General features: G+C 41.4%; 2 protein-coding genes and 2 long non-coding RNA genes across 4 annotated transcripts; 2 read left to right on the top strand and 2 right to left on the bottom strand.

Moving 5' to 3' along the window:
• Window positions 1-22,192: 22,192 nt before the first annotated feature.
• On the bottom strand, window positions 22,193-25,002 carry LOC133955575 (uncharacterized). The gene is made up of 5 exons (XR_009920890.1): window positions 24,934-25,002; window positions 24,424-24,606; window positions 23,714-23,800; window positions 22,854-23,001; window positions 22,193-22,617 (listed from the first exon to the last, which is right to left on the bottom strand). It is a non-coding gene; the product is annotated as an uncharacterized LOC133955575 (long non-coding RNA).
• Window positions 25,003-35,015: 10,013 nt separating this feature from the next.
• Window positions 35,016-102,485, top strand: smpd3 (sphingomyelin phosphodiesterase 3). The gene is made up of 10 exons (XM_062390209.1): window positions 35,016-35,184; window positions 65,509-66,218; window positions 68,944-69,189; window positions 69,329-70,280; window positions 82,862-82,937; window positions 94,250-94,411; window positions 95,016-95,105; window positions 96,807-96,870; window positions 97,809-97,977; window positions 99,672-102,485. Exons 2-10 carry the CDS (start codon window positions 65,917-65,919, stop codon window positions 99,771-99,773), a joined length of 2,163 nt encoding a protein of 720 aa, XP_062246193.1. The 5' UTR covers window positions 35,016-35,184; window positions 65,509-65,916; the 3' UTR covers window positions 99,774-102,485.
• Window positions 102,486-107,392: 4,907 nt separating this feature from the next.
• On the top strand, window positions 107,393-109,522 carry LOC133954624 (C-C motif chemokine 4-like). The gene is made up of 3 exons (XM_062389038.1): window positions 107,393-107,547; window positions 108,564-108,678; window positions 108,777-109,522. The coding sequence occupies exons 1-3, from the start codon at window positions 107,481-107,483 to the stop codon at window positions 108,889-108,891; spliced, it is 297 nt and encodes a 98-aa protein (XP_062245022.1). The 5' UTR covers window positions 107,393-107,480; the 3' UTR covers window positions 108,892-109,522.
• Window positions 109,523-121,397: 11,875 nt separating this feature from the next.
• LOC133955584 (uncharacterized) lies at window positions 121,398-123,226 on the bottom strand. Its single transcript, XR_009920891.1, has 3 exons — window positions 123,020-123,226; window positions 122,332-122,385; window positions 121,398-122,063 (listed from the first exon to the last, which is right to left on the bottom strand). It is a non-coding gene; the product is annotated as an uncharacterized LOC133955584 (long non-coding RNA).
• Between the last annotated feature and the right edge of the window lie 20,953 nt (window positions 123,227-144,179).

Raw genomic sequence — 144,179 nt, 5'->3', positions numbered from 1 at the left:
AAGCTCTGATGAGAAACTCTGTTTTCACTGTTTCCGTAGTTAAGAAGCAGTCAGTCACTGAACGGCTGCTTCACGTGAACGAGCTCTGATCTCACTGTGTCTGTCTGAGTGGGGCGGAGCGCTATCTGGGAGCACACACACACCGTACACACACTCGCCTGCTCCTGGTACTTCATGACGGCCTGAAACAATGATGTTTTAAAAAATTATTGTGACTTTTATGTAGCTCATATTGTGAGGGTTGTGTGAAGTATATGGACCCAGGAGCAGAGATGTTTAACAAAAAGACTCTTTAACGAAAAAAAAGCACAAGGAAGCTTACACGAGAGGCTCAGGAGATCAGGACAGGGCAGGAACGCAGAAAAGGACAGCTCCATGGAATATCCTTAACCAGACGGCACGAGGAACAAGAACCACAGAGAAACAGTGGGAGAAAAACAGGAAGCAAAACAGACAATCTGACAGAGGACAAGGGGAAGGACAGAGGCTTTAATACACACAGGGAAGGCAGGGTTAATTGGCCACAGGTGCAACACATGAGGAGTTAGAAAGACAATCACCAAGACAGGAAGTGAAGACAGAAACACCCCACAAGGAACAGAGAATACAAAATAAAACAGGAAACAGAAAACACAGAGGCTGAAATAAACAAACTAAACTGAAAGAACATGACACATATTTCCATTCTGGCAGAAGCACACCTGCTCTACAAAAAGAAAAAACATTTCCCTCACCTACTTCTCAGTGGTGTCCTGCCAGTTGTACCCCTCCTGAAATATGTAATATAAGATAGCTTCTCTCTAATCACTCTTGATCAACATCCACAAAAATATAATCTTCTGAACCTACAACTTGTATCTAAGATCCTATTCCTACAAAGTTGCTAAAACAAATTCTGCACCTTGTAAATATTACTTTACTGAAAACAATCAAACTTTCATTATCGTCAGGATATGAACTACAGTCTTTTAAACTAGCTGTAATCAAACCCGATCAAAAAAAAAACAATATGGACCCGGAGGTTTTAGCCATCTACAGACCGATATCTAATCTCCCCTTCCTATCTAAAATCCTTGAGAAGGTGTAGCCAATCAGCTGTTTGAGTTTCTCCAGGAAGGTAATGTATATGAAGACCTTCAGTCAGGATTAAGAGCTAATCACAGCATGGAAACAGCCTTGGCAAGAGTCACTATTGTGCAAATTAATGAGGAGTCATATATGTGCACCAAAGTTAACCAATGTGTTCCACAGGGTTCTTTGGTCAGCCCAAATTTAGTCTCATTGATTGATTGATTATTTATTCAAGCCTCGGAAAACACATTGAGGAATAAGACCCTCATTTACAATTGTGCCGAGGGTACAATGAACAGTTAATACATTGAGAAAATAAATAAATAAGAATGAAATAAATATGCATATATACATACAACAACACAAGGGAAAAGGTCACAAAAAATCAACACTGACGATTCAATAAAATACGATAAAATACTATGGTTTAAGCCATCCCAACTAACAGTTAAAATCACTGCAGGACAAGCCAGCCGTACATGAAAGAAGACTCATTATTTATGCCTCTACTAGATTACAATTTCAGGCTCATTCTGTACATTTCACTGCTATGCTGATGACACCCAGCTATACCAGAACAATGAAATACATTTGCTAAACTTCAAGCTTTTTTAAAGACTCTGCAGCTTGTCCTTTTCAGCTATCAAACTCCTCTCCTATGGAATCATCTCCAAGTTTCAGGTCGACAGACACCTTCTATACGTTTAGGTGTAGGCTTAAAACTTTCCTTCACGATAAATCATATAGTTAGAGCCAGTCTGTCAGTGTGGTTGTAAACACAACAGTGTTGGCATCTGATAGCCGTGGTGGACCATGAACAATGTGGCAGCTGATGGTGGGTCCTAATTGGGGCAGTGGATCATGACGATAGATCATGAACTTAGGTGGCATCAGATTGTTGTGGTGGATTCTGATCTTGTTGGCAGCTGATTGTGGATAGTGGTGAAGGACCATGATTGAGATGCAGCTGATGGTGGATAACGATGGTGGATTCTGATAGCAGCAGGGGATCATGACGAGGGATTTTGGATCATGATGGCATCTAATTATAGAGGTGGTTCCTGATCATGGTGGGAGCTGATCGTCCAGTAACAAGACTGCTTGATATACAAAATGCCTACTAACATACTCTATCATCACTGACAATTCCTCCTCAATTTGTTTACTTTCCACAAAATGTTTCTTCTAATCAGTGTTGTAAATACTGTTATTTTGCTGATGTGCTCAGTTAGACGTACCTCTGTCCGTCCTGAGAGAGGGATCCCTCACATGTAGCTCGCTCTGAGGTTTCTACATTTTTTTCCCAGTTAATTGTTTGGTAGTTTTTACTGCTAGTCCTTACTCTTGTTGAGGGTTTAGGGCAGACAATATCACACTTTGTTAAGCCATTTGAGACAAATTGTGAGTTGTGAATATGGGCTATACAAATTATATTTGATTGATTGATTGAGTTAACAGTGCAGTGGCAATTCTTACGCAAATAAGGTGAGATGAAATTTTGTAGGTTTGGTCTGAACACATTTTAATACTCAATATGCAACCAAACAATCAAACTGATGAAAAGGTTTTGGTCACGGAGGCACACAAGCCTCCCCACAACGAAAGAATAAAGAATGACACTAGCTTTCTCGAACAAGCTAAGGTGTTCAGCCGGTCAAAGGAAAATGTGGGGAAAGGCATCATTAGATTAGATTAGATTAGATTTCTTTATTTATCCACACAATGGGGAAATTCACTTGTTACAGCAATGATAGAAAAACAGAATTAGAGTAACAGTGCCGAAGCACAATAAAAAAAAAAGAAAAAGATCACAATATGTACACTACTAAAACTGCACATAATAAGTGTACAGAAACAAACAACCTGCAAAACAGACACTGTGCAAAAGCAGGTGCTGGGGATAAAGTGGAATGATGTTAAGTGTTATTGTAATGAAAACAAAAATATGCAACAGTAGTGACCATGATACAGAAAATATTTAAAAATAATTAAGAAGTAAGTGACCATAATATAAATAATACTACAAGATAGCATACTGGGAATATAAATATTGCAATGTAACCATTTGAAGTGACCATGATATAAATATAGATAGAAAAATACAAACATAAATAAGAAAAATAAAAATACAAATACAGCTATGGTGAGAAGTTTAGTGGAGATAGAGATAATAGACAGGGACTACAACATTATCAGGTGGTGCTGGTGTTGTAGAGCCTGACTGCAGCCGGGATGAAGGACCTGCGGAACCTCTCCTTCCTACACCGTGGGTGTAACAGTCTGCTGCTGAAGGAGCTGCTCAGGGACCCCACAATGTCATGTAGGGGGTGAGAGGTGTTGCCCATGATGGACGCCAGCTTGGCTAACATCCTTCTGTCCCCCACTTCCTCAATGGAGTCCAGAGGACAGTCCAGGACAGAGCTCGCTCTTCTTATCAGTCTGTTGAGCCTGCCCCTGTCTCTGTCCGTGCTACCCCCCCTCCAGCAGACCACAGCGTAGAAGATGGCTGAGGCCACCACAGAGTCATAAAAAGTCCTGAGGAGAGCCCTGCACACTCCGAAGGACCTCAGCCTCCTCAGCAGATGGAGGCGGCTCTGGCCCTTCTTATAGAGGGCATGTGTGTTGTCAGACCAGTCCAGTTTGTTGTTGAGGTGAACCCCCAGGAATTTGTAGTTCTCCACCACCTCTATGTCCAATCCCTGGATGTTCACTGGTGTTAAGTTGGATGCTTTTTTCCGGAAGTTCACGATCATCTCCTTCGTCTTGCTGGTGTTCAGCTGAAGCTGGTTCCGGTGGGGGTCAGGTGTCGAAGGTGGCAGGCTGAGGAGGGGAAGGGGAGGGGGGGCTGGCCAGGAGAGGTGTGAAGAGGGGGCAGGGGGGGGGAATCAAATCTATTGAAGAACAGATTCAGTTCATCTGCCCAGTCCTTGTCCCCGCTGGGTTGTTGTCTTCCCACACCTTTTCCGTGGCCTGCGATGGTCTGCAGCCCTCTCCAGACGTCCCTGGCGTTGTTATGCTCCAGCCGCTTCTCCAGTTTCTTCCTGTAGCTGTCCTTCCCCTTCCTGATCATCAGCCGGAGTTCCTTCTGGACTCTGCGCAGCTCCTCTTTGTCCCCCGAACTGAAGACCCTCTTCTTCTGGTTCAGCAGGGTCTTTATCTGGGGGGTCACCCAGGGTTTGTTGTTGGGAAAACACCGTACCAGCTTGAAGGGCACAGTGTTCTCCTCGCAGAAGTTAATATAATCTGGACAGAGGGGCATGGTTGAAGTCCCCGGAGATGAGGAGGAGGGCTTGGGGGTGCTGGCTTTGAAGATGCGAGATGACTTTGTGGATCCGATCTGAAGCTACAGCAGCGACCGCCGAGGGGGGGATGTACACAGTCACAACAATAACATGTGAAAACTCCCTCGGGAGATAGTATGGCCGCATGCTGACCGCTAACAGCTCCAAATCTCTGGTGCAGAGTATCTCCTTCACGCTGATGTGTCCTGGGTGGCACCATCTATCGTTAACCAACACAGCGATCCCCCCTCCTTTCTTCTTACCGCACTCCGTTGCTTTACGGTCCGCTCGTACGAGTTGGAAGCCGTCCAGATTTACGTGTGAGTCCGGAGAAAGTTCAGTCAGCCACGTCTCTGTGAAGCACATGAGGCTGCATTCCCTGTATTCCCTCTGCAGTCGGGTCAGCGCCGTCAACTCTTCCATCTTGTTTGGTAGAGATCTTACATTCCCCATGATGACAGACGGTAAACATGGTTTAAACCGTCTTTTCTGCTCCCTGCGCTTCACTCCCGCTCTGCATCCTCTTCTCCTCCTCCGTAACTCCTCGAGGATCTCCGGCCGCTCCGCGCAGAGAAGGGGTGTGTGACGCAGGCCCAACAGCTGATCACGGGTGTAAACAATGGAGCCGTGGTTGAATGGGTTCCCCACAGCCACACCAAAAAGTGCCGAAAACAGCAAGGAGCAAACTACGAATGTTAAAATGTGAACATCCATAGCTGCGCACTTGCTTAAAGTGTCAATGTGGTAAAAAAACAACAAGAAAAATACACTAAAAACACTATTTACACACTAAAAAGAGGTACGAAAAGTGAGAGCTGCTGTAACAGGCTGCCACTCACGCAGCGCCGCCTTGGCCTGATCATCATCATTGCAGCAGGTGAAAAAGCTCTAGTATCACTGTATGGGGGCGAAAAAGATGAATCACTGGATATGCTGAGATACAGGCGATTCTGTGATAAAGTAACTCAGAACTCATCTACAGTGGAACCTCAAACTCTCCCTCCAACGTCAACAGCTGCAAAGTTCCATAATCTTCATTGTGTAGCTCATTTGCATATTCAAATTCATATTCAAAGAAACTTGTAACACAATTTTTTTACTTTTCATGTTTACTTTCATTGTATAAGGTTTCATTTTGATAGGAGTAAAGGCCCATTAGGGTGTATTGTTGCTTGGACTTTTTGGCACACATTGATGAAAATTAAACATATTTCCTCAACTACGATTTCTTAGGACTTTTAGTATGTTGTTCTGGACACCTCATAGAAATTTTCTATGCTGAAAAAAATTATTTTATAATTAATTCGATTTTTGCCTCCAAAATGAGTTACTTTGCCTGGACTATAAGCCTGTGAAGGGACTTTAATCCTCACTGTTCCCTCACCAAGGACAGTGTCCCTACTGATTAGGTAAATAAAGCACATGAAATACATGCTCTCATCCATTTTTTCCTTTGAGTCAAATGCTGGCATTACTGTCCCTCATTTATATAATTTAATTAAAATTATTATCAAACTTGTAATGGTTTGCTTACAGAAGAGATTTCTGCACAAAGAGAGGAGAAAGGAAAGGGTGGATTAAGAATACAGCTGTAGACATCAGGCCCGAGCTGGAGGTTGGCAGCACTGTCCTCCCCTCTAATTTGAGAGAGTAAAAGAGTAATTACACACCAATTTACCTCCACCTCCCTTGACTCCCACTGTGACTCTTCCCAACCTCCTCCCTCCTTCTCTTTCTGTCCCCCACCACCACAACCCATTCCTGCCCTCCTTGATTACCTCCTCATATACGTTTCACCTCCCTCTGTGTTTTAAACCTCCACCATTCTTCTCCCCTCAGGGTGGTTTGATGAGGCAGTGAACCATCCCTCATATAAATGTATACAAAGCATCTTGTTAAAATAATCTTTGAAAAACTAAGCATTTAAACATTTCTTAGTTAAAATTTGGGAAACCAACAATAATTCATATTTTTAAACTATTACAACAAAATAGTGGAAAAGTATGTGATTTTTCTGGTCACATCACACAGTGACACAGATAAGCTAATTTGGTGCTGGAAACTTGACAACATCGAGAACCAAAGCGAACCCAGAACTTCCAAGGTCTGCTCCAGGGGATTTATTCGACCAAATCTCAGATGATGATTCAAATGACAAAAATGTTAAATTTAGAAGTGGATGTGAATTTCTTCTATAATTTCGATATGGAAATCCTTTGGAACAATTTTCTTCAGAAAGACAGATGAAAGATATGTTGAATGACAGATACTACTGAGTTACTGTACACGGAGGAAGAACAGAGGTTAACCTGAAGATGACATCATGATTATTTAGGACTCTCCAGATGCAATGCAGGCAGCAGCATTAATTAGCATTTCAAAATTATAAAAGCTCAGAGCAGAGCAAAGTTCTGCTGATGTAAAGGCCAAAGCGACTCTTTCCTCAAACTATTTTTTTTAGGCAAAGGATATCAAAAAACTAAATGAAACTGCCAAATGCAAGAAATACTCTCTGCCAGCCCCTTATACTGGGATCCTAGTGAACCAGAGTGGTGTCTGGTGGTCTGTCTGAGGTAAGAAGTTCTAAAACCTAAGCTTTAACATAAGCACTGTCCTGTTCTTTTCGTGTAAAACTGCAACTAAAAATGAAAAACTTCGTTGTGCCAACATTTACACGTGTGTCATGTAAAAATTATAAAGAGTATAACTGTGGCAGGTCAGGGGGCGCTGAAGGAAGGCATAATGAATAAGACAATAATCAATAACGTAAATCTAAGAAATAAGAATTTCCAATAGAGCTGAGGTAAAACAAACATACAGGCAGCATATTCATTTGTAAATCTTTTAAAGAAAGAAGTGGTGTTAAACGAATCAATAGAACCATGGTATAATGATCATATTCCCCTTGGCTCATCCTTCAGATGTGCAGTGTAATGCATTGTGGGGGGTTCAGCTGTTTGGCTGTAACAGGTTAACAATATCTTGACAAAGAGTCTCAGTCGGAACAACATAGTGTATGGGACTGGCTGTTTGAACCACTGTGGGTTTATAATGGCACAGATGGATATTTGCTGCTTGTGTCTGCAAAGAAGCTATAAGACAAACTGCAGCAGAGAAAGTGTCTGGATACACTTGTTCAGTTTCACATTCGTCTCAAAAAGCAGCTGGTACTGTTTCAGCAAAACCACAAAGGTATTGGCCCTGATCAGAGCGGGAGAGGTAGGGAGAAGGGGTATGGGAGGCGAGTTGTAATGGGTGGAACCAGCCTGCTGCTATATGAGGCCTTCTAATGACAAGGCATCAAGAGTTTGAAGATATAAATACTTTTAAACAAACTTTCCATGCAAAATGTGGAAAGAGTCCACCATCCCTGCTTCAAATGACAGGGTTGTTGAAGAGGCAGTGTGGGTGGGTCTGCGTGTTTCTGAGTGAGAGTTAATTCAAACACTGGGTGGACAGTTTTTCTTTCTAACTTGTTCCTTGCTCCACAGTGTGCTACTGTGTCACAGATGTTTCTCATGTTGAGTACCCATTAAACACACATAATCCTCAGCAGTATAATTGTGATGGATTTACATTTGAAATATGTTGTCTCACATGTCATTTAATGAGTAACTGTAGCCTCAGACAGTTTTTGAGTTTTGCTCATAATTCAAAGTCCTGTTTCACAGATGTTTGACCTCTGTTGACAAAAGAGTGGGGAAACTGTAGTTTGTTTCTCTTTTGGTGCAATCCAAACCTGTTGCAGCAAAAGAAATGTTTCTCTATTTGTCTGCTAGTCTTTTTTTTATAGATTTGTCAGAACTGGATTCTTTTGGCAGTTACACTGGTCACCTGCTAGTGTTGCCAGTATCACACAGTGTTCAGGCACATGCCATCAAGTGTGATCATGTAGCCACTGGTGTTACCACCAGCCGCATCGTCTATTACAATTTTCAAATTTAACCTTGTTCCAAAAGTGAACCTTAACATTAATGATCCACCAATGCAGTAGGACCATTCCAAGTGTGTGTGTGTGTGTGTGTGTGTGTGTGTGTGTGTGTGTATGTGATCACATTGTATGTGATTGAGTCAATGTGTAAAATGAAGCAGCAAATACATTTGGGGCTGTAGCAGTGTGGCATGCCACTGTTGCAGCACCATGCCTCCTGTGACAGCGAGAAGTGATTTTTCTGTGTCTATTGGTAATGGGCTGGATGTGATGGCAGCGTTTGGGCTGGATGTTTATGCTAGCTCAAATTAACCCACATATAAAATCTGTCCTAAAAAAATATTCTTATTCTATTGAAACTTGTATTCGTAATAGGTCTGCACTGGTAGGTAGGGGAGAGCGGGGTAATGTGGGACATTTGCTCCCCTCTAGGCGAGCTAAAATGATATATCAGTAAAATGTACACATTTCCCATTAATTCAGGATGTTTTCTAGCAATGAAAATGATCAGAATGTCTTCAGTACAAAGGGCAGTGAAAATATGATTGTTTTTAAAAAAGTGGTCTTGTGTCTCACTTTATCCCCTGCTACTGGGTAAAGGGCTTGGTGTGTGTTTCTGCTGGGCAGGGCTCTGAGGCCTGTCCACAATAAAGCAGATATTTAGCAAAATAAACATTCTCCCCTGTGTCTGAGGTTCTTGCCTACATGCAAACTGTGCTTTAGTTCACTCAAATGTAGCTTTTTCAGAAACACCTTCCAAAGTGCAGGTGTCTGGTTTCTGTGGATCCGTGTGTACATGTAAATTGTAGCATTTGAGAGAATATTCGGTCCACGGGTGTTCTTGGCAATCACTCTCTCCCCTTTATCAGCAGTAGCGTGCTGGGGCCGCTGTGCCTCAGACCGTTGGGCAAAATACAGGCATAAGACGGGCAAAAGGAGGACCAGTGTGTGTGTGGTTATGTGTGTATGTGTGTGGGACAGGAGAGATCAAATAAAATAAACATTCTGGTAAAAACTTACCAGTCCCCGCATTTCACTGATGAGGGGACCCACAGTTAGAAGTGATTTATTTTAAAATGACATCACAGCTTACTTACTTCGAGCATGCCAATTGTTGCTATGTGCACTTGCCACAGAAACAATTTTTTTTTTTTCAAAATGAGCAGGAAAAATTCAGCCGCCCTTGTGTGAAAATACAGGCACATCAGGAGATACATGGTTGGCAAAGTTGCTGATGGTGTCAAAGAAGACTTTAAGACACGCTGCTGACTACTTCAAATGGCTCACTGCTAAATTGTCCTTATAGAAAGCCTCAATGATGTAAGAACTGTGAATATCTGAACTGTCCCTGCATGGAGGTAGCTGGGACAGGACCTTCACCTTGACCAGACGATCCATTATTGCAGATGAGAGCTGTTAGCCTATTGATTCTCTGGCTTAAACGGCAGCAGCCGAGCTGCAGAGGGGGAGAGAGACTTGACGAGCCTGAAAAGGTTGTAGTTGTAACAATTTATGTTTAGTTTGGACTTTATGCTTCGTCATGTGTGTTAATCAAAGATGAATTAATCAAAGCACACCCTTGTCTCTGGCTGGGTGTGGGAGATCCCTGTGGCTTGGTCAACTACCACACACTGGAATTGACTTTATTCTGTCAAGAGGTTTCTTTTAACTCCGGCAGATGTGCTGAGCACATCTTGTCTGTCAGTTAATCAGATGAGTCAGTAAGTCAGAAGAGTGGCAGAGAACTAAGTAGATGTAAGGTCGGGAGAAAAAAGTAATTACTTAATGAAGAGGAAGCTTACAGTCCTTGTCTCCCTTTTCATTGTAACACAATCTTTGTTGAATTTAAGTTTAATAGCCTTGATACACTGTTGGATATATGTACCCTGGCAACACTGAAACCACAAAGCCCTCTCAATACTAATCCCTGATGAAACCCCTGATTGTATGTAATCTCCTTATATGGTATTGCAAGTTAAAACTCAAGGCGAGGTGTCGCCTATCTTTCTGTTTAAATATAACAAACCACTACACATGAGTACATACTGTAAAGAACGTTGTATTGGCCAGAGGAGTTAGCATATACGCTACACTACATACAGTCAGCATCCAAACTACTGTCAACAACTCAGCCTCTTCTGCCAAATGCTTTTCAGAGAAGTAAGGGTCAGTTATGTGTGATAAGCTGAAGCCTGAAGACTGAAAGCACTCGAGGAGTGGATCGTCTCAAAGCCTCTTTAATCTTATAACCCCTAATAGAGTAGCTCTTGCGAGCTAGTTTTTGTCCCTGGAGACCAACTCAATGCTGCCCCTACTCTTCTGTTTCCTGCCTATTAGCATCAACATACACACACACTCTATTGACAGCACAAAAACACAAAAATGTACACTTGACACAAACTGATGCTGGCACCTGATAACATGTAATAAATTAAACACTGGTTCTGCTTTTTATAAGAAAGGTCTTGAATACATTCAATCCTTCCAAATCTGCCAATGCTATCACCCAGTCAGTTTAACGTCTGCAGCTCCTCCCTGGGTCGGTGCCATATTATTCCTTTCTCTGATGAGGACTTCCAACAGCCAGTAGCTGCAGGCTGCTCCAGTGATGACCACAGTTTTATTAATCATTCATTGACTTAAGTAGTCTTTCTGTGAGGTGGCGTCTAAGTCTAGATGAGTTTGTCAGGAGAGGGCATCCTGGGATGTTTCTTTGTACTTTCCTTTATTCTCCTTGAAAATTCACACGTGATTTGTTTCATCTTGTTTCTGCTCGATAATGTCTGGATGAGTCCGCTTACTTTATTTCATTTTGTAGGCGGAGCGACAGATGGCGACATTGCAGCTACACAATAGTGAGGCCAAAGCATATCTATTGCCCCCAGTAGCAGTATACAGTAGCTCAGAACCCTGCCACCTCCATGTTACCTTTGTTTTCATCAGCAGACAGAAATGTCGAAAAGAAAACAAGACAACTGACTGGTCAACCAGCTTTGGATTTACCTGGGAAATTTAAGCCAGTCAATTCTGAAGAGAGCAACTGCAGCCTCACTGTATCATACTGTATTGGTTTTGATGCATATGAGGAGGTGTAAAATAAGCAATAATGGATTTCAGATATCCGATGTGATGATGTAATACTTTGTGGCAAAGAAAATCTCTTTGCCACAAGAGTCGTAGTCAGTTTTTTAATGTGTCAAACACAAGAAACGTGATATATATATATAACATAATAATAATAAATAAAAGCAAAATAAAGTGCTCTTATCTTTTTAGTTGCAGGTTCTGACGCAAAATAGAAAAAAAGTGAGCTTAGACTGTCACAGTCTGATCATCTCCTGTCTGCTGGTATTTTTCCACTCACCTGTCTCTGCTCCACTCTGCCAGTCAACCACACCTCCTCATCAGGCCAACTCTCCACACCTGTGACAGCCCTGGCTGCATTTAAGCCTGCTCCTGTCTCTGCTTCAGAGCCAGATTGTCTTGTGTTATGCCTGACTTCCAGCGTGTTTTCCCCGGACTGATCACCTGTTGTCGATCCCCGACCTGCCTGCCTCGTCTCTGCCCTGGATATTACCTCAGCCTTCTGTCTTCGACCACAAGTTTCGCCTATTCCCTCCGGGTTACGCTCCTGCTCGGCTCTGTGGCTACACAGCTCACCACTGGACCTGTCTGCCAGCTAGGTAACCCATCAGCTGTTGACTTTACCTTCAGTCAGCGACACCAGGCTCACTCTTGCTCAGATCTCGCAGATGATCACTGTGAGCAAAGACTTTTCACCCTGCCACTGTTTGAACTGTTAAAGACTGCAGTGAAAATAAAGGTCATTACCAACTGGTATTTCGTCTGCCTGTGCTGCTTTTGGGTCCTCACCATATCCTTGACATAGACCCTATGGACTGATTGTGGATCAAGTCTTGCTTTTCGGGTAACAATAACATTTTGGGGAAAATCTGACTGCTCTGACAAAGAGGTTAAGTTTTCTTCTGACGATATTAGTTAGAAAGCAGAATGAAATAAATTTGTCATCTTCAGGTGACAGATATTTATGACAATTGGTAGAGATCCAAATACAAATCTCAATCTAGTGAATCTAAATGTGGTTTCATAAGGGGACTGTTTGGCCTTGGCTGAAGTATGTGCTCTACTGAGTTTCCTTCTTGTGGACTTTGTCTCGTTTTCACAGTAGATGATTTCATGCTCGGCAGATGAAAATGTCCCTGAGCTCACCCAGACATCCTGGTATGTGGCAAAGAAGGCCAGGCAAATGAGAAACAAAAGGAGATTTGTATGTGGTTCTATATATATTTGCTTTTATTTATACATTTGTAGTGAATAGGGGACGGACATAATTCACCCTCAGGCTCAGTACAGGCACAGTCGGCGTCAGTCTCCTACGAGGGCGATGACGTCGATCCCGGGGCATGCCGGGTGACGTGATGACGTCAGGATCCAGAGGCATGATGGGAACGTGGTGACGTCGTAGACCCGAGGGCATGCTGGGATGTTAAAAGCCATCTTGTTTGTTATTGTTTTGATGCTAATAAACGGAGCACAATTTGTGTGTCCAACTTGATGGAAGTTGCCCCTCGTATTGCATCGCAATTTCCACACTGGTGACCTTGACGTTCGTTTGCTGACGTGTTTAACGAACGGGACCCGACCATGGCCGTGCACGCTGTGGCCCTCAAACTCCCCGAATTCTGGGAATCTTCAGCGGCGGCTTGGTTTGCCCAGACGGAGGCACAGTTCGCATTGCGGGACATAACAGCTGATACAACGCGGTACTACTACGTTGTGTCAGCTCTGGGAAGCTCAACAGCATCGCGGGTGGTGAGTCTCCTGAAATACCCTCCAGCTACGGACAAGTATGCAGCACTCAAAGCCCACCTGTTGAAGACTTTTGAACTGTCAGACGCTGAGAGACCCAGCAGGCTGTTCTCCCTCCAAGGACTGGGTGACAGCAAACCGTCAGAGCTCATGGACCGTATGCTGGATCTCTTGGGGGAGCACAGTCCCCATTTTCTTTTCACCCAGCTTTTCCTGCGTCAGCTGCCTTCCCAGGTCAGAGCTGCGTTGGCCAACACCACAATCACCGACTGTCGGGAACTGGCTGAAGAGGCTGATACATTTTTTTTGGCAAGTCAAGAGCGCTACGGCATGGCCGCGTTGCTGGTCACGCACGGCACTCCGGTGACAATGGCGGATTCCACCCTCATCGCGGCAACCTCTTCTCGTCGGCAGCAGTTTTCAGGTCGGCAGCAACCTTCAGGCCCCCAGCAGTCTTCTTCGGGCTTGTGCTTTTACCACGAGAAGTTTGGACTGAAGGCTTATAGATGTTGGCCGCCCTGCAGTTTCGGCGGTTTGGGAAACGCCAGGTCCGGCGCTCAGTAGTGGCCATGAGTGTCGGCCACGTCGGCAGGCTGCTGTTTATCCGGGACAACATCTCCGGACGACGTTTCCTGTGCGACACGGAGCGTCCTGCCTGCCTCCCGTTTGGATATGGTGACCGACAGCTACGGGCCTCCTATGGAAGCGGCTAATGGGACGCCCATCCGCACGTATGGACTAAGGTACGTTGAATTGTGTTTCGGGGGACATCGGTTTGGCTGGGATTTTGTCACGGCAAAAGTCGCCGTTCCCCTCCTGGGTGCTGATTTTTTGTGTGCGCACGGACTGTTAGTGGATGTAAAGAACCACCGTTTGATCGACGCCGTCACGTTCTGTTCTTATACGTGCACACTCAGCGGGATTGACTCCATACCATTGTCTAGCATGCTGTCTACATCGGATGACTTCCACCGGTTACTGGCTAGTTTTCCAGCACTCACTCAGCCCACTTTCTCTGCGTCGGCCGTGAAGCATGGTGTGGAGCACCACATCGCCACTACTGGTCCACCCGTCTACGCCCGTGCTTGACGCCTCGACCCGACCAAACTTGCCGTTGCTAAAGCAGAGTTTTCCAACATGGAACGCCTGGGAATAATCCGCCGATCTGACAGCCCGTGGGCGTCACCTGACCGATACCCAGTCCCGAACATACAGGATTTTTCAGCACACCTGGCCGGGATGGTGATTTTTTCTAAAGTAGACCTCGTCCGGAGTTATCATCAGGTGCCCATGCACTCACTAGATGTTCCAAAAACAGCGGTGATTACGCCGTTCGGTCTTTTTGAATTCTTAAGGATGCCGTTCGGGCTTAAAAATGCAGCCCAAGCGTTTCAACGCCTCATGGACTCTGTTTTACGTGACCTGCCTTTTCTTTTCGTATATTTGGACGACATTTTAGTAGCAAGCACGTCCGAATCTCAGCACCTGTCGCACCTCCGAACACTTTTCAAGCGGCTCAACCAACATGGCCTGATCGTAAACCCTGCCAAGTGCCAGTTTGGTCGCTCCACCATAGATTTCCTGGGACACAGAGTCACTAAGGACGGCGCAGTCCCTCTCCCGTCGAAGGTGGAGGCGGTCTCACGTTTTCCACGCCCACTCACCGTGAAAGCCCTGCAGGAATTTCTTGGCATGGTAAACTTTTATCATCGTTTCATCCCTCGAGCCGCTCAGCTCATGCAGCCCCTGCACGAGGCTTTGAAAGGTAAGCCCACGCACGCTGTGGACTGGACTGAGGGCAGGGACAAAGCTTTTGCAGAGACTAAGGCAGCCCTTGCGCACGCCGCTATGCTGGCGCATCCTTCTGCCATAGCCCCCATCGCCATCACCTCAGACGCCTCGGATTACGCTGTTGGTGCAGTCTACAAGCAGTGGGTGGGCGGGGCCTGGCAGCCGCTTGCTTTCTTCAGCCGCCAACTGCGAGCCAACGAGCGGAAGTACAGTACTTTTGACCGGGAGCTGCTGGGTCTCTACCTTGCCATCAGACACTTCCGCTTCCTGCTGGAAGGTCGACACTTCACCGCTTTTGTCGACCACAAGCCGCTGGTTTTCGCCATGGCCAAGGTGGCCGAGCCGTGGTCCGCCCGCCAGCAACGTCATCTGTCCTACATCTCCGAGTTCACCACGGATTTACGGCACGTGGCCGGTAAGGACAACCAGGTGGCGGACTGCCTGTCACAGGCTGTGGCAGGAGCAGTCCATCTTGGCCTGGATTACGGCAACATGGCAGCGGACCAGACCACAGACCCAGACATACACATCCTGAGGACCTCGACTACAGGTTTGAGGATAGAGGACGTCGTGTTTGGGGAGGCTGACACCACGCTCCTGTGTGACGTCTCCACAGGCAGTCCTCGGCCGCTCGTGCCCTCGGAATGGAAACGCTGCGTTTTCGATGCCATCCATGGTCTCTCCCATCCTGGTTCAAAAGCGTTGCAGAGGCTGGTGGCGGCTAGGTTTGTTTGGCGCGGCCTCAAAAAGGATGTTAGAGAATGGGCTACCACTTGTCTGGAGTGCCAACGGGCCAAGGTACATCGACACACTAAAGCCCCTTTAGAGTTGTTCCAGGTGCCAGAGAGGCGGTTTGACCATGTCAACGTGGATCTGGTTGGCCCTCTGCCCTCCTCTCAGGGGTTCACCTACCTGTTCACCATGGTTGACAGGACCACCCGTTGGCCTGAGGCTGTGCCACTGACGTTGTTGACAACCGTCGAGATGACACGGGCATTTATCTGCACCTGGGTTGCCCGGTTTGGCACCCCATCGGACATTTCCTCTGACCGGGGCGCACAGTTCACGTCCGAGCTGTGGAACACGGTTGCCCAGAGCCTCGGAGTAAAACTCCACCGCACAACTGCATATCATCCACAGGCTAATGGACTCTGTGAGCGGTTCCACAGCGGGCTTCGGAAGGCGGGATACGTTTTTGTTTTGCCACGATGCTCACAGAGGACCGCTGCGGCCACCCTACGAGGGCCCATTTCGCGTGTTGGAGGTGGGGGACAAACATTTCACAGTGGACATGGGAGGCAAACCAGAGAGACTCTCCATTGACCGCCTCAAACCCGCCCATTTGGACGTGGCTAGGCCCGTTGAGGTGGCCCAGCCCCCACGACGCGGGCATCCTCCAGTCCTGCACCCACCCCCTGTTCCTTTGCCTATCAAACGTGCCACGGTAGTGATTTCTCCACCCCCTGTAAAACACAGTCGTTTTGGCCGGTTACTGCGACCACCTCTCCGGTGATATGTTTTTTGTTGTTATGGTGAATTCTGGGGGGAGCTGTGTAGTGAATAGGGGACGGACATAATTCACCCTCACGCTCAGTACAGGCACAGTCGGCGTCAGTCTCCTACGAGGGCGATGACGTCGACCCCGGGGCATGCCGGGTGACGTGATGACGTCAGGATCCAGAGGCATGATTGGAACGTGGTGACGTCTGAGACCCGAGGGCATGCTGGGATGTTAAAAGCCATCTTGTTTGTTATTGTTTTGATGCTAATAAACGGAGCACAATTTGTGTGTCCAACTTGATGGAAGTTGCCCCTCGTATTGCATCGCAATTTCCACACATTCATAATTAACTTCACACATGGGTAATTCATGAAATCAGTTTACCCCTCACTTTGTCATTACAAGATGAAATAAACCTTATTTGAATTTCACCAGTTTTCTCTTGGATTTTAAACTTCTAACCAAAGATTTGGCATCAAGAATTGGGGTGGTTAGGGATAGCCTTAGTTAGCCCGAACCATAACCAAAATCCCTTTTACTATATAGGAAGGGCAGAATACAACAAATCTTTAAGGGTGTATAATGGGAAATTTCTTCTCACTATAGTTAGTGGCTGACTGACTGTAGACTTTGTGTCAGGTCCAACCAATCTAACTATTCACCTCCAGAGCATGCTGTGTATGAAAGTCCCAGGATATCAATAGTCTCAAGTTTTATTACTTACACAATCTGCTACAATTATTACATTGCATACAATTACAGAAATGTACACATGTACATGTCCAATCCACAAGTGACAGTCAGTGACTGCTCTACAGAGACAGTGGGGTAATACCTGGTCATTGTGATTCCTCATCACCTCTGAACAGAGCACTGCATCTATCTCCTCAGCCGTCCACTGAGGCCAGGTGATGGTGCTCGCATGATGCATGGAAAATCAACTTAGACACAGACGCCTTCCCGCCCTACATTTATTGTTACAGCCCTCTTCCACGTCCTCTAACATCACCTATTTCTGTCTGCATGGTTACCTGGGACACCTTAGCATCTCAGCTAAAACCTCACATGTTTGTGTGGGAGACAAAACTCTTCTAGCCCATGTCTTTTCCTATGCAACCAGTAAGTTCTCAATTCATTTGGATGCGTGTTTGATCCTAGAACTCGAACCTCGCTAGGTTTTTAAAGATGAATAATTATGCCACAGATCATTCCAGGTCATTTGGGATCATGGTTGTAGTAGTTGTAGTTCTAACGAGATTCATGGGTTGTTGCAGAATATCAGCTAAAGATAACAAACTATGAGGGCCCCAAAGTACAAAGTGCCTGTTGGAGGATATAATTCCCATCTGCCCTAGGAATGCCTCAGGATTCCCCAGCAGGAATTTATGTGTGTTACGTCCACTGGGTGGAACTAGGATTAAAGTAGGATGGTAACACACAACAACCAATAAATTGATGGAGTCAGAGTAGAGGTTACAAATAAGGTGTATTTTATTTGAATTATAAATCACGTGTAAACGTAACTCAGAATCACAGAATGCGGGGGAAGAAGGAATAAAGAAAGTTGCAAACAAAAGGCCTACGCTGATTATCTAAAAGGAGCTTCACTGAAATAAATACAAAGGCGGCAACAACCAAGCTGACTAATAATAAAAGAGAGGACCTACGTGAATCACTGTACAGGGTACCCAATTTTCACCTAGTCCTTCCTTTCCACCACATCTACCATTGCACTTTAAACAAGTTTGTTCTAATAAAAATACAACAAAATGCTCAGGGGTGCTGCACATAAGCTGAGGTCAGACAGAACACAGAGATCGAGACTCTCAGGTGTGCTTCTTTCGAAGATCCCCCTCACTGCTGGTTGGACGAGCTCTAATAAGTGGAGGAAGGAACCACTCCCATCTCACCTGTAGACAAAACAGGGGAGAAGCAGAGTCAGATTAAGATTAACATTCCATTATACGACCCACACACATGCGCAAACACACTACAAGCAATGGGGTAAATTTGTTCTCTGCTTTTGACCCATCCATGTGAACACAGTACACAGGAAACAACACACACAGTGAACACATGGAACAGTGGGCAGCTATGGACGGGGCCCGGGGAACAGCAGGAAGGGAAGGACAACACACAGCACCTTGCCCACTGCCTGGCACGTAACAAGTGTTATAGAGGAGAGAGGCGTCTAGATGGATGGATGGAAACCATTACTTCTCATGATATCTGACCTTATGTGTTTATTTGATACTTCCTAACATAACCGGAACCTGCTCAAAAGGTACTTAAAGGAGTGGAGACACCTTTGGGAGCATCAAGCTGCGATGGGCACTTCAGCTGCCTCTCAGTTTGGAATTAGAGCAGACAGTACGTAGGAGGCTCACCAATCAATCTCGTCTGACACTGGAGGGGAAATAAACTAGACAGAAACCTGCTTTTGGCTCATCCATCCTATCCTAGTTCATTTCAAAGTGCTTCATTGGCTTAAATTACACAACAAACAGAGTAAAACTGCTTTCAGACATCCTCTGAACTCTGGATAATTTCATGCCATTTTCTGGAATGGCTTTAGAGAATGCAAATGCTAGAGAGAGATGCTCTGGACTTTCTGCAAAGTTTACCTGCCAGCCCTTCAGTAAAAAGTTTGGATAACATGCATAATAGCCAATGTGAGAACACATCAGGGGATCCTCCTGAAGATTCACTGCCAGCGAATGTGTGTGTTGATGACATTTCTAAGACATGATAGAAGCAAAAAAAGAGAAAAACTATAGAATGCTAATATTTCCGATGTTTTCCATCCTGAAATATTTCCTTACATGGACACTTAAGGGCTAAGACATGTGCTGTAAACAAAAACATGTGACCTCTGCTTACCCTATTGAGGCTTTTTAGAAAGCTCAGTCAGTGCCACATCACTTTTATTTTTATTTGACTGTGTATATTTCATGTTCTTGTGCTACTGATACGTTTTGGTAAACCTTTGCTTGATAAAAAGTTTTATTGATTTATTTCATAGAAATGTGATATTTCTTTGGACCAAAGAGAAATATATCTGTTCTTCAGTAGATGAGTGATAAACTGGCTTACAGCTACAGTTGCTTCTTGTAACAAAGAAAGTAATTGTGGAAAAAATCTTGGCCAGACTGTGCAGACATTTGATATACAACTTGTAATTTTACTTGGCTCATTTCACAAGGATTTTTTAGGAACTAGACATTCTGCTGCACATCAGGTTCCACTGTCAAACATTTTCCTTGTTGCTTTGTCTGGCTGTGTTGCTCACTGAGAAGGATTCTACTGCATCAAATGTATCTCTCCATCTAAAAAGTATATATTTGATTTCTGTTAACAAGTGACAAGATATTTTTTCACTGGTTTGTCAATTCAATATAATCCTAACCTTTCATATAATTTACCATCAAACCCTCTAGATGCACCTGCATATGATACTTAGCTTTTCCTTGTATATACAGAATATTATATATCTTCTTTTTGCAACCAAGTCTCATCAGAAACAACGTTACCATCTCACAATCTGAGAGGCCAGATTGTGAGATGGTAACACTTAGTCCTCCCATTGTTTTGAATTGGCGTGTTCTCACGTCACGTGACTCCCAAGCTCCCGTCTGCGGAGAGGAAAACATGGTGGATATTCCTTGTTTTTTACGATCTAGGTTTACAGTCCGAGTGCTGAGACAGTCCGTCGATACACGCCATGGACGCTATTCATCAGCTGATATTCCGTTGTTTAGCTCCTGGCTGCGGCCCCTGGTAGCCCGTGTTACCTGGGACGTGAATAAATTGTTGGTTAAACCAGTTGAAGACGCTTAGCTCATCATTGAGGGACACTACAATATGAATATAAACATGAACAGATAATGTAATGGTACTACGAAGCTAACAGAAACCACAAATTAGCCCATTAGATAGTTTTACACGATGCAGGGTGAAAGGCCCACTGTAGGGCCTTCACTTTACATTAATTCTAAGTTTTGAGAGCTTCCCTATTTTAGGTTTCTATTTAGTCTGATTTCGTTTTCTCAAATTAAGGATAGTTTATGATTTAACTTTGATTTTTGAATGCTTTAGATTAACAAGGAGTGTATTTGTCTACCATTACTCCACAATATCAGATCAATTTGGTTTAATTTATAGTATGCAATATGACCATAATGTTTTCATGTTAGGGAGTTGCGATTCATTTTATAAAACAATTGCTGTATTCTGTTTTTTAATCAAGGAGGATCCAAGTGAAGCTACAGGAGTTTCATTAACGTCAATGACTTGGACCAAACAGTTTGTTTTGCTTGATGAGGAGAAGAAAGGGCAGACTGGAGAGAAGGAGAAGCCGAGTTGAGGCCACTCCACCATCCACATGTATCGAGGAAGATGAGGGAGAGAAATTAAAGATTAAATAGGTTTTTTTAAGTTACATATCAGAAACACCATTTTATAAAACATACCAAATATACATTTTTATTAAATACAAGTTCATATCACACTGAAAGAATTTTGATCAATTATGATTCCCTGCTGTTGGTCTCGTTGAAAACCTTGTACGCTGTGAGTTGGTTCATTATATGTGAGGATCTCAAGACTGCGGCTCTGGGAACGTCACAACAAGCTTTTGTTAGCATGCCTGAACATCGCACAAAAGTCTTAGGCCGGTGAGTATAAAATCGAAGTAATTACCCACTGCTTGCAATATGGTTCCCATATATTTACTTTAATATAGTGTTTGACACTTATGTCTTTTTCTAGCAGATTGTTGAGATATGTGGGGATACCATGCTAAATGCATTACTGAAATAGACTCATGCCAGATTTGAAGTTGAGGGGCTGTTTCAGGTGCAGCATTCAGTGTCCTGCGTGCAAACCCCTCCAGTTGCCTTTGCAGTGGATGGGATCTGTAAAATATACGCCTTTAAGAGCCAACGCGCCTGTCGCCTGTCTCACGAAAAATTGACGTCATTGGTTTCAGAAAAGAGCAATGATGTATCGGCCAGGCGGCGTCAGCATGAGACTCCGCCAACTAGTCTGTAAGCAAAGTAGATGAAGGCGTTGAGGTTGCCGTCTGCCATCATTGTTAATTTTGTTTTGACAGACTGTGCAAAGGACCTTGAGAACATCACCACTCTACAGGAAGACACAGTCCAGTCATGGGTGTCAGAAGTTCAGTAGTGGACGACAGGTACTGTGGAAAAAATGTGTGTCATTGTTGCACAATGTACGTTGACTCTGTTTACACAAGTTCAAGACAAAAAGGTTTGATTGTAAACTGATATTGGTACGAATTCATGTTATTCTCCTCTTCACAAGGAACAAACAATCCAAATTACCTGATGAACGCCATTGATGGACGCTTCAGCTGCATCGTCAGACTGGCAAGACGCCAACTTTAATGCCAATTTATTTGTTTAACATTCTGTGACCAAATGCATAGATAACTTTTTGTAGATTGTAAAAATAGATAACCCATTTATAAAAAAAACTACCTCATTCATTGTAGTATTAATGTGTTTGAATAAGTCCTGCGGCCGATTAACAGCTACTGATTTGGGTCAAACATCTATTGCTATCCTCTGTGTTTGCATTGTGAAACATCTGGATCACCTAATTTTAGTGTATTTTGCACTGATACACAAACTTGATGTTACACATCTTAAACAATATGATATGGTGTCCCTAGACAACCAGACCTGTGTGCTTTGCTGTGACTATAAATGACTGGAACCTCAGATAAAGAAAGTTATTTTCTGACTTCAATAACTGAGGCATTCTCTACAGAATGTAATGTGCCCATTCTACTTCAGATCCATTGGATCATTGTGTGTTTATGTTGCTTAAAGCAGAGCATTCACTGCTTTAATGTAATCAGCATCTTATCTGCCAATATCATGGTGTAGAAGTGCAAGGAAATACCATTATGTTATGATCAATGTCATTTATTGTGCACAAACATTACATTAAGGCATCTGCTGGAAATGTTATGATCAACAATTCTCATGCAAATAAGACTTAAAAAAACGACACAAATAGTGTTTTGGAGAGGGGGGTTCCAGAGGGAGGGGGCAGCTCTGGAGAAAGGTCTGTCAATACATGTCTGCTGCTTGGTGTGATGGAGACAGCAGGTTAGCATCAGGAGCGGAGGCTGCAGGAGGGACCATGGAGCTGAGGCACACCTGTACTGCTTCTCTTGAGAAGAACTGAAGAACACACAAACAAACCATAGTGTTCAATTATAAAGATGGTTCCCTCTGATTTATTTTTCTTAAACATAAACGTCAGACAGGCCGCTAATAACAAAAAATGCTGAAGCTAACAGCTTCCCAACAGCAAGCTAATGCCTTCCTAAGGCTGCCAGGGAGTAGCAAGAGTAGCCTTATAGCAAGAGAGTGTAGCTAATCATAGCCCGCATAGTTCTTCATCAGTGGAGAAGTACCTCGCCATGTTTTCATCTTCTGAGGAGTCATCCAAAGACTGTGCTGCTGTTCCAGAATATGTCAGGCCCGCTGCAGCCTGCTGGGCTTGAACTCTGAGCACGCAGAGTAGGCCCTCATGTCCCGTCTCAGTAAATGCAACAGTATTGCCTGAGGATATATGATGAAAAACAAAACGTCTCAATAGTGCGTTTGTGTGTATGTATACATACAGGGCTTTCTTTTCTACAGAAATATTTTTCCTGAGTTGATGTCTCTGCTTATTGCCATCTAGAATGTGAAACCAAATATATTTTTTGGTGCACCCATACAAGATGTCCAATGTAACACCAATAAAATCCAATTTACTACACTAATAACTGCATGTTTTCGGATTGTCTAACTGTGTATTTGTCTTTAAGTCAAAAGGTCAAGGCCACACTGACCTCAACTTATGGTTTCAGTTGTCAAGAGATACAGTGTCATTTATATGAGAGAAAATATGTAGAAATATGTAGACGGACACTGCACTGGTTAGCGGAGTCATACAACGCAGTGCAGTAATTCTAGTGTAGTTTTTTTAAATAAATGGGTTATCTTTTTTTACAATCTACAAAAAGTTATCTATACATTTGGTCACAGAATATTACACAAATAAATTTGCATTAAAGTTGGCATCTTGCTGTCTCGCCAGTCTGACGATGCAGCTGAAGCGTCCATCAACGGCGTTCTGCAGGTAATTTGGATTGTTTGTTTCTTGTGAAGAGGAGAATAACATAAATTCATACCAATATCAGTTTACAATCAAACCTTTTTGTGTTGACCTTGTGTAAACAGAGTCAACGTACATTGTACAACAATGACACACATTTTTCCACAGTACCTGTCGTTCACTATTGAACTTCTGACACCCATTACTGGACTGTGTCTTCCTGTAGAGTGGTGATGTTCTCAACGCACTTTTCACAGTCTGTCAAAACAAAATTAGAGTTACAAATGTTAATGCCCCACAACCCATTGCAGATACGGTTGTATTTGCACACCACATCGGATCAAAACAAAACTGCAGTCTGTGAAACAAGCAGTTTTGGTAGATATAAGGGAAATGCTAATATTTCTGCATGAAACATATTCAGTCCCTTAAGCAAAATAACAATGATGGCAGGCCGCAACCTCGATGCCTTCGTCTACTTTGCTTACAGACTAGTTTGCGGAGTCTTGTGCTGCCACCCACTGATCGATACATCATCGCTCTTTTCAGAACCTAATGAAGGCAAATTCATGTATAAATGTAGACAGAAATAATCAGTATAAATTTAAAGGTGTAAATATTGCTAACATTATGTTTGATGGGGGTCATCATTATACATAACAGAGGAAAACTTTGAACATGTATTCCTTAAATTTACTTGCCTTCCTGTGGAAAAAGTTGTTTTCCCAGTTAAACAATCACAGCAGGGAAGCATGATTGATCAAAATTCTTTCAGTGTGATATTTTACTTGTATTTCAGCAAGTGTACTTTGGGGATTTAATAAAATGTATATTTGGCACATTATATAAAATGGTGTTTCTGGTATGTAACTTAAAAGTACCTCTTTAATGGTAGGATCATTTCTCTCCCTCATCTTCCTCTTGGTACGTGGATGATGGTAGTGGGCTCAACCCGGCTTCTATTTCTCTCCAGGCTGCCCTTCCTGCTCTTCATCAAGCAAAACAAATTGTTCGGTCCAAGTTATTGACGTTAATGAAACTCCTGTAGCTTCACTTGGATCCTCCTTGATTGAAAAACAGAACATAGCAATTGTTTTATAAAATGAATTGCAACTCCTGAATTGCAACGCATTCATAAATCAAATTCATGTTCATATTTATATTGTAGCGTCCCTCAATGATGAGCTAAGCGTCTTGAACTGGTTTCAACAACCATGTATTCACCTCCCAGGTAGCACAGGCTAAGGTGGGCAGTAGCATGTGGCTATCAATGGCGTATTAGCTGAAGATTAGCATCCATTGTGTGTATCAACGGACTTCGCATCCGCTGTCTCAGCACTCGGACTGTAAACCTAGATCGTAACAATCTTTAAAAACAATAAACTACTCACCTGACAGAAGGAAGATGACATCGTTTGTCTTCCAAGCGCTCAGTGGTTATTACGCAGCGCAGAGTTTAAGGACCGGATGTTTACTAAAAGCCACACGTCAGTTCCGCTCGCTCGCTCGCTCCGTGGATCACTCGGGTCCGCCTCGCTACAAACAGACTCGCAAGATCCCTCGCATTAGAGGTGTAATCTATCCTCAAATATTAATATTATATAACATGAATAACATTCACGATCACTGAAGGACACCACGCAGGGACGGTGATTTTAACAGCACGCTGTGGCCTGGTCTTCCGTGTTGTGCAACAGTACGTAAAAAGTGTTACCATAGAATGGTGTGCCTTTAGGCACTCAATAAAATGTGGTTATCAAAATAAAATATAAAACATTAATATTTAAAATATTAATATTAAATCTTAACTTTAACTGGTTAAAGTTCTTGCGGGGCACCACCCTTCATAGAGGATAGCCAATTTATTGATTAAGATCAGTCTCATTTAGATCTAGTTCAATTAGAAATCTCAATATTTTACCATTAAAGATTATATAATGAACAATGAAGGTTATGGAGTTCTTAACAGTGTAATGGTTGGCAATATTCACTTATGCAATATTAATGACAGAACATTTGTGAAAGAAGAACATTTATTATGAACATAATAAAGTATAAAAACACAAATTACTAAACAATCAAACTAACTAACTAGGAGGTGTGTGTGTGTGTGTGTGAATGTAAACTAGCATGCTTTAAAGAATGGTCTCTAAGATAAGAGCCCCCCCCCCCCTTCTTCTGAGGTTGTTTTATGGGGTAGGTTCAACTAGGTGGAGACTATGCGTGTGTCTGTGAACATGTTAATCAGATAATGCAAGAGTCAGAGAGACCTACAAAGGAGGCCTGTGAAGGGCCTAACTAACAATTACTTTCAAATAACTTGTTGCCACAATATCACACCACATATCAAACTTATAAACTCACACCGATCAAATAAACAGTCTGGCTTAGCGTAGTATAATTATTAAGCCCAGATTATGTTACCAGTCCGAGGAAAAGAGGAAAAGAAGTTGCTGTTCACTTTGCAGTTCTGTGACGTCTCCTGGCTTTGTGGTCGTAGAGTTCTGCATTCGCGTTTCTGTTGAGCGGTGTGCTCAGATGCTGGTTGAAGTTTTCCTGCAGGACATCGCGTCGCTACGAGGAGTTTTGTAGAACTTGAAGGGCGAGGGGATTTCCCACCTCTGACCTCCGGTTGTGGGTTGGATAGAGAAGGAAGCTGGATCAGCCAGGCCCCCCCCCCCCCCCCCCCCCCCCCCCCCTTGGCGATGTAGGAGAAGAGAGGCTGGACAGCCTGCTGGCCTTCGAAGGATTGTAGAAAGAGAGAGAGTTTGGGGAGACCTATCCTTATATTGGCCCCGGTGACCTCACAGGTCTTGGACCAGAGTGACCAATAGGAGTTGACCCTGGTGGTTCTTGACACCTTTGTGTGACATTGCCCAGACCCCAGGACATGCAGCATCCTGTTACATCCTCTGGGAGACTGAGTTCCTTGACTCGCTGAGATCAATGGAACCTGTGGCATCTTGGGGGATTGAGTCCACTCCAGCACATGCGGCATGTTTGTTACAAGTTTGACTGAAAGGAGGCCTGTGGTTTGACATCCGCATGGCAGCGTCATAGCAACCCTCATAGCAACGATAAAAACATTTGTGATAACTATTAAAATATTTATCATAAGCACGAACTGGCTGAAGACTGTGGAATCAAAGAGCACATTTCTCGCTAGAAATGGTGTCAGAATGTATTTTTATGCCCAAACTAAGTTACAAAATTATATTATTATCTGAAAAAACAAGGAATATCCGCCATGTTTTTCTCTCTGCAGACGGGAGCTTGTGAGTCACATGACGTGAGAACACGCCAATGCAAAACAATGGGAGGACTAAGTGTTACCATCTCACAATCTGAGAGGCCAGATTATGAGATGGTAACGTCGTTCCAAGTGGACCAACGTTGCCACTGAACGTTTTCTGATGAGACTGGGTTGCTTTTTGAGAGTGAAGAATCTGTTGATGTGTCTGCAATATAACACTTTGACATAACTCTGGAGCTTCTGCATAATATAGTATAATGGCAACTGACTTGAGGATAAATGCATTCCAATGCTTAACTCTATGAACCAACTCTGAATATTTATAAAACGTAGGTGATGGGAGAAATGAGTTTGGTATTTTGAATAAAATTTGTACTGGCCCTCTAAAATCAAGCACTGTAGAATGAACTAGTTTTTCAAGATGTGAGCTAACAGACAAACTAGAGGCTTTTAAATGCACAGCTGCAAAGTTCAACAATCAACATTAAGTATATAGTAGAATAAAAAACTGCAAAAAGTGCATTTCAACTTAATACCATACCATGGACAATAATAAACCCAGCACTATAAGAACAATTAAACAAAATAAGACATAAACAAAACATAACCATAAAAAGATCATACATAGGCAAATGTAGATATAAATAAACATCTCCTCACACCCTAATGTTTCCAGTCTGTTAGTGAAACAAAAGGGTTTTGGCAAAGGTTTTCTCTTGTGAAGAGTTTTAGAGTGACTCCTATTTGTCAGTGTAAACCGGCTCAGTTTCTGTAAAAAGACGCAACATTTTGGTAGCTGGGTCTTTCTGTGTTGGCTCTGTATGTGTTCACCCTTTTCTTGCTGCACCCTGTATATCCCTCCACCAGCCTGTGTCTCCCACTAACTCTAAAATCCCATCTGGCTCTTAACTACTCAAAGTACACACCTTCCCTCTGCTTTGCCTCTTCCTTGTACCCAGACTCTCTCTCCGGGTTACAGCAGTGAGGAGCTGGCCCTCTTGTCACAGTGTTGTCTGTGGGAGGTAGCATTGCACATGAGTCCACAGGGTTTTTCACTCTGGTCTGAGCTCAGTCACAGACAAAAATGAAGGGCCAGAAGTTACTATTTGAATGGACTGCCGTTGACATAATTCCATACTCTTGGGTGTAGGCTTTAGCTGGCATAAGCTATTATACTATGTCGCCCTTCTTGAACAAGTGCGTGATCTGCTCATTATCCCTGGTTGTTTGCATCGATGTAGACGATAAAGGGCAGAGAATATTTGGCATATGCAAAAACAAGTGCTTGCGTCTGCGACAGTGCATCAAAATAGACTTGGTACTCAGAACTGAACTTACGGTGTCTCTGGAGTTGGAATGCCTTTCAGCATTTGATTTATAGGGTCTGCGACTCTGGCATGCTTATGCTCATGCTTGACCACGTGTAGTATCAACCTATGCTGCCACAGCCTTTGGATCACATATTCTAGACTGCAGGAGGGAGGAGAAACCAGGTGAGTAGATGATAATGTGACCCTTAAATGCCAGTAAGGATTCACTGGAGCTACCTGGCCACTTAAACATTGTGGTAGTATCTGTTGGAATGGTGCCTGCGCAATACCGAGACCAAAGGTGTTCCAAGTGGTTTTTCTCTGGGTATTTGCAACCTGCCACTAGTGAGGATCACAGAAAACCATTGTGTTCAGAAACGGCTGCAAAATCTTCTTGATTCTCTGCAAGGGAGAAGCATTTTTGTGGTTTATCTAACATCTACGGTGGCCCTGAGAGCTCAACGAACAGCAACTTAAGAAAACACATGCAAGTTGACAAAACACATGCAAGTTGACAAAACACAAGCAAAGAAAGAAAACATCTCCATCAGATTCACAACACAACACATTACAGAAACGCGCAGCAAATAGTCACACGCGCTGCAAATAGACACACGCGCAGCAAATAGACACACGCCCTGCAAATAGACGAACGCGCAGCAAATAGACGAACGCGCAGCAAATAGACGAACGCGCAGCAAATAGAGGCCACAACACAACGGAAGTGTTTCCAGAGGACAGGTAAAAGGGATGGACACAGGAGACACTAAAACGTCCAATACACTATACAATTTCGGTTCCGCACAGGGGTCGGCAACCCGCGGCTCTTCAGTCCCTCTGCAGTGGCTGTACAGTATAGTGTTGTGCATATGTTTCGCAATCGCTGAACTTAACAAATCAGTTTTCATATTATTAACGTGAACGTAACGATGAACGTGATTGAACGTCACGTTCATTTTTTAAATCATCATCGTATCAGGCCCTCATGAAATACCAGGAGCGGGCGTTTGTGTGTGGGGCACCGGGGCTCCGACCCCGCCCACTCGCTCGGAGAGAGCCACAGTGAGCTCTGAGCTCTGAAGATGGTCCGATCTAGAGACATGCTGTCTTCTTTGGTAAAACTGAATAAGCAGCGCTAACAAGCAAGCCCCTGTTTGTGAGGAAATGTATTGTCCATAGTGAGCAGGGGTTTGAAACCTTTACTATCAGAAGAGACATTTTTACCCCTCTTCTGAGCGAGTGGGCGGGGTCGGTGCCCCGAGACCCGAGACCGGTCAGACCACTACACACACACACACACACACGCACACACACACACAAACACACACACACACACGCACACACAACACACAAACGCCCGCTCCTGGTATTTCATGAGGGCCTGATACGATGATGATTAAAAAAAGTAACGTGACGTTCAATCACGTTCATCGTTACGTTCACGTTAATAATATGAAAAGTGCTTCGTTAAGTTCAGCGATCGTGAAACATATGCACAAAACTGTACAGTACAGCCACTGCAGAGGGGCTGAGGAGCCGCGTTCGGCTCCAGAGCCGCGGGCTGCCGAACCCTGTGCGGAACCGAAATTGTATGGTGTATTGGACGTCAGTGTTGTGCAAGTTCACACCTCTCATGAACTAGTTCAAAGTTCAGTTCACACAAGTAAATATGAATAGTTCACGTTTATAGTTCACCATTTAAATTCTGAACTAGTTCATAGTTCAGTTCATTTCATAATTTAAGGTGGAAAGTGAGCCATTTTTGTAAGAGACCAGAGCTGTTGCGTTGCAGGTATGGCCTCCCCCTTTAAGGAAAGTTTGTAGTGTGTGATGTAGTGCACCTGGGTATTGTGGGAAGAGACGTTAAAAGTGTGTTTATAACGAGAAGTGGCGGACCACCTGGAGGTGATGCGAGTGTTGCTCTTGCTGTATATCCGAGAAACAAAGTGGCCGCATTCCAAGTAAAGAAACATCTCCTCCTCCTTCTTCACGTAGCGGTCCGGACGGCTGGTTACCGGTCAGACAGCGAGCCAAGATAACCCATGAGCCGAACTCCAGACTACGGCTCGGAGCCGAGACACTGGCCAGAGAAGAAAACACTTGGAATACGTTGCTTGTTTGGTCTGCATGTGTGTGTGCGATGAATCATGGGTAACGTAGTGCGAAGTCGCGTTACTTGGTTCAGGTTAGGCTCCATCGCGGACATTTCACGGGCACTGAGCAACGACATGGTGCAAGCATTCGATTTAGACAGCGTCTCTCCTCAGGAGAAGGAAAACATTCCGTAACGTTTTAGCTAGACCTCAGATAATATTGTAACGGACTGGCAGTTCTAGACCATTGGCTGGAGAGTTACCTGGCATGACAGGCTCTCATTGGCTGATGACTTGGCATGTCAAGGGTGAATGAGGAAGGGGAGTGAAGAACACAGTGGTGGATGATAGGAGTGTCGGAGTTACAACAAGAAGTGTGTCGTGTTCGCTGGACTTTAATAAAGTTACACATAAAGAGAGAAGTTTCCTGTCATATATAAGCGAGGACGCTGAAATATGAACGTGTTCACCGTTCAAATTCATTATTTGTAATTGAGGTGCGTTCAGTTCATCGTTCTCGCAAAAGTGAACGTGTTCAATGAACGCGTTCTTTTGCGTTCGTTCATGCACAACACTGTTGGACGTTTTAGTGTCTCCTGTGTCCATCCCTTTTACCTGTCCTCTGGAAACACTTCCGTTGTGTTGTCGCCTGTATTTGCTGCGCGTTCGTCTATTTGCTGCGCGTTCGTTTATTTGCAGCACGTGTGTCTATCTGCTGCGCGTGTGTCTATTTGCAGCACGTATGACTATTTGCTGCGCGTTTCTGTAATGTGTTGTGTTGTGAAATTGATGAAGATGTTTTCTTTCTTTGCTTGTGTTTTGTAAACTTGCATGTGTTTTGTCAACTTGCATGTGTTTTCTTAAGTTGCTGTTCGTTGAGCTCTCAGGGCCACCGTAAACATCCTCTAGTTGACACAACTTCTTCCAACTGCTGTTCTTCTATCTTTTCTTTTGCAGATTTTCTGGAAATCTGGTTAAAATATCCAGCACATAGTTATTGAAAGCTGACTCATGTTTGCTAGAGAATAAGACATTATGTTAATATGTAAATGCAAGTTATGAGATTATAAGTTTATGTTTTGAGTAATTGCCTTTCCACACAGCTCCATCAAACCTTTCAGCTTAGTGACTGGTAACAAATTGTTTGTTATATTCATTCTTAGGTATAAGGTACTTGTGAACTCCCCAGTAAAAGCTCAGTCTTTACTAATCATGAGTAATGAGGAAATCCTAGTAATTATTCAATATGATGTGACACTTTCTGTGGGGCTGTGCAAAGGATCAATTAATCATTAAGTTATTGGTAATGAATACATTTGTGCTGCTCAGTAGCTAATTCATGGTTTATCAGGTATGATTTTCCTTTTTGATAAAGCTTATAGTTAGAGCTAATTAGTGCGGCAGAACGTTACTTGTTCTATTTTATGACACATGACACACGGAGATTCTTTTTCCAGCTTCTCCTTCCTCTTCTCCATCCCTATCCTCCTTCCCCGGAATCCCTTTGCTTTATCACCCGCAGATCCAGGGCCTCTGTGGCCGCACCATGGATTGCGGTTTGTTGATCGCGCACAGGGGGTCGCGGTGGTGGATCCAGTGTGACGAATTCTGTATCGTGTGGGCTGATCCTGGTGATGCTGGCGGACCCTGTGTAGCATTGGCATCGGGTACGGGCATTGGACCAGGACCGCGGCGGCGGCTCGTGGTGGGTGGCGGTGGACGGTGACTGAGGACTGGAGTGGCGTTCTGGTCTGGATGGTGGATTGTGGTCCTGCTGGTTGCTGACCATGGACTGTGATTGCAGCGAGACTGCTTGGCATGTCATGTTGGGGTTGTCCTTCGGGATGCTTACCCTCATCAAATGCTGCTTTAGACTTTAATCTTTAATCTTGAAGACTTTAATCTTGATGATGTTTTCCTGCACGTGGCATCTATTGCACTTCTGTCCGTCCTGGGAGAGGGATCCCACACATGTGGCTCTCTCTGAGGTTTCTACGTATTTTTACCCTGTTAAAAGGGTTTTTAGTAGTTTTTCCTTACTCTTCCTGAGGGTTAAGGACAGAGGATGTCACACCCTGTTAAAGCCCTATGAGATGAATTGTAATTTGTGAATATGGGCTATACAAATAAAATTTGATTGATTGATTGATTGATTTATAAAGACGGTGATCACTCCATTTCACACATGAACTCATCATTAGCTGCACGAGTGAAAAACATCCTGGCTCTGACTATATAAGGCCTGTGAGCCAGTTTTTTTAGGGTAATTTGACGACTCATTAATACAAAACATCATTATTATTATAGCTCAATTTAATGTGATAAAAGATATAAATAAAATAAAATATTAACTAACTTTTTTTTCAGTACAGTCCCTACTTGCTCATGCAACAGTAAGGGCAATTAAACACACATGTGGCCACATATCATTGCTTTCATTTGCCATGAATATAGATACAAAATATTAGAGGTGGAATGTCACAATTTTAAGGAGAAATTTGCATTTTTTTGTTGTACTTTTGGGGACACACTCAGGGATGAAAAATAACAAATTCAAGCATCATTGCAAATTAAATACATGTTGCTAAACTAGATGAGCTACAAGAACAAAGGATCTTGGAAATAGTTAATTAACATAAATTATCATAACATGAATTAACATTAACACACTTGGTTGGAGTTTGGATTTTTGGATCCTCACCGAGCAGCTCTCACAAGATCAAATTCAGACAGACATCATTTTACATTAGTTCTATGGTGATTGAACTAATAGATAATAAACTGAAATCTCATTCACAAGGATAATTCATAAAGGAGCTGTGTTTGCTTCTGTTGAGCAAAGTCAGTTTGTTCAAAAGTATCGGTTTGAATTCAAAAGCCCTCACTGTGCAGATTATTGATGTAGTTAAAGATAATACATATAATAATAGAAAATAGAGAAAATTGAATTAAAATATAATATTTTTCAGTCTTTCTCTCGGGCCTGTCATGAAACAACAGACAAATAAAGATCAACTTATAATTTGTATGTGTGGGATCACTGGTGAGTTTGATGGTAGAGAAGATTGATTGTTTTTTAAAGTTGTTTGTGTTCTGTGCTGTTGAAAGTGCCAGTGGAAAAGATTAAAACTCCATCTTCTCTCCAAGAGCCAAAGCTGCTACAATATCAGAATACGTTCCGGTGAGTTTCCAAGGCTCTTTCCATCATTTGAGGTTCAAGGAAATGAAAACTAAACAAAGGAAATTAACATAACCGACATGACAGACATGTTGCAGGAGAGATGCAGTTCCAGCCATTACATTGTGATTTTAGTGTGATATGTGTCTTCAATAATTGTGTCTCATCAGGCCTGGTTCCAGAGGATATTCAATGGCAGGGCATTTCATTTTTACAATAATCAAAGGGCTTTTTTAATGCAACAATGTATTTATGTCGAATATCAATTTTTTTTTTAAATCCAACAAAGAAAATGTATACACTTTTTAACTTATATTTGTTGATGTCGGCCGATATTAATTCTGACCCAACAATATAGCCAATTCTTAATACAATGGCTGAATTGGAGTCTGTAGTGGAAAAAAATGTAGTCTGGTGGCAAACTGTTTGGAAGTTGAAAAGTCACGTTTTGCAGTATAAAAGTCAGTATAAATACCTTATATGACCATTCTAATACTTAATGACTGTCCAAGAACCTAATGTCTGTCTACTTTATCTTCAAAGAAAACGTTTGCAAATCAGTTTCCTGTATCTCAATTCCTGTCTCAAACTGTGCCTTCAGAACTGGCTCAGACAAACAGCCTTAGTACTCCTATATAAGATCCTTGCATTTGACTGTTCTCCATCATCACTCTGAGATCCCTGTGACTCTCTGTGTTGATCCTTTCTGCAGAAAGCCCCTATTAAAATACACAGACAAAGACAAATTTGGTGTTCCAGCCTCTTGTATTGTCATATTTCCATCAAAAGACTCAGTCACTTCACTATCAAACCTTACATTTCATGCAACAAACTGACTCCAAGGCCTTAGTCAGTTGATCACGCACTAAACTAACCAGAATGATATTGGGGTAATTACAGCAACTCAATGGAAAGCACCACACAACAACAAGCAGGACAATGACAGCATGAAGCTCAGGACCATTCATTCTACTCGTACATAAAGGCAAACATACAATTAAAAGTAATAATTCTTATTTCATTAATAGAGGTGGGTGAACCTTTTAGTGAGGCTGTAGTTGCTGCTGAGCGACCATCGTCATTAGTTGAGCTTAACTTACTGGTTAACTCCTTTCTTATTTCTATTTCCACAGAGAATAACTAAGGCAAACACTCACATTATGCTAGCCAAGCCGTTGTGTGAAGTGAGGGATCAAACTGACTTAAAAAACACACTTAACTCTCGATTTGTCCAAATCACTCAGGTTGTCACCATAGGTTGCCACCAACTCAAAACCAGTTTAGTGGATTACCAGCAGATGCTGCACTTTCTTTCAGACTTTCAGATGATAAAATGAACATTTAATGTTCAAATCCTGCAAGGCCCTCTATGTGGTGCACGATGGATGATACAAAAAAAGAAATGGCCATTGGTAAGAACACGGCTCCTCACCCTTGGTCAAATGATTTATCAGCATGGAAACCCACAGTCCAATTATTCAGAGTAAGAAATTATTATACAGTATTCTAAGCTCTTTCTCGCTCTCTCTCTCTCTCCAGAGGGCGGTCGCTAGGGGAGAGGGCGTGGCGTCGTATCTGGTCAGTGACGTCAGCGGGAGCTGTTCACAGTGGTTTGGTACTGAAGAGGATCGTCTCCTCTCAGTCACACAGCCGCTCCCTCGCTCGGTTGGTCGCAGCCATCAGCTGCTGCTCCAACGCTGGATTTCGTTTATCGGCGCTCAGCACGGGAAAATACCAAAGCGTACGAGGAAGAAGAAACTGCTCGCACCGTTTACACCTGAAACCCATGTGGAAGCGATTTACAACAAGTAAGTCACCTCGTTTCTGTGTGTTTTTACCAGCCCGTGTTTGTCCAGAGAGGCAAGTCTTCCAGCCGCGCCTCAATCTTACTCTGTGACGGGGTATTTGACTCATATTTGCATGATCGAATGGTCAGAGATGCACTCTCTCTCTCTCTCTCTCTCTCTCGAATAGGTGCGCGCGCGCGGTCGCGCGGTTGTATGAATCAGAAACATAGGCAGATGCAAAAACGATAATATACAACCATCATGAAAAATACAAATATAAAGCAGAGTAATGCTCATCTGTCTCTTATTATTGTCTTTATTCCCATATCCCTCCATCGTCTCTGTGTGTGTGTGTGTGTGTGTGTGTGTCTGTCTGTCTGTCTGTCTGTCTGTCTGTCTGTCTGTCTGTCTGTCTGTCTGTCTGTCTGTCTGTCTGTCTGTCTGTCTGTCTGTCTGTCTGTCTGTCTGTGTCTGTGTGTGTGTGTGTGTGTGTGTTCCTCCGGTACATGCTTTTAAAAAGGTGGATTCTAGCCTATAATTGCAAGCTATTTAAATTCTATGGAGTTGATTCTTTTAGTTGGGAAGTTTCCGTTTGGCTGACCCATTGCAAAGTAGTTTTACTGGTCGGGATGAAAAGAGATATACTGGGATTTGTCAGTTAATGGTGTTTTGTCAGTTAGTGGTCACGTTGCTGCCGGGTTTCTTCATGCCGGGTTTCTTCTAAGAGCGTCACAGCATGTGAGGGAATGTACAGGAGCCGGTCAATATGCAGAGAGATGCTGCTATTTTGACTCCAGTACAATTAGGTGTGGCCCCTGGCCTTCGCTCCTCTTGTCTCCTCTCATTTTGACACACTAGGTGAGGCCCTTTACTTTGCGATATTAAAGCCCTATTCCAGCCATTTAAACTCACAATCCCATAATGCTTGGACAAGAAACAAAATAAAATGGTTAAGACTGCAGCAGCTTATGAAACTTCATCAAATACTACACTCAGAGAGAGAATTACAAATTAATGTTGCCGCTCTTACACTTAAATTAACACATCCTGACATTTGAGCACAGAGGCTGATATGTGAAAGGTGACATAATTACAGGGTTGCAAAAGTAGTCGTTAAGATAGTTCAGGGATGATCTAGATAGATGGAGAGCAGCATCGTTCATTATTTTCTTTGTGCCTAGATGAGTTTAATTTCTGTCCCTGTGGAGTTAGATCTGCTCACATTTTACCAATTTCTGTTTTAGAGTGATTGCTTTCGGTTAACACGCCATGGTTGCATTTGATTATGTGAGTTCCCTGATACAGCTCTTGACTTTAGACGCCCCTGCACAGGGAAGCAGAAGCCTTGTCAGCTTTTCCTCAGGACCCCATAGCCATTGGCCTCTAAAAAGATCAACGCGTCTCTCGCAACATCTAGAAAAGTGGCTCTTATTGGGTATCCAGTGAACAGGCTTTCTGGTCACGACAGAGCAGGCAGGTGGTTGAGTGGAGCTTGCAGGCTGATGGGGCAGTGGGGTGTGGTGGATGGAGTCCATTGAAACCTGATAGTACAGGATCTGGTTTCTCAACCTGTGTGCTGGCAGAGAAACCTTAGTGATAGTCGTTAATACTCAACAGTGTAAAGCGTTAGATGAAATGAAGTAATTGTGGTTTATACCAGTATGAATGCAAAAGCTTTTAGAGCTAGATGATGCTGACATCAATTATGTCATGATGGGATGATGGTTTTAGGGTTTTCTTTAATCTTTAAATGAGATAATGGGAGGATTCTGAATTTGAACCTTTCTCTTTGGGGTTTGTTTCCTCCCAAACAAATGCAGGTTCACTGGTCTCAGCAGGGGTGAATGTGAAAGTGTACGGTTGCTTGTCTCTATATGTCAGTGATGAACTTGCACCTTGTACAGGGACTACACTGCCTCTCTCAAAATGGATTGCCCCACGATAAGCACTTTAAATAATGGATGGATGGGCCTTCCTTGCTCCTCACAGAAAGAGACCGTCACAGACAAACTCAACAGGCCATGAGTGTGTATTCTGTAGATGATTCACTGTGGGAACTTTGTGATTCTAAATTTCCTAGGAGAAGCCACGGGATCTGAGGATGACAGGTGGTGTAATGTTACAGACCTCCACATTCTCACTGTCAGTTGAACATATTTTGATATAAATATAATATCCAGCAGATATAATGGCTGCCATGATCAAAAGAGAGAAATGGAATGTTTGGGTATTATAAGTCCAGGGTTATGACCACAATCTGCCATGTAGCCTCTTAAGATATCCATAATGGGAAGCCTTCTTCACATCAACTGTAGTTGACGTTCTCTGAAATGTCCATTAAATGGTAAATGGTTTTGTATCTATATAGCGCTTTTCTAGTCTTGATGACACACACACTTTACAGTACAGTTTTACATTCACCCATTCACACACACATTCATACAGTGCATCTATTCGCAGCACTTTGTTGTTCTATGGGGGGCCATTCATGGTTCAGCATCTTGCCCAAGGACACTTCGGCATGCAGATGTGTCAAACTGGGGATCGAACCGTAGACCTTCAGGTTGGAAGATGACCACTCTACCCCTCAGCCACAGCCGCCCCATTAGCAGTGACCTGACGTTGCAATTGCCCCTTTTATCATATTGGACTGGATACTGCCCATTCAAGGTGATAACAGTGATTATAGTTTATAATTTCTGATAATTTTTATTGAAAAATATCTGTCCATTGGCTTGGAATGGATCCTAACTCTCTCAAAGACTTTGCTGTTCTCATATTTTCAAAACTCTGTTCCAGATTTATTTGATTCAGAAAGTCAACAACATGTGGACCTCTGCCACTCTAATCGCTTATTCAAAACACTTGCCTTAAGTTGATCTTATTTCCTCTCCAGCCCTCCTCTACGTACGCTCATGCAAGACACCTGAGCCAAAGTAAATATAAATCTCAATATTTTAGACTGCAGCAAATACACCTGGTTTTACAAATCAGAAAAGGAATGGAGGCCTACCGTCTTTTGAATCAGCAACTGCATACCTTAAAGTAGCGATCCCCAACCATTTTTGCGTTACGGAATGGTTGGATGTCAGACATTATTTTCACGGACCGGCCTTTAAAGTGTGGCTAAGGACCCTCACTATGGAGGCCCTCTTGTACGGCCTCTGGCTACATTTCTCGCACGCTGCATCTCTGTGCGCTTTGGAGAGTTTTTTTGTTATTTAAAATTAAAAATGAATTCGTTAATTAAAAATAATTCCACAGACTAAATAAAATTATATTAAGATTAAGATGCATTTATTAGTCCCAAACACATGCACAGACATGCAAAGGCACACTCATGCAGGTAGGGAAATTTAATCTCTGCTTTTGACCCATCTGGTGCAGGACACACAGAGCAGTGAGCGACCATGTACGGCGCTCGGGGAGCAGATGTTGGGGGAGTAAGGTGCCTTGCTCAGGGGCACTAGACAGGGTAGGGAGACTCTTGGATTTTTGGACAGATCAATCCAGGTTCGTCTTTTGTTGTCTCTCCGTGGAGTCGAACCAGAGACGAACCAGAGACCTTCTCTGCGCATAGTCCAAGCTTCTGCCACTAGACCACCGCCCCTCCTCTATTTTTTTTTTTTTTTTTTTATACGACTAGCATAAAAACTGGGGTTTTTTCTAAATATAGTATTTAGAGTATTTATAGTATTTTCTAAATATTTTCTAAATATTTTCTAAATATTTTCTAAATATAATAATAATAAATGTGAAACTGATGTGTATTCCTTTATTAGCAGCACCCTCGTAACATTGCACCAACAACACAACGGTGATTAGCTATGAATACATCACAAATAAAAAACAAATATAAAGTGCAAGAAACATATAACTAACCACAACGCTGAATCAGTGGGAGCCCTGTGCCTGTTTCTCTGCAACAAGGCGATCCCATCTAGGGCTTATCGGTGACAATGACACCCGAAGTGTGATCCGTAATTTTGTTTTGGTTGCAGTGACAGCAGTAAACCCTGCTTCGCACAGATATGATGTCGGAAATGGCAACAGAGTTTTTACGTGCTGTTGTGGCTATCTCAGGTTATTCGGCCGTGACTTTAATCTAGAACACTAGCAGAGTTGTTTTCTCGAACAAACTTTTAAGGCCGCCGTCATTTGCGATCTCCAGCAGCTGATCTTCGTCTTGCACAGACATGCTGGATTCACCTGGTTAGTTGACAAATGAGTCCGACAAATACCGTGTGGGTTTGTGTTTAGCGAAGTCACGTGACCGAGACAAGCGTCTTGACATGCATAAAGCATGAGTCATAACGAAGAGGATCTGGTAATTTTTCAAAATAAAACGCCGTTCAGAATCAGATATTAAATAAAACGAAAATAAGTTGTTTATTCTTTCTGTGCGGCCCGATACCAAATGACCCACTCTATACATTGCCCGCTTCATGTTGTCCTGTCAGTAAGTCTGAATATATACTTGGTTTCATTTCATTCATTCACTTGTGTTATTTGTGTTATTTGATGTCTTGCTGACTGTTTGTTTTGCAGTGGCACAGTGATGCTGTTTTTCAGCTGACACAGAAGCTGTGTTAGCGTTTTCCAGCAGCAGGAAACACAACATTTTTCACACTGACCAGAAGAACATCACATTGAGTATTCTATTCTGAACAGCATTTACAGCTCTATCAATCTCCAGCTCAGTTGTTGACATATTTCTTCATGCCACAAACAGCGGGCAATGTGTAATTAATGTTGTGAATACTGTAATTTTGTTGACGTGTGCTGCTACCCGCAGCATGTTTGTACTTCTGTCCATCCTGGGAGAGGGACCCCTCACATGGGGCTCTCTTAGAGGTTTCTATGTTTTTTACATACTCTTGTTGAGGGTTAAGGGAAGATGATGACTCACCTTGTTGAGGTCTATGAGTTAAATTGTGAATATGGATTATACCAATACAATTGATATAAAACCAAACAAAATGTGTGAGAACCACTAATTGGTAAATTTGGTAAATATCCATTACTGCCTACTTAAGACCAGATCTTGTCACCATGTTGCTGTGTTCACACTGCAAGAGACATCAGCTAATCTGTATAAATTCACTCATGTACTCACCACTATGCCAATGGAGGGTTGGTGAATTGTTTGAGTCAACGAACGCTTTTGGAGTCTCTGGTAAACAGCATTACAGCCAAATCCAATACATTGAAGAAAACAGAGACTTCTTCAAACGTAAAAAAACAACAGAAAAAAACTAAATAGCTCCATGTTGCTTGTGTGGTGTCATCCAAGTGTGCGAAAGCTTCGACATTCATATACGACTCAAAGTGGCGCCGTTTCCACCATGTTTTCAGCCTAAATGTCCTCTGATATCCTCCTCGGAGGCACGTTCGCTCTCTAACATCTGAAATGCACACAAACTTCTCACAAGCTCAAGCCCGAGGGCACTTGCAGTGCGCGATAGCATCGCTAAATCCGCTAGCATCACCACTTCCACTTGCGAGCTTTAAGGCTTAAAACCTGGTGTAAATGACGCCATTTCAAGTCAAATCTGTTGTTTTTTGCTTCTGTTATATAATGTTTGAAAAATATATCACCAGTACGTATTGGATTTGGCTGCAACGCTGTTTACCCCTGAGACTCCTAAAGTGTTATGTGGACTCAAGCACTTCACCCACCCCTCCATTATCTGAGTACATAATGAGTGAATTTTTTTTTTCTTCAGTGAACTATCCCTTTAAAACTGATTGGTTAGGACAGATGTCCTATTTACAGTTTCACTAAGCAACATTTCTCTATAAATATTAAGCATAATGCATTGAGATATATTTATTTTTTACTATAATGGCTTATTTTTAAGTTGTGTCTCTGTGTGACTTATTTAGTTTCTCAGTAAAAACAATGATTTTGTGGTTGTGGTTTACTTTATGGTAGAATAAGACAACGAGACTAGAGCTAAATAAGACACCTTCAACACTATACACCTACAAAATGAAATCTTCTTTAAGCATTTAAATCTGACTCACGCTTGAATAATTAAATACACACAAAGAGAAATACAAGAAACAAATAAAGGAGCCAACAAGTTACAATAACATAACCCCATCCAGTGAATTGAGGATGAGGTTTCCTCTCAGAGTCAGTGTATATGGCCCACTGCAGTCATGGCCATAGTGGCTGTAAAGTGGAGGGGACACACACACTATGAATGACACATCAAGCAGGATGACAGATGCCTGTGGACGGTGGCAACCAGGGGGTCTTCCCATCACTGGGTTACATACTTTGTGAAACCCAGCCTCCCTCCCACACAGACTGACCCGTGTACTCTCCTTCAGCAGCAGATGTGAGGGTGTTGAACACAGAGTTGGCAAAGTTGATCATCCGGGCAGGTGGCTCAATAGGAACCACATCAATGAGGAAGAAAAAAAATCAATCCTGGAGAACAGGCAGGTGCAAGGTAGCCTATCATTGGCAGAGGCAGCAACTCATGTGGATCATCTTTTGGCACATTAAATGCATGTTGCTCTTTTCACACTATGTCAGTTAGATGTTCAGTTTCTTCTATGTAACTATACAAACAGTCTGCAGTCTTTCAATCTATTTCATGATCATGTGAAAATCATGTCTTGGTGGGACTCCAAGGTTCCCACTTTTAGACCGGCAGAGCAGAACACGCCCAGGTCTCCTGATTTCACTTTCTTCCTGGTCCCACCAAGTCGTACTCCTTCTTCTGGGTCATCTGTACAAAACACCTCTGCGCATGTCTCAAGGACAGAATTCAGGTGACTTGGACAAAAGGGGGCAATGAGATTAGGAAACTGTGGTAGCAGGCTCACTTCAAGTTGGGTCACAGGAATTAGGAATAAAATGATTTTTCCAAGCGGGACAGTAGCAGAGGTGCTAGGATGTGATGACAAGCCATGAAAAGTCTGTTGCTCTATTGCCTGTTAAAGAGGCATAACTGGATATGAGGATGACAGGAGGTGGAAGCAGGTAGAGTTATTTTTTAAAGATTGAACATCTGACGATACCTCAACACTTAATAATGAAGATGTTGTACTTCATTTACATTACTTTCTGAGAGGAGAACAGCTGCTTGCAGTGACTGTGTGGAGTCTGGTCTGAAATCAGAACTTGTGATCAATGACTCTTTCGTGACAACTCACACACTAGCTTGAAATACTACACAGAAAGATCAAGTGTTGTTTGTCAAATATAGCCCCAAAACATACCTACACATATAATACCTTCACCTTAAACTACAAATTACTCTTGTTATGCAAAGCCAAGCTAAACAAGTCCGACTTTACAACATAAGTCACATTCACCCATTCCAACACAGGTTCATACAGCACTTCTATATGCTGGCCCTTCCATCTCATCATTCACACACTGTCAGACCAGCTTTCAGGGGGCAGTTTGTTGCCCAAGGACACTTTGGCATGCGGACTGAAGGGGCCTGGGTTCAAACCACCAACCTTCTGATTAGTGAGTAAAAGTATGGGTTTCACCCACTTAATAAGATGGGTCAGGTTCAGGGAGTGCACCCACCCAAAACAGAGCTATGTTTAACAGGCAGTATATGCATATATATATATGTACATGTAGATATAGGGTGTGATTACAACATGTGATAACTTTGGCCCTAATTATAGACGCTAAGATATGATTAGAGACCAGACCATGTATCATCTATCCTCCACCCGTTGTACTTTCCTCCTCTCTTTCATTTTAACCCAGACCGTAGAGGCGTCACCTTTCATCCTGCCTTCATGTGGAAGTGAGTACTTTACATATAACTCTCCGATCAGTGTTGTGTGTCTGCCAGCCTCCTGTCTTCTCTGTTTCCTCTATCTGTCTAATGCTGAAGGATGGATGCAGCCTGACATCCTTGTGTTTGATCAGGCATCCTCAAAATTCTGTGCTTGGTGTTAAACTAAAGTTCCTACAAACAGTAGCAGTTTGTTAATTCTGCTAACTGGTTAGGCTACATCTAAAGACCTGGATGAATTTTCTTAATTATCATTTCTACATTTGTTGAAATCGAAGAATGACTACTGTAAAGGTGTCACATAGCACCTATTCGGCTGAAAATGCCATTGATATCTTACTTTTTCATTTTTGTTAGATACAATTTACCTAGAGCAAATGACAGTCTCACTGCAAAGCAATAATGCCATTTTTTGCTACATTTTGTCTATGAACATATAAGACAGGTTTCAGCAAAGATCTTCGTTTAACAATCTATTCTCAACCAAGTCAGCATCCATCTGATACTTAAATCATCAAATCAACAGCTTCAGCAATTCTATTCATCTTATGTTGACGATTACTTTCCATCTAAACTTTGTTAAAACAGAATCCGACAAAGAGGTTAAGTTTTCCTCTATAATTGTTATGTGAACAGTATAACGAAATCATCTTCCATTAAATTTTAAGAAGAAGTAGGGCGTGACGTTAGGAAGAAATCTTAAACAATAATATTGTGAGTTACAGAATAATTCATAGTTCTTGATGAGAAAACCTTAGACATGTTTAGGGGACTTATATCTAGGAGTGTGTGAAATGTGGTACAGATCCAAACAGAAATCTGGGTTTAGTGAATTTAACCCTAACCCTTTGATGAATGGGCCTAGGTGGAGGTATGCTCTCTATTGAGTGCCATAGTATCTTATTTTGTCCACTTGGAGGCAGAAGCTTTGCTGGATTGGCCGATGACCACCACACCACTGAGTACAAGCATTCATTTGGAATCATGTTTAGGGCCACTTGATGATTGCTAGTCCAATATTCTCACTCCTTTCACCATTGTCTTGGTGTCCCACCTGATACAATGTTCTGCTATCACTCTGCCAAATGTGTCACTGGGTTCACCATCTTGGTTGTTAACGTTTGATAACACTGAAACAATTGCTCCTGGTGCCAGTTCGATAAGAGCTGTGAGACTGAATCAAAACAATGTGCTTAAAGACATTAAACTATGCATGGTCTACAGGTTACCTACAGAGTCGGGGAATAAGTCTCTCTGGGTTTACAAACTTTCTATTTATATAGTGCTTTTCTAGTCCTGATCGACGCTCATTCACATCGCTTTGAAGTATAGTTTGCCATTCACAAACATTCATACAGTGCATTTATTAGCAGCACAAATACTAGCAAAACGAATGATTCATCTACATCAATGAAGGCAGACACATTCAGGAGGATAACAGTAAAACCATACCTGATCCATCACTCCTGGATTTTCACTTATGTGAAGCATTCTGATCTTTCATCTCTTTCAAAGAATACACATGACAGGAGACATCCAGAATTACAGTGGGACTTGGCTGCAACATGACTCTCAATGTGTCCAATGATGTGAAACTCACTGAGCGGGATATGAGGATATGAGAAACTCCAAACAGATGAGGGCACTCACAGTCTGCAGAGTACTTCTGTTTTGTGAAGGGTTCCTAAGAGAAACCTTTTGTTCATATCCCCCACTTTTATTAATCGGGAGGTCAACATTCATCATTTGATCAAAGGCAAAGAGAGATAGAGAGAGAGTGTGTGTGTGTGTGTGTGTTTGTGTGTGTGTGTGTGTGTGTGTGTGTGTGTGTGTGTGTGTTTACCCTCAGGCATGTTGCCTTTTCATACCCTAGCTTCATGCTGTTCTTGAATATCTTCTTAAATACATTGCAGGAGTAGCCCCATCGAAACCTGTTTCAAATGTTTAAAACTTCTGACTTTCGAACCACATGAAAGTTCTGTGAGGGATCGAAAAATGAGTAAGGCAGTATTTGGATTAATATTATTATGGAAGGAAGGGCTTTGCTAGAGCAGGGGCGGGTCTTGCAGTTATTTAATGAATCTTAGTTACAGATTCTAAACTTTATCCAATAGCTTTGGTTAGGGACTATTTCATTTTCACTAATGTAAACTGAAAGGACTGAGATTATAGCATCACCAAACTCAAATCGTTTTTCTAGGGATGGATTAGGGAAGGGAACGGGTTCTCTACGTAATCCATCTGAACAAGATTGGCTGGACGATATTTACTCTGGATAATATTAATTTTGTTGAAATATGTGCATCTCACTAAGGCTACATTTTGGAGAAGACAGATGTGCAGTCAGCGGTGGGGGCTGGTTGCCTGGCTGCTGCTGTTGGCAGGTCAGTGTGAACAGACTGTGTGAACATGGAGAGATTATGTTTCCGCCACTGGTCCCGTCTTTACCTCTGCTGAGAGGACGCAGAGAGCAGGATTTGGGTTTGGTCTGAGGTTTACATTTGGAAGCTGTGTGTGTTGTGTTTGTGTATGTGTGTGTGCGCTATCAGTCATCTACCCTGTTAACTGATTAAATCATAGACATGCTCATCAGTCCTGTGTCTGTGGTTGGCACATGTTAGCTACAGTTAAGGTTGTGCTGCCACGCTGTCTGCACCAGATGAGGTGCCCTCCTGTTATTTCTCAGAAAAGGCCTTAATCTATTTCTGTGAGGTCTGGAAGAGGTGCTTTGGTTGGAGCAGTGCGTGTGTGTGTGTGTGAGTTTACCACATCTGACGCGCACACATCTGGCTTTAGAAATTTAAGGAGAACCAACCACATACTGATAACAAGAGGAGGAAACATGTGAGGACCTCTTGAAGCTATAAGCAGTCTGTCATTACCTGCATGGACTACAGGCCATGTTCTGACCCCACTCTGTGTGGGTGTATGTGTGTGTGTTTGTGTGTGTGTGTTAGTGTGTGTGTGTGTGTGTGTGTGTGTGTGTGTGTGTGTGTGTGTGTGTGTGTGTGTGTGTGTGTGTGTATGTGTACAGCCCTTTATGGTATAAAGTGAGGTGCTGAGGTTAAAGATGATGTTGAGGCAGTCAGCGGAAGCTCCATGCTACATGTTGATCTTGATTTTTGAACTTCCTCCTCATGCTGTTTTTATTCTCAGCCTCCTGTGTGGTAAATTCAAAGTGTCTTTGCTGTCAAAAGACTCCCAACACAGAGATGCTGATGCAGCTGGTGCAGCTGGCAGCATTGATCAGGGAGATTATCCACAGAGTCTGGTGCAACCAAAGAAGGAGTAGTCTGAAACTGTTGCTCATTATAGCCATTTTCAAACATGTCCTGCAAAAGAACTTCAGATTTGGATCTGGAATATCTCCGCAGCTTTCACACATGCAAAATGCATTTGTAGATTCTCTGCACGAACGCATTCTCAACAGCAATAAATCATCCACAGGAGGTGATGGTGCGGTAGACAGACAGAGGAAATAACGTATACATTACATACATAGATATCATTTACAGAACATTGACAATGGTGTCGGCTCTTATGCCAACTGACTCTCTAGACATTTTGGATTTTTTGTTTTTTATATATGAGACTGTCGTATGTTAGAAGCGCCATCAACTTCTCCGCTAGCTCGCTGTGAATAATCTGTCCAGCTGTGTTGCTATATTGGCTCCTCCGGATTTTCTGATTCATTCTGCAGAAACCCTGGAGGCTCTCACTCAGACATCTGCATTCATAAACACTGGAAGATCTCCGGAGTTAGGTGTATGTCTGAATACAGTTTATGTCAGCCCTTGTGTTGGGGCTTCTCTTTCGCTTTCTGTGAACCTAAGTGACCACAACTTAGAGACCAACTATGGGCAGGCAGGCCACAGAGAAAGTGTTGAAGCTTAAATACAATCCTCAAAGCTGCAGTACTCAACATTTCTTCATGAACAATGGATAAAATTATGTGATGTATAATGTCAAATGAGACTGTCACTGTGTCCAAAGAGCTTATTCAGTTCCCACAAGTGTAAGCGGTGTAGCATTTTTTTAGCTGTTTAATATTTTTGATTATAATTTTGTCACAAGTTCCCAGAGACCAAAATAGAGTTTAAAGTAGCCTGGATATTGGAATGACAAATAGCTCTAAATTAATCTAATTATGCTCCATGTCAGTTGTGTAACATATTTTATAGAAAGTGTTTTATAAGGTAATGATATCTTGTGTTTGCAGCTGCTCCCAAGTGGCACTGCCCCCTGACCAGCAGATACATGATAACCACAGTGAACAGGTTTGGGGAGAATTGCTGCTAGAACAGAACATTGCATTACAACAGCAGTGAACTGCATTAACAACCCAGACTGAAATGTAGCTGCTGGAATTGTTTTGTTTTGTCAAAGACAAAACAAAACGTCAAAAGAACATTTCAATCTTACAAAGAAATCTTCCCAATTTTCAAGTTGCAAACTGTCAGACATCAGATGCTGTTGCTTTACTAAGTGATCAGAAATGTGAGATGACCCAGCTCGGTGCCTCTCACTCTCTATCAGCTGACAAGCAGCTGATGTCACACATGTGTAAACAATCATGGGGGAACAAGATAAATACAGGGCACCTTGCAGTAAATCACAGGCAGAACCAAGAAGATTATATATTACATAAACTCCGCCAGTCTCAGCTACTCATCCAAACCAATGAACCAATGTCACCAAAACCAAAACCCACTCTGAGCCAAACAGACAACCAGCACTGCACAAAGTAAAGAACACAAATTTACTTCATTTCCCACTGAAATAGTAAAACTAGTATTTGTTTTGAAATACTTGCAAGGGAATGGAATTAATCCCAGCTAACATTTGTTTAGAGGCTGGGGTATACACTGGACAGGTCATCGTACTATTTTATTTGCATAATATTGCTTTGTTGTTAAATTATCAGCATTCTCCAAAATATGTCATAACTTCTACTTCAGAAAAAAAACGCAAAGTTTATTGTGAGCCTCCATTTATTTCAAATGATTTCATTACGATTTACAAATTTGATGGTGGTAAGAAAAGTCACACAATCAAACCAACAAAATAAGACACAATGCTTAATGTGAGATTCCGAAAATCGTATACAGTGTCCTTGACTACATCTGGTGTTGTTCAGGTCTGTTCAGAAACAACAGGTCGGCTGAATGTATCAGGGCCTTTTGTCCCGGGGGAGGCTGACATGTTCACATCAACTCTGTTAAAACAAAGGTACACTCCCCATAATGCATATATCTCAATGCTGCATGTTTTCATTTGCACACATAGCTTGAATGTAATAGCATCATAATGTAATAGTATGTAATAGCTCTGACTTGCCTGATAATGAGTCTGGTGATGGTTCAATTACTTTCCTCTGGCAGATGGCAAACCATCCTGTCATTCTCATTTTTTTTTCACATTTTAAATTAAAATTTTACATCACCCGTAATGGTGGTTTAATTGTGAGGGGTTGATCATTCTGACATCAATATTGTGTGTTGACCCAATTGTTGTCATTTTGTTTGGTATGGGTAGTTGAATGATTTATAGCTTATCAAATGAAAGAGCATCCAACTACAAAAAAACATTTTTTATCACCTTGACAAAGAAGCCAGAAAAACTGATGCTGTTGCTAAAATCAGGAGAATCTAAGGTCTCCACACATGCAGGCCAGAGAAGACCCCTCCTGAGCCAAAGGGTTAAATCAGATAAAGCCCAGATGGGGAGCCCACAAAAGGAAGAAGAAAGATGACAGTGCCTATTCTTCAACAGGAGAAGCACAAAAAGACACCTCATGTGAGATGTCTTGGTCTTTTTGTCTCGAATATGTGCTGTGCCACTGACAAGGCTGAATCCAAGGGCCACACAACGACAATATGAACTATTAAAATGCATTGAAAATATTTATGTTCTTGAGTTTATTGTGCCAAGCGGTCACATGTGTAAAATCAGATTTAGGAATGATAAGGCTGTTTTTTTTAAAGAATCAAATATTTAAACCTTTATGTAATTGCACACAATATATCGAGTTGATTTAAAATAAATGTAATGTTGAATTGATTTCTGACTTGACCTTATTGTGTGTGATAATGAAATAGGAAAGTAAGGGTGCTGATGTACATGGTGCTCATCACATGGCTATCACTACAGTAAACAACTTGATCAGAAGTGAATGTTTGATGTCAGACTTAAGCTACTGGTGCATGACATGATGTGCAAGACATAGTTCAAATTTGTAACTTAATGAAAAAAAACACAACATTTAGTTTGGTTATGTGAGGGAAATTAAGTTAGATACAATTAGTTAATTAGTGCGTTTGAGTGGTTTGTAGATCCACCAACCAAGTTCTCTGTCTTGATGTTAAACCAACTGCCATGACATGTCTTACAAAAATACAAATATCTTATGTAGTTCTGCTACTGTTTTTTATCCACACTTCATTGCATGAACATGCGTGTGTTTCTTTCAACAAACATTTCAGTTTAACCTTAAATGAACAATGTCATTTCCACATGACTGGCACCATATGGAGATGTAGAGGGACATCTCAATTCAGTCTCTCTCTCTCTGTCCTACCCGAACACTTCACCTGTGGTTGCCATTACTTGAACATTTTCCACACATGGTAACAGCTAAAGCCAGTCAGCAAGTGGTCATTTGTTACATTCACCAACGATGTATTCCTCTCTCTCCCTCTTTCTCCATTTGTTCTTCCTATCACCATTCTGCATAGCAAATTGTTTCGGGTTAGAGAAGAGACAAAATCACCATAAAGGCTTTTCATTTGTAAGTGCTATGGAGAACTTGGAAACAGACCAGGCAATATTTAGCAAGCAAAGTTCTCTCCAGGTGTAACAGAACATCTATGACTGAGATATAAAGCATGTTTAATGAATTAGGAAGAAAGTGCAGTCACAAGTATGATAAATAATAAGAGCCTGGAACAGGAAGGGGCTTTGGTTGTCAAGGGAGAGATCAGCAAAAGCAGTAATAGAAAAATGTATTGTCCGCAGGTTGAAGAAGCACTGACAACAGAATCAGTCTGCTCTGGGATCACGGCCTTGTTCGTGGACAACGGCATGCGCATGGAGAGAAGGAAGCCACAGGAACATGCAGGGCCGGCCCTAGCACATTTGGCGCTCTAGGCAAGCTTCACTCCTGGCGCCCCCCCCCCCCCCCCCCCCCCGCCCCCCCCCACGAAAACGTATTATAAAATGATTTATTTCTTCGTCGAAGTTGCTTGGACACGCACACTCTAACCATAAGCCTCAATGTGCTAGCATGTTCTGACAACACCAGGGAGATTTGTACCTCGATTTTTGCCTCATTTTACCCTAATGTTAGATTAATTTTTTTTATGTGAAAGTATTGGTTTGAGATATATGTTATGGGTCCCAAAACTGATACCACAGCAACAAAGTATATCTGTAGAATACAGCATGAATGCAGCAATAAGGACACAGAGCCTTCAGTTCCACATCCAGACTGCATCTTATTCAAATTAAACAAAATTTCAAGTACAAGCATTTCTTTGAGTGTAACTGCATTTTAAAGTGCATAAAACATACATTCAATTATGATGGTGTCTCTTTCCTCCAAACATCTTAATATACATTATCACTCATAATGAAATATAAACATTTACAATATAGACCTATTGAAGTTTAGCTTATAACTGGTCTTTATAAGCCACAATAACAATACATGAATTACAGATACTGTGTGTGTCGGAGCTGAACTACACACTGTAAAGTAAACAATATACTATCGCGACCCACCTGCAAGACGACTTGCGGGTAAAATAAACACCTATACAGGTGAATGTAGCCCCGCCCACCTAGTGCGCGAGCGTCTCCACTCACTGCCCAGCGGAGTTTCTAAGTTTTACCACTCTAAGTAGATTATCAAAACAACATCAACATGTCTCAATGACACTCGTGGTGATCAAGCGAAGCTTTAGGAGCTAACGTAGGTGACTCTCACCCACTACTGACCTGTAGAAGACAGGATGAATGCAGCAGCAGTAAAGACATGGAGCATTCACTTCCTCATCCAGACTGCACCTGGCCAAAGAGACAGGATGGGGTGCAAATGCTCCGGTGCCAAACGTTCCACCTGAGTGCTGCTGTCATTCACTGATTTCTCTAATGAAACTACTTAAATTACTGTTAAAGTAATTAAATACAATATTTTTGGCCATACCACATATAGAAGGGGGCGCAAAAAATTTTTTTTGCTCGGCGCAGTTTTTGGCGCCCCCCTCTGAGTGGCGCCCTAGGCAACCGCCTGGTCGCCTGTAGGAAAGATCGGCCCTGGGAACATGGAGAGACTTCTCATATTCACAAAGTCTGGATTTTTTTTAGTTCTGTTCTGTTGTTTTGTTCAAGGGTCTTATATCAGTATTTCCAAAACTAGAACAAATGTGAAAGGGGTAGAGAGGTCGTCCTCCAACCTTAAGGTCGGCAATTCGATCTCCAGTCTGACCCATCTGCATGCCGAAGTGTCCCTGGGCAAGATGCTGAACCCTGAATGGCCCCCATAGAATAACAAAGTGCCACGAATAGATGCACTGTATGAATGTGTGTGTGATTGGGTGAATGTAAAACTGTCCTGTAAAGCGCTTTGAGTGGTCATCAAGACGCTAAATAAATACAAAAACATTTACCATATCTTTCATTATTTAATACATTATAAGTTACATCATACGAGTACAGCCCCAGGACCACTATAGCTGGCATCAATTTTGTAAAATGAAAGACCGTGTAGAGTTGGCATATACTAGCACTGGGGACGAGACCAACTTTGACTTTAAGGACTCAAAGCGCGCCTCACACTGAGGTGTCCACGCAGCACCTAAAGTTAGGCCTGGCCCTTTCTTGGATTTGGTACCTGCCAGCTCGGCCACAAGTTTATGCAGAGGGCCGGCCAGCTTTGCAAAATGCTCTACAAAGCGACGGTAGTAGCTCGCGAAACCCAAAAATGAGCGCAGTTCTGATATGTGACGGGGGCACTGCCACTAAGACACAGCCTTGATTTTCTTGGGATCGGTGGAGACTCCCTGGCTTGTGATGACATGCCCCAAGTAACCGACCTCCCATCGAAAGAATGCACACTTTTCGAATTTTGCTTTTAGACCTTTCTTTTGGAGCCGATCAAGGCTTAGGGTTAGGGTTCAGCCTCTGCAGATGTTGTTCAACGGTAGAGTAGACAATAATATCATCAAGATACAGTAAGAAGGACTGACCTTGCTCTTTACCAAACATTCTCTGCATCAGACGCTGGAAAGTGCTTGGGGCATTACACAATCCAAAAGGCATGCAATTTAACTCGAAAAGGCCAAATGGTGTACAGAATGCAGTTTTGGGTCGGTCTTGTTCTGTCATAGGAACCTGATTGTAACCGCAGGCCAGATCGATGGTGGAAAACCAGCAAGCCCCAAAGAGTGCATCCAAGCTCTCCTCGATGCGAGGCAGAGGGAATGCATCCTTTCTGGTGTTGCTGTTTAGGAGGCGATAGTGCACACTTAACCCGTGCCACTGAGGCCATGAGAGCTAAGGAAAACGTAACGTCTCTCCTTCGAGTTGGCGTCGAGAAAAGAAAGCCTGCTATAAAGTCACATGCGACTGAGCACAACCATATAGCAGGAACCTAGACTGGGTCCCGCCGCTCCGCACTAGGGCGAAACTTAATCTCCTCCTTTGACTCTCCCTCCAAATCGTCCAACATAAAAAGGGCCTGGTCAGAGAAGATGGCGAGCACGCACCAATGCCTGTATCTCCTCTATCCACATCGTTATTCCTATGCCTGCCCTGCCATTGAACATAGGACACTTACGGTCTCTAGGAACCACAACCAGTCGCTCTGTGACAGCGGCGGCTATGTTTGCAGTTGGTGCCTGACTAGCTGCAGCAGAGGGAAAGAAAACAGCCCCACCGGGGTACAACGGAGATGCAGCAAGCGCCTGGAGAAGTTGTTCGTTGTCTGCTTTAAGCTGTCACACGATTTCCCTGAGCTGTGGAATCTCCTCCTCCATGATGATGAGGTAAGCGGCACCAAGGCCTGACAAAATGGTACATGGAATTAACTCAGACTAAAACACTGCTGTTCTGGCTTTAACACTGTGAATACACACACTCAAACTTATGAGAAGACGCCCATCAATAAATAGTTCAACACATTTACAGAAAATAAACTAAAACACGTCCGGCGGAGCAATTCCGTGCCGCCCGCCAATTCAGCAACTGCAAGGGATAGGATTTCCAAAAGTGCAAACCCGACCATGCTACCTTGCTCTCTAACCAGAGTCCAGAATAGAGGCAAGGAGCCAGTGAGAGGGCGAATAAAAGGCTACGGCTTCCTTAAATAAGTGGCGATAGAGCACAACCCCAACGGCAGGGAGGGCGCCTGCAGGTAGAGCGCCCCCAAGGCGGCAGGGAAGGCGCACGCATCTGGCCACACCAGCACCTTAAATAAATAAATAAATCTGATTTGCAATTTCACGTGAAAATATAAAATCATTTATCTTTTTGTGTTTCTTCAGCCTGGTTTTAAGTCTGGTCTTTGACTGGGCAAGTCATATACAGTCATGGTGTTCGTCAAACGCACTACACTCCGGTTGTATGCTACAGGTAATTGTCGTGCCATTCTATATTTAGCTGCAATAATCCTTCCTCTGCTGTGACCGCTTTCATTTTTGTCTCATCAGACCAGACAATCTTTTTCCTCATCCTCTTTGTACTCAAAGAGGCTTCTGTCTTGGCACTCTATTTCAGATGCCTGATTGAGAGCTGCTGTGATGATCGTTCTTCCAGCAGGTCACATCTCTAACCAAGGCCCTTCTTAAGTCAGATGACAAACTTTGAAAGAGTCCTGGTTTCTTCTGTTTCACACTTACTGAAGCCACTGGCTCTTGGTTACACTCAAAGCTTTCAGAAATGTTATGCTCATATCCTGATCTATGTCCTACCACTGTTTTATTACTGAGAGAGTATTGGTTGCCGTGGTTTGGGTTCAGTCCCCACATGAGTTGTGAGTTGTGGAATCTCATATACATGAATGGGTGTGAGGCCTCTGTAAATCACTCTGCAATATAGGACAAACATTTCAGATCTGCTTGAACAACTGTTTGATCTATAGGCAGCCAGCTGGTAAAACACATGAGGCGAAACCAAGCAGGGTGAAGCTGCATGTGGCTCCTATGCTGCACACAGATAAAACCAACTTTCTGATGATGTTCAATGTGCACCAACTCTGGCTAAATCAAAATTTCAGATGCTTCCCTGTGCCTTTGTTTGATTGGTTCATTGATTGACTGATTTATCTAAGACAGTCTTTCCATTTGGTGCAAATGGCAAGTTATTATTATATTACTCTAACTGCATCATAACTGTATCTGTAGTCACCCATTATCTTTGTCTATTTATGTTTCACTTTCATTCTGAAATCTCATTTTACACATACTGACTGGGTCTGAAACTGTTTTGGGGTTTGCATTGACAGTGGATCAGTTGGCAACTGTTTGCTGTACCAAATGTAGAGCAAATCATTGCTGAACAATCTATACTGCTCTGTCTGCAGCCATGCCTTAGAGCAGTGTGTGTGTGTGTGTGTGTGTGTGTGTGCGTGAGTGTGTTTGTTTGTGTGTGTGTTTGTGTGCGTCTGTGTGTTTGTGTGTGTGTGTTTGTGAGAGAACAATGTATATAAGAGTGTGTGTTTTGGGGATTGTGTACACAGATGTTGTTTATTGTAATGACCTGGTCAAGTATTGATGACTTAATGTAGCGGGAGTGAAAACTCGTGTCTGTCTGTCTCCTTCCTGTTATTGGTTGTGTGTGTGTGGGTGAGTGTGTGTTTGTGTGTGTGTGTGTGTGTGTGTGTGTGTGTGTGTGCGTTTGTGTGGGCTCGGGAAAAAGGACAGAGGTCAGAGGTCAATATTGATCTAAATGGAAGTAGTAAAAGGGAGAAAGCATCAGGAGGGAGGCAGGGTAAGAGAAAAAAGTGGGAGACAGGAAGAACGTAGGCTATCATTTAGGGAGAGGCCAGTGGTCTGCAGTCATTGCGGAGAGTCAAGCCATCTGAAAATAGACATAAATAAAATCATACCTAAGTAAAGGCAATATCTCTCCTTAGATCTGGTTTTTAGAACAGCGCTTTTAATTTACGCTATGTGTGTCCCATTTGCAAGGGCTTGTCAAGTGTAGGAGAGAACTTGTTCTGGAGTTTTGCTCCTTGGATCTTGAGGGTACAGTCACAAAAAAAACGAACTGCTCACCTGCTTTTTTGAGTGTCCAAGGGTTTTATTTGTCTCTTGTAAAATCTGTTTCTTTACTTTGAGTCTAACAATTTCACACTTTGTCACAATTTGAGTCCATAATATAATTTTCAAAGCGGTATCTCATGAGTGAAAGCTGCACTGACTGTCAAAGATACTGACGCAACTGTGGCAACAGTCTTGTGGACCCTGAAAAAAATGAGAGACAAGATAAATCCTATTTCGCTAAAGAGCATTAGAGTGGTATTCAACAGCAGATGGTCATGAAATGTATGATAAATGAACCAGATAAACTGGTGCACAGGCCATCAATGAAAAGAAACATCATCTTCTCCTGGCAGTATGTCTGAGCTGCTTTGTTCCCAGATAACAGTAAGTTTCCTTTCACAAAATCATAGGACACACTAAACCGTTCAGGGTTCGTTTGAAAGCTTCGCAAAATATACGACCCACTGTGTATGTTTGTTTTGTTTTTGCTGTGTTAACTGACTGAATACCCAGAGGTATCAAATCAGCCACTGCTCTATTAAGCATGTGACTAAAAGCAAGTGAATGAGGCTTTTGGATGAGCCATAGGAGTGCCATGTGTTCTGCCATAAAACCTCCCTCAGTCTGCAGCACTGATTCATCTGGCTGCTCTGGATTACATGGAACACAGCAGCAGCTCCTCATTCATTCACACATCCATGTAAATGTACACACAGGAAGAGGGAATGCTCACAATTACACACACAGCTGTATCGAGGAGTGCAGTGAAGGCTGATGAATAATTGTGAGTAATGATTACAAAAGATTGACTGTGAGTGAGCATATCATCTAAGAGTGTGCCGTGCCATAGGCAGGTCTGATTGGACTGGATTGTCTTAAAGTGGTTGTCGAGTGGTCTTACAGCACTGACTGAGTCTGTGTCTCAAATACTTCATACTTCAGCCATGAAGAGGGGCTTCAGAGTACACAGTAGGCTCTTCTCACGGGAGTTGGACATTTTTCAAACCTATGATTAGCTCAAACACGCTGTGCACTCACTGGGGATACAACTGAAACATGTGACCGACGCCCCCATCCCACCCCCCACCCTGTTGTTTGGAGCAGGAAGTGTCCATCCTGTCACCTCTTTGACCATTTTGAGTTCACCATCCTGGCACTTACTGCCTGTTTTCATACTCTGCTGTGTGAACACACTCAAATTAGCTCATGTGACTGTAGCTGAATTGAGGCAGCACATGTTTTGTAGAAAGCAATGAAGGAAGATATAAGTAGGTCTTAATGTAATGTAATCAATTAGATTGGTTTTGTACTAAACCTCCTCCCTGATCAATTATAGTGAACATTCACAATGGTAGGTGGAGGTTGAGAAGATCTGCTGGCTCTTTCCTGCCTGTGGCTTTTGTTATTTTTGAGAGAGAGATGATAAAAAGAGTTCATACAAAGGGGCCAATGAGTCTGATTATGCAGATTCTACAAAAAACCCAGAATATGGTAAACGACATGGCCATTAAACAACCCATGTGTGGTGTGTATGTCTTGTGTTCATTGGGGATGAAATGATGGTTAAAATAGCTACAATCAATGTCCTTATATTAACATTTAATACAATACTGTATTAATATAGCGCTATCCCAGCAAAGCCTGTCAACATTCTGACAATGTGTGATGGTTAGAAAAAGTGCTGCTGTGTGAATGCGTGTGTCTATTCACCATTTATTAACAGACTGTATAACAGCATCATACATTTCAAACTGCCTATAGTTATGTGTTAAATTGGAAGGACTGATGCAATATCTTCAATGTGAGCTGAAGTTTCAGATTTTTTAAATAGTTAAATTAAGTTATTTCAAATAAATGTACCAAAACCATGTTGTGTTCCCTCCTTCTTTGAGTCATCCTTGTCCCATTTGTTGTCATGAGAGCAATAATGTTGCTCAAAACCAGGTGGCAGCAGGTCTTGATCTGATCAAATTACCACACTGATTACATTGTTTCTCATAGTGATGTTATTATATGCTACCACTAACCACATTATGCAACCACAATTACACAGACAGAGGAGACAGCAAGACGGAGGCAGAGAAGGAGGGTGTAATCTCTTGATATAGCTCAAAATACCTACGGATATTTTTAAGTGTAGGAGATACTGACAATGAGTTTAATAAAAAGAAAAGGAGAGGAAATATGAAATGTGTAAAAGTCAGTCATTCAGGCCTCAGCCTCTCATTTCTACAAAATGGGTGCAAATAATATTGTGAGCAGCAGGCTCTGGCAAAATCACTTGTAAGTGGGACAAAGTCATTTTTTGCAGTATTAGTGTCCAGAAGCACATGTGCACACAGGTCACAGTGAAAGCTACAGAAACAATACAGTATGACGTATGACTGATAGGAATACGAGCAGGTGGGGTCTGGGCTGGTGTTTGATCATAGAGTTAATGCTATCTCTTTAAATGTCCCAGACTGAGAGTCCTGCTGAGAAAATTAAAATAGTTGTTTTTGATTTCTGCGTGTATCTGTTATTGTCTGTTCCCTGTAACCATACCAGCAGCGTGGTTACGGATGGGTCACTCTGGTCTAAGGCCCTAATTGCCAGATTTTCTGCAGATTCTCGTGTTACCGAGAGAAAGATCCTAATGAATTAGGGATCATTTTCCTTTTCTTCTTGTGCTATCAAGGGGTTAAACATTTTCTTCGTCCATACGTGTAACTAAATACAACTAATGACATACCAATCAGTGTATGGAGGTTACTCTACTTAGTGTTGTTAATCTTGAAGGTAGAAGGGCAGGATACACTTTGAATAAATGCTACAGACACATACCACCCTCTCTAATTGGCCCTTTCGTCACAGCTATGCACATAAACATGCATTGCCCCACAACTGCTAGCAGCCAACTTATCAATGTCTAGCATGCTAACTAGAGAGTATAGGTAGCAGTATGTCTCTCTGGCTTGTGAGGACTCCAGTCATGCGGAGTAAGAGCACCGACAGGGAGCATACAAGTTTGCAACCAATCAATTGATTCCATTGGTTGTGTTTATTACAGTCCTGCGAGGGCCCCTGGCACCGTTTTTTCACTCAGAACTTTGAGTCTGAAACAAAGCTTTTGTGTCATAGGGTCACATTTACACAATTTTGGCCTCCACATATAGAGAAACTCCTGAGACGAGCTATAATACTGCTGACAAATTACTGAGGGCAATTAGCTGCAGGCTCTCCTCCTGCTGCTAACAAGTCATTTGATAGTTCAATTCATCCAGTTGAAAAATCAGAGTGCTCATGGGAGTCTTTCCTCTCCACTGTTCCCATTGGCCTAATTTCAGCCAAGATTGCTTTGTTTGTTGATGTAAATATGTAACCATTGACAGAGCTCCAATTATCACCTGAAAGGAAATATAACCATCCTTAAAAGCACAAGGGTATCACTTGTTCCGAGTTGAGTTTCCCCCGCTGGACCTTAAAGCATGAGCTAAGCCCCTGATATGTTTCACTGTACGCTGTGTGTGTGTGTGTGTGTGTGTGTGTGTGTGTGTGTGTGTGTGTGTGTGTGTGTGTGTGTGTGTGTGTGTGTGTGTGTGCGTGTGTGTGTGTGTGTGTGTGAAGGGGGTGGTGGTTGGGGGGTTTTGGGGGTGGGGTTGTGTGTTTGTTTGAGAGCGAAAGAGCGAGCCACAGCTGTGTCCTGACTGCTTGTTCTTGGTACACTGACGGACAGCTACACTAGTACAGTAACTGAGTACATGTGCCTGGGTCACCATGACAACAGAACTCCCTGGAGCATGCTGAGAGCACAGTGACGTCCTGGCCTTTGCATGTGCGTGTGTGTGTGTGTGGGGGGGGGGGGTTGTGTGTGTACAGTATATGTGGCATTTGCTGAATTAACAGTGGGTCCTGCCAAATCTAATGTGCAATAGAAACTGACACAGGAAATTAAATGGTCCATAAATTAAAAGAGACGATGAAGACGATAGGAAAAAAGAGAGAGAGAATAACAGGTGGAGCCAACAGCCTGACAAAGGAAAATTCAAAGACATATTAGATGCAGAGTCTGATACTGCATCCTACCACCATCTTATTTCTTCCACATTATTTGTCTTAAAATACTCCTCCATTGATCATCTCTTGCTCTCGCTATTCGTTCTACTACATAACAAAAGAATGGCATTAATTATTGTTATTCTCCATGCAGCCACGGAACTTCATTGTACTGACAGACTCACATGAACACAGATGCAGGTTTATGCCTCACAATGTGCATGTACAAGCACACCCGAATACACTCACAGACTAAATCTTTACTGATGAACTCAAGCCACATGCACACACCTACAAACAAACGCACAGACACACACATGTGCAAACGCACGAACAGTGAGCACTCACACACAGTTTTTCTCCTGTTTATTCAGACAGACAGTATTGATCGTGGCTGAGGGAGGGTGGAGCGGATCTTTGGGGAAACTTTAACAGACTACAGTTCCCAAGCCGACACAGTCATTTATCACTCGCTTCCTGGTTGTCGATCCATGAGGCCCTAATGATCTGCTCAGTACAGTGAGGTGTGCATCATTTAGAGGATGTGTTTGAGTTGGGAACAACATTCCATTTCCACTGACTGTTTACAATTAAGAAACAATCAGAAATTGGAGATAAGGAAATGTGACCTGTATATTATTACAAGGTAGTGTCAGGGGTCTTGGTTAGCAACTTCTATTCACCATAATGTGTCATATGTATGTAAATGAGGAAAAGGTCATTTTGAAGTGTTGTTGTTTTTCTCTCGATAGGAGACATACACCCACACATCCCTTTGATTAAAGCACCACTCATCAAATTATTGTATTCATGCTGGGCACTAGAGTTTTCATCTCTCTGTAATGTAAAACAAGTCCCTATCTCTGGATTCATGAATAGCAGGAGGCTCACAGCTAACAATATATTGAATTTAAGTAAATCATATTCACAGTGACGGTTTGTTCTTTCGCACCTGTCAGAAGGTAGCAGTCATTTTGGATGAAGGTATATTAAATGAGTAATTATACAAATACATGGCACATGAACAAGGTTGTTGGTTTATCCATGTCTACAGAACATATATCTTGTAAACTGCTACAGAACAATCTGATCGACTTTGCACTTGGTGTGAGTATTCGTAGTGGTATGGGAAGCGCAGTTCGGTAAGGTTAAGGACACATTCATCAATCCTCCTCGTTGACCAATTTGAATCCTCTTCTATTGTTAAACTTCAGCAGCATTCTACAACTGATTCAAACCACACATCATCAATCAAAGCAACATAATTATTGATAATTTTTTTTTCTATTTGTTTCCCCATTTTTTTTCTCATTTTTTTTGCTCATTTTTTTTTCTCATTAAGCATATTGCACTGACCAAGACATTCACAGTTGCTGCTGGTCACAGAAACATTCAACATTATCACTTTCTGTTTGGAATATTATTTTTAAAGTAAAAACACTTATTGCTACTTTATTTTACTATCTGCTGAAAGTCAACATGCAATTTAGGAAAAATAACAGCAGTTAAGTAATTCATATAGAAAAGTCTGTTTCTTTTTATGAAAAAAATGGAGTCCACAGACTTCATTGCAGATAAACCAGGTAGGTACATACATATTCTAACAGAGATTGCTACAAAACAGTACTTCATTTTTTCTTATGGGAAATAAAGCACCATATCCACTGGACGTGTTGGTTGTTTCCCAACAAATTCACTCTGACAACACTAAAGCGCTAATGTAACAGTGATGGGCAAAAATACAATTATTATGCTTATTTAATTAGGCTTATTTAATCAAAACTGTTTCAATACAGTGTGATGTCAAATGCGAGGAACCTGTTGCCCTCTGCGTTTCAAGCAACACAAACAAAACATGTACCTGAAAAAAGTTGAGGAGAATTATTCTCTTTGTGACCTTTATACATCTAAAGTGATAATTCATAACCAGATGGCCCACACACCATACTACAACAACACTATTGTCTGTGAAAGATGATCAGTAAAAATGAGCCGTCTGTGTAATAAGACCTCTAGCCCCAGATATTCTGTAGTAGAAGATATTGTGCAGGGCCACTAAAGACAGAGGAGACACTTCAGTCTCCCTCTGCAGGACACGATGCTTGTTCCTATCATTGTTCCTCTGGTAGTAGGATATCAAAAGTAAACATCAGTGGTTCTAATTAGTAGCCGTGGGCACCCAAGAATAATGCAGTATATTTAAGGATTTCTCTCTGGCACTAAAGTGTATAAATGAATTATGCACTGCTGTGTTTCCCATGATGAAGTCAGGTTGTGTTTGCTGATACTGTAGCAGCTCTGATGTATTCCTGTTTTTGTTGATGTTGTCTGCAAATACAAAAAAAATATTGTCATCATCTGAGGAATACTTGATCTGTTTAAAGGGGATTTTACACAGAAATTGTACAGATATGTTAAATTAGCGTAGCCTCTCGTTACTTTTCGGCTTGAGCCAACCCATAATTTTTCTAATCTAACTCTGGGCAAGAAAATAACTTCCTGTATTATTGAAAAATGTATTCCTTTCACTCAAGATCAAGTTATTAGCATTTTCTGGGTCTTTCAGCTGCATTACAAAGTCTTCTTCTGAGCAATCTCCATAAACCGGTAAATACCATGAGATGAGATAGTAAATCTGTGATTTCACACACTTTCAGCATTCGCACATCAGCGGCGCTGCTTTATGCTGCGATGTGTCTGTCACACTATTCACACACTTTGGTTTATTATCTTACCCAAGGACACTTCGGCATGTGAACTAGTGGAGCTGGGGATCAAACCACTGACATTTGGTGGAGGGGATGACCCGCTCCATCCCCACAGCCACCTCTTTGCCAACAGGTTTTTTAATCAGTAACTGTATAAACAAAACTACAATTTATGTTGATTCATGCATTACTTTTTATTAATGAAACTTAATACAATGAGCCATTAAATGCTCATAATAATGAAGAATGGCAGCAAATTGCATCACCAATTGGGCAGTGCTGCTCTAAGTGAATTTGTCTAGGTTAGAGTTTAAATAGGGAGGTAAGCTGTCTGCTTGCTTCCTTTCATCAATTCATTGACTTTTTCTCTGCATGCTCTTTTCCCTTCTTCATGCTAAAAGGAGTTTCATGATTAGGTTGATCAACAATATTTACTTAAATATACAGTAACTAAAGGTCATAAACTCAATCCTTCATCATCATTCAATCATTTACCCAGTTAAAAGAACTGCTGTCGCTTATCTGCCAGACAATCTCACATCATCTCAGAAAGCCATTCAGACAGTGAAACAGTCTGTCTGTCAGCTGGAGGCACAGAAGTCCAGTCCATGTTACTCAGGCCCAGTGGTGAGTCAGCAGGTCCTGTCTTCATGTCGCGTCTGGTCATCCAGGACACCAAAAAGTCAGTCAGCAGCAGGCAGCAAGTCTTAATAAAATAAATCATTGCTCTAAGCAAAGGTTTTGAGCACAGAGGAGAGGATTAGTGGAATGCAGGAGGCAGTGGTTATTATAATTCTGATAGAGATGGGATATTGTCATTGTGAAAGAAAAGAAGATTGTAATGATAAATTGCTCATGTAGTGGTGTTCAGTTGAAAGGTGTTCTTGCAGTGTTAATATATTCCGGGCCATGTTTTAATTTTTTCAGATTCAACAAATATTAAATGAACATACATGCTTGCTTCTGTTTCTGAGTCACCTGGATGAAGACTATATTGCTTGCACTCAAATTATTTGACTGTCGTTCATTTAAGAGAGCCACTGACCAGTGTAATTGGAGACAGTACTGCATGTTTTAATATAGGATGTGCATGGCCACATGTTAGCATCTTGTGTGCACATGATATGATGTGCAATTGGTTTTAATAGATTAGTGAGTCATATTGTCGTGCTGGAGATGATACACTGCAATCCTTTCAAGGCTGGAGGTTGTTGAAGCGTGGCTCTGGTGGTCCCCGTGGAGCATGTGGGGTTATACTGAGGTCAGCGCTCTCCCGGAGTCTTGAGTCACCCCGAGATGTTGACATGAATAAATGAATCTAGTTATTGTTTATTAATACAAGTGGAATTGATTCTCTTACCTCTCTGGAATGTGATGGTAAAACTATTCAGAGACTTAAGTTTCTGGTTAAGTCGTCTGTAGGCAGAAGGTAAATAAGATTTCTTAAACAACAGTAGATAATTTTCTTTACTTTACTTATCTTTGAGCTCTCAGAGCCTATAGCCACTTGACTATAAATGACTAGTCTGTCATAGAGCTTTGCTATAAAGTCTGTTAGAGGTTAATTTACATGTATCCACACAACCAGTGCCTATATAAAATGTACTGAATCAGTTAGCCTAATCCAGTGGTTCTCCAACGGGGCGCAATGTCACAGACCAAAAAAAAAAAAAAACGACCGATGACCTGTCACTGGTTAGTGAAAGCTCCCTCAGTGGCGAAATGCTAGGGGCTGGACTGACACAAACAAATCAAACACTGTTTTGTTCCTGATCCACCAATCAAAAGAGGAGTGTTATCATTTGAACGTGAGTTGTTCGTACGCTTCCGAGTATAAAAGTAACTGCAGGCATGGTCAGCGCTCACCCTCTCTGAGACGACACCCTGCAGAGTTTGTTTCCTCTATAAATCAGATATTCATTGCTTTATAAACAGTCTTTTTAAAGACTCACTCCTTCATTAGTAATACCTTCCTGCACTTGCAGCAGGCCTATTCGTAGCCTAATCTAAGGAGTAATTTGCTCCACAGTCTTTTTCAGAAAGCTCATATCCCCAAGAGCTAGCCTTCTAGCTAGCTAACTTCTTCCAACTGCAGCTAGCCCTTTTCTCCTTAACACCTACCTTACATCTTCAATCATCCACTGTGTTGCAACAAATAAAACACCAGCACTTGAATACTATTCTGTGCTGTCCCTGTGTACATTGTGTACTGTTCATTTTGTTAGGAACCATTGCCTAGCACAGCCTTATTCATTATTCGTATGCAAGTCGCTCACAGCCACACATACAAACACACTCACAAGACCACAACGTTGCAATTAGAACCTTTAAACGTCACACACACTGTATCAGCAAACAAAAACAACTATGGACAAGTTTCTGATTCGTAAAAGTCAGTCAACCGATGCGCCAGTTGCGAAGAAGCCAAAGCTTTGAAAATATGAAGAGAGCTATTTGCAGTTTGGTTTCCCCGTCACTGGCACGACAGAGCAACGTCCTTGGTGTGTTTTGTGTGCCGAGAGGCTGGCAAATGACAGCATGAAGCCATGCAAATTAAAAAGGCACCTCGACACCAAACACCCCAACTTGAAAGAGAAGCCTGTGGACTTCTTTAAAAGGTAAACGTGATGGCCTCAAGCAAGAAAAATCCACCATCTCCAAGCATAGCAATGTCTCCAAGCTATCTATCTATCTATATATTGTGGTGTAGTTGAGGGCAGTGGTGGCGGGCGTTTCGTGGTGGGGCGGGGGGGCCCCAACTACCCCTAGCCAGCTTTGGGGGGGCCCAGTTTGCAAAAGTTTGAGAACCCCTGGCCTAATCTAATTAAATCTTGATTAAGGAAACCTTGCCTCCAGGTGGGTTTTATTTTGTATTAGCCTGCTTGTGAGAAGCAACAAGCTAGGTTTAGATCCACTAGAGACTTACTACAGTATGTGTTTAACAATAGAAATAGTTATATTCATGCTTCTAAAGAAAACTGAAAACCACACTTTTACGTTTTTTTTTTTTTAAATGATGTATGAAAAAAAGTACTCATAAATAAATATACATACATACATATAATTCTGCTTCCATCCATAATACTAAGTGTAACTGCTAGTTGAATGTGTGTAACAAAATGTGTTAACTGTAAATTAGAGCACTTTGAGAGGCCATTAAGACCAGAAAATACAAATGCAGGAGATACTTAGCAATTACATTAAAATAAGATCCATTGTAATATAATTTGTCTCTCATCAAATGGTTAAAATAAAATTAATTTTATTTATCAAAGATTTGATAGGAAATGTTACTGTTGAAAAATGTAATGTCTTCCAAAATAAGTAAAAATGACAAATAAAGACAATGGTCCTGTTCAGGGGGAAAACCCAATTTTTTTTTACATATTTATATTTTATTTAAAGGTTAATTCTGTGCCCAGTATGTCTACATCAGAGCTAGTGAATCATTAATCTGAATCTTTTTCCTTCTTCTCTTTCCTTCCCTTCCTCTCTCCCCTTCTCTACCTCTCTCCCCATCCCTATCTCCTTCCTCTATTCTTCCATCAATCTGTTCACTTTCTCCAGATCTTCTAGTTCTGATGATGTTTGAGAGTAACCCCATCCAGAGGTTGTTCGAGTCCTGGCAATCATAGATCCATCGTCAAGGGAAAAGCGCTCAACATGGCAACCCCATTCCTCCAGTCTGTGCTCCTTGACCCCTCCTGTAGAGGGTGTAACTGTTAAGGGAGTTAGTGAGACTTAGACAAGTTTGCCTGTGAAGATAAAGTCACATAAAACATGTAGTGTTGCTTTCTCCAAGGAGGGGGGAGGGTCTAAAATTGAGTCTGGTTTATTATTTTTTTATTATTATTTCTGTTTCTCCCTGGAACAGAGTTGTACTTGTTTAAACATTTTATTTGGGTGTGGACAGAGTGTGTGAGGTGAGGAGAAAGTGACAGAGAGGTAGAAAGGGAGAAAGAAAGATTGAAAGAGATGGTCCTCCACACCACCCCTTACACCAGTGCCTGTCTGCACTTCCTGGATGGCTTATCGTGGAGCTTGGTGTTCCCCTGCTACTGGCTCCTGGACCGGCTCCTGGCCTCATGTGTAGCCACTTCGTTGGAGAAGCGCCAGCGCTCCCAGGACCCCTGCTCCTTCCTCACCCTGTGTGTCCTGATCTCTGCACCCCTTTACTTGCTCCTCTTCCTCACCTCCCTGCCTTTTGCACTTCTGGGCTTTATCATCTGGGCTCCTCTGCAGGCCGTCCGCCAACCCTACTTGTACACCTACCGAAGGTTAGTGTTAATATTGGTGGCACACATGTTTCTACTACGACTGATTCTTGTTGTCAAGTTACATAATAAATGACAGGATTGGGAACGTCTCCATCAGAACTGTGGTATTGTTAGTGTCTCCAAATGTCACATACTGTGAAACTTTGAGATTCTCCATTTGAAGCGACTCAACTCACCAGAAGTGATTTGTTTCAATTGTTTATAGGATTAATTTGTTTTACAAAATATCTATATGAAAAAAACTATGTTGAGTGATTTTCTATTGGGGTATGTTTTGGGTAAATGTAGGCATCAGAGACATTTTGGTTAAGGTAATAGAAAGAGTGCATTTGTTGACATGTGGATAAAGTTACCATTACATTTTGTATCATTTAACCGGCACCACGATCTTTCCCTAACCTAAATAAGGTGCAGAAAAACTCAAAACATTTTAGTCAGTGCTTTATTGTAAGTTGGTATCAGATTTGAAGGAGCAATAGAAAAGGAACTACAATACATGTTGTAGGAATATAACATTGTTCCACTCTCCGGATACCATAATGGTGTTGACTAAGGTTTGAGTGACCATGAAATATCTGTCTTGAGTATGTCACAGAACTCTTAAAGTTCTAGTCCTTGGAGATAAAATATAATAATAGACATAAACTATATCTAAAGAACATTTCAGTGGAAAACATCCAAGCCGAGAGCTGATGAGCGCAGAGCTAAAAGTTCTCTTAAATTTTGCAGAAACAACAGACCAATGGCTCTGATACAATTGAATAGCTTCATTGAAAGAGCTACATTGATGCCCATTATGTATGGTTTTGTTAAATTGTCCTGGAAATTACTATATTTTGTTGAGCCTTGAGGATATCATTATAAGTAAACTGCTGGTAAGAATAATACTCCAATTACAACATTTTGTATAGATTTATTATTTTAGCTGGGCTGTAAAACATTATTGACAGATTCATCTTTCACTTAGTCATCATTATGAACTCATCTTACACCTGATTGGATAAACAGACTCACTCACTCACTATATTTCCTGGAAACAGCCTGTAACATTGCCATGTGTCTTCAAAACTATGCATTAAAAAATTTTAAAGAAAAAAATTGAGATCAGTGATATAAGCCATGCAGTTGAGCCATGCTTCATTTGATATCAAGAAAGACGTTGGTTCAGATTGCCTGAGGATTTCAAGAAGTGTGCTCATTGGTCTGGCCTCCAGCTGTCAGGCTTAATCAGTTCTCAGTGAGGGTTTTAGCTTCTCAACATAACCATAAACTATGAAAAAGTGTTTGGCTCTGTTTGCTGTGGAAGAGCACCACTCTCCTCTAGCTACCCAGCAGGCTCACGCAGTGTGATAGATGTTCCCTTTGTTTTTTCAGTAATTATACTGCTCTCCCACTTCAATGTACTAGTGGTTTGTTGAATTTAAGGGGTACAACCAGTTTTAACAACATTAGATGTGGCCCGGCAGAGTGTAGGAGCAAAAATCCAAAGGATTTATAAACCAGGTTTTATTAGAAAAAAATTATAGTTTTTTTTTTTTTATAAAGGTAAAAAAAATTCAGTTGTCATAGACAGTATCCCAGTTGAGGCCTATACTGCACAAATGTTGGACCCATTTCCTTGCATAACCACAACCTGTGTATCCACAGAGGGTTGATGGTGCTTCTCCACTTCTACATCTGCCAGTCTTTGAGTGACATATAGGTTCATCTGTGTGTCTGGCAGTTAGTACACTGAAAATGTAACATTAGATGCAGAGCTACAGGACTCAAGGTGATATCAGGTTTACTAAAATGTACACCAATTTTTCTCAAAGAGCAAATAATCTGATCAAGAGTAGCCTAATAAACCATAATTACACTTTTAAAGAATCATCTTATACAATAGTCTGCGCCAGGGCCTTCTCTCATGCCACACCCAAATGCTGGAACTCCCTTCCCCACCACATCCGCACACTGGCTCCATTACAAAATATAAAGCTACTCTTAAAACCAATCTGTTTAAACTAACGTAAAATGTTAAACTATATCCTTTTCAATCCATCTTTATTTCTGTTAGCTACAATTATTGATTTGATATATAATATTATATCATATTTGTTTTCTAGTAATAGGCACCATTAAATACAATGTGTTATTATCATTATTGTTGTGAATTCTTGAGTAACAGTGATGATGATGATTACACTTTCTCTCTATAGCATATTTTTAACACTTTTTTAATTTATTTAATTTATGCATGTTGGTCTGCATTTCAATACTTTATTTGATAAAACTCACAAAAGGCCAGATGCACCGCAATGATAATTTAAAAAATGAGCTTATGAACTTTTGCCTAACTAACCAGACAAAAAACTCAGATGTTCACACACACTTGAAACTGTGTGGCTTGCCCTGATTGTGATGCCCGGCAGCTGTTTAATTGTGACTTCCTAATATATACGACATATGGCATTAGAGAACACCACCAAGTTGCTAAGGTGCGCAACAAACATAGCAGCAGCAACATTGATTGAACTTAGCATCATTATTAATATAGCAAAGAAGACTTAAAACTTTTCTCCAACTTAACATGAACATGATAATCAACGACCACAACATCCAGTCTTTATGCTTAGCTAGGTTTAGAAAAAGTTAATAAGGATATTTTCTAAACACTGATACATTATGTTTGGGGGTGTTTTCTCCAGTCAGACTTATTGTGATATTTCTTTCTTATCGTGTGCAGACCAGACAAACACCAGGCCGAGCAGGGCCAAGCAGGGGGCACAAGTAATGCCGAATGGAGGCCACAGGGCAGAAGCTTCTGTTTCTGTAGTGCAAATGTATGCCTGCTGCCCGACTCCCTGGCCAGATTCAACAACCTGTCAGACACCCACAGGAGAGCCCGTGAGGTGGGAAAGAGGATCCGCAATGGTGCCAGTCGGCCTCAAATAAAAATCTACATCGACTCGCCTACCAACACTTCCATCAGGTGAATAGAACTTCCTGCTGGGCTCCTCCTGCTTGTTTCCTAACAACTGCAGAACCATTTATTTCCATCCGAAATATCAACAAAACTAAAGTGTAATCTGTAATCTTTCTTTGCTTCCCTCTTCCTGTCTTTTCATCAGTGCGGTATCCTTTAGCAGCCTTGCAACAGGTTTCCGTCGAACCTCCTCTCTGGGCCAACGTCCAGAGCAAACACAAATCACAAATGGTCCAGCCGACACTGAAACTGAACCCTTCACTGAGTGCCCAATTCACCCCTCAGGTGCTGCCGACTGCCCTGTTCACCCTACTGCTGGAGATCAGGGTTCCTCTGGATGCCCGCTTCACACAGATGAATTAGACACAACGGCAGACTGCCAACTCCACTCTGCAGGTTCGAACAACAACTGTCCTGTTCACACCTCAGGAGGGGCTACAGACTGCCCCATGCATTCAACAGGTCATCAGAATGTCCCTGGCCAGGATGATTGTCCCTTACATGGTGAGGGGACGCAGCCAAAATCCTCCACACACTGCCCACTTCACACCTCAGGTGTTCAAATCAGCATCAGCGCACCAGAGCCTGACCCTGATGAGGAAGATGCTGAAACAGGGAACCATCGATCTGGGGATCAGGGAGGAGGAGACACAAGCAGCATGACTGCCTCCAGGGAGTCCCTTGCTCGTTACCATGGTGGTGACTGTGGAGTAGGGATAACCTCCAACAATACCCTCTCTCATGTTCCACGTACGTCAGTCTTTAAGCGCACGGGGCGAAAACGCCGCCATGGGGATGAGACATTCGACCATGACATCTCTGCCTTTTTCCCTGCCAACTTGGACTTCCTGGCTCTACAGGAAGTGTTTGACCATGGATCAACGACTAGACTGCGGAGGCAATTGCATCGCTACTTTCCCTATGTGTTGAGTGATGTTGGGCGATACGGCTGGAAAGGCTGCTGCTCCAGTTTCAAATTCCTGAACAGTGGGCTGATGCTGGCCAGCCGCTACCCTATTCTGGATGCGCGCTATGAGTGCTACCCTAATGGGAGAGGAGAGGATGCACTGGCAGCCAAGGGGGCCCTGTTTGCCAAGGTCAGAGGTTTTACTTTACTTGCACTTACCCTGGTTCTGTCCTGTAAAGCCTGTCCAATTCACACTAACAACAGAACAATGCAAGACATAGTCCAACACTAGATTTAGTAAAACTAGCCAACCAAATACTCCTGCCTTTGTATTGAATGCTTGGAAAATAAAGAATCACCTAGAACATTTTCTTTTCAGCCTCTCAGGGCCTTGTAATATTTACCATTGAATACTACCGTATGTGTCTATGCTGCAAATGCTGCTTGGTGCAGTTTCAACCAATCCAGCAAATCCTGTCATCTCTGATAATATCTACATGAATTTGGAAAAGTGCTTATTGAATCTGTCTATTAAATATATTTTTACTCTATTTTAACTTATTTTACATGTGTAAAAGAGGGTGTGAGTGTAGAAGACGAATGTGTGAAAGTGATCAAGAGTGCCATATTGAAAATGACCTGCCAACTGTCTGTATTGTCACCGCTGAGCTTTGTCGTATGGTAAGGAATCCTTTAGGAAAAGATTTCATCCAAATTATTATTCTCAGATCTGATCTCACCCCTGTAAAAGCGATGATACATCAGTATCTGTCTGCTTTATCTACCACTACTACAATGCTGTTGGACTGAAGAATCCACAGATTGCAGACAGTACTTGGCAAATACACTTACTTACACCGACATCACTTCACCTATATTGTGATGAGTGCACGAACACCGGTTATTTCAGACCGCTCAGCCCTTCCACCAGTGCTGTGTGGAAAAAGTAAAAAACATGTTGTCATGTGTTTTCAACTCTGCCCAGCATCGAATGTTTTATATTTAATTTTTCAATATTTGCATTAAAGGGGTAGTTCACCCCAAAATGAAAATTCAGTCATCATCTACTCACCACTATGGTGATGGAGGGGTGGGTGAAGTGTGAGTGAGTCCACAAAAGAAATATTTTGAGTTTTAGGAGTAAACAGCCCTACAGGCAAATCCAATACGAAGGAAGTAAATGGTAATCGATTCTTTAAATTAGCCTAAAGCCTTATTTGATTCTTTCTTTTTCCAGTTGATTAGAAATCTTACATTTTTACGCAGGTCAGAACAACAATACAAAGTCTGCATGGTGTTTTATATTTATCTGGACATTACATTTAGAGACACTGAAAAAGTGAAACAAATACACAAAAAAATTATGATTGAAGGATGCCTGATAGTTGTTCCACGAATCCGAGACGAAGCAAGCAGTGGTCAGGTTCTGTGATGAATGTCAACAGCTTGCGATTTCATTAATCAGCCATGTACTTAGACAGTGAGGATATGAGTCTGGAGCTGTCTGGAGCTGCGATTTGAATGGATCTGCTCAATGTGACCTGATGCTGATGATGGGTACTTGTATGTGTGTGAGCGTCTGCGTGTACATGCCCTTACATACACCAGATCTAATTAAGACACAGTGCTATCACAGGCTGCATGCTGACAGTCTCATCCTGTTAGCCCTGCTGCTTGCTGACTGTCGCTGCAGTTTACAAGCAGGCCTCACATTCAACTTTCATCAACTCCTTGTATTTGAGTTCGCTCCAGGTCCCACTGACAAGCCGGCTCTCAGCCAGCTGGCACATACATGGGTTAATGCAACCTTCTTATGCTTGCAACTAACAGAGAAAGAAACCATCATGGGAGAGGGGAGGAATAATTTTGATTAAAAATTTAATAAAAATACTCTCCTGACTGCAAGGAAGAAGTTATGTATTGGAGGCTACAGCTAGACTCATTAAGAGTCCAACCTGAGGGACACATGCATTGCCTTTGGTGTATGTTTGTTTTATTTTAATGTATTTGTTGCTCTGGATTTTCATTGAAAATAAGTTGGTGCTTGTTAACCGTTGCGTTCTACATTGGCCTAAGCAGTGTATATATGAAGAAATCAGAAAAATAACAGTTGGTTTATTCATAGTTAGAGAAATACTAGCGAAAGGCATTTTATTTTAAACCATTCCGCCTTGCCAGTGTGGCCCAGACGTTTGAGCATTGAGGTTGCTGTCATGGACATGGTTGATATGTCAGTTGTCTATTTGTGTTCTTTCAGTCTCTTAACTGAACTTTACTGTTTCAATGATGCAGTGCACATAAATGTTGTAATACGAGTTGTTTCTGAAATTGTCTCAGGTTAACATAAATTTGCTGTTTAGATATAATGACTTCATTCTCCTGAATGAAGTTGTCACATTGTGTTTAATGCCACACAACGAATATTTGCACATTACAATATGACATAAAATCTGCATCCTAGTTAGAGCCCAACAAAACCAACGGCCCTGCAGAGCCAGTAAAGGTTTATGCATTACAGATCGATTTAACAGTCACTGGCCCGTGGATTCCTCTGTTTCATTTATGTATTATCTGAATAAGATTTAAAGTTCACCTACTGTAAATCTAAAAAAATAACCCCTATTATGTAATTGTCATAATGTACATTACAGTTTAGCTTGCAATATTATAGTATGCCACTATTTCTTTCTTAGGTCATCCCAGTAGACAGGTCACCTATTGATAATCACATTTACTTTAGTGTGTTTCAGATGCTCACTGCTCACTGACTGTAATGAAAACATAAAGCTAACATCATCTTTTACTGTAGCTGACTGTCTAAAGTCAAGTTCTGTAGGTTCTGATTAGGCAGGACTTTGTTTCTGGCACAAATCTCTCAAGTAGAGACAAAATAATTCATGTTGATGTTTCACAGTGTTTCACTTTATTCAAGCAACACAGACAGGATTGTAAACAGGTCATGTCACTTCAAGGACTGTGAGGATGTTATCTGCTTGAAATGTTTCAGATGTGTTGCTCCCACATCTTTGCAAAATGTATGGACATCAACAACAACAATACAAATGATGATGATGATGATGATGATGATGATGATGATGATGATGATGATGATGATGACGATGATGATCAATCAATCAATCAATCAAATTGTATTTGTATAGCCCATATTCACAAATTACAATTCGTCTCATAGGGCTTTAACAGGGTGTGACATCCTCTGTCCTTAACCCTCAACAAGAGTAAGGAAAAAATACTAAAAACCCTTTAAACAGGGTAAAAATATGTAGAAACCTCAGAGAGAGCCACATGTGAGGGATCCCTCTCCCAGGACGGACAGAAGTGCAATAGATGCCACGTGTAGGAAAACATCATCCAGATTAAAGTTTTTAGCAGCATTGATGAGGGTAAACATCCCGAAGGATAACCCCAACATGGCATGCCAAGCAGTCCCGCTGCAATCACAGTCCATGATGATGATGATGATGATGATGATGAAATATTAACCCAATGTTTTCTAGTGGAAAGGAATGATGCTGTAAGGATCATTTACAAAAATAACTTCTTGTCTTACTTACTAAAGCTGTCCTTGATCTGACAGTAATACATGATGCAGATAGTTGGCGCCACATACAGCTTGTATTGCAATTTTGAATAATCCAATGACCTGCTTCTAAACCCTACCAATCAGAGCCAGGGGGAGTGTCTAACTCAATGTCACTGCTCACTGGCCTCTTCTGTTGCCATGGTTATTATCCTGTGCATGCACCACAGTCTGATCTGCTGAGGCGGGGGGGCTAGAAGCTGTACTCACTGTCTGTTTGTCTTTCTCTTTTCTCCTTACCGACTGAAGCTTTAAGTGTAGCAATAAAGGGGATCTATAGGGGCTCTATAATCTATAATTATTTTTGTTGGACATTGCTGGCCCTTTTACCCAGATTATATTATATATCAGTAAATTAAAAAGCCTTGTGTTTTACATCAGATTTTGGGCTGATTGGTTGGTTAAAGTTCTGATTATGTTCAGCCATAAAGTTCAGCCATATGTTGCTGTTGTCATGGTTTATTAAGTATGCGATTGGAATTGTTTTGGGTTAGTAAGTTAAGATGGCAATAGTTCATAATATTTCCTAATGCCACCAAATAATAACAGAGAAGAGAGATGTCTTCACCGGTTATGTTTTGAGCAGAGATCAAATGGACATAGGGGATGGCTCTTTACATGGCATGCTTTAAACATCAATATGGATTAACCTTTAGAGCCACATATTTATTTCTTACTATGCTCTGACTTCCCTGGCAGTATGTTATTTTCCTCATCAGTGTTCAGCTTTGCCTTTTTCCTGTAACATGCGTGTCTCTCAGCCAGCTGCAGGCTTCGATCAGTGTTCATTACCCGCCCCTAACTGACCTCCAGACATCTTGGCAGCTCTCCATTGCTGCATCTTGTTGAGATCCCTCGCTACCTCCTCCATGAACCTTAAGCCATTCTCATTCATTATGACCCAATACTCGCTTCCCTGCCATCTGGGAGGCATCTCATTAGAGGCATTACATTTGATTGACCTGATGTTCATGCTATTGGGTGCTTCAGTCATATCAAACACAAACTAGGATGCTCAATCAACATAATTGTTGAAGTAATTCTTGTCTGTTCAATGTAGTGGAGATACATCATCTAACATTTAACATTTCCAGAAGTGTAGCAGTTGATTTTGCAGTGTTTAACATAAACAGCTTTTTATGATGTGGTCACTTTATTGCTTTGTTTTAGTGTGCGTTAATTTAGGTTAACATATCAAACACATGATTAATGACCTAAATCAGACAGATTAAATATTTACATTTTCACCCCTGTCTATTTGTTTGTGAGAAACATTACACAAAAAATACTGGATGAATGAACAAGAAACAAATCTGGATCAAGTTCAATTTATTGTGGTTTCTTAAGGGGACTGTTTGGCCTCAATATGAGCACTACTTAGGGCTGTTCCATCTCCATATGAGTCCTGCTGTTGTGTCCACACAGATGTATTTCAACCATTTCAATGTTTAGTTCAGCTCTTCTTACATAGATTCCATGATTTCATTATCTATCAAATATCACTTCAATGCGCACAAATATTAACTATTTTCCCCATGGATGCATTTACCTGCAGAGGTAGCAGGGCAGCAACATAAATCTGAACTTGAGAACTGATGCACCAGAGGAAGAGAGAGATGGGTGGGTGAGGGAGAGATAGGATATTAATAAAAAAAATGTTTCCCTAAAGAGAGAGTCAGCGCTGGCTCCGTGATTAAAGCTTTTCAGTCTCAACATTTATCCCCTCTTATAATTATTTCAAACTGCTAAGTGCATGGTTGAAGTGTGTTTGTATGTGTGTGTTTGTAAATACAAAGCTAAAATGCATTACAGATTAGACCTTAAAACAGAGAGACACTCAAATCTAGGATGGCTAGAAAAGGAATCAATGGTAGAATTCCCCCCAAATCTACCCCTGCTCATAAACGACCAAAAGGACCTTTGTTCCCTATCTGGGTCAATTCTGTTATTGACATAAATTGCTTTCCTCTTCAAAGTTTAAAAAAAACCTCTACAATCAAACACTAGCAGCATGCTTTATGTCTGACAACCAAGATATTCTTATGTATACACAAAAAGTAGTTGATCTTTTTAGTAATCGCAGAATGGAAATCAGTGCCCATAGTTAGTTATTTTAGTTTTGGGGGACGGAGTTCCAAGGTTAAGTTCCATTTCTGTTCTACTTTGATGCAGTGTAGTGATAGGTATATCTCCTGTATAATTTTAATTGATATTTAAAATATATTTTATTTATAATATTCAATAATCTGAGGGCGCGTGGAGATGCTGAATCAAAGAGGCCCAAGAATGGACCCTTGAGGAACACTTTTTTATTTTGCTCAAATTCATATTTACAGAGTGACACAAAGTAGTTAATGTCTTGTAAATGTATGTTGAAGCAATTAAGCACATTGCCAGAAAGTCTCATCCACTTTTTACAGTCTGATCAGTAGTGTAAAACAGTTGCTAATGTTAAAGTTGTCTATGTAGCAATAGTAAAACTCACATATACCCCTTTTCATTTTGGCTTAATGATTTATTTATTTAATGACTTTACTTGGACTTAGACTAGACGTGATTTGTTTTATGTAAATTAATTAACATTTCCTCAGCTCACTTGAGACTGGACGTCACTTAATTAATTTGAACTAGCCCAAATCCCTTGAGTAGAGTTTTGTGATACAGTGTGTAATGAAGAGAATATGTATTCAAATGGATGTGAGGGAACTGTGTGAAAAAACTACAGGCAGCATCTTTAGTTCCACAAGATTTACAGCAGGGAAACACCAGACTGCATCCATTAAGGATAATACTGCTACCATGCTGAATGAGAAAAGACTTGTTTGCTCATCTTTAAAGACCATAAAACAAATCCACATTTCAAGGCATGTAGTGGTAGAAAGCCGACCTGCTGTTTTCTCTTGCCTGTCTGTCATCACAATAAAATGGCTGCTTGGTTTTCAAGTGAAGCCATCAAACTCATTTGATTAATGCAGAGTGGTAGCTCGAGTCCAAAGTTAAGGTAATTAGTTACAGCATATTTTATAACTCATATTGTTTTGCTTGGTTTTAAGATTGAAATCACCACTCACAGCTCATTTCAGTTCCAGTCAGTTCTGATTCAATGGCCTGTATAGAGAGTGAGAAGTCTTGGGAGGTTGTAGCATCTCATATTGGGTATTCCAAATCATTTACTGTGTTTAAAGAAATGCATTTCCTTTCAACATCATGTTCTTTTTTTACTTAGGCTATACAGAACTGAAGGGTTAAAAACACTTTCTGCTCATTTCAGCAAAAATTGCTTCAAGTCCAGGTTTTCCTTAATCATAACACAGAACTCCAACATATTTAGCTTTCTGAACTCCATCTCCTGCATAAACCACAGACAAAGTAAACACAATGGAAGTCCAGTCTTTCCTGTATGCATGACACATTAGATTCCCCTCAGGCTTCTAGTCAGATGCATGGTGCACACACACCTATTGAAGCATATATAAGCTCCTGAAATATTAATACAGAGCATGGCATGCAGATGGGAAGGAAGACGGAGAGGATGGGAGCAACATAAAGAGAGGCAATGAGGACAGTGTCAGGGGGAAGGGACAGAAAACAAATTTAGCTGATTAGATGAAATTTTAATGACCTCTGTGGTAAGATTTACTCAAACTGAGACATTAAAACCAACAAGGACATATAAGGTATGTAACAGAAACAAATACAGGCTCTCATATTACATATATATTGTAGTTTATTAACACAGAGTGGTCAAAGCAGACTGAGTGGGCATATTTCTTACATATATGGATTTAATAACAGCTCATACATTAGTCCTTGAGGGAATAGTTTATCACTGTGGGAAATGGCTTATTGGTTTATTTTGCCAAGCCTTAGATTAGAATAGTAAAATAAGTTCTCTGGCTCTTTTAACAGGTTAACAAATTTATATCTGTTTAGTATCCTCCATACAAAAACATAGTTTTTTTTCTTAATCACAGTAAAAATACCACCTGATGTTTTTCCCAATTCAGTAAAACAGCCAACATTGAATCTGTTAAATAATGAACCTTAGAGGTGGTGGTTGGGTTACTTGTTTCAATGTGTGAACAAAGAAAGGGGACAGGGTTGGTCAGGTGGTATCAGCAAACCAATACAGATGTCACATTTTCATTGACATACGTCTTATTCAATACGATTAGAAATGCAACTGATAATGCATTTAACAAAAGTGAGCAAATCTGACTGCTCTGGGGTCTCATTTATAAAAGAGTGCGTAGGATTCATACTAAAAGTGTACTTACGTACAAAAAGCTGAACGCAATGTTCGTTTTATAAATCACAGTCCACCTGGAAACGTTCGTACTTGGATCTGCCTCCAAATCCGCCCTCCACAAGCCCACTTTCAACCATAAATGGTCAATGCAAAGCACGGCACGAATATCAATCAACGGTTATAAATGAGATCCCTGGGAAATACGCACATTTTCCCGTCAAGATTGTTTTTATAAATCCCAACTTTGTCATGAGAAGTGGCGTACGCACGTTTCAGGCCCCATTTTGTGCGTACGTAACGGTTATAAATGAGACCCCTGGTCCGCAAGCCCGTTCTCACAAAGTACTCATTCCATTAAAAGGAATTGATTTAGAACCTAAAATCTTCAGAGAAAATGTAAAAGCTTTGCTGTAAGGTGTAATCACTGTGCTTCAGTCTACAGCCAGAGCTCTGGTATTAAAATCAACTTAATTAGGAGAACGCTTTATTGCGACTGTCAGAATTTTTCATGAGGAGCTCAGCACAGATATCAAGCCAAAACAGCCATCACATTGTTGACAACTGTTTTCCAATTTCCTAAATGAAAGTCCCCTCCTCATTGGGTTGCTTTAAGACCATGGCCAAACGTGTTAGTGTGAATTTCTTTCTTCATTCTAGTAAACACGAATTGATCCTAAATTATACACATTTATTTGACTGAATGAAGGCATCACATGACAAGCATGTTATGAGCTAAGGGCTAAACATTTTACTGGAGGATGCAGCTATGTAAATTTATTTCTTACTACCTTCAGCCTTCATATTTTTAAAGGAAGTTACCGTACATTCTGTACAGAACGTTTGTCTTTATTTTCGACTGACAAGCTCAAGTTAACCATCCAAGGTTTGTGCTGATATCCTTAACCGCAACATGTTCATGCAAGAAAATGTTGCAGCTCTTACTGGCTCTGCATCATTTATCAAGTTGTGTCCGGCAATTGTTTGACAAATTGTCAGTCCGTCTTGAAATTCTAACTTTATCGTTCATCATCACTAATAAAACCAATCCCCCTGTGAGGGGAAGGGTGAGCTCGGTGTGGCCCAGGTGAGCACTTCCAGCTGCATCATGGGCCCAGTGTGTCTGAACATGGGCGAGATTCCACACTATGCGGTGATGATGGAGACTGACCTGTGTGCACGACAGAAGCCATGGCTTCACCACACCTCCCTTTTGAGAAGTAATTGTTGTGATTATTTTAGAGCATGTATGCCCCTCATTATGCCACAGTTGGACTTTAAGGCGCATCTCTCCATCTACTTGATCATTTAGTTTTTTGAGACAGCATATTTTCTCTCAACAAATCTTTGTTTGTTGGTAGGAACGATTCTTTCATTACATGTTTCTGTCACTTTATTCCACAGCTCATTGAAGCTGTCCTCATTGCAGAATTCTTCAAAGGTCTGCCTGATTGTTTCAGTGAGGTCGGCTGCCTTGGTTCAGTCAAGCACAGTTTAGTGGAGCATGTCACATCAAAGCACCTCTCTGAACATGACCAGGAGCCCTATCATAAATATATGAAACAACCTAAATCTTTGCCTCAAGACTGATTTGAAATGAATGCTTATAGTCCTCTGTATCCACTGTAAAAAAATTATAAACGTAAATCCCTTATGACAAGTTTGTTAAAGTGATATGTTAGATAGTTTGTCTAAGCCTCACAGACAATACCCTCTTATCAACACGTTATCAGCAATTACCAAACACTATGTGAACTCCTAAAGACTCACTGAAGCAATGCAGACTCCAACCAGAGTCTGCGACAACTCCAGCTAACTCCAGCCAATTAGGACAGAGTGAAGGGAGTAGTGTAGAGGTGAAGTCCCCCCGTATTTACACTGCCGATGTCTGTAATTGGAGAAAAAACAGCAATAACCATGGGTGTTGGGCACGGAGTAACACAAACTCAGTGAAGCTTAAATCAACTTTATCAGGCTCAAATCAGGTTCAAACAGAAAAAGCTGAATGCCTGTCGGGTTCAGCTTTACAAGTGATGCCCACTTACTGGTTTCACCTCTCCTATAGCATGATATGTCATTCTGTATGCAGGATAATAATAATAATAATAAAAATAATAATATTTATAGGCACCTTTCACAGCCCTCAAGTTCATCTTGCAAGGCAGGATGATGCAGAAGAGCTGGAGGATCATTTTGGCTCACAGTAGAGACCAGACGTACTTGTCAGGGATATTCTCCCGGTGAAAGAATGTAGTGTGTGACCCCCAACACCAGTCAATCATAGTGGGAACTCACAATTCCAACACTCCAAAATTGCCTTAGGAAGTCATGTCATGTGAACTGAGTAGAGATCTAATGACTTTGAAAGTTGTGTAGTGTGAACTGGGCTGTTTTGAGAATATATTGACAATTATGCTGCCCCAATCAATCACTCAATTATTGAAGTTTTAAAGTTATGACCATCTGCTGTAAACATCCTTTAAATCCAATAAATAAAAGTTTGTGATTCAGTTTTATCCAACCATGCTGCCATAAACGTAAACTTAATAGGAGGTTTTTTAATTACCTTTACTTATTATGGTTTGAATAATCACATTTAACGAGGGATTCTTTTTAAACCTGTCTGGGAGTCTGATGATTTACTCTCCTTGACTTGCTGTACCACATTGTAAAATTGTGGCGGCTGGAATCACTGAAACCCCAGATATGTGGATGGTGAATACAAATTATGTTTTCATAAATGCTAGGGATGATGGCCTTTCATAGGGGAACGGTATAATCATGTAACTCTACAGTAGTGACAACACAATACAGTAGATGTTTGTGTCTTTGGTCCTCAATTCTGCAGAGCAGATTTTACAGGCCGGTTGCAATCTCGAAAGCCTTCATTGTCGATCCCCTTAATGCGTTGGCCACACTGGCTGCAGTTGTGCCACAGATCTGTTGCGTGTCGAAAGGGCTGTTGTTCTGCTGTAGTTTTGCAGCATAGCTACTGGTATATCTACTATATTTCCTCATATAAAACTTTGGTTATGTACTCAAATAAATAAATGTTAGGACTCTACAGTATGAAGTTGTGCATCTTCCGGTCTTGTGAATCGATAACAATAAAAGCCTTGTTTAGAACAAATTATTGGAGTGCTGGAGTAATTTTACCTTGAAATTGGTGTGTTGCAAATATGTGACATATTATGACATATTCTACAGATAAACATTGCAGGCAGTTCACAGCAGAATAGACGGTGAAATTATCATTCATTATATGTTTAATGTCTATCTTTTGAATTTACATCACAAATACAACACCACTTCCTTTACATGTTTCAAAATAAAAGCGTTTTTGTTTATTAAAAACAATTAAATCGTACAATAAAGGCGTTTAATGTCAGATATATACAGTAGTAAAGGATGCACGGCTACATACTATATAGTACTGGCATTTATTTGAGTACATAGAAGTACTTTTAAACAAGGAAATACAATTGTCATATTTATGGCAATTTTCAGGGGAAACTCTATGTAAAAACACAGCACTGGCATTAGCATCTCTACTGCAGAACATATTGTTGAGCTGACAAGTTAAATACTGTGCATTTAGCAGTTTCTGTCAACATGAATATATTTATTGAACAGCTAGTAATGTGAATATTTTGCATTGAATATATAAATATGCATAAAAAAGATTGCAAAAATAAAATAAATATAGCCACTGGGTTTTTCAGAGGATATCAGGTGGGTAGATCTCATCAAAAAGGTACCATATCGCTGCTTTAGAGGCACCTCACCAAACTTGCTTGGCTCTGGACTCATGAAACATGAAACACCCATGCACAGACTCCACACAAAAAGGCCAGCTGTTCTGTTAAATTCAAGAATACAGACTGAGAGGCACCATTTTACTGTTTGTCAGAGGATTATTCTGAGCAAAAACCAAGCCAGACAGCATGTTAATATAAAAGCTTTCATTAATTGGATAAACAGGATGTTGAATTTTTGTTGTGTTGCAGCTGGCAGCCGTCTACATGGATCTAATGTATTGTGGTTTGTTACTTAGATTAAGTGGCACATTGATTGCCGACTCTATGGCTTTGATAAACCCCCTTGAACACTGTCCTCAAACAGGGTGTATTCTGCCTTGTTACAGATCGGCTCCACCCAGACACCTTCCCACTCCACAATCACCATCTCCCTTTCTCCGTAGCCCTTTATTCCACCTCCTTGAATGCTCTTTGTATCAAATCTTTACTTTCTCATTTTTCAATTGATACGTAGTTTACTTAGATATGGAGCTTCTCATTAATGGACCCTCATCTCGTAAAGAAGCCATTACATATTTGTTACAGAATTAGTACAAATATATATATTATATATATATACAGTATATATATGATTGTACATTCAAAATATATATGTATATATATATATATTATCATAACATAACTTAAATATTGCTTAATATTTAAAAGATGAGGATTTCATATTTGCAAAATACGTCATCATTATTTAAATTATCTAATAATATTGCAATTTCAATTCATACAAGATCCTTGTGTCACTTACCAATGGAGTAATTTAATGTCACATCATTTTTTTAAATATACGGATTATTTTATGATGATCTTTGCAATTGTTAGATGCTTTTCTTTAAATCACATTATGTAGATAATTAGCTGTTAAGTCAACAGTCAGTTAATTTAGTTCGCTCAGGTAAATGCAAGCTACATATTTTTTATTCATTCTCTTTACCCCAGGATTCACCTAAACAGCAGAAATGTCTCTCTTCCCCACAGGGTTTGGAGTTTAAGCTAAGCTTTCATGATCACACACTCTTCATACACAACACACTTGTTAAGTGGGCTTTGATGTTGCTTGTTTGAACACAGCGGATTGACATTAAGTCATGTTTGTCTCTGGTCCCCTGCAGGTTCACGTGGGCACCTCCCATCAGGAGCAAAGGGTTGTGGGATATCTCACATGTACACACCTCCATGCCATAGAAGGTACAGTAACATGTTCAGCATTTGTCTAAACTCTCTGTCTCGCTTTCTCTGACCAACATTCACACTAATAAATGTCATGTACACAATAATATGTACACAGTTTTAGGACCGGAGAACAAAGTGATTGTGTGTGTTTGTGTGTGTGTGTGTAAGTGTTTGTGTGTGTGTGTGTGTGTGTTCAGATAGCTAGATAAATGGGTGCATCAAAACCCCGGCTTGCCTCCTCCTGCTGTTCCCATGGCGACTGGCTCAAGTTTTCTAAGGCGCCACAGCCCTATTTAAAGCCTCTGGTCGAAGCCTCCCTCATTTTTTACCAAAGACATATCTCCCCCCCTTTCGCTTGCTATTTAGAGCTACTCCTACTATTCACACAGGCCTAAATATAGAAATGCCAGGTCTGTTTCTAAAAATAGATCAAACATAAACCCTTTGGGGTCTGGGGGCTAAGATGCGGAGGAAAAAAGGGGCTTGGTGACCTGTTTTTTGCTGAGAGGAAGAAGTATGTAATGAACAATAATGATGTCTGTATGTGGTAAAACCTTAATCTGACATTACTGCTGTAAACCTGTAAGTCTGTTGTTCTACTCCAGTTCAGTGTAGTTTAGGTGTGTGAGAGTGGGCAGTGTGTCCAGACTTTTTATATAAATGTGTCCATATGCTGTCATAACAGCTTCTCAGATGTGTAACAGCTTTTGTACCTAGTGTGCTAGTCGTAGCATCATTAGCCGTAGCAGGAAGGATTTAATCTACATTCATTTCAGTGTGTTTTTAAAATTTTAGTTAATTTCGGTCAATAATAGATTAATACTTTACTTATACTAAAGCAGGCTTAGGCTTCTGACCTGAACCATTTTTACAATATACCACCCAACTGAGGTAAAATAGTAACAGAAAGAACAACATTTTACACTGTCCCTGCAAAATGTTCTTCTCATTATACACTTTTAAATTTGTTCTATTAAGTCATTTGCTACATGTATGCTACATGTTTTCTGGGTACATCTGCAATAAGCCAATTGGTGAATCTTTTCTTTCTTGGCCTTCTTCCTCTTGACAAATAACTAAACAGTAAAACAAAGCCAACATAGTAAGAAGTGAGACAGTCATTATTCCATTGTGGGGCACTCTGAGAAAAAAAATCTTACTTTATCTAGATCCATAAACATTCCATGTTAACAAGCATTAATTTTCCAATGAACCTTGTGTTAAAATCCTTATTTTATGGTCATGATGCCAGACAAAATCAACAACAGCAGCTCTGCTGTGTGTTTGGCTACGCTGGCATTTAGAGGCAGCTACAGGTTCAATGCCACATCACCAGACCCTTAGTGAGCTGGCTTAGGTCATCCCTTTGGAAAAAGGGATGACCTAATGTACCTGATGTACTGTGTACAACACCACACACTGTGGTTTAAGGATTTACTGAACATACTCTATAGCAGTGGTTCATAACCTGGGTTCGATCGAGCCCCAGGGGTTTCGGTGAGTGACTCTCAGGGGTTCGGCCATCCCCCCGCCTCCGCTGACGCACCTTGCTGCCAGGTCCGACATCGGAGCAGACCGGCGAGGCGCACGGAGGGGGTGGATGAGCGGAGAAGGAGGCACCGTCACCACGCCCCCCCGCACTGGACGGTGTTGCTACTGTCAACCGGGGCGAACTGCTGTCAGTGTGCCGCAACAGCGTTGCATTGCTCAGGGTGGGGGCATACCAACGTGAAAAGTAAACGGGATGGACCCACTGTGAGTTTCAAAAAAGTTTCTTTGCCGTGTTAGATTACAAATATTTAGTTGCTCAGTAAAAATGCGTTACACAAATAGTTCAGCCACCTCGTATTATTCGTGACGTCACGCTCCGCTTGGCCATCATTGGCTGCAGGTGATCAGGCCACATTGCTAAAGCTGATGGAAGGTTTTTTTATTTTGTAAGCCTCTTACAACAACAACCAAGGCAGTCGATGTGAAGAAACTCGTGGATGACTTCTTCAGAGACAACAATCTTTCATGGAATATGGTTTCTGCAGTTTGTTCGGACGGAGCTCCAGCCATGTTATGCACTGTGTTCTGCATAGGCATGCGTGCGAAATAGTGCTATGAAGCACTGCATCTTCAAAGAGCTGTGTAAGGAAATGGGCTCGGAATTCGAGGTACTTCTGTACCATTCTAATGTTCGGTGGTTATCCCGGGGAAAGGTGCTAAATCTTTTTGCCATGCATGTGGAATTAGCCCTGTTTTTGCGAGAGTACGAACATTGCTTCGAAAATTCTGAGTACATTCTCATTTCAGCGTACATGGCTGATATTTTCGATGCTATCAATAATCTCAATCGTCAGATGCAGGACGGTGGAGTCAACATAATCGAAGCGGAAGAAAACCTGGAGGCGTATAAAAAAAAGCTACCTTCATGGAAACGATGAACAGAGAATGATAACTTCGCAAACTTTCCCATGCTGGACGACTGTGTAAGTAAGTTCGATGACGTGTCTGGAATTGGAGACATTTCTGTACCTGGGGAGCTGAAGCAAGTAATTGCCATGTACTTAGATGAGCTCGCAAAGTCTCTCGACGGATACTTCCCCACCACAGAGTCATATCCAGCATGGGTGAGACAGCCGTTCACGTTTAGTGTTGCAATAGCAGATGTCAACGATGAATACCTCGACGAAATCATTGAACTTCAGCAAACCCAGCTTCAACGGCAACTCTTCATAGTGATGGGAAGTCCGGATCTTTTTACCGTACCCGTTCTTTGAATCTCGTTCAGTAAAATGAACGAATCTCTTTTTGAGTCATTCGTTCGTTATGAAAGGGGGGGTGCAAACGATCCAAAGACTCCTACCCGGCAGTTGAACGAATCGTTCAACTCCCGACTGTGTTTTCCGATCAATGATTCGGTCATCTGGCCACAGAGTCTTCGGGCGACGTGTCGGCCACACAGAGCGAGCTCATCTCGCCGGTGACCACGGTGCGGGCTCCAGGGCGAGCCGAGCTCCATCACCTACATACACATCTGCGAGTCAGCATGGGGGTGTTCCTGCTGGGGACCGGAGCCTCCATACCGCTGCACGTCCACCCGGACATGAACAGGAATCTATGGAGCACCTGATCCCCACGCTGCCAGCACATCCAGCTGGCCCGCCGCATCTGCGGACACAGAGCTTAAACTGCTGATGATACACTGACTATAACAACGCCGCATTCCTACACTTATAAAATGCAATTCAATGTGGAAGTAATCCAAGTATTCAGAATACGTTACTCAGATTAGTTAATGTAACGGAATACGTTACAGATTAAATTTTTGGGCATGTATTCTGCATTCTGTAACAGAATACGTTTTGAAAGTATCCTTCCCAACACTGGAAATGTTAGACTTGAGAGTAGTAAGACACCTATATTTAAAAAAAAAAAATTCTAAAGATGGTAAATTTGCACCACAGGTTTTAAAAAGTCCATGCCTTGTGTTTATACTTACAATGACTTTGATTAAATTACTTAAATGCACACTGATTTGTTATTCTTGTTTCTGTAATGAGCAGTTAAATAAAAATGTGGGAAAGAATATTGTACAGTATCTAATATTGTGTTGGTCATATTTAAATCATTCATTACCTTTTTTGGGGGGTAAAGAGAGGATAAAATAAAAGAATCGCATAATAAATCTTAATCGCAATATTTCGGGGGAGGGGGGGGGGGAAATCGCAATTAGATTATTTCCCCAAATCGTTCAGCCCTATTCACAAGTCATAATGACTGGTTTTGTTATTTTCACTTTACATTTACACTTACAGTTTAGTGCAGTGTAATGATTTCCCGTGATAATTAAATGCCAGTGTGACAATAAATGACAATTTAAAACCATACAAACTGTCATGTTTTACTGTATATAATAGAGGAGGTTTTCTTAAAAAAAAATATGATCTGCCACACAAAAGCTGTCAGTCATGGCTGCTTTTTAACACGCGAAAGGGAATGAGGTAACTGTTTCCTCTTCTGAGCCTATGGAGGTCACGTGGAAAAGGATCCAAAGACTTGTACCCGGCAGATGAGCGAATCGTTTACCTCCTGACCGTGTCTTCAGATCAGTGTTTCGTTCTTCTGCCAACAGAGTCTTCGGATCAGTGATTCGTTCATCTGCCGGATACGAGTCTTTGGATCCTTTTTCACGTGACCTGCAGCAGCCTATGCAACAGTCCCGATGCTCGGCCACGAGAAAATGAACGAATCTCTCTTTGAGAGGACTCGTTACTCCCGAGTCCTTGTAAGGATTCGTTCAAAACTAACGAATCGTTCACGACCGACCCATCACTAACTCTTCAACACAACAATGCTCTGGCATTTTGGTGTCACCAGATCGTACCATACCCTCTTATTGCTAAGAAAGCCCTTGAGATACTGACACCGTTTGTTACAACATATCTATGTGAGCAATACTTTTTGAGGATGGTAGACATAAAAACTAAGAAAAGGAACAGACTTTGTTGCGAAAATGATATGAGAGTGGCACTTGCCAAGGTGAAGCCGCGCATTTCTGAACTTGTATCTGAAAGGCAACAGCAAACGACACATGGATTTGCAGTAAATATTCATTGAGTTATGTTTTTGTGTGAAATTCATGTTTAGTTGGTTTTGTTCTTTGAACAGAGTGATTTTGTGTGTAACTGATGCATGGTTCATTTTGTGCACTAAAAAATATATACTTATGTTTTGAAGAAATCATATTTTACTTTTCCAGTCACGAAGGGTTCGGTGAATTCACTGATGAAGCTTGCAGGGTTCAGTACCTCCAATAAGGTTAAGAACCACTGCTCTAGAGGCCATTTTGGAAAAGCTCATTTGCAAAGGGAGAAAAACACTATTTTATTTGGAAAGGAGGACTGCAACAAAGAGAAAAATATGCTTTTACAGACTGCCTTAATGTGAACATAGTGCCTTGTTGTATCGGCTCCATTAATTCACCCCTTAGACTAAAAATAAAGTCTTACATTAGTCCTGATGTATGGAGGTATGAAAGGGTATTGGTTTTTGTATGAAGAACTAAAAAACTAAATGACCTTGAAACACAAACGAAGCCTCCTTCCAATCAAAGTAAGATACCCAACCAGCTACAGCATTATTTTCATCAAAACAAGCTGAAATCCAATCGGGAGGAAACAATTGGGCTCCATGTACAGCATTGAAAGGACGAGTGGGAAGGGACAATATCCAAAGACCTAACCTTTAACCTTAACTCCTGTGTGGTGCTGGATCATCAAAATCAATACACCCATTAATGGTCTCTTCTTGGTTAGACATAATAATTGATAGCTGATCTGTGCAATTAATGATCTATTATTTTAGAGTCTGTAATATAATAAACGGTTTAAAAAAAGATTTGTCTGACATGTATTTCACCATGCATACATACATACTGTATAATGCAAAATATCCCCATTGATATTTAACATTTTGCTGACCATTTGAAGGACAACATCCTGGTTGCATTTTTTTAACACACACACACACACAATAATCACGCATCCATAGGTAACTTCAGAGTAAACACACTTCCACGGTTCCCTGCTTTGTCTCTCTCTCTTAGTAATCCAGTAACACAAAAGAAAAAAGAAAAAGTATTGCATTTTACTTTTACTTGAGTTAGAGCTGAGAGTAATCAAGCCAAAGCCACCCACTTACCCACCAATATCTTGACACCTCTTTGTTTCTCACACTCTCACCCACCACATCCCTCTATACACACCTTCTCCTCTATACACACGCTCTCCACTTCCAATTTATCAGGTTTCCTGGAAGCAGGGGACAGAGGCAACGCTGGCAATAGCAAAATAGCACAAAAAATGCATTGATTTTTATAACGGGGCAAATAAACCTAAATGCCTGTCATCATGTAAGGAAACAGTTCTAGTTTTGTGCAACTGTAAAGTACAATAATAATATATACAAGCTACGTGCAAAGAAAGGCATTAGACACCATATAGTGATGCATGGCAGCAGACATTAAGTAACGACAACATCCAATAGTTCAAAAAATCAATCAATCAATCAAATTTTATTTGTATAGCCCATATTCACAAATTACAATTCATCTCATAGGGCTTTAACAGGGTGTGACATCCTCTGTCCTTAACCCTCAGCAAGAGTAAGGAAAAACTACAAAAAACCCTTTTAACAGGGTAAAAATATGTAGAAACCTCAGAGAGAGCCACATGTGAGGGATCCCTCTCCCAGGACGGACAGAAGTGCAATAGATGCCACGTGCAGGAGAACATCATCAATAATCAAAGTCTCTAGCAGCATTGATGAAGCACAGTCCATGCTCAGCAACCATCTAGACCACGATCCACCATCCAGACCAGACGCCACTTCAGTCCTCAGTCACCGTCCACCGCCGCCCACCAGGAGGACCCATCACAAGCCACCACTGCGGTCCTGGTCCACCGCCCGTGCCCAATGCCAACGCGACACAGGGTCCGCCACCAGCACCACGATCAGCCCACATGACTCAGAATCCGCCACACTGGATCCAACACCGCGACCCCCGGTGAGCGATCCACAAACCGTAATCCATGGTGCGGCCACAGAGGCCCTGGATCTGCGGGTGATAAAGCTTAATTAGCTCTAACTATAAGCTTTATCAAAAAGGAAGGTTTTGAGCCTACTTTTAAACGAACAGATGGTGACTGCCTCCCGAACTGAAAGTGGTAGATGATTCCACAGCCGAGGGGCTTGATGGCTAAAAGCTCTGGCTCCTACTCTACTTTTAGAGAATTTAGGGACGACAAGTAGGCTTGAATTCTGGGAGCGGAGTGCTCTAGTGGGTTTATAAGGTATTAACAGCTCTTTAAGGTATAAAGGCGCTATATTATTAAGGGCCTTGAAGGTGAGGAGGAGAATTTTAAATTCTATTCTAGATTTAACTGGAAGCCAGTGTAGCGATGCTAATATTGGAGAAATGTGCTCTCTTCTCTTTGTTCTCGTCAGGACACGTGCTGCAGCATTTTGGACAAGCTGTAGAGTCTTTAACGACTTCCTGCTGGAGCCTGATAATAATGAATTACAATAGTCCAGTCTCGATGTAACAAAGGCGTGGACTAGTTTTTCTGCATCTTTTTGTGAAAGGACATGTCTAATTTTTGAAATATTACGCAAGTGGAAAAAAGCGGTCCTAGAAATTTGTTTTAAGTGACTATTAAAGGATAAATCAGGATCGAAGATCACTCCCAAGTTCCTGACTGTTTCATTGGAAGCAAGTGCAATGTCGTCTAGCGCAGCTATATCATTAGATAATGCATCTCTAAGGTGTTTGGGGCCAAGTATTATAACCTCTGTTTTGTCTGAGTTTAATAAGAGAAAATTGCGGGTCATCCAGGTTTTTATGTCCTTGAGACATGTTCGAAGTTTAGTTAATTGATTACTTTGTTCAGGTTTTAATGACAAGTATAGCTGGGTGTCATCCGCATAGCAGTGGAAATTTACCGAGTGTGTCCTGATAATGTTTCCTAGTGGAAGCATATATAATGAGAATAAAATTGGGCCGAGCACAGAGCCCTGTGGAACACCATGATTAACTTTGGTGCGCACAGATGACTCATCATTAATTTGCACAAATTGGGAGCGATCAGAAAAATACGATTTAAACCAGTTAAGGGCGGTTCCATTAATGTTAATTAACTGTTTTAGTCTTTGTAATAAAATTTGATGGTCAATTGTGTCGAATGCTGCACTGAGATCTAACAGAACGAGGACAGACACAAGTCCCTGATCTGAGGCTATTAAAAGGTCATTAGTGACTTTTGCCAAGGCTGTCTCTGTACTGTGATTGGCTCTAAACCCCGATTGAAAGTCTTCATATATATTATTTTCCTGGAGAAACTCACACAGCTGATTGGCTACCACTTTTTCTAAGATTTTAGAAATGAAGGAGAGGTTAGATATTGGTCTGTAATTGGCTAAAACCTCTGGGTCTAGGGTGGGTTTTTTGAGTAGGGGTTTGATGACAGCTATTTTAAAAGACTGTGGTACATAACCTGATGATAATGACAGATTGATAATGTTAAGTAACGAACTATCAATTAGGGGCAGAATGTCTTTAAGTAAGTTGGTAGGAATGGGATCTAAGATACAGGTTGTTGGTTTAGAACCTGAGATTAATTTGGTAAACTGATCACGGGTGATCAGAGAGAAGCTGTCTAAGTAATGGGTAGGATTCTCAGCCGTTTCTGAGATCTCTGTTGTTGGGAGGGTATTAGTGCCAATTGAGGGCAGGAGATGGTTGATTTTATTTCTAATAGTTTGAATTTTATCATTAAAAAAGGTCATAAAGATATTGCTATTTAGGGATGGAGGAATACTGGGTTCGGTGGAGGTGTGACTCTCTGTCAGCCTGGCTACAGTGCAGAAGAGAAACCTGGGGTTATTTTTATTCTCTTCTATTAGTTTTGAATAGTAGGCGGCTCTTACTTTGTGGAGAGCCTTTTTATATTCTTTAACACTATTCTTCCAGTCTATGAGGTTTTCAACATTGTTGCTGGAGCGCCACTTCCTTTCTAGTTTTCTTGATAATTGTTTTAACTCATTTGCCTGGGAATTATACCACGGAGCTAATTTACTATGTTTGACATTTTTCTTTTTTAGAGGCGCTATTGAGTCTAATGTTAATCGTAATGAGTCTGCAGAGCTATCGATGAGGTGGTCGATCTCAATGGAGCTCAGGGTTTTAAAGAATTTGTTGTTTATATCTACTGCTAATACGGGTTTAAATGTAATTGGGATTATTTCCTTAAATTTAGCTACAGCACTATCAGGTAGACATCTAGAAAATGAATTTTTTATTAGTGGCATATATTCAGTTATTGAAAAATCAAAGGTTATTAAATTATGGTCTGATAGAACTGGATTGCGCGGAAGTACTGTTAAATTTTCAATTGCGACACCGTACGATAATACAAGGTCAAGTGTGTGGTTACCACAATGAGTAGGTTTGTGCACACACTGACTGAAACCAATAGAGTCTAGTATTGAAATAAATGCTACGCTAAGGCAATCTTTATTATTATCAACATGAATATTAAAGTCACCAACAATAATATTTTTATCGGTCTTTAGGACTAAGTTTGATAAAAACTCAGGGAATTCCTTTAAAAATTCAGTATAAGCCCTGGGAGCACGGTAAACTACGGCAAATATGATTGGCTGTTGGTGGTTCCTGGATTGGCGTGGAAGACTAAGAACCAGACATTCAAATGACTTGTAGCTGAGTTTAGGTTTAGGATTAATTGATAGACTGGAGTTAAAAATAGCAGCAACTCCACCTCCTCGCCCAATTTCTCTAGGAACCTGTGAATTGATATGACTGGGGGGAGTAGATTAATTTAGACTGACATAATCATCGGGATGCAGCCACGTCTCAGTGAGGGACAATAAATCTATGTTGTAATCAGAGACTATTTCATTAACTAAAAGAGCCTTTTTTTCCAGTGATCTAATGTTTAAAAGACCACATTTAAAAGTCTGGGTTTCCTGTATTGTTTCAGAGGTTGTTTTAATTTGTATTAAATTTTTGTGTGGAGTTCTCGCTCTATTATTGTTTAATTTCAATAATTTAATCGGACGGTGAACAGACACAATCTCTATGGGGTTTTGTGACTGATCCAGAGGGAGCGCAGAGAAGTGTTTAGCACTGCAGCTCTGCTTCCTGGTCCCAACTATGGGTTGTCATGTTATAGATTTAGTAATATTCCTAGATAAGAGAGCTGCTCCATCCCAAGTGGGATGAACGCCGTCTCTCCTAACAAGACCAGGTTTTCTCAAAAAAGTTAGCTAATTATCTATAAAGCCCACGCCGTTTACAGGACACCACCTCGACAGCCAGCTGTTAAAAGACAACATGCGGCTAAACATGTCATCACCTGTTGTATTAGGGAGCGGGCCAGAGAAAACTACTGTGTCCGACATCGTTTTAGCAAAAGCACACACCGACTCAACATTCAATTTAGTGACCTCCGACATACGAAGCCGGGAGTCGTTGCTGCCGACGTGAATTACGATTTTATTGTATTTACCTTTTTTAGATTTAGCCATTAACTTAAGTTTAGATTCGATGTCGCCGGCTCTGGCCCCTGGGATACAATTAACTATGGTCGCTGGTGTCGCTAACCTGACGTTTCTCAGAACCGAGTCGCCAATAATCAGAGTTTGTTTATCAGCGGGTGCCTCGCTGAGTGGAGAGAATCTATTTGAAACGTGAGCTGGTGGCTCTTTAATCGTGGGCTTTCTAAGTCTAGCACTATGCCCCCTCTGGAACGTCACCCATCTGCCCTGGGCTCCCGGCTGCACGGGACTAGTCTGGGGACTGCTCGTTAAGGCTAAGCTACGTGCTAAGCTAGGTGGCTCCGCGGCTAGCGGGAGCCGGCTAACTACAGCTAACAGAGTTTCTAAGCTGCTGAGCCGAGCTTCTAAGTCGCTAAGCCGAGCCTCCATCGCTATCAACACACTACATTTATTACGTGTACCACTACTGTTAAGGGAGGCAGAGGAGTAGGTAAACATTAGACACTCGGAGCAAGAGAGAGCAGTAGAGCAACAGGGAGAGAGAGAAGACATCGCTGCTATATAGCTACGAAGGTGAGCTCAGACAGAACACAGAATCACTAAGCACGATAGAATAAGGGTTGGTATGTGCGAGTGTTTAACTACAGACCGGTGATTTTAGCCGTAGTGCTACAGGGAAACAGTTGTGTTTAGCAGCGGAGCTAATTCGCAGAGCGACCACCACCAGTGGCAAGAAAACAGGAAATGACGCAGCACGCTTACCGTAATCCTGTCCCTCCTTACCCTCCTGTTACCCTCCTTATAGCTCGGACTTTGGTCTCCACCAACTTCTGAGTGAACTATTAACAGAAGCTTATTTAGCTGCAAAAAGTGTACTTTCTGAAATTGAAAATAGCTGGTTATCAGTACCAGAGGAATTATATATCTCACAACCTTGGATAGTATCATATCTATTATGTCTTTGACATATCCGTCGACATGCAAGATACAGATCCGTCAGGTAAACATTGTAATGCACAAATACAGTGGCAGGGGGCATTTCTTAAGAGGCTTCCCTTGGCTTCTGCTGCCTATCAAGTGACCCTTCCCATATTACACATATTATCTGATGATATAGTATGGGTTAATTGGACACAGCTTATCTGATTGTATGTGTAGATCAGTTCAGGTCATTTTGGGATTGTGGTACTTTGTATTAATTTACTTCTCTCCCATTCTCCCTCTCTTAACTTAACATGCACATACACACACTACTTGTCCATCAGGTGACTCCTCTGTGCGATGTGAGCAGCTGGACATGGTGCTCCGGTGGGGGGCCGAATTTCGTCAGTCCTCATCCAAATCGCCTGAAGGAGAAAAAGTGCTAGAGGACCTGGTGGCCTTTGATGTCATCCTGGGAGACCTCAACTTTGACAACTGCTCCTCGGGTATGCAGCTGTCTCAGCTAAACCTCTTTACTCTAAATTACTTTGAAGCCAACAGTTCACACAACAATCTGTAAGAGGTTCCATCGTCCAACATCTCATCCATAACAACCACCCATTACGTATACGTGATGTAAACTGAAATTCATTAAACATGTGTAGGACCTCTTATAGCTGCATGGGGCCAGGCTTTCGAACGTGCTAAATAATAAGCATATTATTGTAACATTAACATAATTGTTTTTTCCCACTATTACATTGCAATATGTTCATGTTGTAGTTGCAGAATTAATATCACAGTTACATAATAATAAGCCATTATCTTTCTTTCTACCTACTTTAAATATGATTGATGTTAATCTACTGAAACTTGCACCTCATATTTTATGTCCTCACAGGCTACATATACTTATTTAATCTTGTTCCCATCAGTTTGATCTCATTTCATTTCAAGTGACTTGCATCAAAAGGTGTACGATGTTACCTGCTACACAACCTTTAGCACTCATCAAAACACAGACCTTCACTGTGTATCATAGGAGGCGTCACAGTATGGAAGCCAAACAGGAGGCATGTTGGATTACAATTGTGTGTGTGTGTTTTCCAGAGGACAAGCTGGAGCAGCAGCACGCACTTTTTACCCAATACAAGGACCCATGTCGCCTGGGGCCAGGGGAGGACAAACCATGGGCTCCGGGTAACAACGCGCACACAAGCACAGCCATACATAGGGACACACTATGACATCACACACACTAGCTTATCGTGCAAATAAATATGCATTTAGAGATGAAAATACCACAAACTGATCCTTAAATGAGTTATGCTACTGCATTATGACATGAATGTGTTTCTGTAAATACGCATTCAAAGAGACATAACCTCCATGGCCCAAGACATCTGGTGATATATACAGAACATGTAGAGCAGAGCACATAATCTGGCTCTGTCTGGCTTAAACAGGCTTCACCCACTGTGTGATTTAAAATACACCCAGTAGCCTACAGCGTGTGATACATGGGCATTAGTGACGTAGGGACTGGGGGTTTTGGTCTGGATTATTTCGGCCAGCGGTATTTTAGGCACACGTGTGGGCACGACAGATTGAAAGGGCTCATTTAGAGGAGGGTGTGTTTATTTGGACAGGCACATTGTTCCAGAGGAGCCAGAGGAGCACAGCCCGTTAGGCCGCTTTTACAGGAAGGGAAGAGGGAGAGCGGGGGAAGAATAGAACAATGAATCATTAACAGAAAAAGGGAGGAAGGATGATCCCGTTTCATAAAGATTATGCAAAGGGAATGTCAAGATTGAAGATGATAGAGAAACAGGGCTCATGTTAACCACTTGATATAGGAAAACTCTCTTTTATCGACTCTTTCCCAAATGACCTGAAGGTAGCAGACAGGCAGCAGCCACTCTGTCCTTCATTGAGTATGACACCTCACCATATTTGTTTCAGTGATCTTAAACTTGCTTTTAGATGTGTGAAAAGTGCTGGCTGCACATCACACGCTTACTTTTACTAAGAGCTGCCAAAACCTGTGAATAGACTGGAGTAACACTGGAGTGCTGCTTTCTCCATATGGCCCATTTTAAACACGTTTCAACATTGGCCTCACATCCTTGTTGTCTCTGAGTGCTCGTCTCTCTCTGGCTCATATATTTCACTGAATGATGACAGTGGATTGTGGTCTGAGGACAATGAAGGCTGAGAAAAAGGCTGCTCTCAGAATAAAGTGCTGACTCCTCCTTTGCCACATCAAATAGCCATTTTGCACATAAAGAGCATTAATATATTATTTTACAATACATTACAAGACATATCATTAAGCTAACGCTTTTATCCAAAGCGAGTTACAATAAATGCATTATATATATAAATATCTATTATATATTTGCTCGTCACCAATAGGAGGAGGATTTTAAAGTGTACACTGGATCAATAACCATGCTACTGAAAAGAACGTTGGAAATATTTGCAGAAACTTTAAATGGAGACTGCCAGTGACCCAGACCGGACAGAGCACTTTCACACTAGCTAAAACAGTACTTTCAGAGCTGCTTTTACTACATCCTTTACTCATATAGGTAGGTGCAATAGGACAATATATTATATCGATGTACAAACTGCAAATACAGCTTTTTACATCCTTGTGCAATCCTAATGTTTATTACTTTACCAAATAACATGTATATACAAACCCCTCTGGAGTGAAAGGTGTATATTCAGTACATATTATGCGTTTTTTATAACATATATTTTTTAGCTTTTAATTATCCTGTTGACTTGCCTATGGGGGGGGGGGGGTATTAGGTCTTGTTTAATGGGGTTTTTAGGGAGACACTGAAATAAGATAAACTATTATAAATAAATAGTAATGTGTGACTATTCCAACAGGTACTCTACTGGATACCAGTGGCCTTTATGACGATGAGGTCAGCTCACCTGAAAGTTTACAAAAGTAAGTCACCCACACATACGTGTTATGTTTAATTAAAGGCAACAACATGAGTAAAACCTAACAGTGTGTGTGTGTGTGTATGAGCAAAGAGAGACAAAAGGATGTAGTGATTATACTGTTGTCATAATAAATATATGACGTATGTCCTGCTTTTATACACAGGTCCCATTCACATGTCATAACCTATTAACAATAGTTCAGAATGTGTCTCTAGGATGGCTAGGACGTTACTGATAAGGCTCACAGCCATAACATGCAGTGTCTCATGGTCACTTGGTCTCTCTCAGGGGGACGGAGGTCAGAAGGATCTACAGCATAAGTCTGTACTATGTGATGATATCTGGCTGTTAATGTCCCCTGTAAAGCCTTCAGACGCACACATTGTTAACTGCTGCTTATCTCAATAAACTGCATCTGCTCTTCCAGCAGCTCTCTAGATTCTCCATCACCGTATCCTGATTCCTCTGATTCATTATTTATCAGCCAGAAGATGCTTCCACAGTTCCACCTGTTCTACCGCAGGTTTGATAAACTGTTTTGGACAAGGGCATGCAAGAGTCTCACTCTGCCAATCAGTACCTTTCTGTGGAAATGATGTGGGAAGCCACACACAAGAATGTAACAGCGCACCCTAGAGGAGAAACAGGCAGCAGTACAATCATAAGCAGTTTTCCGTTTTAGCACGTTCAAAGAAACCAGGAAAAGGTAGAGATAACACTTTAATTTAACAGTGTAATTTGACTACAATTTTTATGATGGATTTAAAATAAAAGTGACCTTTTTTGGACGTGAGTTTTGCTTCCTTGACTTTTCCTGTATTTGGAGTTTGACCAAATATATTCAAGGCTACACTCTATGTCCACCTTTGTATCTATCTGTTTCTCTTTCCAAACTTCACTACATATTCTGATGCTTCCCCTGCACTGTGTGTCCATCAGAGTGATGGAGAACGAGGACGGGAGGAAGGAGTACTTGGTGTTCCCCCCCAGTAAGAGCCAGTGTCCCGCCAGCAGTCAGAAGGGGAGGAAGATCCCACTGAAGGGCAATGGACGCCGGATAGACTACATCCTCTACAGCGATGAGGGCCTGCAGCAGGACTGGAAACTGGTACGGTTAAGGAGCAAACGTTTTAGAGGATAAAGGTGCAATAGATATTAAGTACTTTTATTTCTGTAAACAGATCCTGTAAAAAAATATCAAAACCAACAATGGTACAATCTGAGCATCCAAAACTGGATATATTATATTCTTCCGTGCCAAAGAGCTCCATTGTCCATGCTACAGTGCATTGCGATGGTAAATGTTGTTATGTTGCAGCCTAATGCTAAAAAATAGCACATAATATAGATATCTTTATATGTTCTCTCAGCTTACAATTAAGAGCAAAAACCTACCAACACATGAGTCACATGAAATATTAGTGGAAGTTAAACTTTCTCATTACTCAGGAAAACGTTTGATAGATACGGGGAGAGCGTGGCCTAGGGGATAGAGCGGGGGCTCTGCAACAAGAAGGTTGCCGGTTTGAATCCCACTCTATCCCATCTGCATGCCTAAGTGTCCTTGGCAAGATACTGAACCCCTAAATGGCCCCTCATAAATGCTGAGTGTTCTAAAATGTAAGTCGCTTTGGATAAAAGCGTCAGATAAATGACATGACATGACATGACATGTAATGTAATGTAAAGAGATTTTTATAAGATTTAAAACCACAATGACACTCAAAAAAACATGTTGGAAGGAATGAGGGCAATAATGTGGTTGGAAAACCAAATCACATGATATACACTGAACATCTCTCGGTCTGTTCTGACTCTTTCAAACCACAGCCACTTGATGCCACCTTGTGCCAGAATGTAGTAACTGTAATATCATTTCACTTTACACTGACAGTGAAATTGATGTTGACTGACAATTGTTGTTTTCCTTATTTCCTTATTCAGCATCCTTTCTTAAGAAGAAATTATTTCTTAAAACCCACTTAAGCATTTTACTTAAATTCAACATTTACCAATGTTTTCTTATCTGGAATTTGTTCTTATGTAAGAACAGAATCTAGGCACACTAAAGAGCAATCTCACGCACTCTTGATAACTGAAATGCTTGTGTAAAATACTAAATTATTGTATTTTTTTCTTTTAATTCTACGGTTGTAGAAAAATATTTAAATTACCATAATTTTTTATAATTTTGTATGGTATTTTATGTTCACTGCTCTCCCTGTCCTCGGAACCAGTCCCACAAAGAAATTTTTTTTTCAAATTTGCTGTAGCAGAACTTGCCTGGACTGCACAGATATGATCTCAGTCCCATACAGCAAGAACAAATGTAGGGTAGCACTGACAATTGCAGGCTATATCATAATCTTGACTTCTACAATTCAATTTCAAGAGATTCTTATTTTACTCACCTTGGAAGGACGCATCCAATGGAACATGCACACAGTGTTTTACTCAGATCAGTACAACCTGACAGTCAGAAACATAAAAAATCATTAGGTGCATTAAAGAGCAGTGAGGAAATAATGCTGCCTTAAGATAAACACACAGTGTTTATAAAACTGTGGATTTAAGACAATGATGCACATTATCATTCTGAGGGCAGTTTTCAAAAAAATATAATTGTCTGGAAAATAATTGTCTGGAAATCCTTAACAATATATTTCAATATTGAGGTCACGATTCTGAAACAATATTTAGTTTTAAAGATTTATGTGATTTTTGGAAGAGTGCCCAACCTTTACTTTAACCCCTTTCCATTGATGATTTGATGATAAGAATTCTTTTCTCTTTCCCCTACAGGATATTGAGGAGTTCAGCTTTGTCACCCAGTTGGCTGGCCTCACCGACCACCTGTCTGTGGCTATGAGATTGGCTGTTTCAACTGGGGAGGAGGAGCCATAGATTGACCAACCAAGCTTTTCTAAAATACTGCCATGGAGGAACGACGGGCGTCCAGGAAAAGAAGAAAGAATTAAGAGTTTACGGATATGGAGCTTCTTGAGAGAACAATGGAAAGTGTAATGAAGGAATGAGTGAGCAGAGGAGTGCTTGGATGAAGTGAGAATCAGAAGGTAGACAAGAGTGAGCAGTAATTGTATATGAAAGGAAAAATCTCTGGACTTAGTTTAGAAAGCCAGAAAGATGTTCATCACACAGACACACACACACCACAAGTAATCAAGACTTGACTTGACTGTTGAATATCGCCTGGCGTCTCCGTTCCTCTCCTCCAACACTCCCTTTCGACCTTAGAGAGTTATATTTACAGTGAATTGTTTATGTATCTATTTTACACTCTCTCCTTTATTTGATCTGTTTCAGTTGTAGTGTAAGTATTATTTTATTTGTTATGACTCTACCTTCAGGGACAGTTGGATCCTCTTTTACTGACTATGTAAAAAGAGGAAAACACATGATTTAAGTGATGAGAGTGTACAGCAGCTGACTGGCCTTTACACTGACCTTCTGTGTTCATGTGTTCTGCTGTCAGTCATTCACCTTACTGCTCCCTTGTCATCCCAGGAACCTCAACAAGTGTCTTTTTTCTTGTAACTAAAACTTGTGTTTCTAAAAGCAGAAAAATAATATAACATTTCTATTGTCGCCACATTACTTTTTATAGTAAGTTTAATGCCTGTTTAATACGATATTGTATGTTTCTCACGAAAGGTATTGTTTAATGGGATGAAACTGAAGAAGAAAGTTGTTGATGCATCTCTTATAGCATGTTTTTTCAGCCATGATTGGTGACAATTTAAAAAGTAAAGGACATTTTTGGTATGATAGTTTGAACTGAGCATTTGCTGATGCATGAAGGAAATGGCATCAGTTTACAACATTAATATAGAGACTTGATACATGCTTGCATACATCTGGATGCCTGACAAGTCGGGAAGGATTTTGCCCTGATACATACACTAACGGTATGTGCATGTGAGACTGGACCCTGTTGATGTAACTTACAAAGACAGAAACACAACTACACACATCAGATGATGATGTAACACAGCCTCTGCTGGCTGTGTTTGGGGTGCTCAAATAACAACTTCAAAATGTCTACAACCGTTGATATTGTCAGTCCAACGAACTATTGTATCTATCTTGTTAGTAAGCCATCGTGGTGCTGTAAGCACATCTGATCTGTGCACTTGCTAATTTATAGCATGCAGCCCAGATTTTTGTATGACCACAGCCATATTGGCTAGTAGGAAAAATGTCATGACACAGAACCCCCTTGAAGACCTAAAGGCTGCACATATACTGTATAATTTATAGTAAATAATATGTTTAAACATTTTATTAAGTCCCAATCAAGACCAAGACTAGCCCACCAACCAATATACAGAATCTATGTGGTGAGTGTGGCAAATAGTCAAATCAAAGTAAAAAAAATTTGCAAGTTGTACTGTTCTTCATATTTATTCAGCCTTTAGTATTCTGCTCCTATCGCCTATTCACACACTACTTCTGCTGCTGGTTGGACATCAATGTGATCTAAAGAAGGATGCACACAAATCCAGAGATTACAACCTTTGGAGTATTGTAGTTCATAAAAATACTGTTGCACTATTTCATTAGCATTTACTCCCAATCTTTAACAGAGCCAGACAGTCCATAGATTTTAACCGGAGCTGAAATGTTGTTTAGAACAGTTGAATCAGTGTAATTATTAAGAGACTTGTTTACATAAACTTTCCTTGTGTCCCCAGTAGACCCACTTGCTCAGGTGCTCCCATTGAACATTAGGTTAAATGTGGAAAAAGGCCCAGACCTAAATTATCAGATATCTTTAATGAGATATGGCCATATCTTTGCTTAGAGAGAATATTGTTATTGTTATTGCATATTGTGCTTTATACAACAACAATTTTACGAAAGTTTGCTTTAGCCACTACAAATTACTGGTCATACATGACCAATAATGTTGACCCAAACAAGTAAGGGTGTTTTTTATTGATGAATTTTCCTTTTCATTTGTAACAGGAAGTCAAGGTTTTCTTTTTCTTGAAAATGGTCCTATTAAAGCTATTAAAAAAAAAGTTGGTTTTTGTGATGGAATCCTTCCTATCGATCAATATTATTCATGATAACATGCAGGAAACTGCAGATCAATGATCTAGTTTACTGGGAACACCAGGATCATGTTGGTCAATGTTGTCATCAGTCAACATGGGACAACTACCAAAGTCAGGCTGTGTATTTCTTTTAAAGATGCTATTGCTACGTAGTCAATTAAATTGTGTTAAGCAGGAACGACGCAAATTCAGCATCAAATCTAACCTTTATTTGCCAAGAGCTGTCTATTGAAAGAATCACCAATGTTGACTCTTGATTTGCTGCTATTTTTATAAATTATTTTGTCTACTAAAGTGAGCATAATAACAAGCAAGCCCTGGCCCAGGTCTTCTACTTTGTGATAGCACGTCACTGTAGTGTCCAGCCTGCTCTGAAGAAGTAGGGCTGCTCGGAGGACACTTTCCAACATCTTGTTCTGTAAATGCAATGATGGCTGTACCTCGTGGCAAGTAGACAGTGGTTAATGCTAACGTTAGCACCTTTATATGACGTGTGTAATGACCTCTGTAGAAGTCTGGCTTTTGAATAAAACATGGATTACAGTAACAGTTAAAGGTTTCAGATACAGTTTGATTTCCTTGGTAAACATTTTTAACAGAAATAAAACATCTGTTACTTGACACCAGGAGTAAGTTTCAACATTGTGCTTTTCAATACAAATGTCCTAACTGATTTTTCTCCGAACACACCGAGCTGAAAGGTAATACAGTAAGGGCAGTAGGCCACAGTATGCATCATACAGGCCTGTGGAAAGCGTGAAACTCTTTGTGTGTTTGTGTGTGTTTGTTTACCCATAGTTACGAGCGTTGGGGTTAGAATTAGGGTTAGATTAGGGTTAGGCACTTAGCTCTGATGGTTAGGGTAAGGGGCTAGGGAATGCATTATGTCAATATACTTGAGTAAATACACTATCGGTCAACAGTGAGTTATAGAAAGTTGCTACAGATTCTCTTAAATGGGACATATTATGAAAATTCCACTTTTGTAGTGCTTCTACACGTACATTTGGGTATCTGGCATGTCTGCCGTCCCAAAAACTCAAAAAAAAAAAGGGGCTCCCTCCTTGTATAAACAAGGGACCCCCAGGACACCTCTAAACGTTGACTCAACAGTGTGGAAGGATGCTCCTGCTGCGCCAGCTCAAGCTCCCACTGCTCCCATTGTTCCCACTGCTCCCACTGCGGGGCTGCACTGGGGAGCTGGGGCTCTCGCAGCCAGGCTCACCGGGGTTGAGGGGGGCGGGGCACTCAAAACAGGTCAATCTGAGGAGGGCGGTTTTAGACAGGGTAAAAAGGTGCTGTTTTAAATGATCCTTGTGGTATTTTGACCAAAATATGTTACAGACATTTCATTAAGACCCCAAGGAACCATATCCACTGTGGTAAAATGCGCATAATATGTCCCCTTTAAGCTTTGTTTGTTGTGGATGTTCGCTGTGGGTCCTATTGCCCAAATACAGGAAGTCTACAGATGGTGGGAAACGAGACATTTTTGTTGCTACAAATCAGATTCATGAAAGGAGGAAATCCGAACCCAGCAGATGGGCTTCATCCTTTTTTTGCCACTTAAAAGTAGTTCTGTTTTGGTTTCACCAACATTGGGATAACTCTCTTTAGCTACTAAATGCTACTTTATTTTATCTTGCTTTTAACTAACTATTAGTGTCTGCTGTTTGATACTAGATGTTTCTAAAATCTTTTTCGCTGCCCTTTGCTGTTTGGAAGTGAGCTGACGAGAGCAGTCACATTGATCCAGGAGAGTGGCCTAGACTGCTGGGGGAACTCCCATCATGCACTGAGCACTTCTCTCCTTCTTTCTGTTGAAACTCCCATAGTTTCATTCTCTCTCTCTCTTTCGCTCTTTCTCTCCCTTCTTTCTGTTGAAACTGTCATAGTCTAACTTTCTCTCTCTCTCTCTCTCTCTCGAATTGAATTGAATTGTTGCTGCCATTATTAATTACTCTTATTGTTTTCATTATAACTAGTCAGAGATGATACCCGATCGTGCAAAACATTTCCTTGTCTCTTTCCTCCTCTCTCTCCCCCTTTCCTCCCTATTCCCCCATATCTCTCTTTTACTTATTTTCCCTCTTTTCCACCCATCTCTCCTCTCCACCACATTTTCCCCTGCTCACCCCAATCGGTCGAGGCAGATTGCTGCCCACATTGATTCTGGTACTGTTGGGGTTTCTCCAAGTTATTGAGGGAGTTTTTTCTCTCCACAGTCGCCAAAGTACTGCTCATTCTGGGATATGTTGGGTTTCTCTATACCTTTGAAGCTCTTGACTTTCTATGTAAAGTGCCTTGAAATAATGTATTTTATGTAATGTAATTGAATTGTAGGCTAGTAGCTAGACAGACCAAAATAACTGTGAACTTAATGCAAGTACAAATTATGTAGTCTGTTTAGGCTGTGTGCCTTTTCATTTCACTCAAATGAAAGGCATTAGAGAGGCATGTGTGTCACTTGGTTTCCCCTTTTTCAAAAAGGTGGTATTTGAATACAACACTGAGTTCGAGACATATAACAGCTCATTTGTCTCTCTTAAAGGACAGCGAATGAAGAAGTGAAACACACTGTCCTTCTGCTTTTGATGAACAGGGGGAAAGAGGACCACTGAAAATGTGACATGCAGTAGTCTAAAGTGTCAGAATGAAAACCCCTACATGGAAACTGGTCAGATGAGTCATGCATGCATATGATAAACAAACAAATCAATGCAGTGGAACCATGTCAAAATTTTTTCTAAGTATGCAAATATTTCCCATTGTAGCCAGTGGTTGGGTATTTTATGGATTCCTGTGAAACTTGATAACCCTTTTGTCTAGTGACAAGTGCTTTCAAATCAGATCATGTTCACTGTTGTAACGAGAAGAGTCCATCTGAACACACCCAATTCAAAACCTCCAGACTGTTAGAAAAATGCTTTAAAAACCAGGGACTATACTGCACACTGACGCCCAGCGCCCCCAACCTTGGAGCCCATTGCCTATAATCTGATGATGAATAACTCTCTCCAATATTTTGGGACTGACCCAAGAGTGTTTTAGGTCCATACATTTTGACTAATGTCTATTATGCTTCATCATATGCAGATGAATGCAGATGAATTTAGAAGCCAATCGCAGACATATGTTGGTCAATGTGATCCACCTCTTTTACTCTCCACAAGCACTGCTTAGCTGAGCGCAATTAAAAACTCCCGAAAATTAAAAACAGAACATGGTTAAAGTAGTTTACCCAGCACCAAACAGCAGAGAGACAGTGGTAGCTATCATTGAGCACTGTGGAGGTTTGTTTAGCTGCTAAAGAAACAAAATGTTTCTCAGGAGGTAGACAGACAAAACCTCAGATGAGCTATTATTGCTTCACGTTTGCCAGAGAAATGCATTATGTCAGTGTTGTGTTTGCAGCTTAAAGGGATAGTTCCCCCCAAAATGAAAATGCACTCATTAGCTACTCGCCACTATGTCGATGGAGGGGTGGGTGAAGTGTTTGAGTCCACAAAACCCTTTTTGAGTTTTTGAGTACTGGTGACTCCTTCAGATGTTAAAAACAAATGTACACATTAAATGCCTCCATACTGCTTCAATTGTGTCGTAAGTGTCTGTAAGCCGCGACATTCAAATTCGACTCTAAATGGCGTCAATTACACCATGCTTTTAGCCTAAATGTCTGAATGTGGCTGCTGAGGAAAATAACAGCAATTCCGGCTGAAAACATGGTGTGAATTATGCTGTTTCGAGTCAAATTTCAAAGAAGAATCGATCATTTACATCTATTGGATTGGATTCAGCTGCTATTCTGTTTACCCCTGAGACTCTAGAGGTGTTTCGTGGACTCAAATACTTCACCTACTCCTCCAATGCAAAGTGGTGAGTAAATAATTAGTGAATTTCCATTTCTCTGTGAACTATCTCTTTAATGTAGAAATTAATGTAGACATAGTAAATAATAAATGTTTATTTTTGATAGTATTGATTTACACACAGTATTTGTTCCGAAATTTTTTATGATCCTCACATTACTGTATATGCCACCATATATTATGTATAGTGTATATTACATTGTATCTGTACAGGAGAATAGTGCCTGTATAAATTCCACAGATACTCCCTACTCTCTCTATGCAGTACCCAAGGTCAGGTTATAGATAAAGGGCCAACCCCAGTACATTGAAGTGTCTACGTTGAAGGACTTCCATATCTAATTCAGATGCACCAGACAGAGAGACACCAACTTTAAGTCTTTTGCGTATTTCACCAGTGACAAGATGTAAGGACACAATTTGATCTAGGAATGGATACTTTAGGCCTAACTATCCAATAGGATGCAAACACAAAGACTGACAGCAATTCAAGCCAGTCATGGATGTGCTGTTAGAATGGGTGATGCAAGTAGAGGAAGATGTATGGGGATGCTGTGGGAGACATCTTCAGACCTGGGGGTGACAATTGCTCATGTTACTCTGTTAGCGTTGAATATTGTTTCACCTTCTGGTCTCCTTGATGCATCAAGTCTACATTAAAACCCTCTGCATAAAACATCAGCTGCTGCCTGAGTTCTCCTTTCACCAACTTCCAGAAAAGTTCCGTAACAGTATTATTTAGACACAGTTTAAAGGTTGACATAGCTTTAATGACTGTATATGTGAATTGACAGTCAAAATTTATATTTGTCACAAATGTCACAAATTAGTTTTTATATTAGCTGGGTGGCAAGGGAGATCATGTTTCTAAGTTAAGAAACTTAAAATGATTTAGATTGTGGGTTGTATTCTTTGAAATTGAATGTTTTATTGTAATTTTAAATCCTAGCTTACGGGAGTTCAATAGAAAGTAAATGAAGGACCTTTATTTACCTGGTGACCCCTCAGGTGTGTCTTGAGACCCCAAGAGAAGTCTTGATCCTCAAGCTGAGAAACAATCAAACAGGGAAAGTCCAGACGGACAAGATGAAATCTCCCTCCCTGTGATTATGGTATGATAGGCATTGTTGTGAAGTTTCCTGCGAATACCCTCAGAAATCCCCAAACTGCTTTTACTGTTGCATAGTTACATTCATATGAATTCATAAGAGTTTAATTTTATTCCAATCACATTCTGCCCTCTATTTGTCACTTTAATAATGTTTCAGGAGCCCTGTGGTTTACACTGAGCTACTGCAGAATGCAACACACATACATCACACGTATCAATGAAAAGCTCTGTGAGGTCAGAGTGAGAGTATTGACATGTGACATGTAAGTGGTGATACTTCTTCTTTTCTCCTATTGATCATAGGTCATAGTAATTTTTTAGGGAACTAAGATTAACTTTCATCCCACACATGGTGTGCTGGTAAATCCCTTGAGCAAAAGGTTAAGCCGACACGTCATTGTTAAGTCCCTCAATGGAGTCCCGGGTCTTTCCCGTTGACGCTGCTCAGCTCTATAAATGTGGAAGCTGATGGAGAGGAAGACAACACAGTTTACCAGCTCAACTCGGACGTTCACCTAGTACTAGACTCTAAAGAGAACACACACGTTTCAAGATGGCTGCTGCTCGCCTGTGTCTGTCAGTGTTGGTGCTGATGCTGGCTGCCATTACTCTGAGCGAAGGTAAGGACAAGCTTAATTGATAACACTGTGTTCGATCAGTGAGGGAGCGAGATGTGAATAACTGTACTCTTCTTTGAAATGCTACGACTGCATTCATCTATGATTCAGTCTGTTTCATTATTTGTGGAGGCGATGTGTATTTGAAGTGAATCTGTCAGCAGTACTGGTAAAAAACATATATTTTAAAAATAGAAATGAAACAAGGAAATCGATAACTTCCCATAAGAAGGAAGTAAATTTAAAAATATGATTATCTATTTTTACTTGTGGCATAGTTATTATATAAACATATTTTCAAGCTTCCTACACGCTTCACAGCTTCACATGGTAGTTTGACAGCTCACTGGTGGCTCTGGTTGTGAGTTACAGGACATTAAAGCTTCACGGATCAGTATTTTGAAGCAAATACTCTCTGTTGAGCTGCTTTCAGACATACACTGATCTCCGGAGATACTCCGAAATTTCCATGCAGGGGATACACTGTGGAGTTTCTGAGAACTTTCTCCGTGTTGCCCTCCAGTATAAAGTCCACAGAGAGTCCAGAGGTTTCTCACATGTAACAAATAAAACCAATATCTCAAGATGAAAAAGCCACACGAGTAGAACACGAAAATGTCAAAAGATTTAGTTGTGATAAGAGCTGATGCCAGTGTTGATGTCTCTAAAAACATGTGATCTCTGTAGTAGTATAAAACAGTACATCCTGCCTCTGTTTGCTGCACCACCCCTCACCTGAATTCTCCAAAAATGTGTTGCTGATGTGTTCCTTCCTAAACAGAACAATCTCTTATTTCATCTACACAGCAGAGTTACATACGTCAAAGAGCTTTTCAATATCATAATGGAACAACTGAGCAGTGACACACTCTCTGCACGGATAAAAATAAAGTCATTAGGTTTGTTGTCACGTTGGCCAACAGAAAATTAAAAAGGGAACCAAAGGATCAACGAACAGGCAATGTTTGTAAGATTGTTGTAAGTTGGTTAGTTGTTTGTTCATAGATGATTGTTTGCAGGTCTGCGTGGTTCTGGCCCAAAGAAGTGCTGCTTTCGCTTCATCAAGAACCAGCCTGAGGTCAGCGTGGTCGGATACAGGAAGACTAGCCAGCGGTGTTCCAAACTGGCTGTCTTGTAAGGAGAAAGAAAAATGGAGCATTAACATTATTGCACCTAAACATGAATGCACTAAACCTGACTGTGTTGTTGGTCTGTGTGTTTGTGTGATTCAGGTTGGAGACAGAGAACGGTCGTGAGCTGTGTGCCAGACCATCAGACCTATGGGTGAAAGAGACCATCAACAACCTGAACGCCAAACCCAAGCCAGGAGAGGCATCCAACCTGTAGCCATGGCAACCAATCCAACCAAAAGAGTTGTCTGTGAACAAAATCTTGATGTGATTTGATGCTGCAACTTTTCAAACCTTAACTTTTAAACTAAGTGTTTTTTTATCCATATATAGTATATCACTATCTCCACCATGAGGTCTAACTACATGCCAACATTATATACTGCTAATATTATATTACATAGTCTTGAATAAAATGTGCTAGGATGAGATCCAGTTATGCTATACATAAAATGTAAACATAACATGTTAAACTGTGATCTAATGCTGTCGTTTGAACGGAGTCACACAAAGTCCATTCACTTTGATAGACCAATGTGTTGCAACTCTACATGGTGTCATCAGTTGACTAAGCTACAGACCAAACCACTTTCTACACTGAACCATTGTGAGCTCTTTGACTTGTTTTATATGAAGTGATGCTGTGGTTTTTTAAGTCGTGGTTTGACTCAAGGTACTTGTACAGATAAGTAACCCATTCTGACAAGAAAACAATAATTTATTTATTTTGTGTTTATTCTGCAAATTTATTTTGTACACCCCAAATCAGAATTTTAAATTAAAACTGAAAACAATTATTTATAAATGATCTTTTATCTGTATTACAATACAAACAATTTAAAGTCACATTATTTGTTGTTTGACCTCCTGAATTGAGTTGCTTTTTCTAAATAAACACTTATAAAATTTTGAATCTTGCAACATTTTTCTAAAAAAGTTGGGACGGTAAAGCATTTACCACTTTGTAATGTGTTCATTCCTTTTCACAACACTTTACAGGTTTAGGGACTCAAGAAACCAAGTGATGAAGCATTTCAGGTTTCATTTTGTCCCATTCTTCCTGTAAACAAGTCTTAAGGTGTGCAACAGTACGGGGTCTCCTTTGTTGTTTTTTGCGTTTCGAAATGCGCCACATATTCTCCATTATGGTCATGTCAGGACTGCATGCTGCCCGTCTAGCACCTGCTTCTTCCACAGCCATACCTTTGTAATGTGTGCACAATGTGGTTTTGCATTGTCTTATGCATGGATGTCTCTGGAAAAGATGGAATCTTGAAAACAGCAGATGCTGCTCCAAAATCTCTACCTACTTTTCAGCATTAATGGTGCCATCACAGAAGTGTAAGTTACCTTTAACAAGGGCACTGACACAACACCATACCATAACTCTTGCTTTTGGAATTGTTGCTGGTAACAGTCTGCATAGTCCTTTTCATCTTTAGTCTGGAGTACACAGCATCCATTTCTTCCAAAAAAGACCTGAAATACTGACTCGTCTGACCACTTTACACGTTTCCACTGTGTTATGGTCCATCCCAGATGCCTTCGAGCCCAGAGAAGTCGACGGCGCTTCTGGACACTGTTAACATAAGGCTTCCTTTTGACACAGTAAAGTTTTAACTGGCATTTGTGGATTTAATTATGTATTGTAGTGCTAGACAAAGGTTTGCCAAAGTAATCCTGAGCCCATGTGGTTATATTGCTTGTAGATAAATGACGGTTCTTGATGCAGTGTCGTCTGAGGGATCGGAGAGCACGGTTAGTCCGCTCATGCTTCTGCAACTGCGGCTGCGGCTTTTCACGCAGTTTTGTAGAAAAATTATGCGATGCACGCAAAGGGGCACTTGCGCATCAATGATAAGCAGATGCATGCGCCGGCCTTTAGGCTTGTGCCCTTGATCTTTATGTACTGAAATTCCTCCAGATTCATTGAATCTTTTAATGATGTTATGCACCGTAGAGGATGAAATATCCAAATCCCTTCCTATCGTTCTTTGAGGAGCACTTTTTTTAACCATTTTAATAATTTTCGCACACATTTGTTGGCAAACTGGCCATCCTCGGCCCATTTTTGATCCTAAAGAGCTAGGCCTTTCAAATCATGATGCAATCACTGGTTGACGTCACCTATTTCCAATCACTATTATCATTCTACCTGATTATTAGCCCTAATTTGCCCCCTGCCTGAATGGATGTACATTTACAAATGAAATGAAGTTGCCCAGACAAAACATAAAACATGTTATGGTCATACTGTCTGCAATAAAAAACAAGTCAAATTCAACATAGAAATCACTGCTGTCTTTTTTAATTAGCATTTTCCATACCCTCCCAACTTTTTCTGGATTAAAGCAAGACAAGGTGAAAGTTTGTCTGCGTTTCCTCTCTTCTTAACAGGGGTCAAAATTGCATCACTACCAGTACAGGAGAGCGGGGTAATGTGAGACATTTGTTACATTTGCTCCCCTCTAGGCAGGGTAAAACTTCCATAACAACACATGTTGTAATAGTTCAAATCCTGAAAGCTAGATTGACAACCACACATTCCAAAACTAATATCGGACTAGTAACAGAATCATGGGGATTGGTCAATTAAGCACATTTATGATTATTATGAATCATGTGATCTCTAACACACCCTAGCTTACATGCACATTGTTTCTCTGTCCAATTGGCAGGGACAGGGATATTGTTTTTCTCTGCGTATTCAAATGCCAGTTCACGGCACTTAACTGGAGCAAGGCCATGGAACTGGTCAGCTAGTTGTTTCAAGTGTTTGGCAAGCTCCTCCTCCATCTCATCTCTGAATATTCTCTTTACCTCAGCTACTGCACCCCAGGCTGCTGATTTTACTTCCCCTTTCTCTTTTTTCTTTATGAATCATTTGAGGGTTGTTTTCACAATATTTCTATCCCTTGGAGCTTTTCTTAAGGACTTCTTTCCTTGCATGACCTCAGCGGCTGCACTCTCAATCTCTGCGAGGGGTGTTTGGTCCCAGGTTGTCTTCCTGGTGTAGTTTCTTAGCATGATGGTTTTGCTACAATGTTAATGACATTAAAAATAAAACTTGTGCTTCATGTTTTAATTTACCCCACAGCCAACATTTTAGAAAAAACAACATGTCTTAGCAATTCAGGCTAATCTTCAGCTAGCATCAATCACATGGTTTTATATGTCGGAAGTTTATCAACATGTATGATATAAGTTTTCCTACCTGAATCAATTTGTTTTGACACAACAGTTGATTAAGTTCAAAGCAAAATAAATACTTTTACATGCAAAAAACAAATTTTTGTGAAAAAACATAATTACCACAGCACCACCACCAACTTCTCCTTCATGGCAAGGGGGGAATGGGAGGGGCTTGAAAACATAATGGTCCCATTACCACAGATTTGTACCATTGCCCGATGTATCTCACCCCGCATTCCCCTATTCATTTACACAATTTAAACAATAGGTACCAAAAGCAACATATTATCTTGATAATAATAATCAGAATAGATTTTATTATTTTATTATTGATTATATCATAACCTAATACAGATCATACTTTTAATATTGTCACATTTTGTAGCGACATTAATGACCTTAGTCCCAAACAGTGGTACATACACAACATAGCCAATACATTAGGTAAAATGAATTTACACTGAGTGATCCTGTGTCTGTGTGTGTTTGTGTATAATTATTTTTGTTAACTGTAAATATACATCAATATGAAGACTTTTCACTCAATTTCATATGGAAACTTCATGGACATGGAAACATATATGTATGTCGGCTAAACAATAAGTCACATAGGGCCTTTAGTGCTGCTCATGAGGACTTCTTAGTAAACTGGTAAATTAACTGACATAAATGTTCTAAGAGCAACCCCATAAATCCTGTTTTCCTTTGGTTGAACAGTATCTTACAGTCTGACCTTCATCCCAGTGTTCTAATCATATTCCATGTTTAGCATGACACATTAAATCTAATAATCTATTTTTGATAAATCTGTGTTTTTAAGAAGTACTATAGTGCATTTTAGGATCTTTATTTTCTGGCTTTTAAAGGTCTCTGCACTGTCTCACTTCATACTCCAAGGTATGTGGCCTTCCACAATTCTTTGGTGCCACTATTCACAGTCTTTGAAGGCAGCATTTTGTTGCCTCCAGCACTTGAAGGCCTCACACGAACGTTCAGAGGAGAGTCAAGTTTTCCTTCGACCAATAGGAAGGTTCCCCACAGGTGCATCAAGCTTCCATACACATCCAACAACCGGAAAATAGGTGCATTTACCTTCAAACAAAGATCTTACCGCACTGTGCGCCATTAGTTTCGTTTATTGTCCTGAAATGTTGATGATGCTGGAGATTTTATATAAAGGAATCTTAACTAATATAACTGTTTTTCAGCATTACACCAGCTACATGTAATGATTTTAGTTGTGCTGACTATTGTTAAAATGAAACTGAACCGACTGATTGACACAAAGTCCAGGTATGGTGTTTTACACAATTAACTGTCTTTACTGCAGTTCCTTAAAAAAAACTTGTGTTTGCAAAACTCATGTTATTCAGAGTAGAGCAGAAATTAGTTAGTAAGTTAGAGTTTTATTTCAGACAAATTGGTCCTGATCAGTAGGCTATTAAACAAATAAACAAGCGAGAGAATAATGCAAAGAGTTAAAAAATACAATCATATCACTCTACAGGTCAACTGGGATTAAAAACACAGACAGAAATTTGTTCCACTGTACCTTGTGTCACACTCCGTTGTCTCTGTTAAGGCCCTCATGATCAAGTTTTTTGAGTCAGTTAATAGAAACATAAAATTCCTCAGCAGAGCATGAAGGTTGGGGACTGATAGCCATGTACAAATATGAGCACATGTCCATCTTGGCAGCTAAAGCAAAATGTATTATTATATACCACCTGAAGCCTTTTCATGACTATAGGAGCACCACAAGTGCCCTGTGTAAAGTGGAGTAGAGTAGGCTCTAAAAATTGCTAATTTAACATCATCTGTATACAAGTAGAAAATGTGTGTGCCAACATTTATTCACAAGCCAGTTATAACAATTTACATTACTGATGCCTAACATCATCATCAAAAGGAAGCAGCAATGACCATTGTAATAATAGAGGTATTGGCAGTTATGGCAGTTTATGTGGGTAGGAATATCATATCTAAGAAATCTAGTTGTTATCATAATCAACGCTGCCACAATACATGATCCACGATCAACGAAGTGGCCGCAGTTGCGATACTAGATCTGCACCTATAAAACACAAGGACTCCAGGGAAGATGTCAAGTTAGTTACATTTATTGATGAGAGATTAATGTAATGAAGAGGAAGAGGAGGAAAGAGAAGCTCTATGAAATTGGGAGATGATTCCACAGAAGAGGAGCTTGATAGCTGAAAGCTCTGGCTGCTACTCTGCTTGAAGAGACTTTAGCAAAGACAAGTGTTTTCTCTTCAGCACTGTAGCCAGGCTGACAGAGAGTCACACATCCACCAAACCCAGTATTCCTCGATCCCTAAATAGCAATATCTTTATGACCTTTTTTAATGATAAAATTCAAACTATTAGAAATAAAATCAACCATCTCCTGCCCTCAATTGGCACTAATACCCTCCCAACAACAGAGATCTGAGAAACGGCTGAGAATCCTACCCATTACTTAGACAGCTTCTCTCTGATCACCCGTGATCAGTTTACCAAATTAATCTCAGGTTCTAAACCAACCACCTGTATCTTAGATCCCATTCCTCCCAAATTACTTAAAGAAATACTGCCCCTTATTGATAGTTCGTTACTTAACATTATCAATCTGTCATTATCATCAGGTTATGTACCACAGTCTTTTAAAATAGCTGTCATCAAACCCCTACTCAAAAAAACCAGCCTAGACCCAGTGTCAGGGGGGCTGGCAGAAGTGGCAGGCGTGGACCCAAATGCACGACACAGAAGCAGGCTTTGGATAAGGCAAAGTTCTTGGTTTATTTAACGAAGCAGGGGTCAGATACCAGGCAGTCAGTCCGATGATAAACAAATCCAAGAGGGAGCAGGCCAGAGATAATCCAGGGTAGACAGAGCAGGGGTCAGGAGCCAGGTAGTCAGTCCGAAGCAAGCAAAAACCGACAAGGGGCAGGCAGAAGAGGAGTCCAAGGCAAAGGCAGGCAGGTCAGGAGGGAGATCAGGCAGTAAAGGTATCAGGTAAGTAATGCTGGAAAGATTAGGCACGAACACACTAAACGATCTGGCAGAGGACAAGAGGAACAGGCATGCAGATATAGAGGGGAGACTAATGAGGGAAGTGAAGACAGGTGCGTCTGTGGGTGGCGCCAATGCAGAGGTGCAGAGCAGGAAGGGAGTGGCCGAACTCTGAAATGATACAAGAATTAGTAATAGAAATTAAGACAAGAGAAAACATTAATAGGAGGGTGAATCTGTGACACCCAGAGGTTTTGGTCAATTACAGGCCAATATCTAATCTCCCCTTCATTTCTAAAATCTTAGAAAAAGTTGTTGCCAATCAGCTGTGTGAGTTTCTCCAGGAAAATAATATATATGAAGACTTTCAATCGGGGTTTAGAGCCAATCACAGTACAGAGACAGCCTTGGCAAAAGTCACTAATGACCTTTTAATAGCCTCAGATCAGGGACTTGTGTCTGTCCTCGTTCTGTTAGATCTCAGTGCAGCATTCAACACAATTGACCATCAAATTTTATTACAAAGACTCAAACAGTTAATTAACTTTAATGGAACCGCCCTTAACTGGTTTAAATCGTATTTTTCTGATCGCTCCCAATTTGTGCAAATTAATGATGAGTCATCTGTGCGCACCAAAGTTAACCATGGTGTTCCACAGGGCTCTGTGCTCGGCCCAATTTTATTCTCATTATATATGCTTCCACTAGGAAACATTATCAGGACACACTCGGTAAATTTCCATTGCTATGCGGATGACACCCAGTTATATTTGTCAATAAAACCTGAACAAAGTAATCAATTAACTAAACTTCGAGCATGTCTCAAGGACATAAAAACCTGGATGACCCGCAATTTTCTCTTATTAAACTCAGACAAAACAGAGGTTATAATACTTGGCCCCAAACACCTTAGAGATGCATTATCTAACTAGGGCTACGTTGTAGCACTGGCGGGCCCGAGCACCCGCACGTTGAAGCCTGTTGCGGTCGGTGGAGAGAGCGATCGATGACCAAGCGCATGTCTCCGCGTTGCATCGATTTTGAGCTCTGCGGCAGTAGGTTTGCCAGTAGGTGGCGCCATCACTATTATTACACACAGACATATAGATCTGTTCAAGTAGCCGCTCTGATATAGCGTGAGCAATTTTGTGTCATTTGGACAATTTTACCACAACGTAATTTTCACACTGATTAGTAGGTGGCGCTATGACCCTGAACTAATATTTATATGTGAAGCTGTTCAGATCAGTATTGTGATTATAGGTCAGTAGTTTGGAGCCGGTTGGATAAGGCAGAGTGGATTAACAAAGTACTTCCTGTTTCCTGGCGAATCAGTAGGTGGTGCTATTACACTGAGGAAATATTGACACAGAGCTGTTCAGGCTTGTACTATTATCATGTGACAGAAGTGTGGTAGTAATAGGATAATGCACAGTGGACTTAGGAAAACATCGCCTCGTCTGGCGAAGGATGATCCTTCGCCAAACATCAATGTTTACATGGTTTGAGGAAATGTCACAATTCTGACCTTGATCCAATGACTTGACTGAGGTCATTTGAGCTGTATATTGTAAAGCAGCCAGGAGCAGTTCATCAAAATATAAAACATGTCACTTCCTGTAGCCACCAGGGGGCGCTGTGATTTCAAATCATGATTTATGTGTAGATGTCATCAGAACTCTTGTCTTACATGTCTAGTTTGGACTTGATTGGACCATGTATGTTCGAGATACAGATGCTCGTGTTTTGAAGGCGTTTAATCAAACTTTGACCCCACGCTACCGTCACACGGTGTGATGGAACAAAAATCCCTTAGTCACTTTTTTTCTTAATCTTGTTTTGATGACACTCATCTGAATTTGAAGTTGATCAGATGAAAGCTCTACGACAAGTACATCAAAGAAAAAATGTGGAATATGGCTAAAATGGCCACTAAATTCAAAATGGCGGGCTTCCTGTTTAGTCTAGCATATCTATCCAAGAGACTTATTTGTTTGTTATGAAAAGACACATGCCCAAAACGATTTTTGTACATGTCGGCCAATCGTAGTGCCGGGGCTGCCCATTAGGGGGCGCTAGTCAGTTGTTTTGCCACGCCCATTCCTTAAAGCCATTTGAATATCTTCAGGGGGGGAATTTTGCTAAACACATGTAGTTTGAGTGAGATAGAACCATTAACACTGAAGTTACAGCAATTTTGTGTTTCACGGCGAGTGGATGAACTTTGATGCCACGCCATTAATATGGCATTTGACGAAAAGTTACAGTTATCTTACGCCTTCATTATCAATGTCTTGAGACCCATTTGATACAGTTTGACATGGTTGAGGTCAATGGATGAGGAGAAATACATCCAAGTGTAAGACATGCAAAAAAAAGACATTTCCTGTTGCCACCAGGGGGCGCTGTGATTTCAAGTGATGATGTCTGTGTAGATGTCATCAGGCTGGGACTCTTGTCTTACATGTGTAGTTTGGACTTGATTGGACCATGTATGTCCGCGATACAGATGCCCGTGTTTTGATGGCGTTTAATCAAACTTTGACGCCATGCCACGGTCACAAGATGTAACGAAAAAAAAATCATCGAATTTGAAGTTGATCAGATGAAAGCTCTACGACAAGTACATAAAAGAAAAAATGTGGAATATGGCCAAAATGGCCACTAAATTCAAAATGGCGGTCTTCCTGTTGCTTTTTTCATAATGCCCTTTGAGAGTTTTTTGTGCGTCTGGTCATGATACACGTAGGCCACGATTTTTGTGAAGATCGGACAAAGCAAAACCTACGGGCCAGCAGGTGGCGCTATGATTTTAAGTCTTGGTGTCTTTGTAGATGTCATCAGGTCGCGACTCTTGTCTTACATGTCTAGTTTGGAGTCGATTGGACCAAATATGTCCAAGATACAGACGCTCGTGTTTTGATGGCGTGTGATCAGACTTTGACTCCACGCCACGGTCAGACGGTGTGACGAAAAGTAGATTTTTTTGATAAATTGATGTCTTCTACTAAATCATGCTCTTGTTGGCATCTGTTCCTTGTTCCAAGTGGTTGGGGGCAATCAGTTTCATTTGCAGGCAGCTAATTTTCATCTGTAATAGACATATGACAGTAACTTTTAAGCTGAATTTGTGTGACAAGCTGTATCATGTGATTTTTTTAATCGTTCAATAAATGCAGTGTTTTAAGCAGTGATGTATTACAGCAGTGTTGTTGCGCTCATATTCATCATATGGCATCGTGCGTGATGGTGAGTCCTAATGTTGTCAATAGATGTAACATATGCTACTGAGCCGCATGCAGCTCTTCAGCCCCTCTGCAGTGGCTCCCTATACAGTGCATGTTGCGCATATTGTTCTCGAACGGTGAACTTAACGAATCAGTTCTTTCACATGATGAACGTGAGTGAATGTAGCGTTCACGTTCATTTTTTAAATAATCATCGTATCAGGCCATCATGAAATACCAGGAGCGGGTGAATGTGTGTGTGTGTGGGTGCGCGCTCCCAGATAGTGGACACACACACAGATCCGGGGCTCCGCCCCCCGCCCTGAGCCCCACTCACTCGCTCAGAGAGACACAGTGAGATCAGAGCTCGATCACGTGGAGCAGCCTCTCAGTGACTGACCGGCTGCTTCTCAACAGTGGAAACAGTGAAAACAACGAGTTTCTCTGGTCTCAGCTGATCAGAGATCATCGCCTAAGCTTCTTGATCAGAGCAGAAGCTGCAGGTGGTTTGTACCGATCTGCAGTTTCTGTGTCGGCCTCCAGTCTGACCTGATCTCACGCTTTGTTTTAATATTTCAGCAACTATAATATGCGTCACATCCTATTATGTCCCGGAGCTCTTCCCTACAGGTTGCTGATCTATAGTTCCGACCCCTGGCCTCGGTAAACTAATCATGGATAAATCCCAGAAAAGAAAAGTCTGGGAGGAAAATAGAGTTTAATTCTGCGTGGACAGATGAATTTGCTTTCACTGCCACCGATGCTGTCTTACATGTATGCTTGATATGTGGCGAGGAATTAGCAAACAATAAGAAATGTAATGTGGAAAGATATTTCCAGAGCAAGCTCACAGCATCTGCTGAAAAGTACCAAGCTGGAGATGAGGAAAAAAAGCTGAGTTCTGTGTTTAGTTTAATCCAAACTAGGCCCACACATGTATTTTGTTCTCCAATTCATAAGAGTTTGGTGTTTTCCTATTTTGTAACAGGTAAAAATAGCAGGTAAATGTCAACAGTTTTTTTTTATTGTCGTTCTATTATTTAATAAATACAACAAACTATAGTTTTTATATATATTGTATATCTATATATATATATATGTATATATATAACTTTATAACCTGTGTTATCAAATATGTTGTGTGGCTCCAGACAGATTTAAATTGGGGGAAGAGGGGAGGTAATGTCACAATTTGAGCCTTGATCAAACTATGGTCTTAGGATGCCCTCTGGTGCCTTAATATTGGCGCTGCAGGTGAAATTCAATATTAAGTCACTAGAGAGCAGTATAGGACCATGAACTACAGACATGGTGTTTTCATTTTGTTTATCAAACTTATAAGCCTCACCATGGTCACACAGATTGATGAAAAGTTTAAATTTTGATAACTTTTAATCTTCATCTTGTTTTGTACACATGCATCAAATTTTTACGTTGATTTGATGAAGGCCCTACGAGAAGTCAGTCAAACTTTAACACTAACAAAAACAACACATTTCCTATTGCCACCAGGGGGCGCTGTGATTGTAAGTCACAATTTCTGCAGCGATGTCTTCTGGTCGCGACTCTCGTCGTATGAGTGTAGTTTGGACTCGATTGGACAAAATATGTCTAAGATACAGAAGCTTGTGTTTTGATGGCGTTTCATCAAACTTTAACGCCACACCACGGTCAGACGGTTTTGCTAAAACTTAATCCTTCATTAAATTTAGATCTCCATTTTGTTGTGATGACGATCGTCTAAATTGTAAGTTGATTTGCTGAAAGCTGTACGAGAAGTACTTAAAAGAAAAAATATGGAATATGACCAAAATGGCCACTAAAGTCAAACTGGCGGGCTTCCTGTTGCGTTATTCATAATGCACTGATGGACTTTATTGTGCATCTATTCAAAGTAAAAGTCACCCGTCAGAAAATGACTTGAGTAAAAGTCTTAAATTAGCTCATATTAAATGTACTTAAGTATTAAAAGTATCTGGTGTTGAAATTTACTTAAGTATCAAAAGTACAAGTACCAAAATTACAAATCTAAAGTGCTTTTTATAGTCTATACAGACAGAAAACTACCAAAAATGTTTCTCCTCAAGATTTATTTCAACTGACTGAAAAATTATAACTATATGCATATAATCTATAATTTTACAAATTTTGAACCTTAGATACTGAGGTTCAAATAGTAATGGATCAGTGCATCTGAACTTCTAGAGACAACAAAGAATCAACACAACAGAATAAACAAGTGCCTCTTGTGTCTGCCTAAGAACATTAATAAACCACAGTATAACCACTAAAACAGTGTGTAAATATCACTAAACCTGGACCTTACATCAGTAGCAGGAGTGATACACAATGCCCCTTCTGATAAATCAGCAAAGGGAAACAAGTTCTAGGCACACAAATTAAGATAGTTTCTCTTTTGTTAACAGCTGCACTTTGCTAGTACAAATAATAAAAACTCACTGGACACAGTCTCTTTTTGCTGCCAAATTTCAGACCGAACAATAAAAACTGAACTGAACCGAGCTCCTGCAGGAGAACCTGGATCATTGTAAAGGGAATAAATGGATGGGGAATGTGCTGGTGTTGATTAAGTCCCTCCTCTTTGTACACACATCGCTATTCCTCACTGGATGGTTTAGTGAGGTCCTCGGATGGGCCCCGCCAGAGTCGGAGCGCCAAGAAAACGATCAAACTGGAATCTAGAGGAAGTCAATCTCGTAACAGGGTTCCTGATGGTGAACCTGCGGAGGGATCATGACCGGTACAGCATGCTTGACCCCGGTCGACCTAGGCAGCCGGACCAACCTGTGGACGCTGGGGTCTTGCGTGAGGGGGGGTCTCGCCCCCCTCACGCCGCCGGACCTGCACATCTCCAGAGGCAGCGGGCACGCAAGTGAGCGAGAGAGAGAGGTGCGCCGTGCATACAGGCTCGCGTTGCGCCAACCTCCGCTGCTCAAGTAACGAGACAGTTTTGAGAATGTAAGAAGTAGAAAGTACAGATATCTGTGTTCAAATGTAGCAAGTAAAAGTAAAAAGTCGTCAGGAAAGTAAATACTCAAGTAAAGAACAGAAATGTGTAAAATCTACTTAAGTACAGGAAAGAAGTATTTGTACTACGTTACCTCCCACCACTGCTTGAAACTATACAACAACAAAACCTATTGCTTTGTCTATCATCATATGCTTACATGGCTCAAGGCTTTTTTAATATAAAATTGTTATAAAAGTTAGTTTATTTAACACGTCTAATGAACAGATTGAAGCAAGTTGGCTACAGAGTCGTGTGTTTGGTTGTGACGTTATTTTTTATTTTAATACGTTAATATCAAGATGCTACACGTGTAAGTTGCATGTGATAGTAACTATGTTTCACCATTATTCTGTTACAGGCTGGTATATCCACCATTACTATTCCCACCTCGTTTATTTAGCCAGTCATGGAGTTTTACAGTGAATTAGACAGTTTAGTTTAATTGTAATGTCCACACATCAGTGTTGTTAACAGTTCTCAAATTAATTATATAATCATGTTTTCACACTGAGGGAAGTGGAGAGACTTGATGTGGACTGTTATCAATAGCTCTGTGGGAGATTATCACCTCGAATATTACAGATGAGGTAGAAAGACATTTTATCTATTTGTACAATGTTGTATTTCTTTCAGTAGTTTTATCAGAAGGGACTTAAAATATGTACATTTAACCATGAGGATACAAACCAAGACCACAGTACAACGGTTCTATCTGAAATCTGTTGTTCTTCATAAACAACACAAAACATTCTTTAACAGTGCGTTTTTTCTCTTCATAGATGAAGAACTGCAGCACTTGATGTCCTCAGCAGCAACATGGTGGAGATCTGCAGCTTCGTGCTGGTCAACCCAGTGTTTAATATTTCTGCTTTGCCATAAGAGACAGAACATGGTCATCACAGCTGTGTCCTTCAGGCTCGTCTGTCCCTAATAAAATGATAGGAAACACAAAATATATCATTATTGTACAGGATTCTCATTTTCTGTGGATATTCAACTATGTATTTGAATATGCTTTTGGATTAAAACGTGCACCAGCATGACAATAAATGTACAGTATGGAGTTATTTCACGTTAAAAGTATTGCATTATAATTTAATACATTATGCATTATGTGCAATACTTTGTTTGTATTAGTAATGCATTATGTGCAATACTTTGATTGTTTGTATTAGTAATGAAAACAGGTCACTACCAGGAGTCAGTGTTCAGTCTGGTTGGATTCAAGTTGTGTCTCATGCTGGACCTTCTAGAGGAACATAAAACCAATGCACAGATATGTAAAGTCATACGTGTGCCAGGTCAACTTTTTAACAGACTTTTACATAGTAAAAATAAAATATTAATTCAAAGTTAAATCATTTCAGCTAAGGAAATAGGTAGTGCATATTAGCCTACAATTCTGTATGACACTGTCTGTTCTATTAAAGTTACAATTCTTTGATTTACTCATATTTAACAAAAGAATTCAGTGAAGTGTGTCTGAGATTAGTGATTTAAAGAGTGAAGGTGGCAGACACGGTTACTTTTCAATGTAACACGTTACAACACTACTCTGAAGAAAGAGATATAGGACACGTAATGCTCCTTTGAACAGCTTCTCTTGCAATGCGGATGTGACGTTAAACACTCAGGTGTCAGCTAGCTCCTTGAGCCTACACACAGTCTCCTTTCTCAGATTCATCCTTATAAATTAACGCTTGTCTCTGCTTGGTGGACCTGGGTTCACAGTGTTGTGTCGGTAACAGCTAGCATTGGCTTCGAAGCCGTTTGCAGCTGGTATGTAGTTTCCGGATTAGCGTTGCTAAGCTAGCACGCCTGATTCAAAGGCACCCTGCGAATCACTGCGAACACATGTAAATAAAATACTCTACGTGACTTACCACAGAAACGGGAGCGCAGTCGGCGTTAACGTGTCCGTCAGATGAACAAGCAGAACATCAAACTGTGCTACTGATACGATGGTGTGTGTATCTTCAGCACAGACTGCAGCACGGAAGAAGATTCTCATGATGAGTTCACTTGCAGCTGTGTTAAATGCAGCTTCGTTTGTCATGGCGAGTTGAAGAAGTCTGCTGCAAAGCTATGAATAATCCGCATGATGAAAACTCACAGCAATGTTATGCCTACATTATCAATATATTGAGACCCATGTGACACAGTTTGACATGGTTTAGCAAAGTGAATGAGGAGAAATACATCCAAGTGTGAGACGTAACAAACCGAAAGCGGTCTCATGCTGCGTTCATGGTAACTCTGTTAAAATGGGTTTCATTTTTCATGGTGAGCTGATGAACTTTGATGCCACGCCATTAACATTCCGCATGATGAAAAGTCACAGAAATGTTATGCCTACATTATCAATATCTTGAGACCAATTTGACACAGTTTGACATGGTTTAGCAAAGTGGCTGGGGGGAAATACATCAAAGAGTAAGATGACCAAAACAAGACATTTCCTGATGCCGCCAGGGGGCGCTTTCCTTTTAAGTCATGATTTCTAGGTAGATGTCTTCCGGTCGCGACTCTTGTCTTATATGTGTAGTTTGGAGTCGATTGGACAAAATATGTCTAAGTTACAGAAGCTCGCTTATATTGGCGTTTAGTCGAACTTTGAGACCTCACCACGGTCACACGGTATGATGAAAAGTTTAAATATTGATAACTTTAGATCTTCATCTTGTTTTGTAGAGTCCCATCTAATTTTTAAGTTGATCTGATGAAAGCTGTCTGAGTAGTACATAAAAACATAACACGTACCAAAAACAAGACATTTCCTGTTGCCACCAGGGGGCGCTGTGATTGTAAGTCACAATTTCTGCACCGTCATAAGTCATGATTTCTAGGTAGATGTCTTCAGGTCGCGACTCTTGTCTTATGTGTATAGTTTGGACTCGATTGGACAAAATATGTCCAAGATACAGGAGCCCGTGTTTTGATGGCGTTTAATCAAACTTTGAGGCCACACCACGGTCAGACGGTTTTGCTAAAACTTAATCCTTCAATAACTTTAGATCTCCATTTTGTTGTGATGACGATCGTCTAAATGGTAAGTTGATTTGATGAAAGCTGTAGGAGGAGTACTTAAAACAAAAAATATCGAATATGACCAAAATGGCCACTAAAGTCAAACTGGCGGGCTTCCTGTTGCGTTATTCAGAATGCACTGATGGCCTTTTTTGTGCATCTAGTCATGATACACAATAGTCTTTGTTTTTTTTGAAGATCAGTGAATGCTAAATGAGGGGCTTTTCCGTAGGTGGCGCTCTTGAGCCATTTTGCCACGCCCTTTTCAAAATACTCCAGAATACTAATATTCATATATGGAGCTGTTCTATTCAGGATTGTGATCATAGGTCAGTAGTTTGGAGCCGGTTGGATAATGCAGAGTGGATTAACAAAGTACTTCCTGTTTCCTGGTGAATCAGTAGATGGCGCTATGACACTGAGGAAATATTGACACATAGAGCTGTTCAGGCTTGTACTCTTATCATGTGACAGAAGTTTGGTAGTGATAGGACAATGCACAGTGGAGTTATGATAACATCGTGTCCTTTGGCGAAGGAAAATCCTTCGCCGCACATCAATGTTTACACGGTTTGAGGAAACGTCACAATTCTGACCATGATCTAATGACTTGACTGATCTGATTTGAGCTGTATATTGTAAATCAGCCAGGAGCAGTTCATCAAAGTATAAAACATGTCACTTCCTGTAGCCACCAGGGGGCGCTGTAATTTCAAGTCATAATTTCTGTGTAGATGTCATCAGGATGGCACCCTTGTCTTACATGTCTAGTTTGGACTCGATTGGACAATGTATGTCCGAGATACAGAACCTCGTGTTTTGATGGCGTTTAATCAAACTCAAGACGCCACGCCACGGTCACACGGTGTGACGAAAGGTCAATCTCTTAATCACTTTTTATCTCCATCTTGTTGTGATGGCACTGATCTTAATTTTAAGTTAATCTGATGAAAGCCCTGGGACAAGTGCATCAAGTAAAAATGTGGAATATGGAAAAAAAATGGCCACTTAATCCAAAATGGCGGCCTCCCTGTTTGGTCAAGCATACCTATCCAAGATATTTTTTTGTTTGTTATGAAACGACACATGTCCCGATAGATTTGTATAAATGTCGGCCATTGTAGTGCCGGGGTTGCCCTATAGGGGGCGGTGGTCAGTTTTTTTGCCACGCCCATTTCTTAAAACCATATGAATATCTTCAGTGGGGGGCTGTTGTTACACACATGTAGTTTGAGAGAGATAGAATCATAAACACTGAAGTCACAGCAATTTCGTGTTTCACGGCGAGTTGATGAACTTTAATGCCACGCCATTCATATGGCGTTTGACGAAAAGTCAGGGTAATCTTATGTCTTCATTGTCAATGTCTTGGGACCCATTTGATACAGTTTGACATGGTTGAGGTCAGTGGATGAGGAGAAATTCATCCAAGTGTAAGACAAGCAAAAAACAAGACATTTCCTGTTGCCACCAGGGGGCGCTGCGGTTTTAAGTCATCATTTATGCATAGATGTCATCAGGCGGGGACTATTGTCTTACATGTCTAGTTTGGACTTGATTGGAATATGTATGTCCGAGATACAGATGGCCGTGTTTTGATGGCGTGTAACCAATTTTTAACGCCATGCCACGGTCACACGGTGTGATAAAAAAAAAATCCCTCAATCATTTTTTATCTCCATCTTGTTGTGATGACACTCATCTGAATTTGAAGTTGATCTGATGAAAGCCCTGGGACAAGTACGTAAAAGTAAAAATGTGGGATATTGCCAAAATGGCCACTAAAAGCAAAATGGCGGACTTCCTGTTGCGTTTTTCATAATGCTCCATGAGACTTTTTTTCATGACTGGTCACGATACACCTATATCCAGATTTTGATGAAAATCCGTTATGTGGAAACCTAGGGGCTGGTTCCAGGGGGCGCTGTAGAGCCATTTTGCCACGCCCAATTCCAATTACTCCAGAATACTAAAATATCCGCAGACCTTGAATTTCCTGCAAAGTTTCATAACTTTTTGAGCATGTCTAGACCCTGAAAAAGCCCCCCAAAGGGAAATAATAATAACTAGGGCTACGTTGTAGCACTTGCGGGCCCGAGCACCCGCACGTTGAAGCCTGTTGCGGTCGGTGGAGAGAGCGATCGATGACCAAGCGCACATCATCGATCGAGCATGCACTTCTCCACGTTGCATGCGTTTTGCGCTCTGCGGCAGTAGGTTTGCCAGTAGGTGGCGCCATCACTATTATTACGCACAGACATATAGATCTGTTCAAGTAGGCACTCTGATGTAGCGTGAGAAATTTTGTGTCAATTGGACAATGTTTCCGCAACTTAATTTTCACACTGATCAATAGGTGGCGCTATGATCCTGAACTAATATTCATATATGGAGCTGTTCTATTCAGGATTGTGATCATAGGTCAGTAGTTTGGAGCCGGTTGGATAATGCAGAGTGGATTAACAAAGTACTTCCTGTTTCCTGGCGAATCAGTAGGTGGCGCTATGACACTGAGGAAATATTGACACATAGAGCTGTTCAGGCTTGGACTCTGACCATGTGACAGAAGTTTTGTAGTGATAGGACAATGCACAGTGGAGTTATGATAACATCGTGTCCTTTGGCGAAGGAAAATCCTTCGCCGCACATCAATGTTTACACGGTTTGAGGAAACGTCACAATTCTGACCATGATCTAATGACTTGACTGATCTGATTTGAGCTGTATATTGTAAATCAGCCAGGAGCAGTTCATCAAAGTATAAAACATGTCACTTCCTGTAGCCACCAGGGGGCGCTGTAATTTCAAGTCATAATTTCTGTGTAGATGTCATCAGGATGGCACCCTTGTCTTACATGTCTAGTTTGGACTCGATTGGACAATGTATGTCCGAGATACAGAACCTCGTGTTTTGTTGGCTTTTAATCAAACCCAAGACGCCACGCCACGGTCACACGGTGTGACGAAAGGTCAATCTCTTAATCACTTTTTATCTCCATCTTGTTGTGATGGCACTGATCTTAATTTGAAGTTAATCTGATGAAAGCCCTGGGACAAGTGCATCAAGTAAAAATGTGGAATATGGAAAAAAAATGGCCACTTAATCCAAAATGGCGGCCTCCCTGTTTGGTCAAGCATACCTATCCAAGATATTTTTTTGTTTGTTATGAAACGACACATGTCCCGATAGATTTGTATAAATGTCGGCCATCGTAGTGCCGGGGTTGCCCTATAGGGGGCTCTGGTCAGTTTTTTTGCCACGCCCATTTCTTAAAACCATATGAATATCTTCAGGGGGGGGCTGTTGTTACACACATGTAGTTTGAGAGAGATAGAATCATGAACACTGAAGTTACAGCAATTTCGTGTTTCACGGCGAGTTGATGAACTTTAATGCCACGCCATTCATATGGCGTTTGACGAAAAGTCACGGTAATCTTATGTCTTCATTGTCAATGTCTTGGGACCCATTTGATACAGTTTGACATGGTTGAGGTCAGTGGATGAGGAGAAATTCATCCAAGTGTAAGACAAGCAAAAAACAAGACATTTCCTGTTGCCACCAGGGGGCGCTGCGGTTTTAAGTCATCATTTATGCATAGATGTCATCAGGCGGGGACTATTGTCTTACATGTCTAGTTTGGACTTGATTGGAACATGTATGTCCGAGATACAGATGCCCGTGTTTTGATGGCGTGTAACCAATTTTTAACGCCATGCCACGGTCACACGGTGTGATAAAAAAAAAATCCCTCAATCATTTTTTATCTCCATCTTGTTGTGATGACACTCATCTGAATTTGAAGTTGATCTGATGAAAGCCCTGGGACAAGTACGTAAAAGTAAAAATGTGGGATATTGCCAAAATGGCCACTAAAAGCAAAATGGCGGACTTCCTGTTGCGTTTTTCATAATGCTCCATGAGACTTTTTTTCATGACTGGTCACGATACACCTATATCCAGATTTTGATGAAAATCCGTTATGTGGAAACCTAGGGGCTGGTTCCAGGGGGCGCTGTAGAGCCATTTTGCCACGCCCAATTCCAATTACTCCAGAATACTAAAATATCCGCAGACCTTGAATTTCCTGCAAAGTTTCATAACTTTTTGAGCATGTCTAGACCCTGAAAAAGCCCCCCAAAGGGAAATAATAACTAGGGCTACGTTGTAGCACTTGCGGGCCCGAGCACCCGCATGTTGAAGCCTGTTGCGGTCGGTGGAGAGAGCGATCGATGACCAAGCGCACATCATCGATCGAGCATGCACTTCTCCACGTTGCATGCGTTTTGCGCTCTGCGGCAGTAGGTTTGCCAGTAGGTGGCGCCATCACTATTATTACGCACAGACATATATATCTGTTCATGTAGGCGCTCTGATGTAGCGTGAGCAATTTTGTGTCAATTGGACAATGTTAACACAACTTAATTTTCACACTGATCAGTAGGTGGCGCTATGACCCTGAACTAATATTTATATGTGGAGCTGTTCAGATCAGTATTGTGATCATAGGTCAGTAGTTTGGAGCCGGTTGGATAATGCAGAGTGGATTAACAAAGTACTTCCTGTTTCCTGGCGAATCAGTAGGTGGCGCTATGACACTGAGGAAATACTGACACATAGAGCTGTTCAGGCTTGGACTCTGACCATGTGACAGAAGTTTTGTAGTGATAGGACAATGCACAGTGGAGTTATGATAACATCGTGTCCTTTGGCGAAGGAAAATCCTTCGTCGCACATCAATGTTTACACGGTTTGAGGAAACGTCACAATTCTGACCATGATCTAATGACTTGACTGATCTGATTTGAGCTGTATATTGTAAATCAGCCAGGAGCAGTTCATCAAAGTATAAAACATGTCACTTCCTGTAGCCACCAGGGGGCGCTGTAATTTCAAGTCATAATTTCTGTGTAGATGTCATCAGGATGGCACCCTTGTCTTACATGTCTAGTTTGGACTCGATTGGACAATGTATGTCCGAGATACAGAACCTCGTGTTTAGATGGCGTTTAATCAAACTCAAGACGCCACGCCACGGTCACAAGGTGTGACGAAAGGTCAATCTCTTAATCACTTTTTATCTCCATCTTGTTGTGATGGCACTGATCTTAATTTGAAGTTAATCTGATGAAAGCCCTGGGACAAGTGCATCAAGTAAAAATGTGGAATATGGAAAAAAAATGGCCACTTAATCCAAAATGGCGGCCTCCCTGTTTGGTCAAGCATACCTATCCAAGATATTTTTTTGTTTGTTATGAAACGACACATGTCCCGATAGATTTGTATAAATGTCGGCCATCGTAGTGCCGGGGTTGCCCTATAGGGGGCGCTGGTCAGTTTTTTTGCCACGCCCATTTCTTAAAACCATATGAATATCTTCAGGGGGGGGCTTCTGTTACACACATGTAGTTTGAGAGAGATAGAATCATGAACACTGAAGTTACAGCAATTTCGTGTTTCACGGCGAGTTGATGAACTTTAATGCTTCGCCATTCATATGGCGTTTGACGAAAAGTCACGGTAATCTTATGTCTTCATTGTCAATGTCTTGGGACCCATTTGATACAGTTTGACATGGTTGAGGTCAGTGGATGAGGAGAAATTCATCCAAGTGTAAGACAAGCAAAAAACAAGACATTTCCTGTTGCCACCAGGGGGCGCTGCGGTTTTAAGTCATCATTTATGCATAGCTGTCATCAGGCGGGGACTATTGTCTTACATGTCTAGTTTGGACTTGATTGGAACATGTATGTCCGAGATACAGATGCCCGTGTTTTGATGGCGTGTAACCAATTTTTAACGCCATGCCACGGTCACACGGTGTGATAAAAAAAAAATCCCTCAATCATTTTTTATCTCCATCTTGTTGTGATGACACTCATCTGAATTTGAAGTTGATCTGATGAAAGCCCTGGGACAAGTACGTAAAAGTAAAAATGTGGGATATTGCCAAAATGGCCACTAAAAGCAAAATGGCGGACTTCCTGTTGCGTTTTTCATAATGCTCCATGAGACTTTTTTTCATGACTGGTCACGATACACCTATATCCAGATTTTGATGAAAATCCGTTATGTGGAAACCTAGGGGCTGGTTCCAGGGGGCGCTGTAGAGCCATTTTGCCACGCCCAATTCCAATTACTCCAGAATACTAAAATATCCGCAGACCTTGAATTTCCTGCAAAGTTTCATAACTTTTTGAGCATGTCTAGACCCTGAAAAAGCCCCCCAAAGGGAAATAATAATAATAATAATAATAAAACATGTCACTTCCTGTAGCCATCAGGGGGCGCTGTAATTTCAAGTCATAATTTCTGTGTAGATGTCATCAGGATGGCACCCTTGTCTTACATGTCTAGTTTGGACTCGATTGGACAATGTATGTCCGAGATACAGAACCTCGTGTTTTGATGGCGTTTAATCAAACTCAAGACGCCACGCCACGGTCACACGGTGTGACGAAAGGTCAATCTCTTAATCACTTTTTATCTCCATCTTGTTGTGATGGCACTGATCTTAATTTGAAGTTAATCTGATGAAAGCCCTGGGACAAGTGCATCAAGTAAAAATGTGGAATATGGAAAAAAAATGGCCACTTAATCCAAAATGGCGGCCTCCCTGTTTGGTCAAGCATACCTATCCAAGATATTTTTTTGTTTGTTATGAAACGACACATGTCCCGATAGATTTGTATAAATGTCGGCCATCGTAGTGCCGGGGTTGCCCTATAGGGGGCGCTGGTCAGTTTTTTTGCCACGCCCATTTCTTAAAACCATATGAATATCTTCAGGGGGGGGCTGTTGTTACACACATGTAGTTTGAGAGAGATAGAATCATGAACACTGAAGTTACAGCAATTTCGTGTTTCAAGGCGAGTTGATGAACTTTAATGCCACGCCATTCATATGGCGTTTGACGAAAAGTCACGGTAATCTTATGTCTTCATTGTCAATGTCTTGGGACCCATTTGATACAGTTTGACATGGTTGAGGTCAGTGGATGAGGAGAAATTCATCCAAGTGTAAGACAAGCAAAAAACAAGACATTTCCTGTTGCCACCAGGGGGCGCTGCGGTTTTAAGTCATCATTTATGCATAGATGTCATCAGGCGGGGACTATTGTCTTACATGTCTAGTTTGGACTTGATTGGAACATGTATGTCCGAGATACAGATGCCCGTGTTTTGATGGCGTGTAACCAATTTTTAACGCCATGCCACGGTCACACGGTGTGATAAAAAAAAAATCCCTCAATCATTTTTTATCTCCATCTTGTTGTGATGACACTCATCTGAATTTGAAGTTGATCCGATGAAAGCCCTGGGACAAGTACGTAAAAGTAAAAATGTGGGATATTGCCAAAATGGCCACTAAAAGCAAAATGGCGGACTTCCTGTTGCGTTTTTCATAATGCTCCATGAGACTTTTTTTCATGACTGGTCACGATACACCTATATCCAGATTTTGATGAAAATCCGTTATGTGGAAACCTAGGGGCTGGTTCCAGGGGGCGCTGTAGAGCCATTTTGCCACGCCCAATTCCAATTACTCCAGAATACTAAAATATCCGCAGACCTTGAATTTCCTGCAAAGTTTCATAACTTTTTGAGCATGTCTAGACCCTGAAAAAGCCCCCCAAAGGGAAATAATAATAATAATAATAACTAGGGCTACGTTGTAGCACTTGCGGGCCCGAGCACCCGCACGTTGAAGCCTGTTGCGGTCGGTGGAGAGAGCGATCGATGACCAAGCGCACATCATCGATCGAGCATGCACTTCTCCACGTTGCATGCGTTTTGCGCTCTGCGGCAGTAAGTTTGCCAGTAGGTGGCGCCATCACTATTATTACGCAGAGACATATATATCTGTTCATGTAGGCGCTCTGATGTAGCGTGAGCAATTTTGTGTCAATTGGACAATGTTAACACAAATTAATTTTCACACTGATCAGTAGGTGGCGCTATGACCCTGAACTAATATTTATATGTGGAGCTGTTCAGATCAGTATTGTGATCATAGGTCAGTAGTTTGGAGCCGGTTGGATAATGCAGAGTGGATTAACAAAGTACTTCCTGTTTCCTGGTGAATCAGTAGGTGGCGCTATGACACTGAGGAAATATTGACACATAGAGCTGTTCAGGCTTGTACTCTTATCATGTGACAGAAGTTTGGTAGTGATAGGACAATGCACAGTGGAGTTATGATAACATCGTGTCCTTTGGCGAAGGAAAATCCTTCGCCGCACATCAATGTTTACACGGTTTGAGGAAACGTCACAATTCTGACCATGATCTAATGACTTGACTGATCTGATTTGAGCTGTATATTGTAAATCAGCCAGGAGCAGTTCATCAAAGTATAAAACATGTCACTTCCTGTAGCCACCAGGGGGCGCTGTAATTTCAAGTCATAATTTCTGTGTAGATGTCATCAGGATGGCACCCTTGTCTTACATGTCTAGTTTGGACTCGATTGGACAATGCATGTCCGAGATACAGAACCTCGTGTTTTGATGGCGTTTAATCAAACTCAAGACGCCACGCCACGGTCACACGGTGCGACGAAAGGTCAATCTCTTAATCACTTTTTATCTCCATCTTGTTGTGATGGCACTGATCTTAATTTGAAGTTAATCGGATGAAAGCCCTGGGACAAGTGCATCGTGTAAAAATGTGGAATATGGAAAAAAAATGGCCACTTAATCCAAAATTGCGGCCTCCCTGTTTGGTCAAGCATACCTATCCAAGATATTTTTTTGTTTGTTATGAAACGACACATGTCCCGATAGATTTGTATAAATGTCGGCCATCGTAGTGCCGGGGTTGCCCTATAGGGGGCGCTGGTCAGTTTTTTTGCCACGCCCATTTCTTAAAACCATATGAATATCTTCAGGGGGGGGCTGTTGTTACACACATGTAGTTTGAGAGAGATAGAATCATGAACACTGAAGTTACAGCAATTTCGTGTTTCACGGCGAGTTGATGAACTTTAATGCCACGCCGTTCATATGGCGTTTGACGAAAAGTCACGGTAATCTTATGTCTTCATTGTCAATGTCTTGGGACCCATTTGATACAGTTTGACGTGGTTGAGGTCAGTGGATGAGGAGAAATTCATCCAAGTGTAAGACAAGCAAAAAACAAGACATTTCCTGTTGCCACCAGGGGGCGCTGTGGTTTTAAGTCATCACTTATGCATAGATGTCATCAGGCGGGGACTATTGTCTTACATGTCTAGTTTGGACTTGATTGGAACATGTATGTCCGAGATACAGATGCCCGTGTTTTGATGGCGTGTAACCAATTTTTAACGCCATGCCACGGTCACACGGTGTGATAAAAAAAAAATCCCTCAATCATTTTTTATCTCCATCTTGTTGTGATGACACTCATCTGAATTTGAAGTTGATCTGATGAAAGCCCTGGGACAAGTACTTTAAAGTAAAAATGTGGGATATTGCCAAAATGGCCACTAAAAGCAAAATGGCGGACTTCCTGTTGCGTTTTTCATAATGCTCCATGAGACTTTTTTTCATGACTGGTCACGATACACCTATATCCAGATTTTGATGAAAATCCGTTATGTGGAAACCTAGGGGCTGGTTCCAGGGGGCGCTGTAGAGCCATTTTGCAACGCCCAATTCCAATTACTCCAGAATACTAAAATATCCGCAGACCTTGAATTTCCTGCAAAGTTTTATAACTTTTTGAGCATGTCTAGACCCTGAAAAAGCCCCCCAAAGGGAAATAATAATAATAATAATAATAATAATAATAATAATAAAAATCCTTACAGATTCAATAGGGCCTCTCACCATTCGGTGCTCGGGCCCTAATAATAATAATAATAATAATAATAATAATAATAATAATAAAAATCCTTACAGATTCAATAGGGCCTCTCACCATTCGGTGCTCGGGCCCTAATAATAATAATAATAATAATAATAATAATAATAATAAAAATCCTTACAGATTCAATAGGGCCTCTCACCATTCGGTGCTCGGGCCCTAATAACTAGGGCTACGTTGTAGCACTTGCGGGCCCGAGCACCCGCACGTTGAAGCCTGTTGCGGTCGGTGGAGAGAGCGATCGATGACCAAGCGCACATCATCGATCGAGCATGCACTTCTCCACGTTGCATGCGTTTTGCGCTCTGCGGCAGTAGGTTTGCCAGTAGGTGGCGCCATCACTATTATTACGCACAGACATATAGATCTGTTCAAGTAGGCGCTCTGATGTAGCGTGAGAAATTTTGTGTCAATTGGACAATGTTTCCGCAACTTAATTTTCACACTGATCAATAGGTGGCGCTATGATCCTGAACTAATATTCATATATGGAGCTGTTCTATTCAGGATTGTGATCATAGGTCAGTAGTTTGGAGCCGGTTGGATAATGCAGAGTGGATTAACAAAGTACTTCCTGTTTCCTGGCGAATCAGTAGGTGGCGCTATGACACTGAGGAAATATTGACACATAGAGCTGTTCAGGCTTGGACTCTGACCATGTGACAGAAGTTTTGTAGTGATAGGACAATGCACAGTGGAGTTATGATAACATCGTGTCCTTTGGCGAAGGAAAATCCTTCGCCGCACATCAATGTTTACACGGTTTGAGGAAACGTCACAATTCTGACCATGATCTAATGACCTGACTGATCTGATTTGAGCTGTATATTGTAAATCAGCCAGGAGCAGTTCATCAAAGTATAAAACATGTCACTTCCTGTAGCCACCAGGGGGCGCTGTAATTTCAAGTCATAATTTCTGTGTAGATGTCATCAGGATGGCACCCTTGTCTTACATGTCTAGTTTGGACTCGATTGGACAATGTATGTCCGAGATACAGAACCTCGTGTTTTGATGGCGTTTAATCAAACTCAAGACGCCACGCCACGGTCACACGGTGTGACGAAAGGTCAATGTCTTAATCACTTTTTATCTCCATCTTGTTGTGATGGCACTGATCTTAATTTGAAGTTAATCTGATGAAAGCCCTGGGACAAGTGCATCAAGTAAAAATGTGGAATATGGAAAAAAAATGGCCACTTAATCCAAAATGGCGGCCTCCCTGTTTGGTCAAGCATACCTATCCAAGATATTTTTTTGTTTGTTATGAAACGACACATGTCCCGATAGATTTGTATAAATGTCGGCCATCGTAGTGCCGGGGTTGCCCTATAGGGGGCGCTGGTCAGTTTTTTTGCCACGCCCATTTCTTAAAACCATATGAATATCTTCAGGGGGGGGCTGTTGTTACACACATGTAGTTTGAGAGAGATAGAATCATGAACACTGAAGTTACAGCAATTTCGTGTTTCACGGCGAGTTGATGAACTTTAATGCCACGCCATTCATATGGCGTTTGACGAAAAGTCACGGTAATCTTATGTCTTCATTGTCAATGTCTTGGGACCCATTTGATACAGTTTGACATGGTTGAGGTCAGTGGATGAGGAGAAATTCATCCAAGTGTAAGACAAGCAAAAAACAAGACATTTCCTGTTGCCACCAGGGGGCGCTGCGGTTTTAAGTCATCATTTATGCATAGATGTCATCAGGCGGGGACTATTGTCTTACATGTCTAGTTTGGACTTGATTGGAACATGTATGTCCGAGATACAGATGCCCGTGTTTTGATGGCGTGTAACCAATTTTTAACGCCATGCCACGGTCACACGGTGTGATAAAAAAAAAATCCCTCAATTATTTTTTATCTCCATCTTGTTGTGATGACACTCATCTGAATTTGAAGTTGATCTGATGAAAGCCCTGGGACAAGTACGTAAAAGTAAAAATGTGGGATATTGCCAAAATGGCCACTAAAAGCAAAATGGCGGACTTCCTGTTGCGTTTTTCATAATGCTCCATGAGACTTTTTTTCATGACTGGTCACGATACACCTATATCCAGATTTTGATGAAAATCCGTTATGTGGAAACCTAGGGGCTGGTTCCAGGGGGCGCTGTAGAGCCATTTTGCCACGCCCAATTCCAATTACTCCAGTATACTAAAATATCCGCAGACCTTGAATTTCCTGCAAAGTTTCATAACTTTTTGAGCATGTCTAGACCCTGAAAAAGCCCCCCAAAGGGAAATAATAATAATAATAATAATAATAATAATAATAATAATAATAATAATAATAAAAATCCTTACAGATTCAATAGGGCCTCTCACCATTCGGTGCTCGGGCCCTAATAACTAGGGCTACGTTGTAGCACTTGCGGGCCCGAGCACCCGCACGTTGAAGCCTGTTGCGGTCGGTGGAGAGAGCGATCGATGACCAAGCGCACATCATCGATCGAGCATGCACTTCTCCACGTTGCATGCGTTTTGCGCTCTGCGGCAGTAGGTTTGCCAGTAGGTGGCGCCATCACTATTATTACGCACAGACATATAGATCTGTTCAAGTAGGCGCTCTGATGTAGCGTGAGAAATTTTGTGTCAATTGGACAATGTTTCCGCAACTTAATTTTCACACTGATCAATAGGTGGCGCTATGATCCTGAACTAATATTCATATATGGAGCTGTTCTATTCAGGATTGTGATCATAGGTCAGTAGTTTGGAGCCGGTTGGATAATGCAGAGTGGATTAACAAAGTACTTCCTGTTTCCTGGCGAATCAGTAGGTGGCGCTATGACACTGAGGAAATATTGACACATAGAGCTGTTCAGGCTTGGACTCTGACCATGTGACAGAAGTTTTGTAGTGATAGGACAATGCACAGTGGAGTTATGATAACATTGTGTCCTTTGGCGAAGGAAAATCCTTCGCCGCACATCAATGTTTACACGGTTTGAGGAAACGTCACAATTCTGACCATGATCTAATGACTTGACTGATCTGATTTGAGCTCTATATTGTAAATCAGCCAGGAGCAGTTCATCAAAGTATAAAACATGTCACTTCCTGTAGCCACCAGGGGGCGCTGTAATTTCAAGTCATAATTTCTGTGTAGATGTCATCAGGATGGCACCCTTGTCTTACATGTCTAGTTTGGACTCGATTGGACAATGTATGTCCGAGATACAGAACCTCGTGTTTTGATGGCGTTTAATCAAACTCAAGACGCCACGCCACGGTCACACGGTGTGACGAAAGGTCAATGTCTTAATCACTTTTTATCTCCATCTTGTTGTGATGGCACTGATCTTAATTTGAAGTTAATCTGATGAAAGCCCTGGGACAAGTGCATCAAGTAAAAATGTGGAATATGGAAAAAAAATGGCCACTTAATCCAAAATGGCGGCCTCCCTGTTAGGTCAAGCATACCTATCCAAGATATTTTTTGGTTTGTTATGAAACGACACATGTCCCGATAGATTTGTATAAATGTCGGCCATCGTAGTGCCGGGGTTGCCCTATAGGGGGCGCTGGTCAGTTTTTTTGCCACGCCCATTTCTTAAAACCATATGAATATCTTCAGGGGGGGGCTGTTGTTACACACATGTAGTTTGAGAGAGATAGAATCATGAACACTGAAGTTACAGCAATTTCGTGTTTCACGGCGAGTTGATGAACTTTAATGCCACGCCATTCATATGGCGTTTGACGAAAAGTCACGGTAATCTTACGTCTTCATTGTCAATGTCTTGGGACCCATTTGATACAGTTTGACATGATTGAGGTCAGTGGATGAGGAGAAATTCATCCAAGTGTAAGACAAGCAAAAAACAAGACATTTCCTGTTGCCACCAGGGGGCGCTGCGGTTTTAAGTCATCATTTATGCATAGATGTCATCAGGCGGGGACTATTGTCTTACATGTCTAGTTTGGACTTGATTGGAACATGTATGTCCGAGATACAGATGCCCGTGTTTTGATGGCGTGTAACCAATTTTTAACGCCATGCCACGGTCACACGGTGTGATAAAAAAAAAATCCCTCAATCATTTTTTATCTCCATCTTGTTGTGATGACACTCATCTGAATTTGAAGTTGATCTGATGAAAGCCCTGGGACAAGTACGTAAAAGTAAAAATGTGGGATATTGCCAAAATGGGCACTAAAAGCAAAATGGCGGACTTCCTGATGCGTTTTTCATAATGCTCCATGAGACTTTTTTTCATGACTGGTCACGATACACCTATATCCAGATTTTGATGAAAATCCGTTATGTGGAAACCTAGGGGCTGGTTCCAGGGGGCGCTGTAGAGCCATTTTGCCACGCCCAATTCCAATTACTCCAGAATACTAAAATATCCGCAGACCTTGAATTTCCTGCAAAGTTTCATAACTTTTTGAGCATGTCTAGACCCTGAAAAAGCCCCCCAAAGGGAAATAATAATAACTAGGGCTACGTTGTAGCACTTGCGGGCCCGAGCACCCGCACGTTGAAGCCTGTTGCGGTCGGTGGAGAGAGCGATCGATGACCAAGCGCACATCATCGATCGAGCATGCACTTCTCCACGTTGCATGCGTTTTGCGCTCTGCGGCAGTAGGTTTGCCAGTAGGTGGCGCCATCACTATTATTACGCACAGACATATAGATCTGTTCAAGTAGGCGCTCTGATGTAGCGTGAGAAATTTTGTGTCAATTGGACAATGTTTCCGCAACTTAATTTTCACACTGATCAGTAGGTGGCGCTATGACCCTGAACTAATATTTATATGTGGAGCTGTTCAGATCAGTATTGTGATCATAGGTCAGTAGTTTGGAGCCGGTTGGATAATGCAGAGTGGATTTACAAAGTACTTCCTGTTTCCTGGCGAATCAGTAGGTGGCGCTATGACACTGAGGAAATATTGACACATAGAGCTGTTCAGGCTTGGACTCTGACCATGTGACAGAAGTTTTGTAGTGATAGGACAATGCACAGTGGAGTTATGATAACATCGTGTCCTTTGGCGAAGGAAAATCCTTCGCCGCACATCAATGTTTACACGGTTTGAGGAAACGTCACAATTCTGACCATGATCTAATGACTTGACTGATCTGATTTGAGCTGTATATTGTAAATCAGCCAGGAGCAGTTCATCAAAGTATAAAACATGTCACTTCCTGTAGCCACCAGGGGGCGCTGTAATTTCAAGTCATCATTTCTGTGTAGATGTCATCAGGATGGCACCCTTGTCTTACATGTCTAGTTTGGACTCGATTGGACAATGTATGTCCGAGATACAGAACCTCGTGTTTTGATGGCGTTTAATCAAACTCAAGACGCCACGCCACGGTCACACGGTGTGACGAAAGGTCAATCTCTTAATCACTTTTTATCTCCATCTTGTTGTGATGGCACTGATCTTAATTTGAAGTTAATCTGATGAAAGCCCTGGGACAAGTGCATCAAGTAAAAATGTGGAATATGGAAAGAAAATGGCCACTTAATCCAAAATGGCGGCCTCCCTGTTTGGTCAAGCATACCTATCCAAGATATTTTTTTGTTTGTTATGAAACGACACATGTCCCGATAGATTTGTATAAATGTCGGCCATCGTAGTGCCGGGGTTGCCCTATAGGGGGCGCTGGTCAGTTTTTTTGCCACGCCCATTTCTTAAAACCATATGAATATCTTCAGGGGGGGGCTGTTGTTACACACATGTAGTTTGAGAGAGATAGAATCATGAACACTGAAGTTACAGCAATTTCGTGTTTCACGGCGAGTTGATGAACTTTAATGCCACGCCATTCATATGGCGTTTGACGAAAAGTCACGGTAATCTTATGTCTTCATTGTCAATGTCTTGGGACCCATTTGATACAGTATGACATGGTTGAGGTCAGTGGATGAGGAGAAATTCATCCAAGTGTAAGACAAGCAAAAAACAAGACATTTCCTGTTGCCACCAGGGGGCGCTGCGGTTTTAAGTCATCATTTATGCATAGATGTCATCAGGCGGGGACTATTGTCTTACATGTCTAGTTTGGACTTGATTGGAACATGTATGTCCGAGATACAGATGCCCGTGTTTTGATGGCGTGTAACCAATTTTTAACGCCATGCCACGGTCACACGGTGTGATAAAAAAAAAATCCCTCAATCATTTTTTATCTCCATCTTGTTGTGATGACACTCATCTGAATTTGAAGTTGATCTGATGAAAGCCCTGGGACAAGTACGTAAAAGTAAAAATGTGGGATATTGCCAAAATGGCCACTAAAAGCAAAATGGCGGACTTCCTGTTGCGTTTTTCATAATGCTCCATGAGACTTTTTTTCATGACTGGTCACGATACACCTATATCCAGATTTTGATGAAAATCCGTTATGTGGAAACCTAGGGGCTGGTTCCAGGGGGCGCTGTAGAGCCATTTTGCCACGCCCAATTCCAATTACTCCAGAATACTAAAATATCCGCAGACCTTGAATTTCCTGCAAAGTTTCATAACTTTTTGAGCATGTCTAGACCCTGAAAAAGCCCCCCAAAGGGAAATAATAATAATAATAATAATAATAATAATAATAATAATAATAAAAATCCTTACAGATTCAATAGGGCCTCTCACCATTCGGTGCTCGGGCCCTAACTAGGGCTACGTTGTAGCACTTGCGGGCCCGAGCACCCGCACGTTGAAGCCTGTTGCGGTCGGTGGAGAGAGCGATCGATGACCAAGCGCACATCATCGATCGAGCATGCACTTCTCCACGTTGCATGCGTTTTGCGCTCTGCGGCAGTAGGTTTGCCAGTAGGTGGCGCCATCACTATTATTACGCACAGACATATATATCTGTTCATGTAGGCGCTCTGATGTAGCGTGAGCAATTTTGTGTCAATTGGACAATGTTAACGCAACTTAATTTTCACACTGATCAGTAGGTGGCGCTATAACCCTGAACTAATATTTATATGTGGAGCTGTTCAGATCAGTATTGTGATCATAGGTCAGTAGTTTGGAGCCGGTTGGATAATGCAGAGTGGATTAACAAAGTACTTCCTGTTTCCTGGCGAATCAGTAGGTGGCGCTATGACACTGAGGAAATACTGACACATAGAGCTGTTCAGGCTTGGACTCTGACCATGTGACAGAAGTTTTGTAGTGATAGGACAATGCACAGTGGAGTTATGATAACATCGTGTCCTTTGGCGAAGGAAAATCCTTCGCCGCACATCAATGTTTACACGGTTTGAGGAAACGTCACAATTCTGACCATGATCTAATGACTTGACTGATCTGATTTGAGCTGTATATTGTAAATCAGCCAGGAGCAGTTCATCAAAGTATAAAACATGTCACTTCCTGTAGCCACCAGGGGGCGCTGTAATTTCAAGTCATAATTTCTGTTTAGATGTCATCAGGATGGCACCCTTGTCTTACATGTCTAGTTTGGACTCGATTGGACAATGTATGTCCGAGATACAGAACCTCGTGTTTTGATGGCGTTTAATCAAACTCAAGACGCCACGCCACGGTCACACGGTTTGACGAAAGGTCAATCTCTTAATCACTTTTTATCTCCATCTTGTTGTGATGGCACTGATCTTAATTTGAAGTTAATCTGATGAAAGCCCTGGGACAAGTGCATCAAGTAAAAATGTGGAATATGGAAAAAAAATGGCCACTTAATCCAAAATGGCGGCCTCCCTGTTTGGTCAAGCATACCTATCCAAGATATTTTTTTGTTTGTTATGAAACGACACATGTCCCGATAGATTTGTATAAATGTCGGCCATCGTAGTGCCGGGGTTGCCCTATAGGGGGCGCTGGTCAGTTTTTTTGCCACGCCCATTTCTTAAAACCATATGAATATCTTCAGGGGGGGGCTGTTGTTACACACATGTAGTTTGAGAGAGATAGAATCATGAACACTGAAGTTACAGCAATTTCGTGTTTCACGGCGAGTTGATGAACTTTAATGCCACGCCATTCATATGGCGTTTGACGAAAAGTCACGGTAATCTTATGTCTTCATTGTCAATGTCTTGGGACCCATTTGATACAGTTTGACATGGTTGAGGTCAGTGGATGAGGAGAAATTCATCCAAGTGTAAGACAAGCAAAAAACAAGACATTTCCTGTTGCCACCAGGGGGCGCTGCGGTTTTAAGTCATCATTTATGCATAGATGTCATCAGGCGGGGACTATTGTCTTACATGTCTAGTTTGGACTTGATTGGAACATGTATGTCCGAGATACAGATGCCCGTGTTTTGATGGCGTGTAACCAATTTTTAACGCCATGCCACGGTCACACGGTGTGATAAAAAAAAAATCCCTCAATCATTTTTTATCTCCATCTTGTTGTGATGACACTCATCTGAATTTGAAGTTGATCTGATGAAAGCCCTGGGACAAGTACGTAAAAGTAAAAATGTGGGATATTGCCAAAATGGCCACTAAAAGCAAAATGGCGGACTTCCTGTTGCGTTTTTCATAATGCTCCATGAGACTTTTTTTCATGACTGGTCACGATACACCTATATCCAGATTTTGATGAAAATCCGTTATGTGGAAACCTAGGGGCTGGTTCCAGGGGGCGCTGTAGAGCCATTTTGCCACGCCCAATTCCAATTACTCCAGAATACTAAAATATCCGCAGACCTTGAATTTCCTGCAAAGTTTCATAACTTTTTGAGCATGTCTAGACCCTGAAAAAGCCCCCCAAAGGGAAATAATAATAACGAGCACCCGCACGTTGAAGCCTGTTGCGGTCGGTGGAGAGAGCGATCGATGACCAAGCGCACATCATCGATCGAGCATGCACTTCTCCACGTTGCATGCGTTTTGCGCTCTGCGGCAGTAGGTTTGCCAGTAGGTGGCGCCATCACTATTATTGCGCACAGACATATAGATCTGTTCAAGTAGGCGCTCTGATGTAGCATGAGAAATTTTGTGTCAATTGGACAATGTTTCCGCAACTTAATTTTCACACTGATCAATAGGTGGCGCTATGATCCTGAACTAATATTCATATATGGAGCTGTTCTGTTCAGGATTGTGATCATAGGTCAGTAGTTTGGAGCCGGTTGGATAATGCAGAGTGGATTAACAAAGTACTTCCTGTTTCCTGGCGAATCAGTAGGTGGCGCTATGACACTGAGGAAATATTGACACATAGAGCTGTTCAGGCTTGGACTCTGACCATGTGACAGAAGTTTTGTAGTGATAGGACAATGCACAGTGGAGTTATGATAACATCGTGTCCTTTGGCGAAGGATGATCCTTCGCCAAACATCAATGTTTACACGGTTTGAGGAAATGTCACAATTCTGACCTTGATTCAATGACTTGACTGAGTTCATTTGAGCTGTATATCTTAAAGCAGCCAGGAGCAGTTCATCAAAGTATAAAACATGTCACTTCATGTTGCCACCAGGGGGCGCTGTAATTTCAAGTCATAATTTCTGTGTAGATGTCATCAGGATGGCACCCTTGTCTTACATGTCTAGTTTGGACTCGATTGGACAATGTATGTCCGAGATACAGAACCTCGTGTTTTGATGGCGTTTAATCAAACTCAAGACGCCACGCCACGGTCACACGGTGTGACGAAAGGTCAATCTCTTAATCACTTTTTATCTCCATCTTGTTGTGATGGCACTGATCTTAATTTGAAGTTAATCTGATGAAAGCCCTGGGACAAGTGCATCAAGTAAAAATGTGGAATATGGAAAAAAAATGGCCACTTAATCCAAAATGGCGGCCTCCCTGTTTGGTCAAGCATACCTATCCAAGATATTTTTTTGTTTGTTATGAAACGACACATGTCCCGATAGATTTGTATAAATGTCGGCCATCGTAGTGCCGGGGTTGCCCTATAGGGGGCGCTGGTCAGTTTTTTTGCCACGCCCATTTCTTAAAACCATATGAATATCTTCAGGGGGGGGCTGTTGTTACACACATGTAGTTTGAGAGAGATAGAATCATGAACACTGAAGTTACAGCAATTTCGTGTTTCACGGCGAGTTGATGAACTTTAATGCCACGCCATTCATATGGCGTTTGACGAAAAGTCACGGTAATCTTATGTCTTCATTGTCAATGTCTTGGGACCCATTTGATACAGTTTGACATGGTTGAGGTCAGTGGATGAGGAGAAATTCATCCAAGTGTAAGACAAGCAAAAAACAAG

The sequence above is a fragment of the Platichthys flesus genome, chromosome 6, assembly GCF_949316205.1.
Source record: "Platichthys flesus chromosome 6, fPlaFle2.1, whole genome shotgun sequence".
Lineage (NCBI taxonomy): Eukaryota > Metazoa > Chordata > Actinopteri > Pleuronectiformes > Pleuronectidae > Platichthys > Platichthys flesus.
The sequence above is the reverse complement of the archived record's forward strand: the minus strand, read 5'-3'. Positions and strand labels throughout refer to the sequence as shown.

Excerpts from the sequence above, each read along its gene's own strand:
- smpd3 (XM_062390209.1), top strand. The coding sequence starts at position 65,917 with ATGGTCCTCCACACCACCCCTTACACCAGTGCCTGTCTGCACTTCCTG. Across the intron at positions 66,219-68,943 it reads TACTTGTACACCTACCGAAG|ACCAGACAAACACCAGGCCG; the intron begins GTTAGTGTTAAT and ends TATCGTGTGCAG. Across the intron at positions 69,190-69,328 it reads CCTACCAACACTTCCATCAG|TGCGGTATCCTTTAGCAGCC; the intron begins GTGAATAGAACT and ends TCTTTTCATCAG.
- LOC133954624 (XM_062389038.1), top strand. The coding sequence starts at position 107,481 with ATGGCTGCTGCTCGCCTGTGTCTGTCAGTGTTGGTGCTGATGCTGGCT. Across the intron at positions 107,548-108,563 it reads TGCCATTACTCTGAGCGAAG|GTCTGCGTGGTTCTGGCCCA; the intron begins GTAAGGACAAGC and ends GATTGTTTGCAG. Across the intron at positions 108,679-108,776 it reads TGTTCCAAACTGGCTGTCTT|GTTGGAGACAGAGAACGGTC; the intron begins GTAAGGAGAAAG and ends TGTGTGATTCAG.